At 44.1% G+C, this 144,179-nt stretch overlaps 1 protein-coding gene across 1 annotated transcript; it reads left to right on the forward strand.

Annotated features, from left to right (window-relative positions):
* Nucleotides 1–2,416: 2,416 nt before the first annotated feature.
* On the forward strand, nt 2,417–114,354 carry ADRA1A (adrenoceptor alpha 1A). The gene is made up of 2 exons (XM_075555711.1): nt 2,417–3,299; nt 113,837–114,354. Exons 1-2 carry the CDS (start codon nt 2,417–2,419, stop codon nt 114,352–114,354), a joined length of 1,401 nt encoding a protein of 466 aa, XP_075411826.1.
* Nucleotides 114,355–144,179: the final 29,825 nt, after the last annotated feature.

Below are 144,179 nucleotides of genomic sequence, written 5' to 3' on the forward strand. Positions count from 1 at the left end.
CCACTTAAAAATTTTTATTTACAAATGAAAAGCCCACATCTCACTTTAAAAAAATCAAGTAAAGCCATGACTCAACCTCCGCTGGGCAGGAGAAAAAGGGAAATGTCAGTCTCTAGGCATTGGACTCTGTTGCGGTCGAGTAATACGGTAACTCCGGGAGATTACGGTACTAGCTGGGGCTACTGCCTGCGTTACGTCAGAGAGAGCTGCCAAGTTGCTCGCGGAGGTTCTTCGCTGGTGTCTGAGAGCTGAATACTGAAAGGGTGATTGTGGAGTAACCGGTTGGCTGAATTTTTGCCGTCCTTTTCCCACTTTTGGTTCTTTGCTTTAAATATTCCGGGTAAAGTGACATAGCACGCCAGGGACTTAAAGGCGTCGCGCTGGAGAGGTGAGACCCTTGGTGCAAAAGGACTCGCGACATTACGGCTGGATTCTTGGAAGCGACAGTCACCTATCCCCCACTTCCCTTAGAGGTGGCAGCGCTCCTGGAACCGCAGCCCGGCGGGCCCCGGGCGGTGCGCAGACTGCGGGCTCCGGGTCGGCTGGCTCTGCAGGTGAGTGCGCGGGGCGCGGGGGCGCGGGGCCCCCTGGAAGCAGCGTAAGTGGTGAGGGCCGACCCCCGCTCTCCCCAGGCCCCCAGAGGAGCCGGATCCCCAGCTTCACTCACGCTTTTCTCTATTTTTACCCCTCCCGTTTTTGCTTTCTGCGACCCTGTTCTCATCTTCTGAAGTTCTCCCCTAGTTAACAAGTGTCTTGTGTTTAACCCCTTAGTTATCAGCCCGCAGTCAGGGAAAACGGATTTCTCTGGTTGCTAGTTTTCGGGACCATCTAGGAGGTTTTGTGATTTGGAATCTCTGGAGCCTTGGCCCTGGGGGGCATAGCCGCACTCTAAACCGCCACCAGGCCTGGCAAACCCGGCCCCCACTCGCCTGGATTCCTGCAGGTCCATTTGGTGAACAAGCAGGGTGGTTCCCGAAAACCCGGTAGCGCGCTAGCTTGATTGAACAGCTTCAGGATCTGCAGGGACTGCCACTTGCCAAGCCCCCTCTGCGGATGGACGGTCACTTCCCACCGCCACCCCTGTCCCCGACTGCGTCTCCTCTGCAGCTCCGGTGTGGCAACTCGCCTTGAGAGAGCCCTGCTCAGCCAGGGTCTTGCAGGAGCGACCCGGGGGAGATTTTGCTTGGGACCTGGCTCAGTCCTGCTGGCGCGCGACGCAAAGCCCCGGGGTGAATGTCTCGGGAGTGAACGTGGCGCTGTCGCTGCGGCCCCACAGTCACCGCGGTTTCTTCTCCCAGGCCGCCCCCTCGAGGTGACTGGGAGACAACCTGTGCCAAAGGCCACCAGGTAGATGCAGCAGGTCCCACCGGCTCGGCGAGGCCGCCGCACAGCTCAGGCTCTCGCCCTTTTAATTGCGCGGCGCCGGCACAGGCTGTCCCGCCGCAGGGCGCAGCAGCCGCCCCAGAGGGCTCCTTCCCAGGCGGGAGCCGGCGGCCCAGCGAGGGAAGGCAGGTTTCCAGCGGCTCGGCCGCGGGAGGGACTGGGTGTTCCCCGCGCTTTCCCGTCGCAGGTCACCTCCACCCAGAACCCAGCAAAGGCGCTCTCCCGCAGCCCGCCCGCGGGCTCCTAGCCCGGCTCTGGTCGCCCAACGAGTGGGGCAAGGCCACCCTTCCTGGCTCACGCGCAACCTCTCCCTTTGGGCTTTTTCAGGAGGATTCAGACCAACGATGCTTCCGCGGCAGCCTCCTTGAACGTGGCCAATATTTTGTCCCCATGGCTGGTAACCCATGCACCTAAAATTTGGAGTTCCCACGAGCCCATTCTTCCTCCTTTCTCGTGAGGGGACAGAGAAAGACTATTGGTGACTGCGGGTGGGAAGCTGCGCCCCAGATGCCGCGGAACGTCGCCGCTGAACCTGGACTCGCCTGTGGTTTGGGGACAGACTGCGCGCAGAGTTTTGAATCCCAAACGGGGCGCAGAATGCTAAAGCTTCTCCCCACCGAGACGGATCCGCCAGCGCGGGAAGGCGGACGCCGGTAATTCCTGGAGTGCGGCTTGACATCTAGTCCTCCGAGCTTCGTCCCAGTCCCTCCCATAGGAAGGAAGAGTGTGGGAGCCCCCCGGGGTCCAGCACGGCCGGCTGTGGTGGTGAGGCTGTGCGGTCAACCCGGCGCGCCCCTGGCCATGCCATCGGTAAAGCCCAGCCCCTTCGCTTTGCCTTCTGAGAGTTTCCAGGGCCGGCTGGCGTGGCTTCCCATAGGCGCGCTCCCGCTCCCCCAGACGCACACGCCGCGGGCCCGACTCCCTGGAGCCCAGACCTTTTGACTCTGCAATCTCGCTCTGGCCTCCGCCTCCGCCCCCACCCCCGCCCAGGGGTGGCCCGCGAGAGCAGGCGCTCGCCCTGCCAGCCAGGACCATGGTGTTTCTCTCCGGAAACGCCTCCGACAGCTCCAACTGCACTCAATCGCCCGGACCCGTGAACGTTTCCAAGGCCATTCTTCTCGGGGTGATCTTGGGGGGCCTTATCATTTTCGGGGTGCTGGGGAACATCCTAGTGATTCTCTCTGTGGCTTGCCACCGGCATCTGCACTCGGTCACTCACTACTACATCGTCAACTTGGCCGTGGCTGACCTTCTGCTCACTTCCACCGTGCTGCCCTTCTCGGCCATCTTCGAGATCCTCGGCTACTGGGCCTTCGGCCGGGTCTTCTGCAACATCTGGGCGGCGGTGGACGTCCTGTGCTGCACCGCGTCCATCATGGGCCTCTGCATCATCTCCATCGACCGCTATATCGGCGTGAGCTACCCGCTACGCTACCCGACCATCGTGACGCAGCGGAGGGGTCTCATGGCTCTGCTCTGCGTCTGGGCGCTCTCCCTGGTCATCTCCATAGGGCCCCTATTCGGCTGGAGGCAGCCTGCCCCAGATGATGAGACCATCTGCCAGATCACTGAAGAGCCAGGCTACGTGCTGTTCTCCGCGCTGGGCTCCTTCTATGTCCCGCTGGCCATCATCCTGGTCATGTACTGCCGGGTCTACGTGGTTGCCAAGAGGGAGAGTAGGGGCCTCAAGGCCGGCCTCAAGACCGACAAGTCCGACTCGGAGCAAGTGACCCTCCGCATTCATCGGAAAAATGCCCCCACCTCGGGCCCTGGCTCATCCAGCACCAAGAACAAGACGCACTTCTCCGTGAGGCTCCTCAAGTTTTCTCGGGAGAAGAAAGCGGCCAAGACGCTGGGCATCGTGGTGGGCTGCTTCATCCTCTGCTGGCTGCCTTTTTTCTTAGTGATGCCGATTGGTAAGTCCTTGCAAAGCCCTGTCTTTTCCCTTAGGATCTTCACCTTTTTCTTCTTCCCGCTGCTTACACACAGCACGCCGAAGGGTGTGCATTGCAAACAGCAAAGCTGCCCGGCCAGTTTGAGAATGTTCCCTGGTAAAAACGTAGATTTCCATCTCATATTTATATGATGTCCTGGGGCACTTTTTCAAATGCAGTGCAGTGGCTTCCCACTGATGTAGATTAATTGGTCTCCTTAATAAGTGTGTCAACTTCTTTGTTGAATTTAAATACATCTGCCCTCCTCCTTCAAGTCTTTGGCCTTGTCCTTAGGCAGGGGATGTGGAATGGCACTTCAGCCTCTGAGATGAGTTGCCAATTTTCGTGACATGAAAATAATCAATAAGCATATTCTGGACAAAGCTGTAATATTAGACGAAATTTTCTGGGGAGGGTTAGTTATAATGACCTGCTAATCCCCTATGTCGTGCTTCTTATTATTTTCTGGATTAAATATGGAAGAAAGCATGGTAAGCCAGGGGAGTGGAGTGGATGATTTTCAAAGAAACATTATAATGTTTCCAATACTTGCTGCTTTATTTGAATGGCATTGAAACAAACACTGCTCTTATCCAGAATCACTCAGAACGTGGCAGATGCCACTGCCTGAAAACAATACAGTAATTTTACAAATCCAATTTTTACAGATGCTAAATTAGCTGTTGTCAAAACTAATTAGCTCATTAGGAGTATCAGCAAGCTGATCCACTTGGAATAGCCATCTATCTCTGAAAGGCTTCAATGAGATCCCCAAATGGTTGTTTGCTATTTTTAGTTTGTGAGCTCAATATAGATAGAGCCACACATTTGGTAATCCACTAACTCTAGCAAGCAAAAAAGTCATGATAACACCAAATAAAATACCGGCTGCAATGCCGTAGAGTCGAGTCTAAAGGCCTGTGTGTGAACTGCTTGAAGGTGCTACCCTGTACAATAATAGCAGCTGTTGTTTCCTGAGCACCACACATTTCACCAGCCACTTTGTTTCATTGTCTTCTCAGCAACTCGGTGAGGTAGGTGTTGGCATCCTGAAGTCACAAGAAGGATGAAGGCTGTTAGATGGTGGAGTTGCACTGGCCACAGGTTGCTATCTAAATGCAAATTAAATTAAAATTGAACCTAACTCCCATAGAGTTGATTCTGATACATACTGTATGGGGCACAGTTCACTGCCATCCATTCAACTCTGACTCATAGTGACCCTGGAGGCCAGCGTAGAACTGCCCTTGCATTTCTCAGAGTGTAACTCTTTACTGGAGCAGAAAGCCTCATCTTTCTCCTAGGGAGCCTGGCTGGAGGTTTCAAACTGCTGACCTTGCCGATAGCAGCCCACCGTGAAACCACTACACCACCATAGTGCTCCTGTTCTATATGGCAGAGGAGAGCTCTTCTACAGAAGCAGAGTGCCACATCTTCCATGAAGCCGCTCCCAACCTTTTGGCTAGCAGCCATGTGCTCCACTGCTAGGCCATCAGGGCTTCCTCCAAGTTAGTTAAAATTAAAATTAAATTTCTGTTCAGTTCCTGAGTCCACTAGCTGCCTTGCACGTGCTTAACAGCCATGTCTGCTGTTTGGACCAGGGAGAGCCAGAAGATGTTTTATCCTTGCAGACATTTCGAGCCAGCCTTGCTACTCAAGGGGTCTTTCAGTCCACTAACCACTGTTTGATCATCACCGTTGCTTACTCTGCTCCTGCAGTCATATCAATTCTTTCAGCTCACTTAGAGAACCCTCTTTACCTGGGCCACTACCCATGTATTTACCTGCGTGCATCCTGTTTCTTAATCCCTCCGGAAGGCTGTCCATTTATTCATTCATCAACTCACTCAACAAGTTGGTGAAGGCAAAAAAAAAACCCCAAATCTGTATCAGTCTGTGAGCCATGTAGAGCCAGTGGTGAATGTTTCAGGGACCCCACAGTGACTGAGCTAACGGGCTAAAGAGGCATGGTGGGGTGGTAACCGGTGTCCGCTAATGGAAGGTAGACTCTGGTTTCTAGTTAGTTTTTGCTTCCCTGAGTTAGAAATGTGCAGATGACTGTTGATGGTGACAAGTTGTGGCAAAACAGCATTCAGAATCTATGAGCTTCTTTATCATCCTAAAAGGGTGGAGTAGCAGGATGAAAACTGAAAACAGTTAACAGCATCCTAGTAGGACTACTTAGTAATGCAAAAATCCCCAAATCCACCCATCTATGGTGAGCAAACTATTTCTTCAGAATCTATTGACAATGTAATACCCAACAGCCACTGTCTTAGACAGTGAGAATGTCTCTATAGTCTAACAAACTGATTAAGAGGAGGAACTGTGATCAATTATTATACACCTGCAGAGTGTAATGGTGATATAACGATTATGCGCTGGGCTGCTGACAGCAGGGTCAGCAGTTTGAAACCATCAGCCACGTCTCAGAGGAAGATGGAACTTTCTGTTCTTGTAGAGTTACAGTCTCGGAAACGCACAGGAGTAGTTCTACCAGGTCATGTAGGATAACTGTGAGTCAGAATCGATTGACCGGATGACAGTGAGTTTTTTGGGAATATACATGTATGCTTTTTGGAATCTGTGACAGTGCTCCTCTAAGTGGTACTACAAGGTGCTGCAGAAAACAATGGCTCTTTGTGCATGGGACTGACTAAAAGCTTTCGAAGGCACCAGCAGTGAGCAGGGCGTTCAAGTTGACAGCATTGACTTCTGCTGGGCCATCAGCAAGATGCTGCTTGTTTTCATTAACTCCCGTGTGTGCATTTTTCATGCAGAATGGGAACAGAAACATAAGTCTACCACTGTATTAGCATCTATAAGCGACATGAGCTGTGAAGCATGTCAAGTAATCTCTTGGGAAGAAGAGGTTATCAGTCTGCTCTGGGCTGCTAGATTAGTCAGGGGGTTTAGGAGCAGAGAGCAGGGGTCGCAAGGAGCAGGGAGGTGAAGCATCCCATGTGATAGCAACTCACCAGGCTTACAAGGGGGACTCGATTTGTCACTGCCTATCTCACCTGTATTTTGTGATAAGACTACCTTCTCTCTGGTTCATGCTTCCCTCCATCCTAAACCCCTCCCCACCAAAGCTGAGCTTGTTGCTGGATTGACTGTATGATTGCCGGTCGGAATCAGGTTTATCTGCCACCAAGTTCAAACCATGTTGGTCTCATTTCCTTTTGTACCATCAACATTAGGTTAAAATTCAAGACCAAACATCGCGATAGCTGCGATCATGTTTGAGGTTGTTATTGGTCATTTATAGCAGAGAATGAGTGTTCTTAAAAAACAAGTTCTGGTGGTGGCAGTGAATTGAGAGGAGTCTTCAAGATACACAACTAGATGAAAGGTGAGAACTGTCTGTCTGTGGCCTGAAGTTTGCACCATTAGCAATGCCATGCTTCTGTCTGGAATTCAGGAGTCCCTGAGGTAATGGGTTGGAAGTGGGGGAGGGGGGCATTTTCTTGGCCTGAAATTCAAACCTAGACTTTCTTTTCTTCTTTCTTTTTCTTTTTTTTTTTTAAGACAGGGGCATAATACATGCCAGCTGGCTATTATAGTGCTGCACACAGCGTTACACAAACAGCCTAGATGGCAATAAATGTTCATTTTATCAGAATCCATCTGACTCGCAGACCATTCCTGATGTCTGTAGATATAAAGCTATTGTCAGACTGAGTGGATACATTTGGAGACCTGAGAGAGACATCAAAAGTGAAATAAAGAAGGAAATAAGGAAAGAAAGAGAAAGAAGAGAAGGGGTGCCACATTGATTGAACATATGTGCATATGTTCTAGATGCGTCGTCTTGTTTGAATACAAAATATGGCATTGGCATTGGACCCAAGCCATTGCCATTATGTCTGACTCCAAGAAGCATGCAGTGCCAGGCAGAGAGGGGCTCAGGTGGACAAAGTATATTTGAGGATTGGGGTGGGGGGGCTTGCGGGGACAAAAGGGCAAGGGGTGTGGAGGGAGAACATATTCTATATGAGTTGTTCAGGGAAGGCCGTGCTGGCGAACGGGGTTATTGGGTGAGAACAGTGAAACAAAGGATGATTCATTCAATTCATTCAGCACAAATTTATTGAGCATCTACTGAATGCCAGGCAGCTAGACAATCACCGAGGATCATGACAAATCCCTGCCTTAACGAAGCTTGAGGAAACCGGACAAATAAAGACACCCCCAATTCAGCTGGCGATACGTGCAGCCCAGCAAGTCACAAGGGTGCTGGCATCATGTTGCTGGCTCCTTGGGTGGATGCCCAAGGGTAACCAAAGGGGAACAGCTGCTTTGCTGCAGGCACCCAGGAACCGGACTCCTGGGCTGATTCTCACCAAACTGCTTGACCCCTTAGAGAGGCAGAGAAACGAGAAGTCCTTGGGATGTCAAGGCAGAGCCCAGTGTTTCGGTGACTCTTGCTGCAACACAAACAGCCCCCAAACAGCACCTGCTTTATGGCTCACAGTTCTGTGAGTCAGGACACCAGGGGCCTCCGGGCCGATGACAGTTGGTTTCTCTTAAGACACAAAGATAAAGGTGGCCAGGCCCTCTAAGAGCTAGACAGCATCATTACTGTCTAGGGTCCAGGGGGAAGAGCTTAGACCGCCCCCCTTCTGCTTGGGGGAGTAGCGGCAATGATGGGAGAAAGGGGTATTCTTGCAGAATATCTATCCCCCGCCATACACACACACACACACACACACACACACACACACAGCCAATAACATTTCCCTTTCATTCTTGGATTATCTGCTGAGTGCGTCACTGGCACGATGCGCGTTGTGCAATGGGCTGAGTGAAAACAGTGCAGGTGCTTGGCCTCCCTGAAGGCCTCCAATCTCCAAATCAAACACCAAACCCACGGCCACGGAGGCTATTCCAACCCATAGTGGGTTCGAGGCCAGAGCAGAACTACCCCACAGAGGGTTGCCCAGGCTGTGAATCTCTGTGGAAGCCCGGCCTCGTGTTCCTCCTACTGAGTGGCTGGGAGGTTTGGAGCAGGCTCCCTTTGGGTTTTCAGTAAAGTCCTTTCACCACCGGGCCACCGGGCCTCTCTTTCTGATATCCAAGGGGAGAGAAACGTAATCACATAACTGCATCCCCAAATGGCAGACTGTGGAAAGTGCCGTACAGGGCATGCGAATGATGCCCACCAGCGTCTCCGGTGACTCACCGTGGCCTTATGCAAGGGCTTCCTGGGACGCCCGCTGCTGAGTGGAGACCTGTAGAAGGAGCGTGTGTGTCCCAGCTATGGGGGAAGGGGGACGCCGAGTGAACAGCAACCCCCCAGGACCGGCCTGATGGCCCTGAGGCTTTCCCAGAAGGCCAGGGTGAGAGACCCAGGGATTTGGGATTGGTGTCCAATAAAGCTGGAGCACAGGAATCGAATCAAAAAAGCCTTTATCGTATTTTTTTGTGTGAGTGTTTTCCTTTCTCCTAAGCTGACCAGGAAGCAGGGATGATACAATCAAGCTCATATTTCAAAAATATCAAAGGCTTAGTGAAAAGATGAGGCGGACAGACCAGTCTGGAGCCCTTTCCCTAAGACGAAGACATCCTGACAAGTGCAATCCTTCCAACTTGCTGATTGAAATGCTGGTTTTCTGAAGGACCGCAGAGTCCTGGAGTGGCTCTGTGTTCATTGTCTTCACAGCAGATTCGCCAGGACACCTTTCCTGTGACCACGAATAGGGTAGCCCTACCTGGCTAGAAATTCATTTTGGCTCTTGCCAAAAGACAAAGCTGTCAACGCAGATTTGATCCCCATCGTCCAAAGAATGTGCTGCAGGCTCTGAAGACAGCAACGAGGAGCTCTGACAAAGTTGGGGACAATAACTGACTCCCAAATCAGGCTACAGGCAGATGAGTTATTACTTCACAGAACCCTGAGGCCTCCCTTGGTGTATTACTTGATAGCTTCATGTTTAGATGTTCAAAGGATCTTTAAAAGAGGACAGTTTTCAAAGGTATTTTCCTTGTCTCAGAAGTTCACTGTATGGTGGTATAGTGGGTTAAGACTTGGGCTGCTAACCAAAAGATCACTAGTTCAAAACCACCAGTCACTCCACAGGGGAAAGAGGAGGCTTTTCACTCCCCTAATGATTTGCTGCTCCGGAACACAAAGGCACAGGCCTACTCTATCTGCAGGGTCGCTGTGAGTCAGACTCAACTGGACGTTAGTGAGCATTTGGCTTGACAAGTTCATGTGTGAATAATGCCTCTAGTCCCCTTGTTCAGTTGCACATTTCTTTACAAGTGAAGGATTTTCACCATAATTTTACTAGTTGCTTTTTATTTCTTCTCTCATGGAATTGCATGTCTGTGCTGTTTGGCTATTTTTCTAAAGCAATTTCTGTATTTCTTTTTTATTGATAAGCTCATAAAATATAGCAATCACGGACTGAAATGCCAGTTTTCTCATGCTGTATTCAAATGTGTTGAGAAACTATTTTTCCAAAAACTGATATGATGTTTGTCATGACCTTCCCCAGAAACACACACAAGCACACTTTTTGTTAAATCCTTAAGCTCTGTCTGATCTGATCATTTAATGAGCATCTTTATATGCTCGGACTCTTTTGGATAACTCAGCCTTTCAGATTCCTACCCGTTCCCCCTATCGCCTTCTAAGGTGGTGAGCAGTGTAGGGGTTTCCAGAACCTCAGGGTAATTGAGAACCCACTGCTGAGTTGAATTCAACTCATAACTGATATCTGGGCAGAATGGAACTAGCTCGCTAGGCTGTAAATCTTTCCAGGGCAGATAGCCTCATCTTTCTCATATGGAGTAAATGGTGGATTTGAACCACTGACCTCAAAAGATTTATTGAATCCCTTTTTTTTTTCTGTTTTCTTCTTAGAAGTCCATGCTTCTTATACTTAAAAGAACTTTGAATCTATTTTGGGATTCCCACCTCTGTACCATCTAGCTGCCTCCAAGCTCCGCGTTGGTGTCAGGTTATGTAATTACTGTGTTTCATAGCACATTTTAGTCTTTTCTCATTGAAGATCCCTGGGTCAATAGTTTTTTCCCAAGTTACCTGTCTTCTCTTACAAGTTTATTCTTCCAGGAAACTCTGGACACAGTCTTGTTATTCCTTGTCCTGACTGCTGACATCACACACACACACACACACACACACACACAGAGAGAGAGAGAGAGAGAGAGTCAGTTAGTAATTGTAGTCTTTAGAATGTATAAATTAATTTGAGAAGTGATATTTTATAACACTGGGACCTCTTATTAAAGAATGTGTCTCTCTGTTTATTTCCCAAAGTACTTTTGAAGTGTTGTTAATTAATTGCATGCATTCCTTTTAATCACATGTACGCTCTTAGAAAACTGTTTCTTAGAACTATGAAGTTGGGAAATGCTACTTTGGTATGTGAACATTATTTCTGACACTAACTATTGGTTTTAAATTAATATACATCATTGAATTGCAGAAGTATTTCCTGTAGTTTTACCAGGAATTAATTCTTAAATTTTGTCAACTACTGCTTTTCTACTGACAGCACTTCATAAAGTTTTAGTCAGAAATATTAACCTACCCATGAGTTCTTCGATTCAATTCTACTCAGTGAGGAGGAATTAATTACTTTTCAATTATGACTATATGATGCTAGATGTTTATTTCTGATTTACATTTCTATTTCTGTATTAAATACGTCTATACTTTTGTTGTGTTGTCTTTGTTGCATAGTGGTTTCGGGTTTATTTTAACTTTGGTAACGTGAATGTTGACAATTTCCTTTTTTCTCTCTCTACGATCTATAACAGTTTAAATAGCATAAGAATTATGTGTGCCTTGAAGGTTTGAGAGGACGTGTCTCTAAAACATTTGGGCACAACTCCTTTTATGGACAGAATTCTGCGAGACTCGTTTCTATTTGGCCCATGAATAGTGGTCTCTTCTGATTGTCAGCTTTGATAAGCTTTGGTTTCTTCTTTCTCGGTTTCCTTTCCACTGAGATACAACCTTCCTTTTAGCACAGCATCCTGTATGAAATTTTTGTCGTTTTAAATTTCTCTTCTATCTGATTATTTCTACGTTCTCATTTCTAACACCATTTTTTGTGTATGTGTGCATGTGTTTCTTCAGTGAGATTTCCTGGCTTTTATTAGTCTTTTCAAAGGACCCAGGTCATGGATTTATCCACCATATAAATCTGTTTCCCAACACATTAGTTTTATCTCTAGAAATGTCTTTCTTTTATTTTCTTGGTTATATTTCATTCTTTTTTTTGTTAACTCAAGCAGAAGGTTTATGTCCTATCTTTAAATTCTTTCTTACTTCACATGAAAGAAAATCAAAATGGTACATTTCCCCTAAGTAAACTTTTTAGTTCCTCCCCTGACATCGTTATTGGCAGACCTCTTTCCCCCACCCCACCCCATCAGTTTGTATTTCTATTTCTAATGTCTCCTTTGTTCCATGCAGACAGGAGAGGGTGGGCTTTGTTGGCTGTTAATTGTAAAATAATTAGCATTTCTATCTCTCACTTGCAAAAAATGAATCTGAACCAAAGGACTGCACGTTTACTGAACTTATTGAGAGGCCTTCTTTATGTCTTCTTAATTGTTATTGTTGTTGTTAGGTGCCATCAAGTCAGCTCCCACTCATAGCGACCCTGTGCGAAACAGAACAAAGTACTGCCGGGTCATGTCCAATTTGCTGTGTCAATCCATCTTCTCAAGGGCCTTCCTCTGATTTGCTGGCCCTCTACCAAGCATGATGTCCTTCTCCAGGGACCAGTCTCTCCTGACAATATGGCCAAAGTACAAAAGACAAATGTCTTGCCATCCTCGCCGCTAAGGAGCACTCTGGCTGTACCTCTTCCAAGACAGATTGACTGGTCCCTTTGGCAGTCCCTGGCACTTTCAATATTCTTTGCCAGCGCCATTCAAATGCATCTGCTCTTCTCCCCTCTTCCTGATTCAATGCCCGACTTTCACCCACCACATATCTGCCAGTCTGTCGAACTCTGGTGGCTTGTTGTTTAGCGGTGACGCTGGATGCTGTGTCACAGGTATTTCAAATGCCAGCATGATCCGGAGTGAACAGCCATTGGCATGTTTAAGAGTTCATGTTTAAAGGATTTGTAAATAGGCTTTAATAGTGGTGTTTTTCGGGTCCTCTTCATCCAGTCTTCTGCTTGTCAAACACTGGGAGGAGAAGGCTAGATTCCCCACTGCTGCCGAGCTTTCTCCAAGTATGTCTTTGAATTGGAAGTCTTTCTGGCTGCATAGTATTCCATTTGCTTCCAACACGGTGATGCTGGTGCTTAGTATTTAAATTTATTATTTAATGACTTTCTCTTGACTACTACATTTAAAAATTAATATTGTAATCTCAAATCTATTTCTTGGACAATGTACCTTTGCTCACCTATTGGCATGTGTAGCATTTGCTATCTGCTTATGCATCTCACATCAAAGGGACTTTTGCTAATATGGATTTAACCCATTTTCACTTATTGTACATGAGATATTTGGTTTAACTATTTTTTTACTTCTTATTTTATGCATTCTGGATTTATGCTTCCTCTCTTTTCCTTTTTCTGCCTTGTGCAAAATGGTCCTTTTCCCTCCCCCTCTCTTTTTAATTGTGCAGTGCTTTGGAAAGGATTTCTTCTACATTCATTCTACTAGAGAGTAAGTGTGCGTGTTTCAAAAGCATCTTTAACTTTTCTTTCCCTCTCACCCCCTCCACTCCACCATGCCACCTTTGCCCACCTAGAATAAGACATTTCAGACATTGGGATCATCCCTTCTCCCTGAGACTTACAGTTGAATCTCAGCAAATAAAATCTTGCATTATAAATATACACTCATTAGGTTTTCTTATTTTACTTGTCCTATTTTTTGTATCCACAACTTAATTTAGCAATTCTGACTGCTCTCTAACTTTATCCTCTTCCTTACTCTTGGGCATTTGACGTTGCTTTGCCTATCATTTGCAACAAGGGGCTCTGGTAGCGCAGTGGGTTATGCATTGGGCTTCAAACCACAAGATCGGTGGTTTGAACACCTCAGCCACTCCTCGGGAAAGATGAGGCTCTCTATTCCTGGAAAGATTCAAAGTCTCAGAAACCCAAAAGGACACTTCTGCTCTGTTCTAGAGGGTCACTGGGAGTTGGAATCAACTCTGTGGCAATAAGTAATCATTTGCAGCATGATAAATAAAACTAAAAATAGTCCACAATTGTGCCCGTTTCTTTACAGAGGGTCTATGGATGCTTTCACACTCCAGTGGCAAGTTGAAGAGTTGCTACTTAGGCTGTGTGATCCGTCATATTAGAGCATTAACACTCAATAAAATTGTATCACTAAAGACACGTTCTTTCTAAAACTTTGCATGCTGGAGTCCAAAACTAAAGACAATTTGTCTAGGTATAGAACTCAAGTTATGTAGCTTTTGTTTTGCTTTGGACGTGGTGCAAAATATACTTAGATTAAAACTTGTCATGATAGCAATTTTAAATGGACAGTTCTGTGGAATAAATTGTATTTGTACAGTGCAACCAACCTACTATTAATGTCTAAGACCTTTTCATCACCCCAAAGAGAATTGTAGGTATTAATAGACCCCCAAAGCAATAAATCTGCCTCCCTTCCTCTCCCGAAGTGGCGTAGTGGATTGATTGCACTTTGGGCTGTTAACCTTAAGGTCAATCCTTTGAACCCACCAGTCGCTCCCACAAGAAAGATGAGGCTTGGCTGCTCCAGTGGAGATTGATAGTCGCAGGAGCCCGAGTGTCGTAGTGGTTGCATGTGGGGCTACTAACCACAAGGTGAGCAAGTCAAATCACCAACTTACTCCCCGAGGAGACAGAGGAGGCATCCTGCTCCTGTAAAGAGTTTTCGTCTTGGAAACCCACAGGGGCAGTGGGCTCCACCCTCTCATATAAAGTCACTATGAGTTGGAACCTACTTGGTGGCAGTGAGTTGGTATTTGAATTAGACGGATATAAGGTCACTCTGAGTCAAGATTGACTCAGTGGCAGTCAGTTTGATTTTTTCTTCCCCAACCCCTGGTAACCACTGATATATTTCTGTCCCTGTACATCCTATATTGTTCCTTTAATTAAGAATATACTGTAGTTGTCCTTTTGTGCCTGGCTGATTTTACCTGTGTCCAGGTTTATCGGTCATAGCCTGTACCAGACCTTTATCCCTTTCGATGACTGAATTATATTTCATTACAGGCTATTCACCACATATGCAACTTGATTATTTACTTTTATTTTTAGGTGGCTCCTTGGTTTAAGCATTACTTTTAAGCCAAGATGCCTCTAGAATATTCTTCTGATGCACTGTAATAATATCCCATGGAGACTTCTAGCTTGGGGGGCCTTTTCACTGATGTTGTCTGAGAGGCAGTGCACGTTTTCCTGTGAAGCCAAAGGGACTTGTAGGCCTTTGGTGATCGCTTCCTCTTTTTCTCTCTTTTTCTCAGTGTTACCATTAGCCACATGTTGGATCTTCTACCATTACCTCATTGTCCCTTAATCCCCATTAGCCATATTTTTGCTCTCTCCTTGACTTCCGTTCAGATTTTCCAAGTTCATGTCCTAGTTTACGTGTTTGTTTGAGTCGCAGTCCACCTCCAATCCACACTGCTGTTTGTTTTAGCTTACAGCCCAAATATTCCATCTTCCTCTTTGCCTGCACTTGTTTTACAAAGCCAAGAATCTCTTGAGTCTTGTTTCAATACAACTTGTCTTCCGTATGACAGTTTCAGAGTAGACATTTTCTCTGATTCCTCAGATCAGGTTTCCCAACTGAATAGCTAAATCTTTTCTTGTGAAGAGTGTGGTTTCCTGTTTCTTTGCTTGACGTTACCCAGGGTGAGCCAGTGTCGAAATTTGAAATTTAGTAAACGGATAGGTCTCTGTTCAAATCTTTCATAGCCAGATCAAAGGAAGGAAGCGAAGGACTGTATTTGTTCTAATTTTAAATTTGCCGGAGTACAGATCTATTATTTGTGGGGAGCCAAGGAGGAGGAAGACCAGGAGGCAGCCAACACACAGGGCTTCACATTAGCCCATCAGTAGTTATGCTTGCTTGCTTGGAGTGGCAGGTGCAATGACTGGTCTTCTAGGAGTCACACCTGCAGGGCCCCACCCCCACACTCCTTGACTTACCTGCTGCCTAGCGAAGCCAAGGACTTTCTTATGCTTCCTGGGACTCACCATCTGTGTGCTTCTAGACACTCCAGGATGATTGACATTTGTCTTTGAAATGCTGCCCGAGATCCTGCCTAGTACCCCAAGCCCCAGGGGATATTACTGGGAATCAACACAGAGCACTTACCTTTAACCCAATGCTTGAGTTGAAGTGAGGACACCACCTCTTCAGGCCAAATCTCACCAAACCGTTTATGTTACTCTGGGTACTTTAGAGAAACAAATCCACAGAAGCTCACATGTATGAAAGAGACTTTTATATAAAGGGCAAATGTACATCAAGAAAACATGCCCAACTCAGTGTTGACCAAGCCCACAAGTTCCAACATTAACCCATATGTCCGACACCAATCCACAAAGACCTCCATCTCACAATACACACACCATGACACTGATCAGGTGGAAAGCCAAAAATCAGTGAACATGTAAGCATCTCAGCGCTGGCAGGGGTCTCCACACGGCTGCTCCAGCACCCAGGGCTGCATCGGGGTAGGTCCATGTGGCTTCTCCTTGGGGATGTCTTGCAGGAAGTGAGCCTTGCCAGCTGAAGCAGCGAACTGGCTAATGCAGCTGCACCCTGGTGCGACCATCACATAGCAGGAGACCCGAGAACCAGAAAGGCGAGGTTCACTGAGCCATTTATCTCTCCATCCTTCAATTAACTCCATATGTGTTTGTCAGCCAGGTTGGCACAATAAACTTTAACTAACTCACTATTGTTGTTGATGGCGCTTGTGGTAAGTACTATTGAGTCAGTTCTGACTCTATGCACAACAGAAGTAAACACTATCCAGCCCTTCACAGCTGTCCCTATGCTTGAGTGCAGTGTTGCAGCCTTGTTGTCAATCCATCTCATTAAAGGCCTTCTTGTCCTTCACTGTCTCTCTACTTGACCAAACGTGATGCCCTTCTCCAGGGACTGGTCTCTGCTGACAACATGTACAAGTATGTAAGAGAAAGTCTAGCCGTCCTCGCCTCCAGGGAACCCTCTGGCCACACTTCTTCCCGTACACATCAGGTGATGCTTTTCAAATGCATCGATTCTTCTTTGATCTTCTTTAGACTGCTGCTTCCATGAGCCTTGATTGGGGATCCAAGCAAAACAAAATCTTGACAAGTTCAACCTTTTTTTTTCTGTTGTGTTGTCATATTACCTACTGGTGCAGTTGTGAGGATTTTTGACTTCTTTCCATTGAGTCAAAATCCGTACTGAGGCTGCGATCTTAGATGGCCATCAGCAAGTTTCTCAAGTCCTCCTCATTTCCAGCAGGCAAGATTGTGCCATGTGCATATTGCAGGTTGTTAATCAGCCTTCCTCCAGTCCTGATGCTGCCACATTCTTCTTCACATAAGCCAGCTTCTCTGATGATTTTCTTGGCACACAGATTGAATGGGGAGAGTAAGAAGATGTAGCCCTGCGCACACACCGTTCCTATTATTAAACCAGGCAGTATTCTCTTCTGGATTATGGATATTGCCCTTGCCTTGTGTTTTTAACAGGAGTTCTAGTGCGATAGTGGGTTACATGTTGCCCCGCACTGCAACGTCAGCAGTTTGAAACCACCAAGCCCTCCATGGGAGAGAGATGAGGCTTTCTACTCTCATGAACAATTACACTCTTGAAAAACCACAGGGACAGTTCTACTCCATCCTATAGCGTCACTGTGAGTCAGCATTGACTAGATGGAATCGTTTTGTTTTATTTGTTTAGTGTTGACAGTATTCTATTGTGATCCATAAGGTTTCCACTGACTAATTTTCAGGAATAAATCACCAAGTCTTTCTTCCTAGGGTATCTTACCCTGGAAGCTTCCCTGAAACTTGTTCACCATGAATGACCACGCTGGTATTTCAGTTCAATGACATTGACAATGACATAGCTTCCAGCATCACAACAACACACGAGTCAGTACAACAGACTAACAGCTATGGGTGGCAGCACTCAAAATACACGTGGGCAGTCACAATGGACTGGCGTGCACCAACCGTCCCCTGGATGACGCAAGACCCAGCAGGATTTCATTGCGTTGTCCACAGAGCTGACTCAATGGTAACTAACTACAGCGTTCATGTATCAGTGATGCCCAATTTCACCCATGTGCCTATTCTTTCAGGGTCATTGAGACTTCAGAAAGGGATGAGGTCAGATTGGTTTAGAAGTCCCTGTCTCCGCCAATCTACTTTCCACGTTGGCATCATAGTGTGAAGCTAAGTCAGAATGGCCTTGAGAGTGATCATTTCCTTCCGCCTTTTGGAAGCCTATGGTTCAAAACAAAGTATACTTCTCATTCTACTGCCATTGCCTGCTCACACAATTCGAAGAAAACACCTTTGGGCGTATGATAGTGCCCGAGTCTCTGCATAGTCCTGTAACCTGAACTTTTTCTTGTACCCCTGATCACAGGAGGATTAGATGAATTCACGTGAGGAATTAGACTCTTCCTAGGAAAACGACGATATGTATATTTATATATCTGGGGGTATGTTTTGCTTACATATAATCAGGCACGTATTGCATCTAAGTTCATTCCCAGAACAAGCCCAAAAGCCCATGTTAGAGATTTGGAAACTGAGGTTCCCCAGATGTGATGTGACCTACTGGTGAAACTCCTTGGCCAGCAGAAAGGGGTCTGCCTCCTCCTCTCAACTCCATTCTCTCATTTGCATAGGAGAGCCTCCCATTGGGCAATGGTTTTCACATTCCTAGCTGAAGAACTCTTTGTTCAAGCAGAAATCCTTCTTAGGAGCCCACGATAATGAAATGGGAAAAAGTGGTGCTGTGCCCTTCCGAGTCTCCAGGGAGCCCTGTGGCTGGACACTCAGCCCCTTTCACCCTAGAGTGAAATCCAGAACACAGGTTACTCATGGGATCTGGTTTCAGACTTGTTACCAGTACCAGCGAGGCTCTGGAGGTCATTTGGTTGCATTTTCAAAGGAGAAGAGGGGACGTTGACCAAGGGCACATGGGCTGTCATTGTCCTGGAATGCTGGCAGCGCAGGAGCCTGTGCCCAAAAAGGGTTTGAAAAGAGAACATTGCACACTCACTTTTTTTAAAAAAAATGTTATCCACATTTAGCTTATTGCCAGAGCATCCAGTTGCTGTTTATAAATTGACTGTGTCATTTGACCCCTTCTAATGAGAATGTTCTTGAAGCTGACCCTCATTTATAGCCTCGTTATTTTTGTTTGTTTGTTTTCTCACTGCCATTGGGAAAGAACTGAAGGACAAATGCAGAAAGGGGAATTTGAAAAGGAAATTCAAGGAGAGGGATAAAATCCCAGATTCACAAATCATTCCAAACAATTTCAGGCTTTCTTCACTAGGAGAAATGTTGGCAAGGTCTACAGACATGTGTAGTAGCCCTGGAGACTTGGTGACATAAACTGGGCTGATAACTGCAAGCCCAGCAGTTTGAACCCACCAGCTCCTCCATGGGAGAAAGATGAGGCTTTTTGCTCCTGTTAACAGCCCAGAAACCCACAAGGAGCCGTTCAGTTTGTTCTGGTGTGTCATTGTGAGTTGTCATTTCTTGATGGCAGTGAGTCTTGAGTTTGAGGAGTAGAGACTTTTTTGATCTCACAGTTATACTAAGGGCAACTACGGGCATCTAGTGAGTAGAAGCCAGGGATTCTGCTGTTCATCTTATAACTACTGGACAATCGTTCACATCAAAGATTTATCTCGTACAATGGCAATCATGTTCATAGAATAACTCGGGTTTATAAACCACCAGAGGGTCTAACGTGTATCAAAATATTTTTTAATTTTCACTTTTAAAACAGAACACTAATTTTTACTATATTTCTGCTTTTTAAACTCTTTACAACATATTAGCTGGTGATTCCAAAAGAGGTGACAGTTCTCTACTGACCAATTCTTACACTTCTGAAAATTGGATGAAAATTGTCTTCTACTTTGAAAGAGACTACCTCTTTTTTAAAAATCTGAAATAACACAGAGCACAGGGAAATCATTCCTTTGGAGTCCTCAAGTTCAAATGCTCTGATGTCTGAAAGTTCTTCCACCTTTGTGATCTGAGGCCAAAATCCGACCTGACCTGATTAGAACATCTTTGGCAGCAAAGCCGTCTACACTGGCAGGAATCTATTTATAGGTTTTATAGTCACAGAGAGTATCTGTATGTTTGGCTATGGGGTGCTGCCATACCTTCCACGAGTGGTGGTGTACAGTCCGCGGTCTATAACCTGTGCTGGGGTGGTTGTTAACTGCTGCTGGGTAGGCTTCGGCCCCATAGTGACCCTAGAAATCGTATTACCTTTTGAAAATCCGGAAAATTCCAAAACACTTCTTGGCCCAAAGATGTTAGAAAAGAAATCAAGTAAACTCTGGATCCTGGAGTCCCATGTATATCAGAGAAGAATTATGTTCCATAGGATGTTCAATGGCTGATCTTTTGGGATCAGCTCTCCAGACCTTTTCTGCAAATTGCCTATGGGTGGACTTGAACTTCCACCCTTTGGTTTAGCAGCCAAACCCATGACTCATTTACACCATCCGGGACTCCTTGAGAAAAGGGAGGTGGACTTGTATCACTTTCTTGCAGCAATGCTGGTTTTCTCAGGATGCTCAAAATTCTTACGATTTTCCCTCACAAGGACTAAACAAATTATTAGTCACAACTTTGTTACATGGAAAAACACCTAACAAGCATGTCATAACTGAGCTGTGTCACGTGACTCCTACCCCGTGTCATTTTAAACCTTTCAAAACACACACATTACAGAGAGAAAATAATAAAATGAACCTTGAGAGTGAAGAGTCGGGAGCATTTTTTCTGTGCCTGTATAGATGGGGAAGAACAACCAAACCCAAGGAAGACTCAGCTGCCAACTCAAGTTCCTCCTTAGTGTCTGTGGGTGGGAAGCCAAAGGAAGTTGCCCTCTACCATGGAGTGGATGGCGCCATGTGGGTTCAATCATATAGTGGTGGTATAGGGGAGTCGAACTGCCCCCACAAGACTGCAATCTTCATGGACACAGATTGCCATGGCTCCCTCCTCCAGCTCAGTGGTGGGTTCAAACACGCCACCTCGGAGTTAGTCGTGCTCCACCACCAAGACACCAGGGCTCCGCGGTAGAGGAAGGAGAGAAATAGAAGGTGGAAAGCATCAGGGCAAATGGAGGGTGAGCAGGGAGCAGTGGGGGCAGGGAGGAAATCCTATCACTCTGTCACTTTGTCATACCATGGTGGCTTTGTGATACTGAGAGCCATGCCACTAGTGATTCAGATGTCAGCAGAATCACAATAAATGCATTTCAGCAGAATCTCCAGAATACGACAGACTATGTAGAAGTACCTGGAGAGCTACTTATAAACAACCAGCAAGTGAAAACCTTATGAGTAGCAGTGGCATATTATTTGATGCAATATATCACAGAAGATGAGCATATTATTTGATATAATATAGCACAGAAGATGAGCAATTAAAAAGGGCTGCCTTTCAGAATAGATTCCACCTCAGTGATGTGAATGGAGTAAAACTTCTAGAGCCTTGATTTGCTGTTGGGATATGCCTTAAAATGAAAAGAAATGTCTGCAATATCCACTAATTTTCAGAACATGGAATGTAAATCTGAGAAAAATTGAAGTAAAAAATGAAATGGAACTAATGTGGGTCACTATCCTAGACGTTAGTGAGCTGAAATGGGCTGGTATTCGAGATCGTTAATTGGACAACTATGTGGTCTCCCATGCTGGAAAAGACCAATTGAAGATGAAAAACATTGCATTCTTTCTTTAAAAAAATTTTCAAGCTCTATCCTGAAGTACAACACTGTCAGTGATAAGAGACTATCTACCAGGAAGACCACTTAATATAACTATTATTAAAGTTTACCCACCAACCACTAACGTCAAAGATGAAGAAACCAAAGATTTTTACCAATTTCTTCTATCTGAAATTGATAAAAAATGCAGTGGAGATAGGGTGAGACAGGTGAGTGGAATGTGATGTCTGAAATGGACTGGAGGTGCATGGACAGAGAAGCTGGGAGGTGGAAGTGAGTCAAGAATGCGTTTCGTTTTGACCATATTCAGCCATGGCATTTTCAATCACCTCACATGCCTGTGAAAGTTGGATAAACAATAAGAACGACCGAAAAAGAATTGAAGCATTTGAATGATGGTGCTGACAGAGACAAGTGAAAGTACCACGAGCTGCCAGAGAGCACACAGATCCGTCTTGGCAGAAGTACGGCCAGAAAGGGAACATGCAAGGCTTAGTTTCCCATCGTTTGGGCATTCTGTCAGGGGAACCAGTCTCCAGACAAGTCATTCCTGGTAGCGAGTCAGTGAAAGAGAGAAAGGTCACCAAGGAGATGGGTTGACGGAATGCCCACAATAACGAGTGTAAACATAACAACAGTTGTGAAGACGGCACAGAGCTAGACTCTCTTTGTTTTGTTTGTTGGGTTATGTTGTGCATAAGGTCACTGTGAATTGGAACCACTGGGATGGTGGCTAACAATAATTACACTGTGTTCAGTCTGAGAACATGATATTTAAACAAAACGACAACTGTGCTTTCTATGATGGTGATCTCTCGCCATGTGTAGTAAATTAAATTTTAATAAGCTTTTCTTTTTACTTTTTATTGTGAATTATGTGAAGTTTTATAGAGCAGACCAATTATCCAGCCAACAATTCATACACATTTTGGCTCATGTCGGTTATTGCAAACCTTAATATGCCATCATCTATCTCAGTTCCTTCTTGTGTTTCCTGTTTCATGTCTCCTTCATTCCTAACTTGAGATCAAGGGTTGATTACTCTAAGGCATGCATGCCTCCTTAGAATAATTTTCCCCTGATTGACCTTTCGATTGCTTGGCAGAAATTTGAGCCACGAGGATGCATTCATTGCTAGACCTAAAGCATGACCAAGGGCCACCTGTCCCAATCCAACCAGTAAGCCTGGTCTTTCTTATGATTATGAGTTTTGTTCCACATTTTTCTTTCACTCTTTTCAGGACCTTCTAGTGTGATCTCTTTCAGAGCACTGGGTAGTAGTAGCTGGGTGCAGTCTAGCTCTTTTGGTCTTAGGATCATGGAGACTGATATTTGCAGAGTCTCATTCATCCATTAGGAACTCTCATGACATAGTGATTATTTGTTGGGCTGCTAACTGTAAAGCCAGCAGTTCGAATCCACTAGCCCTCAGGCTTTCTACTCCCTTACAGTGTTACAGTCTCAGAAACTCACAGGGGCAGTTCTACCCTGTCCTATAGGGTTGTTATTAGTTGTCACCAACTCAACAATGGTGAGATTTTTTGTTTGTTTGTAAGTCTATTGTCCTAAATTAATTAAAATTATAATAATCCCTGAGGGGTTCAGATGGTGAGCACACCCAACTGCTAACCAGAAAGTTGGCAGTTCAAGTCTACCTAGAAGTGTCATCTCAGAAAGGTTTTTGGACACTGCTGCCCAAGAGGTAAGTGGCCAATATCAGAGAACTCTTAAGAGTTACGAATGAAGAAATAATAAAGCCAGGCAATGGATTTTCTATTGAAGTTTTGAAGTACAAAGTAGAAGAAAAAAGAGAAAAGAAACCTTGCGCGGGCTTTTGGAGAAGCGGGAGGCAGCGTAGCGTAACATCTTAGCAACCCAAGCAGAGTGGGGAGCGGTGCCGGTGTGGCAGGCAGTAGAGAATGCGACTCCGCGGGTGGCAATTTGTGACCTAGCAAACCTGGTGCTGGAAGTGAGGGTCAGGGGAGGTCTGGTGACAGAAGGTTGCCATCAGCTTTGTTTCAGGGCAAGGGTTCAGTTCAGGATGGTTGGTGGGGCCTCGAGAGGGGTCTGAAGATGTGGAGAAAGTGAAGATGAGAAGCAGAGGTTGGAGACGTTTGGGGAGGACAGGAAGGAGGAAGATTGAACTGTCACCACTGAGGACCTCACAATCCAATGATTATTCATTCAGGCTTTGTGGTACCCATTCATGTTCAGGACATGGTGTGTGCAGTGCCCACCAAATATACACATGTATTTGCACTCTTTTACTCAGCCTTTTCTGCACTTGGATTTGGCATCTTTGGCACAGGGACTGCATAAGTGGTTTTGTTTTTTTCACAATATTTGGCTTACACTGTTGAACTTTAGTCTGCCAAAACTCAATGTATGGTTTCTACATAGTAGGTGTGTGTGTGTGTGTGTGTGTGTGTGTGTGTGTGTGTGTGTCCGTCAAGAAAAGGAAGAATCTTCAGGGGGTTCAGCGGGTGGCTGGGAGAATCGAGTGAGGAGAGTCATTGTGGAAGCCAGATGCCTTCGTGGAGGAATGGGAGAGCAAAGAATAAAGAGGCTCGAGACGAGGCTGTCAGAGAAGAAGGAAGCTGCGGGGGGTTATGGGTGGCTGTTCTCTCAAACTCAAGCAAGTTCACTGCCACGGAGTCAATTCTGACTCTTAGCAACCCTATAGGACGGGGTAACACTGCCTCTCTGGCTTTCTAAGACTCTCAACTTTCTGCCTCAGAGACTAACTGTGCAGGGGGCAGCCCAGAGTGCACCCATGAAGCCACCGGGCTCCTGTGTCCTCGGGGAGCATATGTTAGCAGCTTGGTCTGCTTCCTTTGGCTGTCCTGTTTTCCCCTTCTACCGGATTCTTCCTTTTGGTTTATTGTAGAGTTTAGTGTACTATAGGACTATAGTTGTGGTTTGTTTTTTTAGTTTAATTTGTTCACATTTGTATCTTGCTCAGTGTCTCAGCTATTGATTTCTGCAGTTAGTAGCTGCAAAGACTTCCCAGATTAAAAGGAACTGGCATTGAATGCTCTGGGTGCGTGATTCCATTTAATCCTTGCAAATGTTTGGAGCACCGGGTATATTTAGTCTCCCTCACATCGGAAGAAACAGGCTAAAGTCACTTGCCCAAGCCAGGCAATAAGTTGGAGGCAGGTAGACAATGGGGCCTGGTTCTCTGCAGTTGCACCAAATTGCACGTCCTTAATGTCCTCCCCATTCTCCGCCCAGGGCGCTAAGGCAACCAGTCTGTCCCTGCTATCGGGACTGACTTGGCCACAACTGTAATGATGCCCACATAAGGAGGTATTTGCTCTGTGGAGCCAGAATTCTCCTCTCATTAGTAAGTTGTGGGGAAATGGTTATGCATAAATAACACAAAAAACACCTCCTGGTGTCAACCCAGCCTCCTTGGGGGACAAGATGCTTAGCAACTCTTTCAGAGTATCCAAGACAAAACTTGACCTTTAAGCAGTTTCTCTATTTAGAGTTGAATTTAAATATGGTTTGAATAACTCAAAACCTCCTGGTTTAGTTCTTTAACTGGGAAGGTAATATTTTTTCAAGCTCATTTTAAATTCTTCTTTCGCCAAATTCCACAGAGTGAGGGGGGGGGGGGAAAGATGCTGAAGTTCAGGATAAAAAGAGAACTTCCCAAGCAGTACACCGATGCGGACCAAAGCTGTGGCTATCATAAATATCACTTTTACTTTGCTAACCCACGGTTGAGGTTTCCATGGTAACCGTTTCTACTCCAGCTGCTTTGCATCATGATTTCTGAACAGAATCCAGGACCCAGCTATGTCACAAAGTTCAGGTGTCAATATCAAATGGGTCTCCTGGGACAGATACCAGAAAGAAAAACAGTACAGGCCACACCGGCTCCCACACAGCCACGACCTTCCCAAGCCTTAGCACTGGGCTCGCCTGCTAATCAAGTGCCCAGACCTTCCTGGCTTCAGCCATCCTCTCGAAGCCAAACGGGCGGCTGCATCCAGCGGTGACCGCTCTATGTAGCCGACTCTCCAACGGCGTTGAGTGGTAAGCTTCCAATTTACTAGTCTTGCTTCCATCAGTGTTGTTGAGTAATCGGGTTTCCTCAGGGTCAGAGTGCGGATCTGAGAGTGCAAGCCAAAGGCAAGCCTGAGAAACTGCACACGGCCTTCCTGGGACTCACCCCAGGCTTTCAGATGGAAGAGCTTTCCCAAAGTGTCGACAAAGCTCTGGAAATGGTGTCATCCCACGTGGAGAACATATGGCATGCAAGTGGATCTTACCAAGGGTCAGAGGGTCTTTCCCTGTTCTCTCCCTTGACCTTGTCATCATGAATCTGCCTCCGAAAGGGGGGGAATCAGGGGGACACTGTTGGCTTACCCCTCCTAACGGCCTTCCAGGCTCTGCCGCCCCAAGGCCCGCTCCTCTTTGGCAGGCATATCAGAGGAAGGAAGGAGATCATGCTTCTTCCACCGATTCATCATCTCCAATTTTAAAATCGAGGCCAAGCTTTCCTCCTCTGGAAAACCAAATGAAAAAGTCAGCCCAATCTATCCTGACTCCTCGCAGCACCGTGGGAGAGAGTGCCGCTGCCACGTACAGTTTCCAAGATGTTCATCCCCTGGAAGCAGACCGCCACCCTCTCTGCAGAGAAGCAGCCAGTGGTTCACACCGCCGGTCTCTCAGTTGACATCTGCGGGCTCTAACCACTGGGGCATCGGGGCACCTTGGATCCTAACATAGCCTTTATTTACAGGGTTCAGCAAACATTTGAGGGTCCACTGGGTTCCAGACACAGGCAAATCCCAACATCAAGGTAGATAGAATCACTTAAAAAAAAAAAAAGAAAGCCTCACTGCCATCGAGCCAATTCATAGCAACCCTGCAGGGCAGAGGAGAAGTGCCCCCTGTGGGTTCCGGAGGTCATCTGGGCAGGAGCAGCGAGCCTCCTCTTTCTCTGTCTCCTGCAGAGAAACTGGTGGTTCCCATGACTGCCCCTGAGACCAGCAGCCTGCCTTGTACCCACTACACCACCAGGGCTCTGAGACGGAGCTATTATCCTGGTTTAAATATCCAAATCCTTCATTGGAGTAGTGCAATGGGTAACACATTGGGCTGCTAACAGCAAGGTCCACGGTTCGAAGCCACCAGCCACACTGAAGGAGAAAATTGAAGCTTTCTACTCCTGTAAAGATTTAAGAGTTTCAGAAACCCATGGGGACTTCTACTGTGGCCTGTGAGGTCAACATGAGTTGTGATCAACTTGATAGCAGTGAGTTTGGGGTGCAGATAGCGCTGAGAATGCACTGTTGGCGGCCATAGCAGCCTCCCATTGCTCTTAAAAACTGTGCGGGACAGATCAGAGACAACATAGACCAGTTGCTTAGAGAGACACTCAAAAGTCAGAGATCACACACAATTGGCACATTTTATTCAATGTGTACAGTGTTCTTAATTAACTCAAGCTATTGATCGGTTGATTTAATGATGGCATATTCTCCACAGGCTCCACCTCTCTACCTGTTTCCCAGTCATTGATTTATCTTCCTGGGGCCTGGGGGAAATTTGTATCAGAGATCTTATTTGGTAACTCTAGAAAGTAGACCGGGTCTAGGCCACTTGAATTTCTAAGTATATACTCTGCCCACCTCGTGTAAGCCCAGGAAGAAGGGACAGGCTTGAGGCTACAGCCATATGCAATGTGATCACTTCCGGACCGTGTCCGCTCACTCCACTCCCAGGCTGTCCTTTCCAAGGACTGCGCAGACCCAGAAGGCAGCTTCTGTTGAAGAGAGTCGAATAGCAAGGGAAAGGAAAACAAATGTTGGTGTGGGAGCCCAGGCTGTGCTCCATGTGTGTTTACACGCATCTCTCATAGGGCTTCAGTTGTTGTCCCCCTCTGATCCCTCCAGAGGATAGCTTTCCCCCGGGGGGTTGGGGGGGGGCGTGTACCTATCAGATTCTCCTAAGGATGTGTAGGTAACAAAACAAACAAAAAACAAACTCACCGCCATCGAGTTGATTCCAACTCATGGTGACCCGCTATGGAGTGCCCTGATGGCCTAGAGAATGACACCCCCAGCTGCTAACTACAACGTCAACAGTTCAAAACCACCAACCACCCTGAGGGGAAAAGATGAGTCTTTCTACTCTCATAACAATTACCTTCTTGGAAACCCACAGGGGTGGTTCTATGAGTTCCCCACGAATGTATCTCAGGGCATAAGAAAGAAGACCGAGAACAAGGAGACAGTTTGCGTGTATACTTCAGAAAAATCACTAGGTGACATTGTTCTGTTGGAGACTTGGGACCTGTAGAGGTGACACCGTAAATCGTTGGTGTCCAGAGTCAGTGGACAACACTCTCAGATCATACCTGTCGGTTTTGATTCAGGTCACAGGTGAGTATAATTTAACTCATTCTTCCTGGGTGCCCCACTTGAGTGGGTTTCCTCTGTTGGAGAAATGCAAGTGTATGCTATCACAGAGTGTTGGGCTGCTAACTTCAAGGTGGATGGTTCAAACCCACCCACTGTTCCTTGGGAGAACGATGAGACTGCTCCTGTGAAGATTTTACATTCTCAGCAACCCTAGGTAGGAGTACTGGGAGTCAGAATTCTCTTGATGGTTTTCAGGGGCCTCGCTGTGTGGTTTCCCTCTGCTAGAGGAAATATGTGCTGGCTATCAACAAATCCACAACATGAATTTTAAAATCGCATCGCCGTTTTAAACTGATTTCTGTTTTTGCTGTTGCTGCTGCTGCTGGTTGCCCTCAAGTTGATTCTGACTCCAGGTGACCCTGGTACAACTGAACAAAATGCTGCCAGTCCCGTGTCACCCGTTGATCATGCTCCAGTCTGGCTTTGAAGCCACTGTGCTTTGAGCGCCGTCCCACATTCTGGGCCCTTCCAGCACTATGCCAAACAATATTCAGCTGTGATCCAGCCAGTTTTAATTGGGTAATTTTGGTGTCGAGATGACCAGACCTTTATTCTTAGTCTACCTTGGTCTGGAAGCGTCTCTGAAACCTGTTCACCCTGGGTGACCCCGTGGAATTGGAAATGCTGGTACCAGGTTGTTGTTGTTGTTGTGAGGGGAGGTCAAGTTGATCCCAAATATAGTGACCCTCTGTATAACAAAATGAAACCCTGCCAAGCCCTGGACCCTCCCTGTCATCCTTGTGATGGGTGACCTCATTGCTGCCGCTACTGCATCAATCCATCTTGCTGAGACTCGTCGTCTTCTTTGCTGGCCAAGCATGCTACCCCTTCTCCAGAAACTGGTCCATCAGGATAAACATGTCCAAAGTACTGTGACAGAGTCTCAATGTGTTCCCTTCGAAAGCCCGTCCTGTTGTACTCCTCCCCAGACACATCTGTTCTTTCTTCTGGGAGTCCATAGAGGGTTTAATATTCTTCACCAACACCATAATGCAAAGGCACTGAATTCAAAGTCGTTGATTGAAAATACCATGGTGTAAGTCAGGTAACCCTAGTCTTCAAGGTAACTAGTGGCATAGCTCCCAACGTCCCTGCAGCATGTAAACTCCCACAGTACAACAAACTGACAGGTGGGGGTGGTTCTCCCCCCTCTTCCTGTGCTGTACCACCGTTAAAGTGTGATGTCCCAGGACCTAGCCTGGTTTGAGGTCAGTTTCAAGGAGAAACCTTTGATACTCACTTTTACGCAGCAGAGAAAAGACAATCATTTGCAAATGTCCATAGAAGACCTGAGGTGAGGTGGCAGCCCCTTGGGGGCAGAGGGTCCTGTCCTCTACAGCACCTGGTGTCCAGGTGGGAAGGTGGGTTGATGCACAAACCCCAAAGCTGCGGAACTGGGCCCTTGTACTGCATACTTCCTTTTTATGCCTTCTCTGCAAATGATCGATCCCATGCGGGAATTACCTGGGTTCTGCCCCTCACCTGAGGTCTGACTCTGGGTGGGCTCCTTCTCTCCAGGCCTCCGGGCTTCATCCCAGAATGATGGAGTTCACATAGGTGATCATCCTGTAAGCTGTGAGGTGTATTCAGCTTTGGATCCTCAGGGCCTAAGCACAGTAGTAAAGACTGAGTAAGTATTTGTTGAATTGAATGGAGGAAACTGGAAGCCCAGTTCTACATGCTTGGGGACAAAACCAGTCCTAATGAAGTGTGTGGAGGCCCAGCTCGGCTCTGCTGTGCTCTATTTTGTACGAGCCCTTGCAGAAGTCAGGATTTGAGTCTGTTTCTGGTCACAGAGACTCAGAAGGTGGTGGCATTGAAGATTCAAGCTAGTCTAACATTGTTTCTTCTTATGCAGACTCCAACAAAGCCGGGTCTGGGCCCTGGTGTTTTAAAATATATATGGATTTGTAAAGGGAAAATAACCAATTAGTCAAAGTATTTCAATGTCCTGTGGAACCCCCAAAGCTATGGCCATGAGTGCCCCTTCAGCCTAGGAGCTGAGCTCACCCACAGGGCTCAACTTGCAAGTTGAGGCTCAAAACAATAGGCAAGCCTATAGAGACAATAAGAACACTAGCGAGATACACACAGCTTAGAATGATCAACCATCTGAGATCACTGACCCAAAGACAACGCTCAGAGTGTTAGAAAAGGAGAAGGCATTAAAACAGGAAGTGCGAGGAGGAATTGAGATAAATGATGGTATGGTGATTGCAATGGATGCACTGAAATTAAAATGCCTGCAAGTTGTTGACTGTAAGACAGACGGGTGCTCTGCTTTGGCGCTCTTCACTCAATTCTCAGTACAAAGTTGTGTGTGTGTGTGTGTGTGTGTGTGTGTGTGTGTGTGTGCTTCAAAAAGTACTTCATTGAGATCTAATATGTAAATAAAGTATGTAGGCATCTTTCTGGTGCCTTAAAAATAAATAAATAGGTGCGAGGTAGTACCGATGAAGAACACAGCTTTCCCCCAGATCCTGGATGCTTCCTACCCCCAACTACCATGATCCGAATTCTACCTTGCAGGCCTGGATAGGACAGAGGTTGTACACTGGTACATATGAGGGCTGGAGGTACAGGGAATCCAGGGTGGATGATACCTTCAGGACCAAGGGTGTGAGGGACGATGCTGGGAGAGTGGAGGGTGAGTGGGTTGGAAAGGGGGAACTGATTACAAGGATCCACACGTGACCTCTTCCCTGGAAGAGGGACAGCAGAGAAGGTGGGAAGGGAGACTCCGGATAGGGCAAGATATGACAAAATAACGAGGTATAAATTACCAAGGGCACATGAGGGAGGGGGGAGAGGGGAGGGAGGGGAAAAAAAAAAGAGGACCTGATGCAAGGGGCTTAAGTGGAGAGCAAATGCCTTGAGAATGATTGGGGCAGGAAATGTATGGATGTGCTTTATACAATTGATGTATGTATATGTATGGATGGTGATAAGAGTTGTATGAGTCCCTAATAAAATGTAAAAAAAGAAAAAATAAAATAAAAAATAAATAAATAAATAAAAAGAAGTGGGGTGTGTGTGGGTGTGAAATATCTGAGCGACTAAACACCTCTCCTGCTGTGTTCTCAGTGACTCGGCTGTACCTTTACAGGACGCTGGTAGTGGCGCTTGTGTGTCTTGTGATGAGTATGCACAGTCAGCTGGAGCAATTCAAGTCAGAGAAAGAACACCTGAATTCCCCTGATTGCATGTTCTGTCACTTTGAGTAACGTACAGATGACACCCTCCCCCTGCCCTTCTCTGTGTTGCACGGTAGGAATGCAAGCCAATGAAGCTGACCGCATTCGAGCTGCAGCTGCATCTTCTACGTCCCTGTTAGCTCATTGGAGTGAGGTTGGGAATATCTGCTGCAGTGTGTTGCAACAAGCAAACTTTTAAAATGCTTACCTGCATGCTAGGCGCCCTGGGCAGGGCAGCTGCTAATCCACAGGGGCAAATGCCAGAAGTTCAAACTCACCAGCTGCCTGGGGAACAAAGACACATGGCACATGGTGAACACTGGTCACGACCGGACAGCTACTGAAGCACTGTCAAACCTGTGAGAGATGGAACTCTGCCTGCTTCCTCCAGGTCTCACACGCCCTCCATCTTTCATAGGGCCCAGGCTCACCCCTTTCTATCCATCACTATGAGTGGAAAATATCGAAGTGTTCCTTCTCTGGCAGGTTTCTGCTTTACACAGCTTCCAGCCGTCTCAGATTTTACTGTGTAATGCTTATTGATTTGGCTTTTATTAGTGTGTTCGTCAGGTGCGACCTGAAGTTATTTTAACTCCAGGAGAGGCACAAAAGGAAAGTACCCAAATGTGGCAAAAATAAATGTGAAAATCTACTTTGGAAAAGGCTGCAAAAATGCAGACAGATACCTAGCAAATGAAGGTGAAAACACATTTGATTTTTTTTTCTATTCACAAGGGTAAATATTTGTTAGCGTTTGTGTGCTGGTCATGTTACGTCTGTGCTTGCTTACTAGTCACCTTCCCTTAGGCAAAAGAAGGCCGAGGCTATTGCTCCAGTAGTAGCTAGCAGGGCAGGGACTTAAACTCACAGCCCTCTGTCTGTGGGCTAAAGCCTTCCCTTGTACAATGCTGCCTTCCTGATCGAATCATTCATTCTCCTCTCTGCTCTTTGGGACATCAACCACCCACTTGATGGAGTAGCTAACCACAAGGTCTGCAGTTCTAACCCACCACCTGCTTCTGAGAGAAAGAGAAGGGGTTCTTCTCCCTTAAAGATTAAAAAACCCTCAGAAGTCCAGATGGGCAGTTCTACCCTGTCCTATAAGCTCACTATGAGTCAGAATTAATACGATGGTAGAGAGTTTGCTGTGACCCAAGCATGTTCACCATTCGTCATCGCCCAACCCAAACATCACTGTGAGCCCCTCCTCTAAAAGACAGATGAACGCATGCCTGGTCTGGACAAGGAGCTGAGATTTACCATTTAAAAGGCGATTTTTTTAGCTTTAGGATTAGGAGCTCCAGTGGTGTAGTCGTTGCACATTGGGCTGTTATCCACGTCAGCGGTTTGAAACCACCTGCCTCTCCTCGGGAGAAAGATGGAACTTTCTGGGCTGTCCCTTAGGGTCACTGCGAGTGAAAAATGACTCGATGGCAGTGCGTCGGGGCTGCTTTCTGTGCTTCACCTATAATCGGGCAGACAGCTCTCAGAGGCCCGGTGCTCCTGGGCTGAGAGCCAGAGTTACCTGCTACTCCGGACTGTGCGGCCACTTGGTATTTACTATTGTTATGGAGAACCCTTGGTGCTAAATGGTGGATAATTATAAATCACGATCATTTGGATCGTGTTTCTCCTAAAGCCATGCCCCAGGGAAGGAAACATTATTAACTCAAGGGCTTTGGGCTTTCTTCAAGGATGTGGCGGAATGAAACACGGGAAGGGACTTTTTCAGTTTTAGCACTTAACATCCTTTGTGGATGCGGGCCTGGGATTTCCTGCTTGCCGAGTTCAATTGCTCCAGTTCATCACCATGTACTAGTGCGCATGAAGGAGTGGGGAGAGCCTGCATCGAGCACCAGAACCCGCAAAGGCGAGGCCTAGCTCTGCCGAGCAGCTCTTTGGCCCTCTCTGCATGCCTCTGCGAATGACTTTTCTTGTTTGGCAAGGTGCAGGGTGGGGGGGTAGGAGGGTGACGGAGGAGAGGGGGTTGTGAAAACCAGCCTCCATTATCACCAAATATTTATACTGAGGTAAAAGACTGGTTTGTTATAAAACGGCCAGTGTGACAGAGTGTCCTACGGCCCGACTTGCAGCCGTCTCTTCATGATGTGGGTATGACAGTGCAGTCTGGGACCTGTGCCAGCCCGGGAACTGTTTGTTCCCGGTCTGCGATTGAAGCGTGTTTATAAACATTCATAGCAATAGGACAGTAATTTTATGATGATTGAAACGCTTAATAAAATATTGAGGTTTGGATTTGGTTAGAATATTTTTTAAAATTTCTCTTTTTTCATGATTTCCTTTTCTTAAGTTTGTTTTTGTTTTTTTGTTTTGTTTTTAAGTATTGATGCATGGCGGACTGGGGCAGGGGGCGAGAAGCTGGCCCTTCACACAGATAATGGGAGACATGTATGTTGTTTTATGTAAGACAACCAAAGTCCAGGGGACACGGACGCATTAGCATTTGCATGATTCGCCTTTCCTCAAACCTGAGCGGAGGGCGGAGAGGAAGGGTAGGGCACCCAGAGTCCAACTGGCCGGTTCCCTGACCCCAGGTGTCTGCTGTCCTCTAGACACCACAGAGAACATGTGTTCTTGTCCTAACCCTGGAGACTCCGCTGCATCAGAAGGACAAAGGTTCAAACAATAAGACGACCACTGTTTCCCTCATATGCCGCGGTCTCCTGGCCAGTGGCTCTTTTTCTAGAACCTGACTGCTGCCCGCCCAGAGTGTTCACGTAAGCCCGCGGTCAGCTGAGGAAACACAGAATGCTGATTTCTATACCTAACACCATCTGCTCAAAAAGCAGCTGGACGTTTGTGGGAATGTAATTGCCAGGGCTAGGAAAGTGACACTGAGATGGTGTTGCCAGAGGAAGGGGCCCCAGGAAGGTCAGGCAGGAGGGTGTTTTGTGGATCACCGGTGAATCCAGCAGGTGTTCTCTATCACAGAATTGACACTTTGGCCTTTGGGGATTGCAGACCAAAGAGCTTCCTGTGGACACCCTCCAGAAAGGAAACCATCTGCAAAAATGTGTGGTGTATTTCCACAACTTGGTAGTCATTCATGATCTACTAATATCTACACGAGCTTCCTAGTGCCAAGTGTTAATCAGTTACTCACTCTCGCTAGCAGCTTTAGCTGCCCAGCTTCACGGGCTCACAGGCAGCAGCAATGGGAAGTTGAAGCTTCTGAATCTCCTGGTTCCACAGTCAGCTTAGGACAAGGTGGGAGCCACACTCACTGGGTGGGAGAGGAGAGCTAAGAGATCCTCCAGCCAGAGAGGCTAGTCCAGGACAGCTTGGTTCTACTTGATGTGAAGTTTGAGCTGCACAACTGCTCAGGACAATAGCATTTCATCACAAGGCATAGTGGTACCCACAGTAGTAGACAGGGAATGTATTCATTCAATGTCATCATTCAACCTCCTGAGGCTCTGGTTTCAGGATGCTGGAAGCATCCAACCTGGAAACTCTGGTACCAAGCATATCACTCGCAGGCCAAATGTTTAATCTCCCTTGCTTAGTCTTCAGAATGGTTTGTCCATAGAAACTATTGTATATTGTGTTTCTCTCCTCATTTTCCACCTGGACACACCACCAATTATGTTGATTTAGGACACACACAGTTCAAAGTATGGTTCTCCTCCTCTTAAGAAAGCTATGATAACACAAATAAGCAACATATAATATAGCTAGAATCAATTCCCGTGTATAAAATGCATCTTATCCCTTTCCTAATGTTCATTGTTATTATCAGCAGACTTCTTTCAATATACTTCAACACACAAATGCTCGCTGTATGACAGCTGATAAGTTTGGTAGCTGGCTAGGGCCAGAAATGAGCCCATAAAATCCATTTTAACCAGTGGTGTCCTGAAATATGTCACTGACACTATATCCGAAAACGAACCTTCTGATGTTGAGTAGATTCCAACAGATGGTGGCCCCTGTGTTTCAGAGCAGAACTGCTCAGTCCAGGCCTCTTCACTGTAATCCTAATGTAATGCGCAGGCCATTGGGTCTTTATTTCTGCAGAGACAGTGGGTCTGTTCAAACCACCAACCTTTAACCTCGTAGTGGCGCCATACAGGGACCTACTGCTAACACTCCTGGAGATCTAATCACCGTGGGCTGTGATGCTTCTGGGAGAGAATGGATGCAGCGTTCCCAGTTGGAATGTGACAAAGACATTTCTCTAAACTGACTTTCTTTGCCTTGTGATCAAGTAACCTTTTTCCACTAAGAAATGAGATCAGGGATTTTTCCAGCATCAAACTTCTGCTATGAGTTCCTTTGACCTGGAGCAGGAGAAACGTGGAACCTGGAGCAGGAGAAACATGGAAGTCATGGGAGCAGGAGAAAGGATTTTGGATGGATAAGAATGTGGCAGAGGGTCTTAGACGCCTAAAAGGAATAGGTGAAGGCCTGTTTTCATACCTCCCTTCTCTTGTTTGCCAGAAACTTGGCAATCGAATGGGATGAGTCATGAGTTGAGATGGGTGGAAGCAGAGGTGGGGAGCCCAGCACACTAATGTGTTATAGAGTCTTCTCATTTCTTTCTTTTATTTCTTTTGGTTGCTGTCACCTACTTATTTCTATATTTTGGTATCAGTATGTGTAAATTAGAAATATGTTTTTTAAAAATTGAATAGAACAAACCACCCCCTCTCATCTTGACCATTCATCCATATTCATTCCCCTAGATAAGATACAGACTTGTTTTACCTAGTTCTAAATAAACAGTCAGAATTCTGTTTTCCACTCCCCACACCCAATAATTTACTGACATAAAATTCACATATCATAGACCCCCATAATTAATTTGCTTGGAATTCTGTTAACTATATATGAATACAGATGAATTGAATATTCTCACAATATAAAGACATCCCAGTTTGAGTAAACTTTTGCCGCTCTCTACTGTTTATGCAAAGGCGCCCTGGTGGCAGCGTGGTTAAGTGCTTAACTGCTCACCAGAAGGTCAGCAGGTCAAACCAACTAGTGGCTGCACAGGATAAGGATGGAACTGTCTGTTTCCTTAAAGAGTACAGTTTCAGAACTTCTATGCGGTGCTTCTGCTCTTTCCTATAGAATTCCTATGAGTTGAACGAACTCCATGCCAACAAGTTTCATTTTATTAATTATTCTATCTATGTCTTGCTAAATTTATTCCTAGAAAAGGTCATCATGCAATAGGGACATCGATCTATGTACATATGTTTATATGTTAAGTATTAAGGTAGCGGATGGACATTGGGCCTCTACTCAAGTACTCCCTCAATGCAAGAATATTTTGTTCTAATAATCTGGAATTCTGTGATGTTCACCTTCCCAACATGATCACTGAGGACAAAATGAATGCATAAGCAAATGTGGTGAAGAAAGTTGATGGTGCTTGGCTACTAAAAGATATAGCATCTGGGGTCTGAAAGATTTGAACATAAATGGCTATCTAACTGGGAAGCAACAAAGCCCACATGGAAGAAGCATACCAGCTTGTGTGATCATTAAGTGTCCACAGGATCAGGTACTAGGCATCAGAAGACCCAAAACAATCATATCAATACAAATTAGGTGGGCAGAGTGGAGACCGAAAGCCCTTCTGTAGACAATAGGACAACCTCTCACAGAAGGGTCACAATGAATGGACGAGCCATCCAGGGTGCAGTACAGCACCGACAAAACATACAACATCCTCTAGTTCTTTAATGCTTCTCTCTCTCTCTCTCTCTCTCTCTCTCTCTCTCTCTCTCTCTCTCTCTCTCTCTCTCTCTCTCACACACACACACACACACACACACTTTAATTACATCAGTTCTCCTTACAAATCCAGCTGAACCAGAGCATGTACACTGGTACAGATCAGAGCTCTTGACGCACAGACTCCAGGACAGATAAACTCCTCAGGAACAATAATGGGAGTAGTGCTACTGTAAAGGTAGGGGAAAGATGGGGGAGAAAAGGGGAACTGATCTCAGTGATCCACATACCACACACACACACACACACACACACACACACACACACCAGAGTGATGAACAACAGAAACGTGAGTAAAGGGAGACAGCAGATGGTGTAAGATATGAAAATAATAATAATTTGTAATTTATGAAGGGTTCATGAGGATGAGAAGGTGGGAAAGGGAAGGGGAAATGAGGAGCTGATACCAAGGGCTCAAGTAGAAAGAAAATGTTTTGAAAATGATGATGGCAACCTATGTGCAAATGTGCTTGATCAATAGATGTATGGATTGTTATAAGAGCTCTTAAGAGCCCCCAATAAAATGATTTTTTTAAGCCATCATGTTCTAAAGGTAGAGGGCTAACAAATATAAAGGAAATCCTCCATGAGATGGATTGATACAATATCCACTACAGCAGAGCAGTGATCATGACAGTGCAGGATAACACTGAAATGCCGTGAGCTAGAGCCAACAGAATTTGTTATAATCTACCAACCTGAATTTATTTGCATAACCAATAAAGTGTGGGATAGCTTTAGTTATTTAACCTTTTCCTGAAAATATTAACTCATGAAACTAACATTTCTTATTAAAATTATTTCTAGATACTTTACATTTCATTGCTCCTGCTTATGCAATGTTTTGTTCAACTATATCTTAATTCTAACTATTGTGGTTATAGAGGAAACAGCATATTTTAATATAGTTGATTGTGGACTCCCTACCTTCCTGCCTATGATACTGATGTGCTTTCCAGCTAGGTCATTTTGGGTTACTTGAGTATTTAAAACTTGTTTACAATTACAAATTCTGCTCCTCTTTTCCAATAATTATAATTCACTGTTTTCTTGGCTAAGTGCATTACGTAGTTTTTTTAAGTAAAATAACTGAAGCTATCTGATGTTTTATTGGCTATTCAAATACTTTCAACTGTGTTGATCATACCAAATTAATAATAACATTGAGAAGAGTGGGGCTTCAGAACATTCAACTATTCTCCTGTGGAAGGTGTGTAAAGACAGAATGAGAGGCAATCATTTACATAGGACACGGGGTGTGTTTCGGTTGCATCCTCTCACCAACTTTTTCAATATCTGTGCTGGTGAAATCAATTTAGAAGATGAATTGATTTTTTTAAAATGTGGTCTCGGGATTAGAAGAAAACTGTTTTCTTTTGTTGCTTTGTTTTGCTCTGTCTTGCTTTTTCTGCATATTATTATCTCTGCAGGTCTATCTAGGTAAGATAGGCAGGACAAACAATCTGCAGGAGAAAACAATGGGACTGACAGTTCTGGGGGGACTTAAGAGAGGGGGAGGTGGGGGGAAAGGGAGTCAGTGTTAACAAACCCAGGGACAAGGGAACAACAAGTGATCCAAAATCAATGGTGAGAAGGGTGTAGGAGGCCTGGTAGGGCTTGATCAAGGGCAATGTAACTGAGAGGAATTACTGAAAACCAAAGGAAGGCTGAACATGATAGTGGGACAAGAGGAAAGTAAAAGGGAAACTAGAGGTCTAAATACAGGCATGTACATATGTAAACATTTATATATGATGATGGGGAAATAGCCTATTTCCATATATTTATAGATTTAGTATTAAGGTAGCAGATGGACATTGGGCCTCTACTCAAGTACTCCCTCAATGCAAGAACAATTTGTTCTATTAAACTGACATTCCATGATGCTCACCTTCCTGACAAGATCACTGAAGACAAAGCAGATGCATAAACAAATGTGGTGAAAAAAGCTGATGGTGCCTGGCTATCAAAAGAGATAGCATATGGGGTCTTTTTCTCCCATATGTTATTTTATTTATTTATTTATTTTAAAAAATCATTTTATTTGGAGCTCCATACATGCATCCATTTTTAAAAAATCATTTTATTAGGTGCTCATACAACTCTTTTCACAACCCATACATACATCAATTGTGTAAAGCACATTTGTACATACATTGTCCTTATCATTCTCAAAACATTTGCTCTCCACTTAAGTCCCTGGCATCAGCTCCTCATTTTTCCCTCTCCCTCCCCGCTCCTCCCTTCCTCATGAACCCTGAATAATTTATAAATTATTATTTTGTTATATCTTGCCCTATACAACATCTCCCTTTACCCAGGGAAGAGGTCACATGGAGATCCTTATAATCGGTTCCCCATTTCCAACCCACCCTCCCTCTACACTCCCAGTATCGCCCCTCACAGCACTGGTCCTGAAGGGATCATCTGCCCTTCCCTGTGTTTCCAGTTCCTATCTATCCCAGTGTACATCCTCTGGTCTAGCCAAACTTGCAAGGTAGAATTCGGATCATGATAGTGGGGGTGGGGGGCGCGGTGTGGGGTGCGGGGAAGGAAACATTTAGGAACTAGAGGAAAGTTGTATTTTTCATTGTTGCTATATCACACCCTGACTGGTTCATCTCCTCCCCGAGACCCTTCCAGTGGCCTACAAATGGGATTTGGATCTCCATTCCACACTGCCCTCCTCATTCGGTATGGTAACATTTTTTGTTCTGATGATGCCTGATACCTGATCCCTTTGATGTCTCATGATCTCACAGACTGGTGTGCTTCTTCCATGTGGGCTTTGTTGCTTCTGAGCTGGAGGGCCACGTGTTTACCTTCAAGCCTTTAAGACCCCAGATGCTATATCTTTTGATAACTGGGCACCATCAGCTTTCTTCACCACATTTGCTTATTCGCCCACTTTGTTTTCAGCAGTTATGTCTGCAGGGGGAGCATCATAGAATGCCAATTTAATAGAAGAACGTATTCTTGCATTGAGGGAGTTCTTGAGTGGAGGCCCAATGTCCATCTGCTACCTTAATACTATAAATATATGTACATATATATATATTTCCCCATCCTCATATGTAAATATATTTGCATATGTACATGTCTTTATCTAGACCTCTATAAGTGCCCTTTGCCTCTCAGCTCTTTCCTCTATTTCCCTTGACCTTCCTCCTGTCCCACTATCATGCTCAGTCCCCACCAGGGTTTCAGCAATTCCTCTCTGTTGCATTACCCTGATCATGCCCTACCAGGCCTCCCACCCCTTCCTCACCACCAATTTGGATGACCTGTTTTTCCGTTGTCCTTGGGTTTGTTAACACCACTTCCTTTCCCCCACCTCCCCCTATCCCATGTCCCCCCGGAACTGTCGGTCCTGTTGTTTTCTCCTCCAGATTGTTCATCCAGCCTATCTTATTTAGACAGACCTGCAGAGATAATGACACACACAAAAACAAGACAGAGCAAAACCAAGTAACAATATACAACAAATGAATGACCAAACAAAACAAAATACAACACAACAAGAAAGAAAAACTTGTAGTTAGTTCAGGATCATTTGTTGGCCTTTAGGAGTGTTTTCCAGTACAGTCTGTTGGGGCACCACGCCCTGGCCCCAAAGTCCACCTTCAGTATTTCCTGGGGCCCTCGCCGCTCCATTCCCTTGCTGTTCTGTTGGATCCCCTTAGTGTTTTGCCTCAGTGTGGCAGGATCAGATCAGATGCAATTCCCACACTGTGTCTCCGAGGTTGTCCCCTGTAGGGCTATGGATCAGTGAGGGGAGTCATGTCTCATAGTGGGGCCAGCCATGTGGTCCTTTCTGTGTACTGGTTGCTCTAATTGAGCTCATTGTCCTCAAGGCCTGGTGGGCCAGGATGTGCTCCACTCTTTCCTCCTCCCCCTTCATCTGCTCCCGTGTTCTCCAATCAGATATGTTCCTCTCCTGGAGCTGCAGATTTAATACCATCTTTTGAAACAAATTCTTCGGGGGGGGGGCATACATCCATTGTATCAAGCACATTTGTACATTTGTTGCCCTCATCATTCTCAAAACATTTGCTTTCTACTTGAGCCCCTGATATCATTTCCTCATTTTCCCCCTCCTTCCCCGCCCCCCCTCTCTCATGAAACTTTGATAATTTATAAATTATTATTTTGTCATGTCTTACACTGTCTGACATCTCCCCTCACCCACTTTTCTGTTGTCTGCCCCCCAGGGAGGAGGTTATATGTAGATCATTGTAATAGGTTCCCCTTTCTACCCCACCTTCCCTCCACCCTCCTGGTATTGCCACTCTCACCACTGGTCCTGAAGGGATCATCTGTCCTGGATTCCCTGTGTTTCAGTTCCTATCTGTACCAGTGTACATCCTCTGGTCTAGCCATATTTGTAAGGTTGAATTGGGATTATGATAGTGGGGGGAGGAAGCATTAAAGAACTAGAGGTTTGTCTCCTCTGAGACCCTTCTGTAAGGGGATGTCTAGTTGCCTACAGATGGACTTTGGGTCCCCACTCCGCACTTCCCCTCATTCACAATGATATGATATTTTGTTCTTTGATGCCTGATACCTGATCCTATCAACACCTTGTGATCACACAGGCTCGTGTGCTTCTTCCATGTGGGCTTTGTTGCTTCTCAGCTAGATGGCTGCTTACTTTAAGCTCTAAGGGGTCACCTGCAGTATAGTACCGATGAAACATACAACTTTCCTCTCATTCTTAAATGCTTCCTCCCTCCGCCCACTATCACGATCCCAATTCTACCTTACAAATATGGCTAGTCCAGAGGATGTACACTGGTACAGATAAGAACTAGAAACACAGGGGATCCAGGACAAATGATCTCTTCAGGACCAGCAGTGAGAGTGGTGATACTGGAGGGTGAAGGGAAGTTGGGATAGAAAGGGGGGACTGATTATAAGTATGTATATATACATAATATATAACATATAACCTTCTCTCTGGAGGGCGGACAACAGAAAAGTGGGTGAAGGGAGACTTCAGAAAGTGTAAGACATGACAAAATAATAATAATTTATAAATTATCAAAGGTTCATAAGAGAGGGGGTGGGGAAGAAAGGGGGACAATGAGGAGCTGATATCGGGGGCTCAAAGAGAAAGCAAATGTTTTGAGAATGATGAGAACAACAAATGTACAAATGAGCTTGACACAATGGATGGATGGATGGATGGAGGGATGGATGGATGGATGGATGGATGGATGGATGGATGGATTGATTATGATAAGAGTTATACGAGCCCCCAATAAAATGATTATTTTTTTAAAAAACTGTCTTTAGAAAAACAAACGGGAAAAGAGCATCTCTCAGAAACCCACTCACATCTAACGTGGTACATATGGAACCAGGGGGCAAGGGCCTGAAACACTTTCTGTCATCAATGGTCTAGGTAAAATTAAGGCCATTTAAATTGTTTGTCTGAAGGTAGTTAGATTGAAATATAATACCTTATCATTTGATCTCCCTTTGACCCATTGTCAAATTTTTTGGTTTTTAATATTTTCTGCTTTCTTTCTGATTGAGGTTTTTCTGTTTTGTGTAGTCGTTGTTGCTGGGTCTGTTCCTTTGCTTCCCGTTGTTGTTTCATATGGTTTTCTGAATATGAAATCCAGACCAGGTAGCTGTCGAGAGACATAACTGGACTGATAACTGCCTGGGGCCATGGCAGGGCAGGGTGGGAAATGGGCGCTAACAATAATGAGCAGGAGAAGAAAGTGTTCTGAAATAGATTGTGGGGATGATTACACAAATCTTCTTAATATGGCTGAATGATTAAATTGTTCGGTGTGTAAAGTATATGCCAATAAAACTATTTTAAGGGGAAAAAAGAAAGGTGGATGACATATAAGGAGCACTAAAAAGAACTGATGCATTTGAATTATGGCGTTGCTGAAGAGTATTGACTGAAAAAAAATCTCATCTGTCTCACAAGACGGCCAGCATTCTCCATAGAACTGAGTATGGTGAGACTGTCTCGTGTTCTTTAGATATGTTATCAAGGAGGACCATCCCTGACGAAGAGCATCATGCTCGGTAAAGAAGGGTTAGAGAGGGAAAAACAAAAGTCCCTGAAGAAGTGGCGCAGTGGCTCCAGCAATGGGCTCAAACGTCGCAATGATTGTGAAGGTGGTGTCGAATCGAGCAATGTTTCCTTCTGTGAGTCAGAACCAGCTTCATGACATTCAACCACAGTCGGAGTGAAACATTACAGGCTACGGCCCCTGTCCTTCCTCTCTGTTCCATAGTGCCTCCATTGACTTAGAAGAATGCAATCTTGTTCAGAGGACTATGAAAGGCAATCTTGGGAGAAATATACAAAGTGAATGCATTGTTCCTACTTTGCCTTAGTAATGGGGTATAAAGAAGAGAAGGTGAGGTTTAGGGGCTGAGTATATGTTTAATTATGAGGTTATTACATTTTTATAGCATCTTACTTGGTCTGAAGAGGGTGCCTGATGGAATCTCGGCTGGGCTTCTAGTTAGGCCTGGGTCAGAGCAATTGCCCTAATTTTGCAGTATCCTATACATAGTCGAACCCACAACCCCTGTCACTGCAGAGACACCCTGGGGTGTCCTGCTATGGAATATTACTTGGTAATATTCTTGGTCCCAATTTCAACCCATATTCAAGGTACCCACCCCTGAAAAGCAAAAGGCACATAATATTTCCCTTGGTTCTATTTCCAATCTGTACAAAAATAGAGGCAGTCAGTGTTCTCAGGAGTCATCATTCATTCAGATAGGAGACCCAGTGCCTGGTTTCTATCACGATAAGGTCAGAGGAAGCCATTGGCACAGTGTTGCCACCACAACTGCCCAAGCTGTTGAATCTCCTCCGTTTCCTCTTGCTATAGAGTCAAAGTACGCCTTCAGCATTCCCAGTGTCACAAAAACTTTCACACTAGAAAACTAAAGAGAACTCTCTCTCTCTCTCTCAGCTTCTTCTTAATCTTTTTCTGAATACAGTTATTCATAGAGCTGTACAGTCTTACAAACAGACATAAATGTGGCCATGTATCCACATTTATGCTGCGTGCACTTTCTGGACCCTTCCTCCCAGGACTGATTGCTCATTCTCCCACTGCTGGGAGCACTGACTGCTGATCCACAGAGATGGGTCCCATCCTCTCTGGCCTGCCCTCTAGCGCTACCTCCTTTCTGCGGAACAAAGCAGACCGAACCCAGTCCCACCAAGTCCATCCGCCATGCTTTACAAAGTTCAACTCCACAGCATTATCTTTGCTCTCGTGTTTGGAGAAGCAGAGTGCTAAGCCTACTGAAAGGCATTGTTGTGTGCATTCAAACAACCAGTCTCCGGTTAGCGGTTGGGCACAAACCACTTATGCCATCCGAGGCCTCATCCTATGCCCACTGACTGGCTGATGTCCTCATTCAGGACAGCTATGCAGTCTTCCCACACTAGAGCCTCCCTTGGCGCTGTCATGACCATACCGCTGTCGTGATGTACAGATGTACATCTGCCACTGCCAGGTCCTGTTTGTTTCCTCCTCACAGGTGGGAGCCCCGGGGCTCATTCCAATGAACCTCCTGCAGGCAAATGTCCATTTCTGAGTCCACTTCTCCGTGAACTTGACCTTTGCCATCTGCTTGAACATCTAAACTGCTGCTGGGTTCCTTTCCATTATTTAGGTGTTGGCGCAGCCCCTGCCCATCTCTTGCTCTATATGACAGCCTCATCCCCATCAACCTGTCCCAAGGAAACACGTGCCTGCACTCTGATAGGCCTCTGTCCAAAACATTCATGCAGTTATATAGGAAGGCTGTCTGTTGTCTATTGTAGTCCTCCAGTCCGGCATAAATAAGCACTCGCCATCTTTCCAGGCTTTTGCCCTGGCAAACAGTGAGCATTTGAAAAATATCGTTGGTGTTAGGTGCCATCGAATCGGTTTCAACCCATATCGATATTATGCACTTCAGAATGAAAACACAACACAACGCCCAGTCCTACCCCATCTTCACAGCTGTTCCTGGGCTTTTACTTTTGGGGAACTGTGGAAGAGTGAGCTTTCTATTTGGTTTAAAGGGTATGCATGGGTTGTTTTTATTTTTTGAGGGGGCAGTTATTTTTATTTTAAAAGATGTTGACAGAGAACGTTCTTAAAAGTCTGATATATCATTCTACCCTACTCTCTACATTCCCACCTTAAGGTCCAACCTTAAGATTCCATCTGAAGATGAAAGGGTTAATGCATGGAAAAGCCTCTTGCTTGGGCCTTTATTACGCTTCCCTCTAAATCCAGCCTTGTCTCTTTTCTACTAGAAGGTAAGCTGAGTTCAACCGAGGGAAGAGAAGCCTGCTGGACTTGAGGCTAAATTCCTAGGCCGTTAGTTGGTTCTATCCTCCAAATGGATGAGCCATGTTGGACAGAGATGTGGCAGGGCCTCTCCCCAAGGCTCCTACGGACACCTGCGGGGCTGGGCCTCTCCAAGGGAGCCCAGCCTGCATGGATGGCCCAACAAGCACAACAAGGGAGTCTACACAGGGCAGACTATGAAGAGAAACGCTTTGGGGTAAGGCAGGGGCAGACACCAAAAGGAACCACCCAGCCAGCAGACTGCAGGGACAGTTTCCTCTGCCACCAACTTGCCGGGGAGGCCAGAGGAGCCCGCCGTGAACCCAGACATCTCCAAGCCATGCAGCAAGTCTACTTGTCCCTTCCTGCAGGTTTTGACGTGTCCTTCACTAGTTTTCTGTGAGCAATTTTATTCTTTGCCCCTGAAAGTAACAGGAAGGGCACAGACGTGCAAGCCTGTTGATCAGGCTGAACAGAGGAAGAGCGAGGCAACTCTTCTTCTCACGCAGCCCCTGCCGTCCAGCCAATGCTGACTCATCACGACCCCTGTGGGTTTCCCAGGCTGTCTCTGTTTAAGGGGGTAGAAAGGCCAGTCTTCCAACTGCAGAGCTGCTGGTGGTTTTGAACCACTGACCATGCAGATCGCAGCCTAACGCTTTACCCCTACACCATCATTATAGGGTATCTAGGCACAGACGTCACCTCCTCCAGTGTCCTAGACGTTGGGTGTGACCTGGCACCTCTTTGACCTCTTCGATCTTTGTGTGCTGGTCATCATAGCGGTGAGGTGTGTGCAGAAGGTTGACAGAGGGCCAGACCTCAAAGAACTCGAAGGCAGGGTGGCCCACGGTGCGTCTGCTGGCCAGGTGGACCCCGGGCACAAAGCTTTACAGACTCTGGTTTCTCCTTGCCCACCATCATCAAGTTGACCCAATGTTGTGATGTGTGATCATTATTCATAATAAGCAGGCCAGACCTCGATTGTTGCCAATTGCTTTAAATCCTTCTTATTAGCTGTGTCAGGCATGTTATTATCTTAATCTTCTTAGCATCCATGTGAGAGTTTGACAAGTCAGCAGGGAATCTTGCCTTAGCTGCCAAGCATAGGCTATTGGGTTACAGCTTCTGAGACGCAAGCCCCCACACAACTCATCACCCAAGCATATTTCTTTAACTACAAAAGACCTATCTCCTGATGTCCCAGAAGAAACGGAGACACAGAGGCACACTGATATCTCGAGTTTTCATCAAATCATTTCATTGTGAGAGGGAGAAAATGAAACCAAAACAAAATGTATATGTGAGAGAGAGAAAGAGAGAGACTGCAACTGATCCCACCCGGGAGATGATTCCCACCACAACAGTTGGTTCTGATGGGGGAGCAGAAACGTACGTTAACATTCTAGAGGTGCTAGCAAAACGTCCAGGGGGAGCAGTGGACACTGTGGTAGAACTTGGATCACCCTTTTCCTAGATTCAACTCAGGGTAAGAAAATAGTTCTTGGCAGCTGGGCTCACTATGAGCAGAACAGCTTAGCTCTCAGTTCATTCCTTCAATAAGGGGATTTGGAATAGCCTTTCAGGTAGAGATAGAACGTGCTATGAAACATATTTTTACAAGGAATGGTCAGGACTGTCTATCCAATCTTTTGGGCTGTGTGCGGAAGGCTAAGGGGCGTTATCCAGGCGGTTCGGGAATGAGCAAAAGGCTCACCAAGGTGGGTTATTAAATGGGTCTGTGTCCAGCCCCCTTTCCAGATATTCTGATTCCGTCGGGCTGGGGTGGGTCCTTGGTGCATCTGAGTCCTGCCAAGGCTCAAAGCAATCCATCCCGAGCGAGCAGTCCATCCCATCATGCACACCCGCCGGTCTCCACCCATTTGGCATGCCTCTATTTACTAACACAATGGCCTCTACTTGCCGGTGTCACAGATTCAAAATTTCCTTGAGTTCTATAGAAACTTACCAGGCACTTGCAGGGTTTTCTATAAGCAGAATGTCATGTTCATGTCATGGAATGGCTGATCATGCCTTAATTTTCTGATAGTCATTTTCTGAATTCTATTCCTAACTTTGTGTTCTCAATAAACTGAAACCACTTGAAACATAATAAGCTCTACCCAGTGCAAGCAGACCTACATATATTCAGAAGTAGAAACAAGAATCATGTCTTTCAGGCTGCCTTTGACCTTTCATGTTTCTTAAATCGTGTCTTTGGAATTTCATTCTACTGTATTTATCATGCTGCTTATTGTTCATTTATTACTTTTAATTTTCCATTCATTGAATTTCCCATCTATTCACATGGGTTAACTTTATAACCTCATTGTAAGTGTCAAGGAACCCTCCACTAGAAGTACATTCTATTCGTTGAAAATAGAGCACGAATTGACATCTTGGCAATACTGTTTATTTGATTTAAGCAACACTCAGATCCCTTCACCTACTCATCAGTGTTGATAGTTCCCAAGAACTATCTTCTTTTTTATTGTTCCTTCTCCAGAGCAGTCTGGTCTGGTTTCATTGGTACCTCTAGTACTCATTGGTATTTGTCTACTTTGTGGTCACTTCTTGTTAGCCTCATGTTTCCTCCTCTTATGATAGGTTCTTGAATTGGACAAGATTTATCCAGACTCTGGCCTTGCTGGTGGGTAAGGTGGGTCGGTGACTGGTGGCTTTGCAGGTCAGTTCAGGTGATGAGTGGCTTGATTCCCATTTAGGGCCAGCTGGAGGGCACCACACTCCACATGTTTCCCAACTTCCAGACATCATTTACCTTGGACGGCTATGAAACCTGTGTAGAATTACCACATGCGTGATGCTGTACACTCCACATGGGATTCCCTCTTTCTCACATCTCTCTAAGGTAGGTATCATTTGACTTGACTCAGTGAGCTGCTCTTTGGCAATGGCTGGATGGGAATCCAGACGCTGTGCTCTGATCCAAGATGCCCTGCATTTGGTGATGACGAGTCCTTCGAAAATGGCAAGTGCTTGCCGGATGGTGCATGATTGTTGTCAATGCTCAAGTCAAATGAATACTAGGCCCCTGACAACAGCAATGTGAAAGTATTTAAGTGCTCACTCTACACTTTCCTTTAATAGGGAAGAGTTCTACAGAGAGTGTAGTTGCTCTTGAGCCGAAAGGATTTTGCCATACCAAAGCACTGCCAGTATCTCAGAACACAAACATGGGAACCAAATTCGTCCTGAGTGCCCTACTCCACTCTGTGATCTTAAACCCACCCTACTTTCTCCACCTGAGAGAGCCTGCTCTCTGGAGACAGTGAGCGCATGTGTGTGAAGGGGTTAATGGCTGATGAATGAAGGATTTAGATGTTAGTCTTCTCAAGTGTGTAACTTTATATTCGAACAGAGATCAGAACAAGAGAAAGGAACTAACATTCTTGAGCTTAGCTCCAAATCGCCGGGTCTCCACTGAGGATTTTGAGGCTTTAGGAAACACTGAGAAGGAGGAGGTTCTAAGACATTAATTGTCCTCCTCACCCGCCTAGTGTCAAGGAGACTCAAAACTCATTTGTCAGAGAAGCCCTAGGGTTTATTGTGCTTGTGAAATAAGCACACATATTGATTTTACAGACGAGAAAATAGAGTCTGGTTTCTGTCCGTGAGGTGCCAGCCCTTGGGTTCTGTCGCACAGAGACCGTGTACACCACAGAACAAAGCACTGCCTCAGCACCCTCACCATTGTCCTTATGTCTGCGCCCATTATTGCAGCCACTGTGTCCATCCATCTTCTCAAGGGCTTTTCTCTTTTTGCAGCCCCTTTACTTTCCCAAGTATGATGTCCTTCTCCAGGGCCTGGTCTCTCCTGATAACGTGCCCAAAGTACATGAGATGAAGTCTCACCACCCTTGCCTCTGAGGTTGTACTTCTCCTAAGAACAATCTGTTGGTTCTCTTGGCAGCCTATGGGACTTTCAATACTACGGTACTTCACCAGCGTCAGAATTCTAATGCACCAATTCTTCCTCTGTCTTCCTTACCCAAGGTCCAACTTTCACGTGCAGGAAAGGCCATTGAAAAGGACACGGCCATTGTTAGTTGCTATTAGGTGCCAACAAGTCCATTCCTACCCATAGTGACGTTGTGCACAATAGGACAAAACGCTGCCCAGTCCTATGCCCAAGAACAATTTTTCTTGAGTCCATTTTGTTGTTGTTGTTTGTTTGTTATTGTTTTTTATCATTTTATTAGGGGCTCATACAACTCTTATCATAATCCATACGTGCATCAATTGTGTCAAGCACATTTGTACATATGTTGCCATCACCATTCTCAAAACACCTGCTTTCTACTTGAGGCCTTGATATCAGCTCCTCATCCCCCCTACTCCTCACTCTCCCCTCCCCTCTGAAACCTTGATAATTTATAAATTATTATTATTTTGTCATATCTTACACCATCTGATGTGTCCCTCACCCACTTCTCCGCTGTCCGTCCCCCAGGGAGGAGGTTATATGTAGACCTTGTAATCTGTTCCCCCTTTCTCCCTCACCTTCCCTCCACCCTCCTGATATCACCACTCCCACCACTGATCCTGAGGGCTTCATCTGTCCTGGATTCCCTGTATTTACAGTTCCTATCTGTGTCAGTGTACACCCTCCAGTCCAGCCAGATATGTAAGGTAGAATTGGGATCATGATAGTGGGGGAGGAATCATTTAAGTACTAGAGGAAAATTGTATATTTCATCATTGCTACACTGCACCCTGACTGGCTTGTCTCCTCCCCGCAGCCCTTCTGCAAGGTGATGTCCAAATTCCCACAGATAGGCTCTGGGTCCCCACTCCTCATCTCCCTCATTCACAATGCTATGGATTTTTTGTGGGGTTTTTTTTGTTTGATTGTTTGTTTGTTTGTTTGTTTGTTTTGGTATTTGATGCCTGATCCCTTCGATGCCTTGTGATCTCACAGGCTGGTGTGCTTCTTCCACGGGGGCTTTGTTGTTTCTCAGTTAGATGGCCCCTTGTTTATCTTCCAGCCTACAGGACCCCAGATTCTATATATTTTGACAGCCGGGCACCGTCAGCTTACTTCACCACATTTGCCCATGCACACGCTTTGTCTTCAGTGTTCGTGCCGGGGTAGGGTGATATGCTTCTTCCATGTGGGCTTTGTTGTTTCTTAGCTAGATGGCTGCCTGTTTATCTTCAAGTCTTTAAGACCCCAGACTCTATATCATTTGATAGCCAGGCACCATCAGCTTTCTTCACCACTCTTACTTATGCACCCACTTTGTCCTCAGCAATCGAGTTGGGACAAGCTGATGTACTTCTTCCATGTGGGTTTTGTTGTCTCTCAGCTAGGTGGCTGCTTGTTTATTTTCAGGTCTTTGAAACTTCAGGTGCTAGATCTCTCGATAGCCGGGCACCATCAGCTTTCTTCACCACATTTGCTTGTGCATCCATTGTCTTCAGTGATTGTACCAGGCATGTGAGCATCTCAGACTGCCGAATTATTAGAACAAAGTGTTCTTGTGTTGAGGGTGTACTTGTGCAGGGGCCCACTGTCCATCTGTTTTCTTAATACTCAATCTATAAATATATGTACATGGACCTATTTCCTCCTCATCATATATAAATATATTTACATCTGTATATTCCTGTATTTAAATCTCTATGACTACCCTTTGCCTTCTAGTTCTTTCCTCTACTTTTTTGTACTTTCCTCTTGTCCCACTATCATGTTCTGCCTTCATTTGGGTTTTAGGAATTCCTCTCAGTTACATTGCCCTTGACCCAGCCCTGCCAGACCTCCCACACCCTCCTTACCACTGATTTGGATCACTTGTTGTTCCCTTGCCCCTGGGCTTGTTAACACCAACTTCCTTTCACCTGCCTCCCCTACTCCCATGTCCCCCTCCCCTACTCCCATGTCATTCGGTTGTTCTCTCTTCCAGCTTGTTTATTCCGCCTATCCCTTCCAGGTAGACATGCTATGTACCATCACAAGACCGAGTACAACGAAGCAACAGCAGAGAGTAACAAAATAGCTACTACAACAACAATGCACATAAACACTCAAAAATGTATAAATATTTCAGGGACTGTTTGTTGTCCTTCACAGGTGCTTTCCAGTCAAGTCTGATGAGGTGCCATGCCGTGGCACCGCCTCTATTCCTGGGGACTTCATTTCTCTGCTTCCCCCGCTGCTCTACTGCATGCCCCTAGAGGCTGGCTTCGGCGTGGTGAGCTCATGGCTAAGGGTGCTAAGGGTCAATGAGGAGCACTGTGTCCCATGGTGGGGCCGACCCTGTGGTTGTCTCTGCACATTGCTGTTCTGAGCAGGAACACTGTCCTCAGGGCTTGGTGAGCCAGGGTGTGCGTCATTCCTTCTTTTTTTGTTTTTTTCCCTATGCCCCTCGTTGGCTCCTGTGTGCTCTGACCAGACCAGTCCCTCTTTCCCTCTTCTTGAGCTGTAGCATCTGTGCTGTCCTCTGAAGTGAATTCTTCTTGTGGGAAGGGTGGTGCTGTCCACTTAGTTGGTAATGTGGCCGGCCCCTCAGGTCTCTCCATCAGTTCCCTGCTTCATGTCAGTGTGTTGCATTCTTGTCTTGGAGCTCCGGGTTGAAGTCTGGTCACTCTTTCCCTGTGGAGACACAATCAACACCCTCCCCCTGTGTGGGTTAGTGCCCTGTTCCCCTGGCTACCCATACCTCCCCCCCCCCGCCCCACTCCCTTTTAATATGTATCCCATATGTATCCCTGAGTTGATTGCTCCTTCGCCAGAGCAGTCTGGTCTGGTTTCTTCGGTGCCTTGTTTGTGGTCATTTCGTGCGGCAGTCATGGTGTCGATCCATCTCCTTGAGGGCCTTCCTGTCCTCTACTGCCCTTGGACTACACCTGCCAGGATGTCCTTCTCCAGGGACCATGCACAGCATGTCCAAAATATGTAAGAAGGAGATATTCTCTGCCTTATCAAGGCTAGAGAAGTGAAATAAGTCAGCTAGCTGGTGGATGGCAGAGATGAGACTTAGAACCACAGCTGTTCCATTTCAAAACCTTTCCATTCACCCTCAATGTTTTCCATAAAGAAACTTTCACTGCAGTTACACCTGAAGACTACAGCCATGGTATCATCCTGTGACCGTTCTTTGAAAACTTTCAAAGATTCAATAAATATGAGTGGATGTTACATTAAATTATAACGATAGGCCAGATAAAAACCCTCAGGAACAGTAATGGGAGTAGTGATACCATGAGAATAGTGGGAAAGTGGGAAGAGAAACAGGGAACTGATCGCAATGATCGACGTCTAATCCCCACCCACACCCCACCCTGGGGGTCAAAAACAGAAATATGGCTGAAGGTATTCAACGAACGGTATAAGATATGAAAATAATAATCATTTATAAATTATTAAGGAGTCCTGAGGGTGGGAGGGGGAGGGCAAAAAGAGGAACTGATACCTAGGGCTTGAGTAGAAAGAAAATGTTTTGAAAATGATGGTGGTGACATAGGTATAAATGTGTTTTATACAATTGATGTATGAATTGTTATAAGAGTTGTTAGGGCCCCAATAAAATGATTTATTAAAAAAAGACAAGAAGTTATAATGATAAAAATTTTGCATCTCTTTGGTGCTTACCAACTGCCACATGCTTTGTTAAGCAACACTTTGCATGAATCATTCAATTTCATTCCCACGGTAGCCCCGAGAGATTCAGTGCTTGCCCTTCATTGCACAGGTGAGGAAACTCGCTCAATAGTACACAGCTGTGTCCTAGACACGTCTGGAGCACTAGCTGTGGCAAGGCGCTGTGCCAAGTATAGCATATGGCCCCAAACGTTCCTGTCTGCCTGGGAAAATACCCAGGTACAAGATCACCAAGCAAGGGGGCACAGACTGGAGCCAAGTGCATGGGCCAAACAAGCACCGCAGGGATTCAGATGATCCAGAAATGAGCAGACTGACACCATCAGAGAACGCATCAGACGAAACGGCAATTGGATCTGAACCTTCAGAGGCAGAGAACACTAGTTCAGTTATAATGCACTGAACATGCATTATCTCCATGACGAGACTACGAGCTCAGATTGTAGGCGGGTTAGTCATCCCCAGGAAGAGGAGGCAAATACTACTCTGGACGTAATGTGTTTCTGGTATCTCCAGTGCCCGGCTCAGTAGTGTTCCTCTGGGGGTATTAAAAAAAAATGTGTTCTAGTTGAACGGAGCCATTGCCCCATGTAAGGCCATTGCTTTCGTTTACCAAACCCATGTCCTCATGCAAATACCAATGTGCTCAACGCAGAAGTGGGTCTTTTATTGTTAGCAGGCATCACGTAGGCAACCAGCCTGTGTCTAGCATTGTACTAGAACACCGGTGAGGGATGCAGGGAGATAGGGACTTCCCTTTCGGATCATTCCATCAGGATAAGGAGTCTGAATTACTGTACATAGAATATTTTGAATATGATTATGAAGGAAACTTTGGGGGGGGTGTGTGTGTGTGTGTGTAGAAGCTCCCTATTAAAAATTAAATAGTTGGGGAAGAAATTGGAGAAGGTGAAACTTGACATGACACTTTGGGAGCAAGCCTAATCAGAAAGATTAGGGACTTCTGTAAGAATGACTGCTGGTTTGCGATGAGATAAATATGGCCTTTTGGGGGATGCCCAATGGTCAGGGCAGATGTAGGAAGTGGAAAAACTACTTTTTGTTTGCATTGGATGGAAGGGTGCATGCAAGGCAGCCAAGAGAAGCAGAAAGGGAACCAAGCTGGGAGGTGGGGGGTGATGATTCACAGTCCCCTCGGTGAAGACATTTCCAAAAGTCCCATCTAAAGATGCAAAGAGGAAGCGCTCTCCCAGCTGCACTGTGTGAGGAAGTGTGGCTGATGCACCAGAAGGGATAGCAAACCCGGGGGTGGGTGGTGGTGGTGGTGGTGGTGTACCCTGCAGACCATCACAGCCAGGACTACAGCCTTCATAGCTGAAATCGTGTCACCCGGCTGTTGTTTTCTCCAGAGCCTGCAAGCACTACAGTTTTAAGCAACGCTCGAATTCAGAAACAGACAGAACAGAGCTGGCACAGTGTTATTCTGGTAAATCAGTTGCGCTCTGTAGATCTTCCATCCAGCTTGAAAGCAATCATCAAGGCAATCAAACCTAATGTTTAATTGGAAATAAAAGGCACCCATTCTCGCTGTAGAAAATTCCAAGCAAGCACGCTCGTGGATTGGAACCCTTTGGTGCCCCCCCCTGCCCCCGCTGAAATAAAGATGGGCTCATTGAACATGATTTCTACTTTTTCTCCTGATGAGTAGTGTTTCCGTGCCTTCTCTGCATATTAGTCACTCCGAGGAAATGAAATGATGCTATGGTAATTGGCCATGTGGGTTTCTTGACTTCCCTGGGGATTGTGCTTGGCTCGGAGAGCATATTTCACATGGGCCCTGTCTACACTATTTATTTAGCTAATTAGAGGGCTTTGGGGAAAGGCTGGCATGGGGGTGGAGGGAGGGGGGAAAGGAGGGGCTGTGTATTCTAGCAAGAGCACTTGATGGAAACAGAATATCTGACTTCTAGTCTAAGCTAATAAACGCCTCTGCCGTTCAGTTGCAAGCGTGGACAACTGTGTTACGTGCACCATCTCATTTGATGTCACCATGGCCCTGTGGGGTTGGTGTTGATCGCATGACCCCTTTTTCAGAGACAAGGAGACTGAAGTTCAGCATGCCTAAGGAAGTGACTGAGGCTTCCCAGCTGCTGAGTGACAATTAGAACTCTCATCACGGCCTTGACTCCTAAATTCTGTTGCCAGTTATCAGGTTCAACTTCCCTGTTGTGTGACCTGGCACAAATCACTTCCCCTCTGTGCCCTCCCTGTGTCTCTTTAACCCTTCCTGATTCTGAGAAGGCACTGGCTCTTAGGCAAACTCTAAGTCTCTCGCTTGAGGAGCCAGTGGGACCTATTAAAGGTCCCTTCTACCTTCTCTGGGCCAGAAAAGCAGTTTGAATCATTGTTATTGTTGTGAGCTCCTTCATTGGCTGCTTTTCAGAAGTCTGTGTGGTCTTTCTACCTACTCTCTCTTGGCCTGTAGGGCCCACTGAAACTTATTCAGCTTGATAGCAACATGCAAGTCTTCACTTTGATGTGAGCGCTTAATTTAAGGTGGCCTTAATCAGGAACCAAATCGAGTTGTCCTGCATAAAAGGCAAGAGTTCTACCACTGAACTACCACTGCCCTCCCTGTTCACTAAATGCTCCGCTTTTCACCCCTGGACAATACTTTCTCCTAAACAAGTTCACAGCAACAGAGTGTTGGGCAAAGGCTTGGGGTCTAGTGGTTTGAAGATCTCATTCTGAATTCCCCTGCTGTCTCACTGTGCACTGCGACCAACTCCCAGCCCTCTGGAACCCCGTGTTCTTCTTCGCTCCAGCTTAGCTGTGTACATAATACACCAGACAGCAGGAGTTCCTTTGAAATGGTAGAAATGTGTAAGTGTCGGGTTTAAATAATGGAATTATGGTTCTGATAAGAGTATAGCCCTGCTCCACAGACTACATTATTGAAAGAATACAAAGACCTACCCCCTAAGCTAGGGTTTTATTAAATCTTATTCTTATGCCTAAATGTTTTGTGTAGAAGGTTTAACAATATATTTAGTCAACTTGAAATGGAAGTCCAAATTTGAACTTTTAAGTGTCTATTAAAATTGTGATTTTACTATCATTTACCATAGAATTTGATCTGGAATATTTTTATGAGAATTTGATAGTGAAACTTAAAAAAATATTCTGGCCCATGAGTCTAGCTATCATTTACCAATAAAAGAATTAAAATTCAAAAAAATGTTTAAGTTAAAATGAGTTAAATACTTAAGAACTGATATTATCGGAGGAGGCTGTTCAACAAGGAAACGAGTTTTAAATTTTTTCTTCTAATCTGCAAAATGACATTTTTTATTCATTTAGATTTCACTGAATAACATCTATTATTTCCAAAATCATGAGCCTTACTAAAAGTTCGGTTCAAGATATAAAAAAAAGAGGTGTCTTTGGCTTTTCAAGGATATTTCAAATGACAAGCACTATAGTTATGAAACGTTACATGTGTTGACTAATCAAAATGCAAGATATTCATAAAATGAGAAAAGCAAGGTCAAGATGGTGGGAAAGTTCGCCATCTAGAAATAACCAGTCATTAATCTTTGTCAAACACAACTCTGCACATCTTTCTTTTTTTCCCCTCCCTCCCTGCTCCCCCTCCCTCGTGAACCCTTGATAATTTATAAGTTACTATTATTTTGTCATATCTTACACTGTCTGATGTCTCCTTCACCCACTTTTCATTTGTCCATCCCCCAGTGAGGAGGTTATATGTAGATCCCTGTAATCGGTTCCCCCTTTCTACCCCCACCCTCCCTCCACCCTCCTGGTATCACCACTCTCACCACTGGACCTGAAGGGATCATCTGTCCTGAATTCCCTGTGTTTCCAGTTCCTACTTGTACCAGTGTACATCCTCTGGTCTAGCCTGATTTGTAAGGTAGAATTGGGATCATAATAGTGGTGGTGGGGGAAGAAGCATTTAAGAACTAGAGGGAAGTTGTATGTTTCTTCGTTGCTACACTGCACCCTGACTGGCTTGTCTCCTCCCCACGACCCTTCTGTAAAGGGATGTCCACTTGCTCACAGATGGACTTTGGGTCCCCAATCTGAACTCCCTCTCATTCACAATAATATGATTTTTGTTCCTTGATGCCTGTTACCTGATCCCTTCAATATCTCGTGATCACACAATCTGGTATGGTTCTTCCATCTAGCTTCTCAGCTAGATGGCCACTTGGTTACCTTCAAGCCTTTAAGATCCCAGACACTATATCTTTTGATAGCCTGGCACCATCAGCTTTCTTCACCACGTTTGCTTATGCACCCATTTGTCTTTAGCGATCGTGTCAGGAAGGTGTGCACCATGGAATGCCAATTTAATAGAACAAAGTGTTTTTGCATTGAGGGAGTACTTGTGTAGATACCTAATGTCCATCTGCTACCTGAATACTAAACCTATAAATATATGCACATAGATCTGTTTCCCCAACATCATAAATAAATATATTTACATATGTACATATGTGGATCTAGACCTCCACAAATGCCTTTTACCCCCTAGTTCTAGCCTCTATTTCCTTTTACTTTCCTCTTGTCCCACTACCATGCTCAGCCTTCCTTTGGGTTTTAGTAATTCCTCTCAGTTACATTACCCTTGCTCAAGCTCTACCAGGCCTCTTACACCCTCCTTGCCACCAATTTTGAATCACAAGTTGTTCCTTTGTCCCTGGGTTTGTTAATACCACTTTCTTTCCCCCACCTCCCCATCTCCCATGTCCCCCTCCCCCGCAAAATTTTCAGTCCTGTTGTTTTCTCCTCCAGATTGTTTATCCAGGTATGCTCCCTTCTTGATTTGCTCCATTGTGGGGGCTTCAGACCACATGTCTTCCCCCATGTGACCCCAGAAATGTCCTCTGTCGCAGTCTGCTCCAGTAAGGGGACAGCGTGACACATGCTGTTGTCATTTGCCCCGTCCCCTCTGTGTCCCATTAACTCCCAGCAGGGACATCATCCTCTGAGCCTGGTGTGCCAGCGTGGGCTCTCTTTCTCTTCCTCCCTCCAGGCCTGCCTTCCTGTGTGTGTGGCATGCTGGTCCCTCTCCCCATCCTGTAGGTTCAGTTCTGCTCTCTCCCACACCCACTTTCAGGGAGTGGGTCAGTTTGACTCTGGTTGGGGCCAGCCCTGTAGCTCTCTCTCTTTCCGTGCATCCTTCCACATGGCCACGCTGTCCTCATGGTTTGGTGCATCGTGGTAGGGTCTGCATGTCCACCCCCCAATCTGTGGAGACAAGACCAATACTCTCCCCCTGGGTGGATTAGTGCCCTGCTCCCTCCCTCATCATTTCACTTTCAACCACCACCCATTTTCCCTTCCCCCTCCCTCCTTTTCCCGTTATTGTGTTGGATCAACATGGACCTCCTTGGGTTTGGTCCAACTTCCTCCCAATTCCCTGTATCTCAACCCAACTGTTATGATACAGGTGGCTTCTCTTCTATACCTACTGTCTGCACATCTTTCTGGATTAAAAGAATGAAGGAAAGATGGAAAAAAGGCAAGGAGGAAAGGAAGTAGGGAGGGAGGATGGAAAGAGAGAAAAGAAAAAGAAAATACAATCACTTGTCTTTTAAAAGATGTATTAAATGTAATATATTTAGCATATGAAAAATTAATATGAAATATTTATTTTATTCCAGAATATTTTCACCATATAAGAAAGATTATTATCACGTAAGATAATAATCACTACTAGCCTCTTTTTAAATTAAAAAAATAAATATCATTACAAATATGTTGTATTATATAAAATGGTCTCATTTTCAATATTGGCAGCTAATTCAGGGTATTAAAGATAGTGTTCAGATGAGGAAAACATATCTCTGGACCTCAAATTGCAAACTTTGATCTAATTTGAGAATCTCAAGATAACCCTTTTAAGAGCACCTCATCAGCAGTGATAAAATATACAGCTAGAGATAAAGAGAGGAGATAGATAGAGATATGTATCCGCTATTAGCATTGTGCCTTATTTTTTTCAGGACTTAAGAGTACAACCTTAAAAGACCTGAACATATGAAACTTCCTTTTCCTTTTAATGTTGTAGCTTCCCAAAGGTTGGGGGGGGGGGCATCATAGCAATGGTGAATCAAATAATGAAATGAGTAAAATAATATGAATTGTCAAAGCTATATATTGGTTACCTTCCAACAAGAACATCGTGTGTCCTTGTCAGGAGTGAGCTGGCTGTTTTGCCTGTGTGAGTAACACCCTCACTTAAGTGACTCAGGCATTTGGGTGTCCACAGTATGCGATACTGTTCTGAGATCCAAGTATCTAGATGGATGGTGGGTGGGTGGATGGATGGTGGGTGGGTGGATGGATGGACGGATAGTTAAAATACCATCCAGTCACAAACTTCTGTTCTGCTGGGGTCTTCATTAATCCATGTCTTATCAGGAGGAGGAATGGTGAGGTAGCAGGGCTGGGAAAGGAAAGACAAAAGGTGCCAAGGAGAGGGTTGTGTGTGTGTGTGTGTGTGTGTGTGTGTGTGTGTGTTTCTTCTTTCCAGTGTTGTTTTAAAAAAGACTGTCCTTAGTGTATCACTGAAAACTATTTTACGCGCTTCTTCAGTGGCTTGGCTTAGATTGCCAACTATGGTTATGGTAGGGAGAGGAAGATGTTTTCTGTTAATTCTGTTAGAGAAGCTGGGCCGTTCTAACTGCTCTCTAAAACCCTGCCTTAAAAACTTTCCTCTAGTGCATCAGACGACTAAAATGAGTGGATTCTGTCATCATCTTCCCCTCAACTGGCATTGGTCAGGAAGGGTATGGCTTTAAGGAATACTTTAACATCATATGTGGACTAGAGCTGTAACCTGAGAATTGTAGCCAGAACTAAAGATCTTTATCAGCATTTTAAAAATTAGATGTTCTGTAATAAGACATTTATTTTTAGTGCATCGTGCCTTGTTCTCACAAGAAGGAAATTAATTTATAGTTTTATAACTCTCCTGCACACATCAAAAACAAGCTCCTTGTGCTCGTCTGCGTTGACTAGAACAGCAAAGTCAGGGACACTCATGTGTGTACAAGAGCTTTATATCATGGAGTAATCACATATAAGAAAACATCCCAGGCCAGGCCACATCAAATCCGCAAGTCCAATATTAGCTCCTAAGTCCAACGCTAGTCCCTAAATTCCTCTTCAAACTCATGTAGCCACTTGCAATGATGCCAAATACAGGAAGATCACAGGCCAGTGAGAGGAACGTCTTGTGGATCCAGTGGCACTGGAAGCATCTCAACGCTGGTGCAGGTCTCCACATGACTCCTCCAGCTCTCTCTGCGTGTCTCCTCCACCGAAAGGTGAAGCAGAGAATGTGTCCCACCTCCAGGAAGAAAGAGAAGGAGTTCCAGAATCCTCATGAGAAGGCCATGTCCACAAGGAGTCTTCATCAGGCTGTGACCTGATTGACAGACGAGACTCGACCCCTTCACTTTTTTATCAAGTTGACCTGAAATTATGTGACTGTCACATTCCTGAGCCTAACCTGCTTCTCAAATTTCTTTATTAAAAAAGAGATCTCTTTCCAATTATTAGCATATCATCAAGAAAATGGTATTATTATTTTTATTAACATATAGTTAAGCTCTCAACCACTACTAGCCAAATCATCGGCCATTTGAACCTGCCCAGAGGCTCTCAGATGACAGGCCTGGAAGTCACACGACTGACTGTCAAGGTCATGACGACCCTGTGGATTGTTCTACTGGGCACAGGTGAGCCCACCAGGAGTCAGAATCGACTCAGCAGCTTCAACAGCCGTAACTATTTGTTTAAAATCAATATGCTTTATTTGATTGATGAGTAGATATTGCTAGGAGGTAGAAAGAATAGAAAGGGGAGACAAGTCAGAATAAAAATAGGGGGTAAGAGTTGCATGACCTTGGTGCCACAGTCCTGGGCGATGCCCAGTGTAGTGATGGCGTAAGGTCTACCTCACCCCAGTGGCAAAGGAGTGGGATGCTAATGTTTTCCCAGTTTTGCGTAAATACTCAGTTATGTTTGATTAAGTTTCTGGAAAATAAACTTCCATCATCTCGTTCCTTGGCACACTACAGAAGAGGCTAGCAGATGGTTTCATTCAGGGTGCATGTGTGACCTCTCTCCCTCATGAAACAGAGCGGCTGTTTTAAGTTTGCTGTCTGTCACCAACTTTTGGGATGGAGCGAGAAAAAATACCCCACAATCGTGATTCCAGTTAGGAGGAACTGCAGTGGTAATTGAGAAATGCAGCGTGAAATTAACCCAAAGTGGAATTTGCCTGAATGACCAGAATTCACGTGACGACTCTTTTCTAAGACTTGCTTTGGTACTTGAGAGGACCAGAGTGGGCCAAGGTCTTGGGCTTATTGACTTGACCTCTGATTCTAAAGCATACATAGTCAACAGAAAAGACTTGGGCTCTATTTAAGGGGAAGGCTGGAAGCAACAGGGCAGTCGATTTTCATGGGAAGATTTCTGTCTTAGAACGAGGGTTCATTTGCTGTAGGAAAATGAGCAAACTAAAACAGGGTGTGATATTCTTTTTTTTTAACATTTTATTAGGGGCTCATACAACTTTGATCACAATCCACACATACACATACATCAATTGTACAAAGCACATCTGTACATTCTTTGCCCTAATCATTTGCTCTCCACTTAAGCCCTTTGCATCAGGTCCTCTTTTTTTTTCTCTACTACCTCCCCGCTGCCCCCTCCCTCATGAGCCCTTGATAATTTATAGATTGTTATTTTGTCATATCTTGCCCTATCCAGAGTCTCCCTTCCCCGCCTTCTCTGCCGTCCATCACCCAGAGAGGACGTCACATGTGGATCTTTGTAATCAGTTCCCCCTTTCCAACCCACTCACCCTCCACTCTCCCAGAATCGCCCCTCACACCCCTGGTCCTGAAGGTATCATCCACCTTGGATTCCCTGTGCCTCCAGCTCCCATATGCACCAGTGTACAACCTCTGCCCTATCCAGTCCTGCAAGGTAGAATTCGGATCATGGTAGTTGGGGGGAGAAAGCATCCAGGATCTGGGGGAAAGCTGTGTTCTTCATCGGTACTACACAGGGTGTGATATTCTAAGAACAAAGTTCTTCTAATGATTTAGGGAATCTGAGGAACAAATTACCCAAGTAACTTTCCAAAATGGTACAGCAACTTTTGAAGAGTTAAAAGTGATGTCCAGGATGGCCACACTTGTGTCTTCACGGGTACAGGTGACATCGTTTTGCATTTCTGGAAGCTAAGTCAGTGGCCCTCACTGTCTCTCAGCCTTTTGAGGGCAGAAACCATGCCCAGAACCCCTGTCGATAGCTACAGTGTACAGTAGAACAGAAGCATACTACATGCTTATTTATTTAAGTTGTGTACTTTTTCAAACATAAGGGGCACAGTCAGTTGAGCATTGGATTGTTAAACAAAAGATCAGTGGTTCAAACTTACCAGGCAGCTGCTCCAGGGAGAAAGATGAGGCTTTCTGCTTCGGCGAAGAGTTACAGCTTCAGAAACTATCCTGGAGTTCTACTCTGTTCGACAGGGTTGCTCTGAGTTGGAATCAACTTGATGGCAGTAGGTTTGGTATTTTTTGGTTAGTGTATTTTATCCTGCCACCCCTCTGTCGGTTTGTCATATTGTGATGGCTAGCACGTTGATGTGATGCTAAAAGCCACACGACTAGTGTTCAACTGGCAGCAGGATTACTCATGGTAGATAGGGCTCAGCAGAACATACAGACTAAGACAGACTAGTAAGAAAAGCTTATCATGTACCTCTGAAAATCAGCAAGTAAAATCCTTAAGAATTATAACATAACATTATACAACTTGCTTACTTTGAAGATGTTATGCAGATACCAGCTGCCAGAGAAGACATCTTGCTTGGTAAAATAGGAAGGCCAGGGAGTTCCAGGGAAACCTCAGTGAGATACATTGGCATGAAAGCTACAGCCATGAACTGAAAACACATGCAAATAAGGTTATCTTGAGCCAGAGTTTGCAGCTACTAAAATGAGTCTCTTACTTTTAAGAATTATCCTATTTATTATTTCATGTGATCCTCCCTATTTTCCAATAAATTTGTAAGACGGGTAACGTTCAACCCTTCAGAAACAGGATGGCATAACACACTGGGAAATAAAGATGAATAGGTCCAGTTCTTGCCACCTCTGCTCTTTCTAGACTCATGGTTGTTGTGAAACAGGATTCTGGTTTCTCTACTGAGTTACTGACTCCCTTTGGGGTCACAGTTTATTTAGAAGATCAGACAGCAGGTCTCAGAGGTGTCAGGCTATGATAAGTTTTGAGAGTGAGCCAGAGATCCGGTAGAGAAAGAGAGGAGACTATGCTGGGTAGAGAGAATCACGTAATCAAAAGTTTGGGACAATAGTTCTCATTAGTTCTGATATAAAAATTACTTGAGGGTGATAGTGGGGGTTAGGATTAGAAATATATTTTGAAGTTATGTTGTAGAAACAAATCCAGAGGATGTTTTTGTTTTGTTTTACCACGTTCCATATGCCTGCTATTATGGGAGGTAATCATGATATGTTGATGAGCAGGGCAGCCCCTCACTTACAGACTCAGAACCCATGGTGAGACATGCAAGTCTCCGTTTACCAGCAGCCGTCTGGGCTTTCTTCACAAGGCAATGAGATGCCCTTCATGGCAGGAAAATGATTCCATCAACAATGTAGAAACACCCCCTCCCCAAAGCATTCTTGGTGATTTATTGACCACTTAGGCAAATGATGGAAAAATTAATTAGTACATTGCTTTTTAAAATATTCAGGTGTGAGTGCATAAAGACCTTATCTTAGTTTCCTGGTGCTGCTCTCGCAGAAATACCATCAGCTGGTGGCTTTTAAGAACAGATATGTATGTTCCCACAGTTCTGGAGGCTGTACATCTAACGCACCATCTCCAGACCAGGCACATCTTGCTATCTTCAAGATGCTGACATGCATCTTTCTCTTCCCATGTGTCTACTCTTCCCTTCTTAGAACTCAGGAGTGATGAGATTTAGGATCTACAGTGCTCAGCGGTGATCTAAGTTAACAGACCAACAACAACAAAACATTTCCAAATAGGGTTCCAACCACAGGCATGTTGTTGTTAGGTGCCGGCAAGTCAGTTCCAACTTCTCAAGACCACAGGCCAACAGAAAAAAAAAAACGCTGCCCAGCCCTGCACGGTCTCACAGTTGTGAAGTCTAAGCCATCACTGCAGCGGCTGGGTCGTGAGTCCTCCTTGTCCTCCCTGCCCTGCCACCTTACCAAGCAGGGTGTCCTTCAGAGACCAGTCTCTCCTGGTGATGTGTCCAAAGTACATCACTTCTAAGGAGCATTCTGGTTGTCTTTATTCCAAGACAGATTTGTTTGTTCCTTTGGCAGTCCGTACTTTCAATGTTCTTCACCAACACCTTCATTCAAGTGCATCAATTCTTTGATCTTCTTTCTTTGATATGTAATTTTCACGTGCATGTGAGGTGACCCACCTAATATGGTCAGGCCCACCTTTCTCCTCATGGTGACTTCATTCCTCACCAATGCTGTAAAGAGCTCATGTGCAGTAGATGTACCCAGTACAATGTGTCCTTTACTTCCTTGGCTGTTGCTTCCATGAGACTTGATTGTGGAACCAATCTTTTCTACATTTATTATGATATCTGTTGGTCCAGCTGTGAGGATTTTTGTTTCCTTTACATTGAATTGTAATCCACAGTGAAGGCTGTGATGCTTGGTCTTCATCAGCAAGTGCTTCAAGTTCTCCCACTTTCACCTCACAAGTTTGTGTCATTTGCATATCACAGGTTAATAAATCTTTCTCCACCCTAGTGTTATGTTCCCCATCTAGTCCAGCTTCTCTGATTATTCATTGAGTATGTAATTTGAATATATAGGATGAGCGGAGCGGATATAACCCGAATGCCCACCTGTCCTGATTTTGTACCATCCAGTACATTGTTGTTTAAACAACTGCCTCTTGATCCACATGCAGGTTCTGCATGAGCACAATAAAGTGTTCTGGAATTCCCATCCTTCTCCATGTTATCCATTGTCTGTTACGATTATCCACAGGTGTACAGATTAGCATTTAAGGATATATTTTGGGCGTGGAGAAAAGCTAAATCCATAACTGATCTGAACTAGACTGTGACATAGGAATCTTTAATAGGGCATAAGCCCATAATATTGTGCAATAAAAAATGTTTTTAGTTTATTGCCCACAAACAAATTTGTGGTATGTCGTTGTACAAATTTTTACCAGGAAAACCAGATAATCAGAGAAAAGTGGGGAGAGAAAATGAGGTTTGAGATTAGAGGTTAGAGGCTGGTATTTAGGTGGCCGTGAGACAAGCTCATTGTCATACACCAAGCAGACACCTAGAAACAAGGAGAGAATATCAACAAGAGGGTTCGTGCTAGCCATAGAAGGGGTATCTAGAGACAGAACAACAGAGATCACCAAGAGAGAAGAGGAGGCAAGAATCCAGTCAAAGGGCAAGTTCAGAAAATCCTCACCAATTACAGTTGCCGGCTGTCAGATTGCTGAGACTCACAGTGACCTTGCAGGGCAGTGTAGAATGGCTCCGCAGGGTTTCCTAGGTTTGGTCCTTATAGGAGGGAGCAGTTTGCCAGATCTTTGTTTCCTAAGGATTCACTGGTGGGTTTGAACTGCTCACCTTTTACTTAGCAGCTAAGCGCTTAACCTATACATCACCAGGGATCTTTGTATCCCCCACACTATACACAGTAAAAAATATATAGCGCACTCAAGCATCCAACAATAGGAGAGTAGTTAAATAGATTATTTAAATGTCAAACAAAATGAACTCACTGCCATAAAGTGGCTGCAGACTCACAGCGACCCCATTGGACAGGATCAAACTGCCCCTGTGAGGTTTTGTGACTGTAACTCTTTTTTTTTTAAACATTTTATTAGGGACTCATACAACTCTTATCACACAGGAGTAGTCCTGTCTTTCTTCCACGGTCCAAACACACGGTGGCTCTACACAGAGTTCCCTGGGCTGTAAATATTCAAGGAAGCAGTCTCATTTTTGTTCCAGAAATTGATTGGTGGGTTCAAGTCCACAGGGCCACCAAGCTCTTTCATGAAATAATACATAGGAACAAAAAAAGGACAGTCTTTGCATATTGATAGTGAGAAAGTACAAGGATGAATTATGTGGGGTGGGGAAAGGTAAGGTACATATATGCTATATTTTATGTAAGAAATATAGGAAAATCAGAATACTTGCTTTCATTTGCATTAGATAAAACTGGAAGACTAAACTAGAAACTAACACAAAATGTTACCTTCAGGGTGAAGGGAATGTATTAGTATTCTAGAACTGTTGTGTAATAGAGTGTCGCAGACTGAGTGACTGGAAACAAGGAAAATGTATTCCGTCACAGTTCTGGAGGCTAAACGTGTGAAGTCAAGGTGTTGGCAAGGCCATACTCACACTAACTGTCTAGGCGAGACATTTTTTGCACAGCTTCGAATGCTGCTGGCATTCCTTGGCTGCTAACTGCATCTCTCCGATCTCTGTCTCTGCCATCGCATGGCCATCTCCCTGTGCATCTCTGACTGTGTGTCTTCTTTTCTCATAAGGATACCAGTCACCTTAGATTAAGTACAGGATCGCCCGGCTCTGGGATGACCTCAGCTTAATCTAGCTCATAACCTGGCTTCAAAGACTCTATTTCCAGTCAAGCTTACTCTCTGAGTTTCCAAGAAGGATATAATTTAGGGAATAACACTTTTCAACCCAATGCAGGGGACATAGGGTAGATGGAGTCAAGGGATAGGATACCTAAAGACAGACCTTATTTTATCATTCTAAATTTTGAGCCAAGTAACTGCATTAGCTACTCAAAACGAAAACTTAAGAAAATGTGAAAATGCAAGGATATCGCTTTATGTCTTGCAAAGGTCAATTCTGCTCTTAAAGAAGAGGAGGAAAGAACTAGCCATCCATGGGTCAGCCAAGGCCTTCCTTTCCCTCTCCGCACAGAGGCATACAGAGGGACCAGAGCTTGCAGGTGAGGTACAACGCGAAGGCTCCTAGCATCTTTGGCATATCTCTTACTCTGTACTCCAGTACCCTTGCTCTGATATCCAGTACAGATCACTCTCCCCTGTCTTTTCCTGAACATTCTGTCTGTCTTGTTCGTGCTGCATGTCCAGCAGAGGCTCACCATCAATCCAAAACGTCACTCGCTCATTTTCCCAATAAGCATCCAAGTGTCTCCTAAAGAGTCATGCTGAATGGAGAGAGGGTGTGCCTGTGGCCTGTAAAACCCAACCAAGCCTGGGCCACCACGTCAATCCCAACTTATAGTACATCTGAGGCTATAAACCATCACAGGAGCCAATAACCTCATCCTTCTCCAGAGGATTGGCTGGTGGCTTGCAGTCTCACAGCACACATGAAATAATCCCCAACTATGAAAAGTACTACAGGGCTCCCTCTTCTTTTTTTTAAAATCATTTTATTGGGGGCTCTTATAACTCACCACAATCCAAACATCCATCCATTGTGTGTCAAGTACATTTGTACGTTTGTTGCCCTCATGATTCTCAAAACATTTGCTTTCTAATTGAACCCTTGGTATCAGCTCTTCATTTTCCCCCTTCCCTCCATCCTCTCCCTCCCTCACAAACCCTTGATAATTTATAAATTACTATTTTGTTATGTCTTAAACCTTTGGATGTCTCCCTTCCCCCACTTTTCTGTTGTTTGTCCCCCAGGGGGGAGGTTATATGTAGATCCTTTTAATCGGTTCCCCCTTTGCACCCACCCTCCCTCCACCCTCTGGGTAACTCCACTCACACCACTGGTCCTGAAGGGATCATATGTCCTGGATTCCCTGTGTTTACAGTTTCTATCTGTACCAGTGTACATGCTCTGGTCTAGCCCGATTTGTAAGGTAGAATTGGGATCATGATAGTGAGGGGGAGGAAGCAATTAAAAACTAGAGGAAAGTTGTATGTGTCATCGTTGCTACACTCACCCTGACTGGCTCCTCTCCTCCCACAACCCTTCTGTAAGGGGATGTCCAGTTGCCTACAGATGGGCTTTTGATCCCCAATCTGCACTCCCCCTCATTCACAATTATATGATTTTTTGTTCATTGATGCCTGATACTTGATCCCTTCAACACCTTGTGATCACACAGGCTGGTGGGCTTCTTCCATGTGGGCTTTGTTGCTTCTCAGCTAGATGGCCACTTGTTTACCTTCAAGCCTTTAAGATCCCAGGTGTTATATCTTTTGATGGCTGGGCACTATCAGCTTTCTTCACCACATTTGCTTATGCACATATTTGTCTTCAGTGATCATGTCAGGAAGGTGAACATCTTGGAATGCCAGTTTAATTGAACAAAGTGTTCTTGCACAGAGGAAGTACTTGAGTGGAGGCCCAATGTACATCTGCTACCTTAATACTAAACCTATAAATATATGTACATAGATCTATTTCCCCATCATCCTATATAAACATATTTACATATGTATATGACTGTATTTAGACCTCTGTTAATGCCCTTTGTCTCCTAGTTCTTTCCTCTATTTCCTTATACTTTCTTCTTGTCCCACTATCATGCTCAGCCTTCATTTGGATTTCAGGAATTCCTCTCAAATATATTGCCCTTGATCAAGCCCTACCAGTCCTCTTACACCCTCCTTGCCACTGATTTGGGATCGCTTATTGTTCCCTTGTCCCCTGGGTTGGTTAACACCACTTCCTTTCCTCTACCTCCACCTCTCCCATTTCCCCCCAGAACCATTCATTCTGTTGTTTTCTCCTCCAGATTGTTTATCCAGCCTATCTTATCTAGATAGAACTGCAGAGTTAATAATGTGCGCACACAAAAAAAAAGACAGAGCAAAACAAAGCAACAAAAGAAAACAAAACAACAACAAAAAATAACACACACACACAAAAGAAAAGCCTGTAAATAGTTCAAGGTCTGTTTGTTGGTTTTTAGGAGTGTTTTCCATTTGAATCTGATGGGGTGCCATGCCCTAGGCCCAAAGTCTATTTTTAATATTCTCTTGGGATTTCCTTGCTCTGTTCCCCTTGCTGTTCTTTTGCATGCCCTTAGTGTTTTGCTTCGGTGTGGTGGGTTCAGATTGGGTGCAATTCCCACACTGTGTCTCCAGTGTTGTCCCCCGTAAGGAGATGGGTCAGTGAAGGATGTCATATATCAATGGGGCTGGTCATATGGTCCTCTCTGTGCATTGGCTGCTCTGAGCAGGGATATCGTCCTCAAGGCTTGGTGAGTCAGAATGGGATTCACTATCTCTTCCTTCCCCTTCATTTGCCCCTGTGTGCTCTGATCAGACATGTCCCTCTCCCTGAGCTGTATCTTCAGTGCTGTCCTCAAGTAAATTATTCGGGGGGGGAGGGGTAGCTATCCACATAGTTCCCTGCTTCATGCCGGTATGTTGCATTCACATCTTGGAGTACCAGGTTGAAGTTTTGTCCCTCTTTCCCTGTGGAGATATAAACAATACCCTCCCCTTGGGTGGGGTAGTGCCCTGTTCCCCCACTACCCATTTCTCTCTTTTTATTTTTCTTTTCTCTCCCTCCTTTTTAGTTGGCTACTATATGTACCCTTGGATTTGGTCTGGCCCCTGCCATACTACCTGGACCTCATCCCAGAAATGTTAGTACACAGCAGCTTTTTCCCTATGCCCCGTTTGCATTTTTTTAAGCTTACCTCAACCGACTCATATTGTGCTTGTCCTTTTGTGCTTGGCTTACTTTACTTAGCATAATTTCCTCCGGTTGTTCCTATGTGGCAAAGTGCTTCATGCATTCATCACTGCTTTTTAGCAATGTGTAGCACTCTATTGTATGTATGTACCACAGTGTTTTGATCCGTTCATCCGTTGATGGAAATTTGGGTTGTTTTCAATTCCTTGCAATTGTGAACTGTGCCACAATGAACATCAGAGCACAGATGTCTGGCCGTGGTTTGTTTCTTGCCTCTTCTGTGTATATGCCCAGTAGGGGGATTGCTGGGTAGTATGGTAGCTCAATTTCCATCTGTTTTAGAAATCACTAGATCAATTTCCATAGTGGCTGTACAAACTTACAGGTCCACCAGCAGTGGATGAGAGTTCCTATCTCACCACAGCCCCTCCTACACTTGTTGCTTTCTGACTTTTTGAATTGGGCTATCTTTGAGGGTGTTAGGTGGTATCTCATCATTGTTTTAATTTGCATTTCTCTTATGGCTATTGACTGGGAACATTTTCTCAAATGTTTATTGGCTATTCAGATTTCTGATTCTATGAAATTTCTGTTCAGGTGCTTTGCCCACCTCCTCAGTGGGCAGGGCTCCCTCTTCTTATATTAAGTCTTGTATTGGACATTGGAGAGCCAAGAGTTTCAAGAATTTTAGCATTCACTTGTTAATTGCACACATCTATGTCTGTAGTTGTGAGTTGGCTGTTACTTAATGAAAAAAAAAACCCCAGTCTAAGCTTGTAGGTCTTCCGTGAAGAAGAGGCACAGCTCATGACCTAGCCCTGCCCAGCTTCTTCCCCTCCTCTCTGAGGCTCACGGACGCTCACCCCCCTCAGGTCCATTCTGGTGGCCAGCTCGCTGTTTGGCTGTTTACTTCTAAATGAAGCGTAGCTGTCATGTATCCCTTCTGCAAACGCATGCCCTGTTCCTTCTCCTTTTCTCCAGAACTTTCGCTCTGTTCACATCCAGTCGAGGCTAACCAAACCCAAACAAAACCAGAACCAAAAACCCACTGCTCTGTACTTCTACAGAACAGAGTACTGCTGAGCCTTCGGATTGCAGACTCTTTCATCTTTACAGAAGCAGAGAGATTCATCATTCGCCCTTGGAGCGCTGGCACCTGCAAACTGCTGACCTTGCACTTAGCCGTAGCCCAAGCACAGCCCACTATGCCACCAGGCCTCCATAGTCAAGGCCCGCAGAACACACCCTGCCCTTCTACCTACGTCACCATTCAAGATGGTTTTATATACTAATGGGAATGTCAATCAATCAAGAGCCAGCAGACTTGGGGATCGCAGACAGTCCACTCAGCGATGAGCCGTGTCCACTGTCTTCCCTGTGTGAGCAGTGACTCTTCCCACTAATGAACAGTGACCCTGGTCATCGAGGGGTCACTATCTGGATCCCCGTAGACCATCAGGCGGAGCCTGGACTCCGAGGGCCTTCTATTTTTACCACACTCTGACATTGCACTTACATTCCATTACAACTGAGCCAGAATTCATGGAAAACATGATTTTTTTTCACCTAGGGCTACTATTAACATGGTAAAGGGCCTGTTGTTGTTGTTGTCATTGTTGTTGCACCCTCTTATCTATTATGATACAAGGAACAAGCAAAGCAGGAGTCAGTTTTCAATTAAATTTTAAAAACAACATTTCCGAAGTTTAAGTACTCAGCTTCTGAGACCAGTCTCCCTGCAGCTGAAAGAAGGCTGGAGGGGAAATAATTCTGATACCAACTCAGTCAGGCGACTGAATGGTTTGAAGTCAAATGAAAAATACCTACTGCCACGGGGGTGCTGAGTTGATTCTGTCTCCAAAACTCTATAGGACACAGTGGAACTTCTCCATAGGTTTCCATGGCTGTAATCGCTACAGAGAGGATCCCTGGTGGAATGAAGGTTAAAGAATCCGGCTGCTGACATAAAGGCTGGCAGTCTGAAGCAGCCCACTGCTCTGGGAGAGATGTGGCAATGGGCTTCGGTGAAGATTGACAGCATTGGGAATACTATGAGATAGTTCTACTCTGTCCTGTAGAGCCACTCTGAGTTGAAATCCACTCTACAACAATGGGTTTCTGATCCAGGTTTAAATCTTTGTGGATGCAGATTGCCACCCCCACCTCACACCTGAAGCGACTGGTGGCTTTGAAGTGCTGACCTTTGGTTGGCAGCTGAGTGCTTGACCTCTGCACCCCCAAGGCTCCTTCACTTAAACAATAACCAGAGCAAACCTACCATCATGCAATTCATTCCAATTCACGGCAACCCTATAGAAGAGAGGAGAACTGGTTCTTGGGGTTTCCAGGATAATAAATCTGTACTACAGTGGACAGCCTCGTCTTTCTCCTAAGGAGCAGCTGGCGGGTTCAACGTGACCAAACTTGCACTTAGTGACTCAGTAAGGGACCCACTGCACCAACAGGGCTCCTTTCAGTTAAAAACGGAACAAACAACCAAACCCACTGCCACTGAGTCGATTCTGATTCATGTCAACCTGATCTAGGGTTCTCAAGACCAAATCTTGACAGCAGCTAATTGCTTCATCCTTCCAAGGAGCATCTTACAAGGAGCATCTGTGAGCCATCCATTGCTTATCTGACAGCCCAACCAGTCTCCTTCCAGTTAAACAACAAACAAACAAAAACACTGTTGTTGAATTGATTCAGACTCATAGCAGCCCTGTTTCTGAGATGGTATCTCTTTTCAGGAGTAGAAATCCCCATCTTTCTCCTGCAGAATGGCTGGTATTTTTTAAATGCTGACCTTTCAGTTAGCAGCCCAACATATAACCCCCAACTACCAGGCTCCAGTAATAACTTACCACTGGGGGGTCATGGTCAGGGTGCTCCTACATTTTCTTTTTAGCATTGTATGGGGTTAATTTCACACCATGTTACAACTGATTTTGGGATTTAACAAACTTTGCTAACTCTGCCTATTAGCTATTGTGGTTGTTTGGAATGTCTTTGGGACTTTGGAAATACACAATGGTATCATCTCTCAGTCAGATGGTTGTGCTTGCTTCTACTTCTCTGCCTTTTATTTCTGGTATCCTAAGCAGCTATCAGGAGAAATAATTCCGTTTTTCACACTAAGTGTGATGTTAGCTATAAGCTACTTACAGATGTAATTGGTCAGTTGAAGATGTTCTCTACCATTCTTCGCTCACTCTTTATAAAATTGCTTTTATTGGCATGTACTTCACATATTCAATTTAATCATACGAAGAAGAGTTGTGCATTTTTCATGACAATCGATTTTAGGACATATTCTTCTCATCCTCATTGGTGTCAGCTCCCCATTGCCCCCAAACCTTCCCTGATACACCTCTAGGCCATTATCAATCTAGTTACAGTCTCTAGAGATCTACCTATCCTGAATTTTATATGCAGAAAATCATACCAAATACAAACAAAGAGCAAAAGAAAGAAAAGAAAAACAATGACTAGATAAACTTTAGAAAACCCTCAATGAAAAACAAGGCAAAAATACTCAAAATGGAAACAACTTTAAAATGGTCAAAAGATAGACCAAATGATAAGGTATTACACTTTAACCTAGCCACATCTGCCACTGTCATCTTTACAATACTCTCTAACTGATAACAAGATGGTTCATCTTGTCAAATGCTTTTACTCTGTCTGTTGGAATCATACAGGTTTTTCTCCTTTATTCTGTTAATATTGTGAATTTTTTGTAAGATTAAACCAACTCTGCTCTTCAGTACTGGGCTAATGTTTATTTGGTCATAAAGCATTATCCTGTTCATGTATTTTTGTATTTCATTTGTGGGTGTGTAGTTAAGGATTTTTGCATCCATATTTATAAGGTAGATGGATTCATAGTTTCCCCTTTGGGAACTGTCTTTGGTACATTTTTGTACCAGGTTTATGCTGTCCTCATAAAGTCAGCAGGAATTCCCCGTCCCTGTTTTCTGAAAAGGTTGGTGTGATAGTGGTGTTAACAGTTCTTAAATGTCTAATAAGCTTCACCAATAAACCACCTTGGCCTGGATTTTTCTCGTTTGTGAAATTTCTAATGACAATTTCAACTCCTTAAATCGATCTATCTGTAGAACTTGCTGTCAGTTGCTTCCCACACTTGGCAACCCCGTGTCTATTTCTCTTTCATCAATTTTGGTTAATTGTAAACTTTGAGACTTTTGTCCAATTGATCCATGCTGTCAAATTTATTGATGTAGAATTATTCATACAATATTATTTCTATTCTTAGAAAGTCTGTATCATATTTGGTCCTACCATCATTTTTATTCATGATAATGGTGATTTCTAATCCTTGGATTGTCTTGTTCTTTGACAGTCACATTACCCTAGTTCTTGGTATTTTGTGTCATTTTTATACCCTGCACAGGGTGAAAGGATAGACTTGGAACCTGTTCAGAGCCTCTAGGAAAGGCTGATATTTTTGTTTTGACAGTGAAAAAACTTCCTATTCTGTCTTGTTCTATGGGTAGCCATTCAGTTCAATTCCTTAGACGTGGTTATTTTTATTTGCTTCGGTTGTGCAAGGTTACGGGTTAGTCTAAAACTGTCAATTAGTGCAGTTCTGATTTCCATTCTCATAGGCTTGGCTAAACTGATTTGGATCTGCCTGGAGCATGGCAGCTCAGAGGACAGAGCCTGAGCCTTCTCTGAGAGAGAGAGAGAGAGAGAGAGAGAGAGAGAGAGAGAGAGAGAGAGAGAGAGAGAGAGAGAGAGAGAGAGAGAGAGAGAGAGAGAGAGAGAGAGAGAGAGGAGTTCGGGCATCCACTTCTTAGGATCTCTCTGATTTGGTCCATTGAAAGCAAAAACAAAACCCACCGCCATCAAATCTGTTTCAACTCACAGTGACTGAAGGGGCAGAATGGGACTGCTCCTGGGGGTTTCTGAGACTATAAATCTTTACGGGAGCAGAAATTCTCATCTTCCTCCATGCTACAGCTGGTAGTTTTAAACCACTGACCTTGCAGTTAGCAGCCCAACACATCCCAGCCTCACTGCCATTTTTCTCGGGGCAGAAAGATTAAGTTTTTCATATTTCATATCTACTTTTTTTCTGTATGGTGTAAAGTATATAATTCAAGGCTCCCACTTTCCCACATGAATAGAGGAATACCTCTGCTCCATTTGTTAGAAAGGTCTTCCTCTCCCTGTTGAATTGCTCTTGGATCTGTGTTGATATTTGGTTGACTTTGTGTGTGGTCTATTTCCAGAGTGTATGTTCTCTTTCAAGCATCTAGTAGTTTTTTCTTTATACAAATACAGTGGTTTTTTATTACTGTGCCTTTTCAAATATTATATAATGAGTTCAGGCAGCATAATTCTTTTTTTAAAACAATTTATTAGGGGCTCATACAACTCTTATCACAATCCATACATATACATACATCAATTGTATAAAGCACATCTGCACATTCCCTGCCCCAATCATTCTCAAAGCATTTGCTCTCCACTTAAGCCCTTTGCATCAGGTCCTCTTTTTTTTCCCCTCCCTCCCCGCTCCCCCTTCCCTCATGAGGCAGCATAATTTTTCCAGTTGTGTTCTTTTCAGAGTTGTGTTGGCAATTCTAGATCATTTGCATTTCCATGTAAACTGATGTATTCAAATGTTCTGGGTAATTTGTGTATTACAAGTTACATGTATATATCTTCTAGCTTATTCATTTTATTACCATAGTGTTCATGATATTTACTTATTTCCTATAGGAGCTCAGATTTCAACAGAGATTCTAGAGGCCACACATTGACCAACTAGAGTGGAGATCTTGTACAATCGCCTGCACATAGCTAAGAGCCCAGAAATAGAACCCTAACAGCACTAAAAGTAATCACTACTCCAGCCCCACCTTAGGAAGCCTAAAGTCAGGCCTCCATAGGATCAAGCAGATCTGTCGGCCTGACTCTCAGCACAGATTCATAGGGGCCAGTCTCCTTTCTGGTGGCTGCCTTACCAATTTAATCCATCTTACTGTCCCTGCACAACTTTGTTCCCTCTGCTCATCAAGACCGCTGCTCACTGGACTCCATTTCCCTGTGCCATCAGGTTCAGCAAATGCCAATCAGGTAAAAAGCCAGTGTGAATGCGGAGCTCATCTCAGGCCAAGATGCTGACATGCGAAAGACATGTGCTCATAGATTATATCCAATCCCACCCTTTTTTATTGCTGTATAGTATGTAGCTATCCTTTTTTAAAAAGTGCATGCCTTATAGAAATGCATGCTATAGAAATGATTCTCAGTCTTTCTAATCTATTCCAATTCAATAGCCAGTTATTGAATATTCTTATAGAAAGCACTATTATTGGGTATCAAATGTAAAGAAAGCAAAATATCTGCTCTGGAAGATCTCACAGAGCCTGCATACAAAACAGAAAGAGGCATAACAAGCAGCCATGTATCGGAGGTTTATAAAGACCCCGAGGTTTGGGGAGGACAGTACTCACAGGATCACAGGGCACCTGTTCCATTTTGACCTGAGGACAGTGACAAGTGAGTTGTATTTTTGGAAAGTTCTTACAGAAGTGATCTTTCACTGGGATCCTGACAAAGGGAACCCACGCATAGTCCCTTCCCCCAAGTCCTTCTTCTTTAAACACTGGAATAGAAGTTTCTCTTCCACAGGTAGATGACATTCTCCTTCTGTTTTCCACTGGACTTTATCCAGATATCCAAATGAGTTTGTCCCGTCCTCCCCACCCCCACCACACACACACACACACACACACACACACACAAACACACTTGTGCAAATGACAGAATTACTCTGTCTGGGAAAATATTGTGGAAATGCAAAATCTCCTTGGGACAAAGGTAAATCAGGAGAGACAGGAGGAAGATGGGGGTTGATCGCACCTATGACGTCTGTGAGCAAAGGCATGAGTAGAGTTAGATCTGGTTCATATCTGAGGAGCTCTTTGTAGAGCAGGCTGTTTCTGCATAGATTAACAGAGTTCTGCTGTTCTCAGTGAGAGACGTTTAAAGCTGTGCCCATCTGCTGGGCTGAAAGAGCAGACCACTTGAAGCAGGGCTGCAAGTTATTCAAAGAAACTTGCCAATGCAGATAGCCATTTTGCCTGTCCTAAAATTAAACACAGCCAGCTTGACAACCTGAAGATTTCGTCCATCTTTCCTGCTTCACCATCCAGAGCTTGGGCATCATAAGAGTTCAGTGATAATTATTGAAATAACCACCATGGCTTTACCATTTTTTCTTTGAAACTCTTGAATTCACTTTTCTATGTCCTTAGAAAACACCCTCTCCTAGCGTAATTTTCAGACTTTTTGTTCTTAGATCCCCTCTACTCACTTAAAAATCATTGAGGACCTCAAAGAATTGGGGGTTATATGAATTATAGATGTTGATCCTTATCATGAAACTGAAGACGCTTGAAGATATATATTAATTCATTTAAAATATATAATAATTAATAATAAGCACCTTGCATGTTAACATAAATAATATATCTTCTGAGGATAAAAAGACAATATTATCCAAAACAGAAAGACTGAGGAGAGTGACTTCAGTTTTTGCAAATCTCGGTAGTGTCCAACCATAAAAGAAAGTTGGAATTTTATATCTGGTTCTGCATCAAGTCTGTGGGAGCTATATAATCTGGTGTCAATTTGAAGCATGAGAGGATTAAGAGTGAAGGGGTGGAGGCTAGTCTGTCAATGGGGTCATACCAAATGAGGCCTCTGTGTGGGCATGGCCTTCTCCTAAGAATTCTGGAAACTCTGGTATTTCCTCGTTGGAGGTGGGAGACATCCTCTCTCTCAGCTCACTCACTCCCTTGGAGACACTCTACTGACAAGACATATGGCACTGTGTTGATAGACCTTGTGCCCTGGGAACTGGAGGAGCCACATGGAGACCCCTGCCAGTGCTGAGATGCTTCTACTACCACTGGATCCAAAGGCTTTGCACCCACTGGCCTGTGATCCTCCTGCATTCGGCATCACTGCATCTATTTCGTGAGTCTGAAGAGGAATTTATAGATTGGTATCAGACATATGGGCTAATATCAGACTTTTGGACTTGATCTGAACTGGGAGGTTTTATTAATATTCAACTGCTCTTGTATATAAAGCTCTTTCTCATACACATATGAATGACTACGAATTTGTTTCTCTAGTCCACCCAGACTAACACAGAGTCTGTTGGCATAATACAGGTCATGTCATTTCTTGAAGACTCTGCTGCATCTGTCTCAGGAGAGAAAGCGTGAAAAAGTCAAATGGTGTCTGACCCTTACGATGACAATAGTTTTGACACTGCAGAGTCCGTGGATGCTGAGTTTGAGATTCAACACATTCTGTGGTTCTCTTCAATTCACACAAGGGCCACTGTTTCCTTGATTTCAGTCTCATTTGAAAAACATTGTCTCAAATACCATCTTACGATGGCCCTCCAGGAGGCTCCTAAGGCTGTAAAACGTTCCTGGGAGCGATGGCCTCATCTCTCTGCTGAGGAATGGGGCGGATGGCTTCGAACTGCTGCCCTTGTGGTCAGCAATGCAGGGTTAACCCAACAGTGCCACCAGGGTGCCTTAAATATTTGCCCAGTAAGTGATTAAATCTCTTCAGTGTGTCCTGAGCATAAACAAAAAAAGATTAATCAGTAGTGCAGAAGCTAAGTCCAACTCAGGGCAAACCCATGTGCTTCGAGGTAGAACAGGTTTGCGCAAGAGGCTGCCAGCCTTCCTTCCAAAGCACCTTTGGATAACTCAAGGGTGGATCAGAGTGCAAATTTCAGTGAAGAGCTGCACGTTAACTATTTGCTCCACTCAGGCATGCTATCCTGAACCCACCTACCTTAAAAACAAGCTTTGAACACTCCTGATTTCCAAGATCTCCTCCAATCCCCTTTTCTAATTTAATAATGGTTCTGTCTAGGGCCATGGTTCCTTCCACTTTAGATGTCCTCGCCTTTGTTCAGTAAACCCCATTCTCGGAGGGCACACTAATGGGTCACTGTGCCCTCCAATGGCCCCTCCAGGAGTGCAATGGCCCCTCCAGGAGTGCTTCCCTGTGACCCGGAGAGCCTCCTCTGGTGTGTGTGTGTGTGTGTGTGTACACACTTTGCATTACTGTTGAATTTCATTTAGTTGTCGTTCCAACAGACTCTAAGAGATCAGGATTGAGGTCTTATACTTTTGTGTGCCTTCCAGGCCTGAATATAGTGGGTTCCCAAGAAGGATGACTTCAATAACAAACCCACACAAAAGCAGGTTTATGTTGGGTTATATGTGTTCTACAATACAAAAAAACTTTCATAATTAAAAAAAGTTTAAGAAAACTGGAAATTCCAAAAAGGCAGCCAAAGAATACATAGGTAATAAGGGGATTGTTGCTCTAGTTTAGGCTTCTGTATTTTTTTAAGTTTTAAATTTTCAATAGAAATTGTCAAGTATATATGAAATATGTCATCGTTACATTCCAATTAGTCCATAAATACAGAGAAAAAAATTTGTTTTATTCCAGTCCTGCTTCCTCCTTTACCAGATTATTTTTAAATAATCCTAGAGAGCATATAAATGAAAATGCTTCATGGTGTGCATCTAAAAAAATGACGCTTTTCTTAAAAAAGAAACCATCACCAACTCTAAATAAAAACAGTCATAATTGTTTATTATCAAATTTATAGTCAGTGTTGACATTTCTTTGAGTTTCTTATAGTATTTCCAAGTGTTTTTTTTTCAATCAAGATCTAAATAAAAGTCATATCTTATGACCGGTTTGTCTACATGCTTCATATTTCTTTAATCTAAAAGGCCACCCTTTTTACCTCACATTTCATTTCTCCATTGAAAGTTTTATTGAGAAAAATGAAACAGAATGTTCCCATAGAACAGTTTTCCATAGCTGGAGTAGGGATCTACACATTGAACTGTTAATGGTTCGAGCCCACAGCCGCCTCTTCACAGGGTGAAGATGAGGCTGCCCACTCCCTTACCATTTGACGTCTCAGAAACCCAAAGGGGAAGCCCTAGCTTGTCCTATGGGGTGGCTATGAGTTGGAATTGACTTGCAGGTGATGACAGACAGGGAGTTCGAGACCAATCATTTAGCATGGTCTTCTTCCCCTCGGACTCCCTGGGCATGCATTATGAGATGGAGAGGCCTTTGCCAGATGTTTGTTTTGTTCTTGTTTGTTTATTTGTTTGTTTTGTAAAATGTATGCTTATCGGGAATGGCGAACTTTTTCTACCAAGGGCTATTTGGATACTTATAACATCATTTGAGGGCCATACTGGTCAAACATTTAATTAACACCCCCTAATGGAAGGCTAGGCCTGTTGCCCTTTGGTGAGCTGTGTGCTGTTAGCTGGTGTTGATTTTGCAAGCCTTACACAGCCCCTGGCTTAGATGGGGTGCATATCCAAGTAATTCCTCATTAACCACAACATGGACTGTACAAAGGGAAGAAAATTTTGAAGCTGTGAAAATGAAGTGGAACATTTGAAGATAGATAGATGTCCTAGGCATTCGTGGGCAGAAATGGACCATTTGACTCAGACAATCACATGATTTACTGTGCTAAGAATGACAAAGAAGAGGAACGGGGTCCTATTCATCATCAAAAGGACATTTCAAGACCTATCCTGCAAAATAGTGTTGTCGGGTATAGAACAATATCAATAGGCCTAAATGGCAAACCAGGTAGTCCAACTATTGCTAAACTTGCACATCAACCAGGGATGAAGAAATTGGAGACATTTACCAACTCAGTCAGTCTGATATTAATCAAACATGCAACCAAGATGCATTGATAATTACTAGTTATTGCCTTCTGAAAATTGAAAACAAAGAAAGATAAGTATCTAATTGAATAATGATTGTTATAGATCTGTAAGAGCTCCCAATAAAATGATGATGAAAAAATGAGAAGAGGCAGGATCAATAGTTGGAATATATCCATGGGGATAGATATGATACTGGAGAACACATAATAGAAATCTGCAGGACAAGCAACTTATTCTTTGCAAATACCTTTTCCAGCAGCAAAAATGATGACTGTACATGTCAATTTTGCCAGGAATCAAATAGCCTATGGAAAGAGACATGGCAACATTTAGTATCAACAGTCAAAAGTCAACTGCAGAATAAACCATCAATTGTTCATATGCAAGTTCATGTTGAAGCTGAAGAAAATTAAAGCACATCTACTAGAGTCAAAGCAAACATTGAGTTTATCCCACCTGGATCTAGAGACCATAGTAAGAATATTAATATTATTGAAAAAATAATGTTATTATTATTAAACATACTCTTCATTACACTTAATACATTTGTCAAATCTGCAATTCCATTCTTGGAAACACTTTTCAAACTCAGCTGTTCTGATGGCTGACAGCACCTCCCTCGTTTTTTTTGTTTTGTTTTGTTTTTCTTCACCTCTTCTATTTCATCAAATCACTGTCCTTTCATGTCCCTCTTCATTCTTGGAAACAAAAAGAAGTCACATGAATTGAGGTCAGGTAAGTCAGGTACATGGGCCAGAGTGTCATGCTGGTTTTTTGCCAAAAACTGGTGCACTGAGATGGCTGGGTGAGCAGGTGCTTTGTCATGGTAGTCAAGCCAGTCCCCCGTCTGCCACAAATCAGGCCTTTCTAGTCACATACTATTATGCAATTTTTCAGAGCCTCTAAATAGAAAGCTGGATTAACAGTCTGACCTGGTGGAATGAACTCCTCCAAATGGACTACAAGTCCACATTATCCTCCCTTTGGGAAGTTGATGGACATCCAGGATGAGGTTTGTCATCAATCAACATTTCACCTTTTTTGAAATGAGAAAACCACTCATAAAATTGATGTATGTATATGTGTGGATTGAGATAAGAGTTGTATGAGCCCCTAATAAAATGTAAAAAAATGAAGAAAAAAAAAAGAAATGTTTTCAGCTTTCCTCCATTGAGTGTAATTTTAAAACTCTCTCTTATACAAGTTTCTGTGGGTTTGTTTCTCTAATGTACCCAGACTAACACACTCAGCATCTAACTTCCATATGCATGAGATAGTTATTTAGAATCCTTCAAAGATGTCCAATGAGTTTGCTCCCTGACATCATTCAGAACTTACAGGTTGGAACTCATGTTGTAATTATCTTAGAATCCTATTGAATCTCAAATCATCTCATAAGCCAGTGGTAGTTATTCAGGTTAGTTCCTCGGCCCTTTATGATATGATCCTCTTGTCTTTCGTTTCTGTCTTGATTATGGCTACAACAAGTCTGCTTTTGTATATTTGCTGCCTGTGCCTGGAAGGTGTCATTTCTTCAAGGAGCCTTAGTTCCTTTTAGCAGAAAATGGTGTTCAGAGAGCACTGTCTTGTGATGGGTTTTTGCTTTGATGGTTGTTTTAGGCCTTTTTAGTGGCCAAAGCTAGAAGTATAACTATATCTTTTTAAGATAAGTCTACCATTTAATTTCCAGGTTAACAAATCAGTAGTATATAAGATGGTAAATTTTCTTTTTAAGAATTATATCTCTTGGTCCCTTTCTTGTTTTTTGCATTGACTTAATCTTCCAGGGAACGAATCGTGTTAATTCTAGTCCTCTTTATCTTTGTCATCGTGGTGCTAGGCTGGATTGTGTAGAGAAAAAGAGCCAGTGATGCTCCTATGTATAAGAAAGAGAAGTCACCAGCCCTCCTCTTCCCGCCCACATCCCAGTGTGATGATGCCAACAATGAGGGAGGAAGCAGGGAGACCACAGTCAATGGGTGCAGAGGTACATGGATCCGTGATCAGTGGACACAGGACAGGACTGGGACAGTGGGCACCCCCAGCCACCCCCTGGAGGCAGGCAGAGTCCCAGCAAGCAGGAAGGGGAAGGGGTAGATAGAGAGTGACAGAAGGGGCCCCCAGTGTCTCTCTTCTAAAAAAAACCACAGTTCTCAGGAGGCATCATAAACCTTTGACTTCATTGACAGGTTAGACTCCACCCCTACACAAGCACGAGTTGACAAAAATATCTAACTGCCACAATAGCAAATATTATTAATAAACAAAAACTGAAAATTCTTCATTCTAAAGCAAATCTCCTCATAAAGGATAGACTAAACTTTAGGTTGTGACAAACAATGGCCCATAAATCAAATCTGACCCTCCTCTTTTTCTGTACATGAGTTGTAAATGAATTATACATTTGGGAAAAAAACCACAAGAAGAATACTGTGTGGCATATATAAGTAATATGAAATTCAAATTGCAGTGTCTATAAATGCAGTTACACTGGGACAGATCCATGCCGTTCATCCATACCTTGTCTATTACTGCATTCACACCAGAATGACAGGTGGAGTCGTTGGTACAAAGACCACAAAGTCTAAAAGTATTTACTACATTTGCCAACTCCTGCCCTACTTAATCATGGTACATTTTCATTTCATAAATTTGTAGATTTGGTAGACATAAACTTTTATACATCATACAAATATATGGGCTTTTTCTTTTGTTTCATGGGTGACAGTTCAAATTTTTGTTGTTTCTTTTGTTTGAATTTCAAATGGACAGTTTTTTTATCAGGCTGACTTTGAGGTGACTTGAGAGACTTTTTAAATCTTTAGTGGAGCTGAAATGATATAGCATTTATGCAAACTCTCCAGATCAAGAAATTTTTGAGAATGTAATTTTTATGTGTTGCATAATCAGATCTTAATATAACTGTATCTCACATATTCTGATACTCTATTTTTCTTTGAGGAAAATTGGGTAATTAACACATCCTCAACAGTATCCAATTTTTTCAGGTTATGTTTGCATACCATTTTATTAAGTTTTTCAAAATTCAAAAAAGAAGCAAAAAGATGCTTTTACTATCCTCAAATTTGTAAATATAGTCCTTACTCATTACTGATTTATAATTATGTTTTTTTCTCTTGTATCCTAGATCAGACTTGCCAGAGGTTTGTCTGATGTTTTATCTTTTCAAAGAATCCACTTGAATGTATTAATGAATTCTAATATGCTTTCTATTTACTAATGCATCAGTTTTTGCTTTTTTGCTTTCTGCTTGTGGGCTCCTCCCCCACAGCCCCAGTTTTTTAAGTCTAGTTCCCATTTCCTCTCTTTATATTGTCCTCACCTAACTAAAACACACACGAGCACTGCAGAGACGGATGGCTATGGCGTCTTGCACGAGGCTACTGTCTTCAGTTTCCTACCTTGTCTGTAATTGCAGTTTTAACTCGTTCTTCAACTGAAAAATTATTCAGCAGAACTTAAATGTAACTTGGTCTAGATCTAAGTCATTCAACTTAGAGTACACCTTTATCCATTTTGCCTGAGAGCTTTTGCTTAATATACATACATGTGTATATTCTTTGATGCACAAAGTTTAACAAATACACATATATCATGCATTTTAATAGTGTCCAATAAGACTTTTTCTCGTGAAATGCCTTGTGCCTTTGGATTCTGCTCTGTTAGTATGGACAGGGGGGGAAAAACATTTCTGAAAGTTTAGGCTTCAAGCTCACAGGTAAAAGAGAAAGATCGAGAGGTGCACACCCACGAAGGAACATCACAAGCAGAGAAAAATGAGTACGAAGGCTCAGGGTTTAGAGAATTGGTAGCTTAAAATAAAAGAAATAGCCATTCTGAATCACTGTTAAATGTTTGGGGGATTTTTTTTTGTCACGTGGCTGAAGCCAGGCTAGGCATCCCTTTGGCAGTGATATATTACTTAGCCCCCATGTTGTCAGGGAAATGCTGACCTGCCCATTCTAAGGTCAGCAATTCAAATCCACCAGGCACTCTAAGAGAACGACGAAGCTCTCTGTCCCCGTTAAGAGAGCCTATGAGTCGCTGTGAGTCGGAGTGAGCTCTCTATTGTGAGTGGTAGGAACTCTGGAGCAGTGGTTGGGTTTGGATTCACCAGGATAAGGGCTGTCTAGTGCAAAGTAAGCTTCGTGAGAAAGGTTAAGTCAGTTTCCTGGAAAGCGATATAAAAATCTTTAGGTCTTCGTAGGCATGCTTCATTAGCTGGCATCATCATTAGCAAAACTATTTTTCATTGCTGGTACTAGTCCTGGTGGCATAGTGGATTGTGTTGGTTACTAACGGCGAGGTCAGCTCAACCCCTCCAGTAGACCCTGAAAAAAAGATGAGACTTTCTGTTCCCAGAAAGATTTGCAACCTCAGAAATCCAAAGGGACAGTTCGATGTGCCCCCACAGGGTCACTGTAAGTCAGAACCGACTCTCGGTTAGGTTGTTTGCTTTGTTTTGTTGCTGGTGTTGTGGCACTGAGTGGGCAACCCTTTGTGCAACAGACGAAGCATTGTCCAGACTGTGCCAGCTTGGCAGTTGGTATGTTTGAGCCCATTGTTGCAGCCACTGCGTCAATCTAATTTTCATAGGAGAACAAAGAGTTATATCCTCTCCAGGGAGCACTAAGCAACATGTATCAAAACCTTAGAACAATTTATATCTTTGACCCGGAATTCTTATTCCAAGAATTAATATTGAGGAAATGGTCTAAAATGGGATTCTAATCCTATTCTTATGAAGGTTTATTTCATAATCATGCATAATAGAGAAAACTAAAATAATATATCAAAATGTTCACATTAGCAGGTGTGTGTGTGTGTAAATTATGCTATATTCGTATGATGAAATACTAAGATGGCATGCAAGTCATGTTGTGGAAGAACATAAAATAGAAAAATGCTCATGATAAATTAAATGAAAACATTGGGCACAAAAACCCATGCTGTATTTATGGCCTGAGTTATTTAAAATATGTTTATCTCTGTAGATTTTTGTATTGTGGTTGATTTTATTTTCTCTGTGTGTGTGTGCTTGTATTGAATTTGCAAATCAAAAAAGCACATACTCTTCTTTTTTCACATATTTTCTCTAACTTTTTCAAGCTGATTTGATGCCTGCAGATAATTTAACTCCAAAAAGAAACATACTATCAATAATCTATGTTAGAAAGCTTCAAGTAATTTCTTCATAATTGACTCAGTACTGCTCCACTTTTGTTTTCTGAATTAGGGTCTAATTTTGTATATGAAAATTTACCAATGAATACTCATTGCTGCACAACTGTGACAAAACCAGATGCAGTGTGTCAGAGCAGACTTGGCAAATTCCAAATTGAGTTAGCCAGTACACGGAACCTGGAGTCATGTGGGAGTGAGCTTGCGACCAACCTCCCTTCCCTCTTACAGGCTTCAAGTTAGTTCTTTCTTCATCTGTGGAATCGCGATAGACAGCATACACTCAGTGGGGTCTCTGTGGAGTAAAAAGACAATACATGTAAAATGCTTAACACAATATACCTAACACTTGACCTCAAACTCACTGCCATCATGTCAATTCTGACTCATAGTGATCCTATAGGACAGGGCCAAACTACGCCTGTGTTTCAAGACTGTAACTCTTTAGGGGAGTAGAAACCTTCTCTTTGTCCCACAGAGAGACTGGTGGTTTCATACTGCTGACTTTGCAGTTAGCAGTCCAATACACAACCCAACACCCCACCTGAGTGCCAAGGTCTTAATAGGTCACATCTATCATCACACATCGAGGAGAAAGCTGTAAACACAGGTACCCTGCTTGCTGAAAGTTAAAAAGACTTGAAGTAACCATTGATGGAGATCAAATACTACAACTCTCAGTAGATTATCCCGTAACATAACGCAAACAAAAATCTCATTAGCAGAATCATACTCAATGGAGAGAAGATTGAAGTTGTCAGAGATTTCGGTTTACTCAGATCTAAAATCACTGCCCCTGGAATCAGCAGTCAAGTACTGCATTTGGACAGATCTGCTACAAAAGGTCTTTTTATCATGTTAAACAGCAGAGAGGTCACTTTGAGGACTAAGTGGTGCCTGACCCAAACCATAGTAGTTTTCATCCTTTCATACGTGTGCAAAGCTGTACAGTGAAGAAAGACTGAAGGAAACGAATGCATTTGAATTATGGTGTTGGTGAAGGAAACTAAGTATACCGTGTGTAACCAGAAGAACTAGCACATTTCTCTTGGAAGAAGGATAGCCAGAGCGCTGTGTCAATGGGTTAAACCTAGCAACCACTGTGAGGGTGGAGCCAGTCTGGGTAGTGTTTTCTCGTTTTACATGGGGTTTCTAGGCGTCAGAATTCACTTGACACCCAACAACATTATTATTGGTGGAGTCCCTGGGTGGCAAAAAGTTAAGCTTTAATTACTAGCATAATGGTGATTGGAATCACCCCAAGACACCTCAGAAGAAGGTCTGGCAATGTGTTTCTGAGAGGTCACAGCCATGAAAACCATATGGCACTCGGTGTTAACCTGACACCCATCAGGATGCCATGAGGTGGAATCAATTGACAGCAGCTGATTGGAGGTTTGAGGGCAGGGTTTGGTTTTGGTTTTTATAATTTTATTAAAAAAACTGTAATTGTATTAAAAAGCTGTACTGTTCTTTTATAAAGGTATTGCAGCTAGATGTGAAACTCTTTGTTTTTTTTTTACATCTAACACAGACAAAAATAGAAAACAAATTGCCAGATGTAGTCGAAAGCTCAAACATCCTTTCATGAGGAAGGAATTCCGGAAGAAAGTCCAACATCTACAGAGGACAAAGTATACTTTGTTACCCAGTGTCACCAGCATGTTTTCTGAAGACACCAATGTGATCACTGCTGTCTGCAGAGTATTCCAGGGGGAACCGTAACCTAGACAGCTGTTTTGTGGTTGTTGTTGCTGTTGTTGCCATTGGTTGACTTACTCACGGCAACCCACATGTTCAAAGTTCTATTGTTTCAAGACTCCTCTGCCTGAGTTTAATACATTAACTTTTTATCTAATCCTTTTTTTTTCACTTTAGTGGCACATAATCCACATATCATACAATTCAATAGTTCAATCATTTCAAGAGGATCTGTACAATAATTACTGCAATCAATTTTAGAACATTTTCTTTCCCCCTCTACCACCCACTGGCTCTCCTATAGTTAAATTGTCTTTAAAATTAGTTGTGTAATCACAATCAGTTATAGTTCTCCCTCCCTCCTCCCACATTCACAGTTTACTACCTATCTTCCACCCCTACATTCCCTGTAAACCCTTGCATCAGTTATTATCGCAATACATCTGCTCCTTCTGTGCTTCACAAACTGGGAAAGCCAACAGAAACCATACAATCATAGTGGTAACATAGTAAGGATCAAATAATAGTAATATAAAGATAAAAATACAAATAATGAGTAAGAAAAAAAACACCACCATCAATATTTAAACATCCAGGGAAGGCGTTCTTGTCCTGGAACAAGCAAGAGGTACTTTCACCTAGAACAATTTCAGGTCAGATCAAGAAGGAGGTCACAAGTATCAAGTTCCATCCAGCATCATCAAGATGACAATGATCTCTATCTGATAGGAAGGCTGTTCAAGACCCTTCCCTCTGGCTAGAGGGGATCTGCCAGCAGCTAAATCTGACTGGATGCTCTGCAGGTTTGGAGCTCCCACAGACTTCTACAAATTGGGTGTTCATAATTTAGGTGAGAATTTTCCCTTTGCCATATTTGAATTTTGTGATTGTCATCTCTGGATCACACAAGCAAGTGTTCTTACTCTGTGTGGACTTAATTGACTCCTCACTTGGATGGCCACTTGTTTGAATACAAACCTTTAAGACCCCAGACACTATTCCAATTGATAGCAGGGCACCATCTGCTTTCATCACCACACGGTGCTGTAGCACCCTGATCTTCAGTGACCATTTCATGAAGGTGGGTATCGAGCAGGACCATGTTATCAGAAATGTTCTTGGATTGGGACTAGAGTTAAGTAGGAGCCCAGAATCCATCTGCTTGTCCATGGGATATGCATGACTGAGGTTTACTTTGGCTGTCACATTATGACAAAATCAAAACCCCATAAGACTGATGACACCACCAAAAAAACTATTTTGTTGCTGTTGCTGCTGCTGCTGTTATTGTTGTTAGGTGCCATGGAGTTAGTTCCAACACAGCCACCCTATGTACAATCAAGTGACACACTGCCCAGCCCTCTGCCAGCCTCACAATTGTTCTTAAGTTTGAGCCCATTACTGCAGCCACTGTGTCAATCCATCTTGTTGAGGACCTTTTTCTTTTTCACAGTCCCTCTACTTGACCATTATGAAGTCTTTTTTCCAGGAACTAGTGTGTCCTGATAGCATGTCCAAAGCATGTGAGACTACATCTTACCATCCTTGCCTCTAAGGAGCATTCAAGCTGTACTTACTCCCAGAAAGATTTGTTTGTTTTCTGACAGTCCAGAATAGTTTTAATGTTCTTACAAGCACCATCATTCAAATGCATGGATTCCTCTTTGGTCTTGTTTATTCAATGTCCAACTTCCACATGCATATGAGGTGATTAAAAATCTCATGGTTCAAGTCAGGTGCAACTCAGTCCTCAAAGAAATATCCTTGCTTTTCAATGCTTCCAAGGGATCTCGCGTAGCAGATCACTTGCATGCTGCTTCCATGAGCTTTGATTGTGGATCAAAGCAAAACAAAATCCTTGACAACTTCAATCATTTTCATGATGTTGCCTATTAGTCGAGTTGTGAGGACTAGTTTTCTTTACATTGAGTTTTAATCCATACTGAAGTCTGCAATCTTGATCTTCACCCTCCTCACTTTCAGCAAACAAGGTTGTATCATCTGAACATTGAAAGTTTTTAATAAGTCTTCCTCTAATCCTGATGCCAAGTTCTTCATATAATTCAGCTTCTCTGATTATTTGCTCAGCATCCAGATGAATAAATATAGAGAGAGGATACAACTCTGATGCACACCTTTCCTGATTTCAAACTATGCAGTATTCCCTTGTTCTGTGAACACACTGCCTCCTGATCTGTGTACTGGTTCTGCATGAGCACAATGGAATGTTCTGGAATTCCAGTTCTTCTCAAGACTATCTAAAGTTGGTTAGGTCAAAGGCCTTTGTATAGACAACAAAACACAAGTAAACATTTTTCTGCTATGCTCTGCTTACAGTCCAGACATATGGGCTTTTGTCAAAGCATTCTTGACAGAATGTAATGTTCACAGTCTTTCCCTATTCAGGAATTATCTATACTTGAAGCAACTCAGAGATTTATTAGCCTTCATTTCTGTTGTTATGATTTGAATTGTACATTTCTCTGCTTCGTGAAAAATATGATTATTTTTAGGACACTCCAAGGATTGCCTCTATTTTGAACTTTCATTACTGTGCACACAGTTCAGGGCTTTCACCATGAATCAGCACTGCAGAGCTGGCATGACCAGGAAGTGGCCAGCGTGCGGGTCAGATGGGCCTCAGTTTGAATCTCAGCACTGCCACCTCACTATTAACTAAATTCTTTACACTTGGTGCAATGACCTCATTGAGTGGTTATCCAGCCTGGCCCAAGGCACTTTTTCATTGATGGAAGGTCAACTCCAATGTCACCCCAATCTATCTTCCAACTGCTTTTATCCAGTGGCCAGAGTTGTAACCCCAGACCAATATGCAAATTCCTAATTGATCTCCTTATCCCTAACAACTTCTCTGAAGTTACTTATAGATAAATATAAGCCATCTGAAAGTTACAAAAGAAGGAAAACTTCCAGAGCACCAGGTTCTAACATATTTCTAAACCAGCCATTTGATAACATGGTTGATTGGTTTGGGAAAAAAACCATTCTACAGGACCTAGGTGAGAATTCTCATCAAAAATTAGTTCTTCTGACATGGCTGTAAATACTGCTATCTCTGTCTTTGGTTTTTCGAAACAATGTTCCATATCTACCTAACAAACATTGTCATTCCTGACTTGAATTTCCCAATTTTTGTAGAACTTCAGCACTACCACAGGAATAAACAGACAGAAATTCTTGAGTAATTTCTATTCTTTGACCTTGGGAAAACTTGTTGTGTGGATATGCTGACTTCTGATTGCCATCGGATTAAATTCTGAGACATTTATTTAATCCTTAAGAAAAAAACTCTATGCATACATCCTAGGTAACAGGAAAATCTGTACCACATAATTGAATGAACAGTTATACAAATGGTCCAATCTAAATAGTTGCCATTGTCAACTCGTCTCTGATACAAATGAAAGCCTTTGGGTGGACACTTGAATATGAAATTCTACTAAGTAGTTACCCAGTAAGATGTTTTGCTCTATTCTATTTTGTTTCCCAGGCCTGTGGATCTGGTAAGTCATAAAAAAAAATAACTTTTACCTTGAACTCCATAACAAGTCAGTGGAATGATTTTATCAAGGGAAAACTATAATCTGGTTTGTTTTCTCAGAGACCACCTGGTTATATAGTGTGGGAGACAGATAGAAAGGAGGTAAGGCCAGAAGCAGGAAGCCCATTTGGAAAGCTGATGTTCTGTTACAGGTAAATAGGAGTAGCTTGAACTTAAATGGGGGCTTACAAGGGTAGGGGGGGTGTGAAGGGTCAGTGGTCAGAATTGAGTAACTGGATAAAGCAAGCGATATGAGAAAGTGAGCAGTAAAGAATGACTATTGGTTTCTGGCTTAGGCAACTAGGAAGAAGGAGCATATTGAGGCAGGGAACAGAGAAGAAACAACAGATTTGACGAGAGATGATAACTTTAGTTTGGATATATTAAAAGTAAGGTGGTTTTGAAGCTCCAAACAGTTTCATATGCAGGTTTGCACTGCAGTCTAGAGATAGAGATTTGAAAGTCATCAGGACAAACAAGGAAATTGAAGCCATGGGAATTGATAAGCTGCTATGACCTTGATCTTCCTTTTGAATCAAACAGTGCTCAGTTGAAACAGAAGAAAGCAGTATTAAGTTTGAAAAGATTGAGATGTCTCCTGTAAGCAAATTAGTTGTTTAAATGATATCTTTTTTATTAAGGTTGAAAGGAAGTCAGTTCTTTTTAAACATGTCTATAAACAAAAGAAAGGAGCTTAAGTATTATAGTGGGTTATGGATTGGACTGCTAACCACAAGGTCAGCACTTTGAACCCTCCAGCCACTCTGCAAGAAAGAGATGAGGCTTTCTGCTTACTGTAAAGATTTTTAAAAAATCATCTTACTGGGGCCTCACACAACTCTTATCACAATCCATACATCCGTAGATCGTATGTCAAGCATATTTATACATTTGTTGCCCTCATCATTTTCAAAATATTTGCTCTCCACTTAAGCCCTTGGTATCAGCTCCTCATTTTCCCCTTCCCTTCCCACTCCCCCTCCCTCATGAACCCTTGATAATTTATAAATTATTATTTTGTCATGTCTTACACTGCCCAACATCTCCCTCCCTTCACCCACTTTTCTGTTGTCCATCCCCCGGGGAGTAGGTTATATATAGATCCTTATAATCCATTCCCCCTGTCTAGCCCACCTTCCTTCCAGACTCTAGTATCGCCACTCTCACAATTGGTCCTGAAAGGATCATCTGTCCTGGATTCCCTGTGTTTCCAGTTCCTATCTGTACCAGTGTACGTCCTCTGGTCTAGCAAGATTTGTAAGGTAGAATTGGGATCATAATAGTGGCGGGGGAGCATTTAAGAATTAGAGGAAAGTTGTATGTTTCATTGTTGCTACACTGCACCCTGACTGGCTCATCTCCTCTCCAAGACCCTTTTGTAAGGGAATGTCCTATTACTTACAAATGGGCTTTGGGTCCCCAATCTGTACTCCCCCTCATTTACAATGATATGATTTTTTTGTTCTTTGATGCCTGATATCTGATCCCTTCAACACCTCCTGGTCACACAGGCTGGTGTGCTTCTTCCATGGGGGCTTTGTTGCTTCTGACCTAGATGGCCACCTTCAAGCCTCTAAAACCCCAGATGCTATATGTTTTGGTAGCCGGGAACCATCAGGTTTCTTCACCACATTTGCTTGTGTACACATTTGTCTTCAGTGATAGTGTCGGGAAGGTGAGCATCATGGAATGCAAATTTAATAAAACAAAGTGTTCTTGCATTGAAGAAGTGCTTGAGTGGAGGCCCAATGTCCATCTGATGCCTTAATACTAAACCTATAAATATAAGCATGTAGATCTATTTCCCCATAATCATATATAAATATATTTACATATGCACATGCCTGTAGTTAGACCTCTATAAATACCCTTTACCTCTGAGTTCTTTCCTCTATTTCCTTTTACTTTCCTCTTGTCCCGCTATCATATCTCAGCCTTCATTTGGGTTTCAGTAATTTATCTCGTTTACATTGTCCTTGATCAATTCCTACCAAGCCTTTCACACCCTCCTTGCCACTAATTTTGGATCACTTTGTTGTTCCTCTGTCCCTAGGTTAGTCAACACCACCTCCTTTCCCCCCTTCCCCCACTCCCATGTCCCCTGGAACTATCAGACTCATTGTTTTCCCCTCCAGACTGTTCATCCAGCCTATTTTATTTAGATAGACCTGCAGAGAAAATAATATGAACAACAAAAACAAGACATAGCAAGACAAAGTGACAAAAGAAAACACAACAATGACAACAAGAACAAAAAAAACAATGGCCAAAAATAACTTTTTTTTCGAAAGAAAAACCTGTAAATAGTTTAAGGTCTGTTTTTTGACCTCTAGGACTGTCCTCCAGTCAAGTCTGATGGGGTGCTATGCTCTGGCCCCAAAGTCTATCCTTTGCACTCTCTTGGGAGTACCCGTCTCTGCTCCCCCCACTGTTCTGCCGCATGCCCTTATTGTTTTGCCTTGGTGTCATGGGGTCAAACCAGGCCAATTCCAACACTGTGCCTCCAATGTTGTCCTCCGTAGGGCCATGGGTCAGTGAGGGACATCATGTCTCACAGCAGGGCCAGCCATATGGTCCACTCTGTGCATTGGCTCTTCTGAACAGGGATATCGTCCTGCAGGCTTGGTGGACCAGGATGTGCTCCACTCTTTCTTCATCCCCTTCATTTGCTCCTGTGTGCTCTGATCACACACGTCCCTCTCCCTGAGATGCAACTTCAGTACTGTCCTCTAAAGCAACTTCCTCTGGGGGGAAGGGAAGCTGTCCATGTAGTTGGGATTGGGGCTAGCCCCTCAAACCCTTCCACTGTCTCCCCTCTCCATGCAGGCACACTGCATTAATATTCCAGAACACCAGGTTGAAGTCTGGTCCCTCTTTCCCTGCGGAGATATAAACAATGCCCTCCCCTTAGGTGGGTTAGTGCCCTGTTCCCCTGCTACATATTCTATCTTCCCCCCTCTCCTTTTCAGTTGGCTACCACATGCATCCCTGGATTTGGTCTGTCCCTGCCATACTACCTAGACCTCACCACAGGAATGTTTGTGTACAGTAGCTTTTTCTCTATGCCACTTTGGCATTTTTTTAAGCTTACCTCAGCGGACTCATGTGGTACTTGGCCTTTTGCATTTGCCTTACTTCATTTAGCATAATTTCCTCCATATCTTCCCATGTGGCGATATGCTTCATCCATTCATCACTGCTTTTTAGTGATGCATAGCACTCCATTGTATGTATGTATCACAGTTTTTTAATCCATTCATCTGTTGATGAAGATTTGGGTTGTTTTCAATTCCTTGCAATTGTGAACTGTGCTGCAATGAACATTGGAGCACAGATGTCTGGCCGTGGTTTGTGTCTTGCCTTTTCTGTGTATATGCACAGTAGGAGGATTGCTGGATTGTATGGTAGCTCGATTTCCATCTGTTTTAGAAATTGCCAAATCTATTTCCATAGTGGCTGTACATACCTACAGGTCCACCAGCAGTAGATGAGAGTTCCTATCTCACCACAGCCCCTCCAACACTCGTTGCTTTCTGATTTTTTGAATTGGACTATCTTTGAGGGTGTTAGTTGGTATATCATAGTTGTTTTAATTTGCATTTCTCTTATGGCTAATGACTGGGAACATTTTCTCATGTGTTTATTGGCCATTTGAATTTCTGCCCCTGTGAAACTTCTGTTCAGGTCCTTTGCCCATCTCCTCAGTGGTCAGTTAGTTTTTCTCTTATTGTAAGCTTACAAAGTATTATAGATTTTAGTAATAAGACTTTTGTCTGATGTGTCATTGCTAAAGATGTTTTCCCAGTCGGTGGGCTCTCTTACTACTCTCTTGGTGAATACTTTTGATGTACATAGATGATTTGTCTTCAGTATATCCCACTTGTTGATTTGTGACTTCTCTGTATTTGTATCCTTCCCTATTTCTAGCAGCCTATGTATTCCCTTTGCCAAGGTTTTCAGGTTTGTCCCAGTTCTCTCATTGATGGCCCTAATAGTTTAGAGTTTGACCTCAAGGTGTGAGGTGCATGGAGTGAGGTAAGGTTCTTGCTTCATTTTTCTGCAGGTAGATATCCATTTTTTTCCAGCACCATTTATTGAAGAGGGCATCTGCTTCCCATTTGATAGTTTTGGGGCCCTTATCAAAAATCAATTTCCTGTATGAAGAAAACCTGAGAGAGATGTCTGGTGCTATAAATAGGAATAATATTAGAATTATTGAACCACCAGAACAAGACACAGCAAAGACGTCAACAGCAAAAATAGTGAGGGAATTCTTAGAGGAAAACTTCCCCAGCTTAATAAATGAAATCAGGCAACCATTCAGGAGGCTGAAATAACACCAGCCAGATTGAATTCCAAGAAGAAGTCACATAATAGTTAAATTATCCAACTATGCAGAAAAGGAGATCATAAAAGCAGCTAGGGAAAAAAACAGTCACATATAAAGGTAACCCAATAAGAGTATTTAAGGCTTATCAGCAGACACAATGAAGTAGAGGAGCAAAAGGAGTAATATATTCCAAAAATTGAAGGAAAACATCACAAACCCAAGAATACTATACCCAGCCAAATTATCTATTATGATAGATGGAGAAGTAAGAGTCTTCCCAGACAAGGAAAAAAGAATGCATAAAAAGAAACCCAACCCTACAAAAGATCCATGCCAATACAGTAAGGGCAGAAGATCAACACTAACCAAGTGCAAATAAGAGCCCACCACATAGAACAACCCCTCCCATAGGACCCCTCCCATAAGAAAACATCCACCAGGATAGCATTGACTCAACACTAGAAAGAAGGCAAAAATGAACCACCACCACCCCACACACACACAACACAAGCGGGTACAAGATGGCATCACAGAGTCCACAGATGAATGTAATAACACTGAATAATCAATGGCCTGAACTCAGGCATTAAAAGGCAGAGGCTAACCAACTGGCTCAGAAACCATCAAACTTCTGCCTACAGGAAACACATCTCAAGCTTGTAGATACAAACAGTTTGAGAATTAACGACTAGAGAAAAATATGCCAAGCAAACGGCAATGCCAAAAAAGCAGGGGTAGCAATCTTAAGTTCTGATAATATTAATCTCAAGATACAGATCATAACAAGAGACAAGGAGGGGCACTATATAATGCTTAAGGGAACAGTAGACCAAGAACCAGTGAGCATAATAAATATATATGCGCCCAGCGAGAGACCCGTGAAATTTGTAAATTAAACACTCCAAAAGATGAAAAAAAGAGATCACAGGCTCAACAATTATAGTTGGTGACTTTAATACACTACTGTAAAGATTTATATCCTCAGAAACTCACTAGGCAGTTCGACTCTGCCCTACAGAGTCTCTATGAGTCAGATGGCATTGAGTGAGATGAATATAACCAAAGGAACACTGTCTTAGTTATCAGGGACTGCCATATCCCAAGTGGTTGAATTGAACAAACAGAAATTTGTGTCTCATGGTTTAGTAGGATGGAAGTGAAAATTCACAGTGTTAGCACTAGGAAGGGTTCTAGGGGACGCCCCTTGTCTCCTTTCAACATAGGTGGGACTGGTGCACTTTAGAGATCTAGGTGTATCTCCTCATCAATCTAGGAGGTTCTCAGTGCAGGAGCCCAGATCCAAAGGCTGGACGTCCTCCCCCCCACCCCCCACCCCCGCCCCGGGTCTTCTTTCTTGGTGGTAGTCAGGTACCTCCTTCTATGCTCAGTTCTTTCTCCTTTTACCTCTTTTAAGATACGAGGTGATGTGAGTCACATTCCAGGAAAAGTCCTCCTATATTAGTGGAGGGCAGTGAACTGAATAAGAGTGCTGTATCCTCCCCTATTCCCTTGCTACTGATAACCTGATCGCATTAGATAACATCATGGTGGATCATGTAATGATGTAACTACATAACTGTCAGCCCACTGAAGATCATGACCAAGTCAAGTTCACACATATCTTGGAAAGGACACAATTAACCCATAAGCATAAAAAACCCTATTCTACTGCCTTTACAATAAAATAACAAAGTACCCTAATCTCTTCCTGTATTTTAAAATGTTATTTCCCAGCCATAGTTAGAAGCTACATCATAGCTTATAAAGAAAAACACAATAGGGTGTCCCCCGCAAAAAAATAAAAAAAAAACAGATTTTTTTTCAAAGCTATGTGTGTTAGTCTGGGTACTTTAGAGAAACAAATCCACAGGAACTCATGTATGAGAGAGTTTTATATAAAGGTTAAGTGCTCATCAAGAAAGAATTCCAACCAATTACTGCCCAAGCCCACAAGTCCAACATTAGCCCATAAGTTCAACAACAATCCACAAAGTCCTCCTCCATATCTCTCTCTCTCTCGCTCTCTCTCTCTCTCACACACACACACACACAACACAGTGATGCCAACTGCAGAAGGAAAGCCAAGTCAGTGAACATGTAAGCATCTCAGCGCTGGCAGGGGTCTCCACATGGGTGCTCCAGCATCCAGAGTTGCATCCGGGGAGGTCCATGTGGCTTCTCCTCAGGGATGTCTTGCAGGAAGTAATCCTTGCCAGCTAAAGCAGGGAACTGGCTAAGGCAGCTGCACCCTGATCTGACCATCAAAAAGCAAGAGACCCAAGAACTCGAAAGGCAAGGCTCATTGAACCATTTATCCCTCTGTCCTTCAATTAACCCCACATGTGTTTACTGGCCAGGTTGGCACAATAAACTAACTACCTCACTATGTTGGTTTTTTTTTTTTACAAAGCAACTTTACCATCTTCAAATACTCTCCATTACACTTAATACCTTTGTCAATTCTGCTATTCCATTCTTGGAAACATTTTTCAAACTCAGCTGTTTGGATGGCTGACATCATCTCCCTCATTTTTTTCTCAACCTCCTCTATGTCATCAGATCACTGACTTTTCATGTCCCTATTCATTTGAAGAAACAAAAAAATAAGTCACATTGAGCAAGGTCAGGTGAGTAAGGTGCATTGGGCAAGAGAGGCATGCTGGGTTTTGCCAAAAACAGTCACACTGATAGATTGCATAACAGATAGAATTGTTGGGGTGGCAAAACCAGTCCCCTGTCTGACACAAATCAGGCCTTTTTTTTTTTGTCACACTGAAATGCAATTCCAGTGCACTGAATTGATTGCACTGTTATGCAATCTTTTCAGAACCTCTCAATGGAAAGCTTGATAAACCGTCTGACCTGGTGGAACGAACTCCAAATGCACTACTAGTGGACATTTCCATCCACCCAGGAAGTTAATGGACGTCCAGAAGGAGGTTTGTCATCAATCAACATTTCATCTTTTTTTGAAATGAGAAAACCACTAGTACACTTTAGTTTTTCCCATAGCACTGTCTGTAAGCTGTGTTCAACATCACAACAATTTCTGCAGCATTTTTCCCAAACAGGAAATACAATGTCACAGTGCACACTTGTTCTCTTAAATCAGCAATCACAAAAAATGAAGTTCAAGCAAAACAACTTTTACCAAAAATTTCACTGTGACCAGAGAGAACCTTCCCAGGCAACACCGCTGGGTGCACTAACTCAGAGCATTCTGGCTGTACTTGTTCTGAGACAGATGAGTTTGTTCACCTGGAAGTCCCCATTCCTTTGAATACTTTTCATTCTTCTTCAGTCTTTCTTATTCAGTGTCCAGATGTCACATGCCTACTAGAGGGTACCCCACCCCACCCCCAAAAATACCCACCAGAAGTGAGCTGGGCAGAGCAGAGCTTTTGTAGTATGCATTCTTCCCACTTGGATGAGCGCACCTTACTCTTCAAAGTGACATCTTTGCCCTTCAATACTTTAAAGAAGTCTTGTACAGCCGATTTGCCCCCTTGCAATATTTGGTTTGATTTCTTGACTGCTGCTCCCATGAACATTGTGGATCTGAGCAGAATGAAATCTTACAACTTCATTCTTTGCTTCTTTCATCTATTTATCATGGCGTTGGTTCAGTTGTGAAAATTTTGGATTTCTTTACATTGAGTTGTAATCCTGCAGTCCTTAATCTTCATCTGCAAGTACTTCAAGACCTCATCACTTTCAACAAACAAGGTTGAAGCAAGCATCTGCATATCACAGGTTGTTAATAATCCTGCCTCTAATCCTGATGCCACATTCTTTTTCATATAGTGAGCTTCTCTGATTACTTTCTAAGCATACATTATGAATAAGTGTGGTGAATTGGTCCAATCCTGATGCAAACCATTCTTGATTTTTAAATATGCAGTATTCACTTGTTCCTGTAAAATTTTCTTTTTAGCTTATCATTTCTTCTATGTGTGTCATCTACTCTACATTCAGGAGCCATTAGAACAGCTGTGCATATCTTTCATGATTGAATACCTCCACTATTGATGGAGGTCAGGCACTCTGCTGGTCTGTTGCAGTTGAGATGTCTCCTTATCTACAACGCTTTTGAGATATATATAGAATCCACATAAAACCATCACCTTTTGCTTCATCTAGGCAGGGGAGTATGCAAGGGCAGGGAATGGAGATAAGACCCTGTTGATATTCTTACCTGAAACAGAGCTAGACAGCGCTCCTGGAGGTTGGCTACAAATGACAGGGGACATGCCTCTGGATTTCCCAGTGGTCATGGCAGTGAGAGAACCTAGTATGTCATTTCCATGTAGGGAACCAAAAATGCAGTCATTTGCTCCCCTGCCCACCTTTTACCACATAAGTACTATCCAACTAGCCCAAGTCTTTAATGGCAAGAATCAGGGGTTGAGCCTGCCTGCACCACTGAACTGAATACCAAGGGGAGTCATCCTGAAAATTCTTGCTTTCTTTTTAGAAGACTTGGTTTGGAGCTGAAGTTACTGTTCTGGGATTGGTGGAGATGCATCACACAAACATGCAAGTCTGCTGATGACTATCGCATTTAATTACAAGTGTCTTCCTGTCATAGGGGACCCCATAAAGTGTCTTTATAAGTACTGGAAGTAATAATTTTATGAAGTGCCTGAAATTTTGTATATAAAACTATTTGGAGACCAGTATTGTTTCCATGTAAATATGAGTGTCTCAAACATAGAGAAAATAAAGTTTAGAATGTGAGGTAAGATAGGCCCTATTTCTACAGTTAAAAGTATATTTACTGCTGTGGGTAATTGAAGCAGGAATTTTTTTAATACTTTTATTGGGGGCTCTTACATCTCTTATCACAATCCATACATTCATCCATTGTGTCAAGCACATTTGCACATATGTTGCCATCATCATTTTCAAAGCATTCTCTTCCCACTTGAGCCCCTGATATCAGCTCCCCATTTCTTCCCCCTCCCTCCCCCATCTGCCCTCCCTCACAAACCCTTGATAAGTTATAGATTATTATTTTCATATCTTACATCATCCTCCATTGCCTCTCACCCACTTTTCCATTATCTTCCCCTTGGGAGGGGCTTATAGGTTGATCATTGTGATCTATTCCCCTCTCTCCCTGTACCCTCCACTAATCCTCCTGGTATCTCTACTCTCATTGTTGGCCCTGAGGGGGTTATCTATCTGAAGCAGGAATTTTTGTCATCCATCAACAAATACCATCCATTGATTCAATAAACACATTGACTCCGTTAACCATTGTGTTACTGACTGAGGGAGATATTAATGAATGCTAAGAAGTCATGTGTTTATTGATTGCTGCTCAAATGAGATCTAGATGATTTCAGCTTATAGCAATCCAAGAAGACAATGTAGAACTTCCCTTTAGGGTTTCCAAGGCTGTAATCTTTACAGACACAGACTGGCACATCTTCTTCGTGAAGAGAGGTTTGTGGATTAGAACCACTGATCTTTTGGTTACCAGCCATGCTACTATGTTATCAAGTCTATTCCAATTCATAACTCTGCAGGACCGAATCGAACACCAAGGCTATGATCTTTATGGAAGCTACCTGCCACATCTTTCTCCCTAATGATACACGAGGAGCCCTGGTGGTGCTTTTAGTTAGGTGTTGGGCTGCTAACAGCAAGATCAGCCGTTCAAACCTACTACGAGCTACTTGGAAGAAAGATGAGGTTATCTGCTCCTATGGAGAGTGACAGTCGTGGAAACCCTTAGTAGGTCGAAATGAGTTGGAACCAACTCAAAGGCAGTGGGTTGGGGGTTGGGGACACAACGGTGACCTTAAGAAAAGAAACCAAGTTTGGAGAATAAGCTGGTTTGTAAAAGAAGATCCTCTTTTAAGGAAATAGCACTAAAACCATTACGGCTTAATTGCTACCTCTTTCCTGCATGAAATACTCTCTCATTAAATAAAGAAAAATCAATCTTGTTAACTTTTAAGAGTGCGTTATTTGGACCAACAGGAAGAGGAAACACAAGAAGCTCTCCTAGGGGAAATGCCCACAGTGCATCGAGCATGCCCAGGTCACACCTTGCCACCTCTTACTGTCAGCATTTTGCCTGAACATTCGCATTCAGAAAGAGAGAGGAGAAATGTTGCTGAGTGCCTGTTAACCAGTGACAGGAGGCACTTGAAGAGTTTTACTTTAAGTAACTCAGACACATGAAGAAACCCCTGTTTCTCCATTTGTCCAGTCAGGCAGATCCTGAAGAAGAGTATTCTAGCTCCTGGTTACAGGAACACGAGTCCTGCGCGCATGTCTTCTGGAGTGACTCCACCCAACCCTGACTTCGAAGCGGCAGTGGCTCTTCATCAGGGCTAGAAAGTCCGCTTACAAAGCAGAAACAACACTCTCTGAGCCAACCGAGGCAGTGTGTCCCCGTCCCTGGTAAAATTACGATATGCCCCATCCTCCACACCATCGCCACAACATTTAAAGGGACAGAGATTGGCATAAGCATTTGTCTTTTGAAGTCGCTTCCCCCCTCTGACTGCACCTTTTCAGAAAGATCTCCAACAACCTCTTCTCACCTTGACCACGACTCAACTCTGCCTCAAAATTCAGAAAAGACTCGGGTTAAGAATGTTCTCCACTGGACAGCCAGACTGTGTTCCTTGGGGGCACTGGACAAGGGAGGTGTGATTTCAATCTCCAGAAAAGCCAAGAGCAGACATGGATTCCCTGAGGTAGCATCTACCTGCCTTGTTTGTAAGTTTGCTGTGCACTTCAGGATATCAGGAATGAGTGAGGTACCCAAGCCAAAAGTAAACTTTTATCTCAATAGTAGGGAAGCCAGTTTACCCATTCATGTGTCCCCAAGCACTGCAAAATCCTGATAGAACATAAAGACCTCTGAGTTCAGGTGGTGGGCAGAGCTGCAGCAGCCAGGCAACCCAGATTTGACAACCCTTGTGGTGCCCCCAGGTCTGTGGGCATAAGGCAAGTGCCCTCCACACAGCCACAATGCCCCAAAGGAAGGTCAGCTCAGGAAGGTCAGCAGGGGTGGTGAAAGAGGAACCTGAGAGGAGATCAGCGAGGTTGTAAGCGAAACCTGCAACTGCAAAAGGGGAGGCGAGGCCAAAAAAGAAAGCAAGATGTGCAAGCCAAAGGAACAGGGGAGCAAAGAGAACGCAGGCTGAAGTCGCTGCCAAGAGACTAAAGATTTACCTGCTGAAAACGAAGAACGAAAACTCAGGAGAGCCCAGCCTCTGATGAGGCAGGAGAAAAGAAGCCAAGTCTGATTCATGTTTACCTCCTGTGTTCTGTCAGTGGGACCTGTTATCTCCCTTCTTATAAAAGCCAGAGGAATGTTTTTATCAACTATTTTGTAGTAGCTCTAGGAACTTCTTTTTTCAAAACCATTGTATTGGGAATTAATACAGACAGCAGCATATCATTCTGTAGTTCAATCATATCAAGCAGTAGGGTACAATTGCTCCCACACTTAGGTTCAAACCATACTTTTCCTTCCTGAACGCCTTGTCATCGGCTCCTTTTTACCCCGCCCGCCACCCCCAAGAACTCTTATTCTACTTGCTGTCCCCATAGTTTCATCAATACTGGGTTTCATATACTGAGAAACAAAAATTATCTAACAAAAACTAACGATGGAGAGTCCCAATGACATAGCACATCTGAGATAAACCCCAATATGAACAAACAAAAAAATACAGAAAATTATGAAAACCAGATCAGGCCCAACATGCATCAGAAGGAGGATTGACTGACAGGGTTTTAACCATTCAAGTCAGGTCTGTCCCTTTGATCTACTGTCATCTCTCCAATGCAATCAGTTTAGTAACACTTTCCTCCCATCCCTCTATTATGGGTTGAATAGTTACAGTTTATTGTGCCAACCTGGCCGATAAACACATGTGGATCTCATTGAAGGGTGGAGGGATAAATGACTCAGTGAGCTTCACCTTTCGAGTTCTCGGGTTTCTTGCTTTCTGATGGTCGGACTAGGGTGTGGCTGCCTTAGCCAGTTCCCTGCTTCAGCTGGCAAGGCTCACTTCCTGTGAGACATCTCTGAGGAGAAGCCACATGGACCTCCCCTGATGCAGCTCTGGGTGTTGGAGCAGCCACAAGGAAACCCCTGCTAGTGCCGAGATGCTTACACATTCACTGATTTGGCTTTCCTCCTGCAGTCGGCATCGTTGTGTATGTTTTGTGAGATTGAGGAGGACGTTGTAGATTGATGTTGGACTTATCGGCATGGACGACACTGGGTTGGGATGTTTTCTTAATGTAAACTTACTTACCCTTTATATAAAAGTCTCCCTTATAAGCTATGAGTGTCTGTGGATTTGTTTCCCTAGTTTACCCATACTAACACATGGGTACAGAGAGATCACTGGAATCTTATTTCCTATGTAGTTCCCACAAATGTATCTTGGGCTTTCACTGTCATCCATCGCCTTCTTCTAACTGGATTCTCGCAATTAAGTTTCTGATACTAGTCCCTCCTTCAACTTCGGATTGTTTGATTTTCAACCCTTTGGTGACTGATGTTGGTGTGCTCCTTTCACGTGGACTTGATTGACATCTCACTTAGATGGCTGCTTGTTTGGAAACAAGCCTTGAAGATCTTAGATGCTATTTTGTATGATAGCTGGGCACCATCTAATTTCTTCACATTTTGCTATGGAACGTTTTTTAAGAAGGAGGAAATTCCACATCATCCCCTTTTTTAAAGTGTGGGTGCTTTTTTTAAAGACATCTAATCATTCATTGGATTTTATTTTTTGGTACAGCCAGGAAGGAGTGGTGTGTTGAATTGTGAGAAGATTTGACTGTCTGGGGTGTCAGTATAACATTTCATGGGATGAGGAGCGGTAGTTTTTATATCCCTAATTTGGAGTCACTGTCATGTATTTGCGTAACTTTAACATTTAAAATTTTGTTTCCATCTTTGATTGCTTTTAGCAGAGTTGTGTCTGAAACCATTGTGATCAAGGCTTTCTTGTCAGAACTATGTGCATTTGTAACACTATTGGTCATGGTAGTCCAGTTTTCCTGGTAACTTTGTTATATGCTGTGATGGGTTGAACATTTGAGTGTGTGGGGGTGTGACATTAAATTATGAATTTGTGGGACTTAAGATGTAACAGATTCTCAACATTTGAAAGTAATGATAGTTGATTACCTCTTTTCACATATTACCTCCAAATTTAAAGCCAGAAAGCCACTGGAATTTAGAAAAGAACAAATTGTTCATCATGTCTCTGTACTGATCTCAAAACAACCAATACAATGCTACTTACAAAAGAAAAGGGGGAAGCAACTCTTGTTAGGAACCTTGGTGGCACAGTGGTTAAGCACTCAGGAGCTAACCAGCAGATCAGCAGGTTGAACCCTCCAGCCACCCCAGTGGAGAAAGAAGCTACCGTCTGCTTCTAGAAAGATTTAGAGCCTTTGAAACCCTACAGGGCCATTCTACTCCATCCCACAGGGTCTCTATAAATTAGAACCAGCCAATGCTCTCAAAGGCAATAGATAAACCCTTGAAATGCAGACATAGTCCTTGGGTTTCTGCGCGCGTTTGATGTGGCCAGCATTCTAAGAAATCGCTGGCTACCCTTCTAGGAAGGTAACTAAAAGACTCCTGACTGACTAAGAACTGCCCAAGGGTGACTCCGCGATCCCCCCAGATAGCTCAGACGAATGGTTTCCTGCCTGGTCTGGCCTGGATTTGCCAAACAGGCCAGCTCTTTTTGTGAAAGTGTGATTTCTTCCTCCATTCATTGATTTTATACCAGGGAAGACAGTCTATAAAGAAACCACCATTTGAACAACGAGAGACAATTAGAGATTATTTTTCTCATGGTCGCATAACATTAGTTTCTCCTTTGGAGTCCGCATTTTTAACTGAAGCCATTTACTCTACAGTTTTCAGAATGTGAGACTGCAGACAAGCCCTTCTATGACAGCCACCTGCTTATACCAGAATTGGAACAACATATCACAGCTTTGTAGATAATGTGGTGACAGATGGTGGTAATCTCCCTCTTCTTTCTCACAAGCTCTGAAAATCCTATTGTCACTCTGGGAAAACTGGAACCCATTGCCCAGTATGTGATTACTCCTCATGCCAGTGTGGAGTTGCAAAACAGCACACAAAGATCGGGCGTAGAACCAGGTGAAATAAAGGAGAGTGTGGGCCCGGTCTTGACTGGGCTACAAACAAGTTGTATGATTGCTCCTCAGCCTTATAGTCTTTGCTATAACTATCTAGACAGACGGGGACTGTAGTGGCCATCCTTTACCTGGGTAGATCGTCTTGAGGGATACCAAGGTCACTTGACGTCACACGGTTCACAAAGATAGGGTTCTAAACCATCTTTTGGTGAGGTCTTAAAAGCCTGTGAGGAGACCTCTGAGGTACAACTATTGGTCTGTCCCCGTCCAGAGCAAAGAAGACTGTAGAAAAGCAAAGACATCTGGAAATAACCATGCCCGTGGAATAATGGGCCACATGAACAGCCTCAGTCATCAGAGACCAGAAGAAATAGATGGCACCTGGCTACCACTGCCAATTTCTCTCAACGGGACCACAGTAGAAGGTCCTGGATAGGAGGGGAGAAAATTGTGGAACAAAACTCAAATTCATATAAAAGACCAGGTGTGTTGATCATATAGAGACTGGTGGACCCCACAAGACTATGGCCCTTAGGACTATGGCTCTTAGGACTTAGGGACTCACACGACTCCTACATGAGAAGAACCGCGTGTAAAAAATGGGTCCCATGACCTGTTCCTGGTGGAATGATAGATTCAGAGGGTGGGGCAGGGGGGGGCGGGAATCGGGGCTACTTTCACACACTTAATGAGATAAGTCAAATGATGTCATTTATGGGAAGGCCTGTGGCCTCCCACTCACTGTCTAAAGGGTCAGTATTGAAGGATCTCCTTGGGTTGACCAGAAAAATATCCCTGGAGGGTTAGGAGTAGCGGCTATCTGACACTTGAGTCTCAGTGTAAATTGGTTTTAAACCACTCCCTTTCTCATCTTGCACCCATGCTTCAGTGGAGAGATCAATGTTTAGGCACGTAAAGGCCCATAAAAGGGGAGGCCTTCTACTCAAACACTCCCTCAATGCATGAATACTTTCTTTTATTAAATTGGAACTCTATGATGCTCACTCTCCCGACACAACTGCTGGAGCCAAAGTGGGTGAACAAGTAAATGTGGTGAAGAAAGCTGATGGTGCCCGGTTATCAAAAGAGATAGTGACTGGGGTCTTAAAGGCTTGAAGATAAACAAGCGGCCATCTAGCTCAGAAGCAACAAAGTCCACATGGAAGAACACACCAGCCTGTGTGATCGAGTGGTCCCGAAGGGATCAGTTACCAGGCATCAAAGAACAAAAACTCATATCATTGACTGCACACCTCCATGATAGGATTGCTGAAGACAAATGGGTGCATAAGCAAATGTAGTGAAGAAAGCTGATGGTGCCCAGCTATCAAAAGAGATAGCATCTGGGGTCTTAAAGGCTTGAAGGTGAACAAGCGGCCATCTAGCTCAAAAGCAAAAAAGCCCACATGGAAGAAGCGCACCGGCCAGTGCGATCACGAGGTGCCAAGGGACCAGGTATAAGGCATCATGCAAAAAAAAAAAAAAGATATAAGTGTGTGTATGTATGTGTATATATGTGTATATGTATATATGTATATGTATATATATACCATATTAAATGAAGGGGGAAGTGCAGAGTGGAGACCCAAGGCCCAAGTGTCGGCCAATGGAGATCCCCTCATAGAGAGGTTTAGGAGAGGAGATGGGTTAATTAGGGTGTGAGGTAGTATCGATGAAGAACACAGCTTTCCCCCAGATCCTGGATGCTTCCTCCCCCCAACTACCATGATCCAAATTCTACCTTGCAGGGCTGGATAGGGCAGAGGTTGTACACTGGTACATATGAGGACTGGAGACACAGGGAATCCAGGGTGGATGATACCTTCAGGACCAAGGGTGTGAGGGGCGATGCTGGGAGAGTGGAGGGTGAGTGGGTTGGAAAGGGGAGAACTGATTACAAGGATCCACATGTGACCTCCTCCCTGGGAGATGGACGGCAGAGAAGGGGGGGAAGGGAGACTCCAGATAGGGCAAGATATGACAAAATAACGATGTATAAATTACCAAGGACACATGAGGGAGGGGGAGCGGAGAGGGAGGGGGGAAAAAAGAGGACCTGATGCAAAGGGCTTAAGTGGAGAGCAAATGCTTTGAGAATGATTGGGGCAGGGAATGTATTGATGTGCTTTATACAATTGATGTATGTATATGTATGGATTGTGATAAGAGTTGTATGATCCCCTAATAAATTGTTTAAAAAGGGGGGGGCCTGTGTTCAGTGCTAGCATTGTGGGTTCATCAGAGCAGCTGGGTTTGAGTGAGAGCTCAGGGTCTCAGGGCTGGGTCCATCTGACCCGGGAGTAAAGGGGACCTAGGGTGGGGAGTAGAAGATAAAAGAGATAGGAAAGAAGTGAGTAAAAAATAAATGTTCATATCTGTGAATGCAAAAAGAGTTTTTGAAAGAATCGGGTCAAATGACTAGGCTCTCAATTCCTAGTTAGCATTGACATTCTAAATCAATGCTCCTTTCCTTTTAACTGAATCTATTCAAGCTAGAGAAATACACTCCTCTCCTTGGCTGCTGGCCTGAGTGGTGAAATCTCCAGACAAAGTTGCTTTGGGTACCCACTCATCCATTCTCATAGTCATTAAACATCCAATGAGTCAGGCCTTTGTGAAATGGGTTCCCTGAATCACATAGCTACCTCCATTATGAAGAAATATTGGGTAATATGTCAGCATCATAATGAAGACTAATTGTGTATGTGTGTGGAACTGACCATATTCACATAAAACTGCCAGTCCGGTTGGCATTGTCCACTTTCTCTACCTTTCAGATAAAGTATGAAAAAGTATTTTTCCAATTCATCTTCCTTCAACTCTGCCCTTCACCGTTCTCCATGTGCCTTCGTCCTCCCTAAGAAATGGATTCCAATATAGTCCAGGATTCTGTAAAGGAGCATAGGCCATATAATTGACTGCCTAATTTCAACCCTGCTCTACTAGTGACCAGCTACCTGAGTGATCTGAGCTGTATTATTCAATGTCATTCAATCTCATTTTCTCCATTTATGAAATTGAGATATTGATAGGATTCTAATCTTTTAATCTTGTAATTGATGATGAAATTATATATCAAATAGTGCCCAACTCAAGCCAAGCATTCAATAATTTCATAACGATAGAATAAGATAAAAGGTCATAAGCTAAAGATACACTTAATATGTGTCTCCTAAGAAAATAGCTTGTGGTGGTGGTGGTTGATTTCTGTGAGACAAATTGAATTTGCTAGAATGTAGGCTTCACATAGAGGCATGCCCCCATTCGCTGTCAAGTCCATGATGGCAGATGAAATCAGGTTAAAATGTAAGACTTTATCATGTGATCTCCCTTTTGACTCATTTTAAAGTTGTTCCAATTTTTAATATTTCCTGCTTTGTTTTCAATTGAGCTTCTTCTGTTTTGTCATGTTGGTTTGAGTTTTTGTTTGTTTTTGCATGTTTTTAAAATAATTTTATTGGGGGCTCATACAACTCTTATCACAATCCATACATATATCCTTTTTGTCAAGCACATTTGTACATTTGTTGCCCTCATCATTCTCAAAACATTTGCTTTCCACTTGAGCCCTTGGTGTCAGCTCCTCATTTTTTGCATGTTTTTTGTATATGAAATCCAGGATAGGTGAATCTATAGAGACAGTGACTGGAATAATAACTACTTAAAGACATGGCAGGGAAGGTTGAGGGGAAATGCGAAGCTAACAACAGTAACTACAATAAAGAAGAAAATATTCTAAATTCGATTGTGGTGATGATTGCATAACTCTTCTTAATGTGATTGAACTATAATTGTATGATAAGAGAATTATAATCCAAAGTTGAAGGAGGGACTATTATCAGCGTCTGAATTGTGAGACTCCATGTACAGAGGCGACAGTTGACAGTGGGATCCCAAGATTCATTTGTAGAATTACATAGGAAATAAGTCTCCGGAGAATTCCTTCTATCTATAATTGAGGGATGGGAGGAAAGTGCTTACTAAACAGAGTCCTGGATAGTTGAGCATAGAAGGTCAACGGTGTAAATCTGGCTTCGATCGATAAAGCTCTGTCATTAGAGCCTGTGGTTTTAGTTTGTATTGTTTGGTTTGGTTTTGCTTATCCATATTAGGGTGTATCTCAGAGGTGTCCTGTCACTGGAGGCCACCCTCTTGAAGTTGTGTTGTATGTTTTTCCACTTTTTGATATGTGAAACCCAGGATTGATGAACCGATAGAGACAGCAAGGAGAAGAAGGTTTTCAGGATGAGGAGGATTCAGTGGTGGAGGATTCAGGGGTGAAGGGGAGACAATGACAAGGAATCTGTGTAGAAAAAAATGTAAATGTATGGAAACTGATCGTGATAGCAATTGTACAACTCTGCTTGATGTGATTGAAATATGGAATGATGTGATAGATAGATAGATAGATAGATAGATAGATAGATAGATAGATAGATAGATAGAAATTAATTCTAAAATTAAAAATAAATTAATCAATAAAATAAAATGCGAGGGGGTTTCAGAAACTTGATGGGTAATTGTGCAGACATTTGAAATAATACATCCAATCTATTCCTAGAAGCCTTAGGCCTAAAGAAATGATATGACTCTTCTAAAGTAGCTCAGTCAAACGTAGCTAAAACTGTGACCAGATACCAGTAGAAGAACAGAGAGTTGGAAGTAAAGAATGCATAAAAGATAGTAAAAGTAAAATGTCCTCAAGAAGTGAGGAGGGACACTTTGTCATTCATGAATTCACCGTTACTAAGTCCTTCTGGAAGTCTGGGGAGCTGAGAATGAGCAGTACTAAACTGGGAGTTCTAGATCCCTTTATCACTTTATCTGTGTTTAGTCAGGGTTGACTAGAGAAAAAAATCATAGACAATCATCTTTGTATAAGAAAGAGCTTTATATTCAAAGAGCAACTGTATATTGAGGAAACATCCCACCCCAGTCCAGATAAAGTCTATAAGTCCTATATTAGCCCATATGTCAATACTAGTCCTTAAATTCCTCTTTAGACTCACACAGCACCTTCAATGATGCCAACTGCAGAAAGATCACAGACCAGTGGGTAGAAGGTCTTGTGGGTCCAGTAGCAGTAGAAGCATCTCGGCGCTGGCATGGGTCTCCACATGTCTCCTCCAGCTCTCTGAGTGTCTCAACCGCAGGAAAGGAAAGGTAAAGAATGTGTGTCCAGCCTCCAGGGAGGAAGACAGGAGTTCCCAGAATCTTTAGGGAAAGGCCATGCCCACGCAGAGGCATTATTGGCTATGACCTGATTGACAGGATAGACTCCACCCCTTCACTCAAGTTGACAGGAGATTATGTAACTGCCACAGGATCTATCGTTTTTATTTATGACAACTCCCTTAATCCTTTTTTTGTTTTTTCTTTTGGAAATTGACTAATTGGAAAAAATAATCACTTTATCTTTAAGAGTACATGATTCTGCTGTGTAATAGTCATTGTACAAGATATAAGGAGGTCCAATAATCAGTTCCTGTCTTGGGTAAATCATTGGATAAGATTTGAGTAGGTGAAGCAGATAGGTGAGGACATTTTAGACACAGAGGTGGAGCTAGAAGGGGGTAGAGAATCAAGTTCAGCGATGGACATTTGTTTGGATCACTTGTTTTAAGGTTGCCCAATGAATAGTGGTCTGGGATTACCATCTATTTATATACTATTTTAATTATCTGCTCTTTTATGACACGAATTAGTCTAGCAGGCATGGTTATGCCTGTGTGAATGAATGTTGTTGAAATTTTGCCCAGCCCCAGCCCTCAAAGTCCTCGATGTTCATGAAAATAATGCCCATTCAATTATGAGTTTAATCTGTGCACATCAACAATTCAAGCAGTCTTCAAAAATTATGCATGTGTAATTTCCTTTTTTCAACAGTGTTTTAAATTCTATACTATTGGCTAATTTAATGATGCTGTCAATATAATTACCTTATGTCTTGTGGAAATGATTTATAATGTTCTCTATCATAGCATGACAATTATGTCCCTAAAGTGAACCAGAGGCATATATAAACCATATGAATGGATTTTGGACTCACCCTTAATTCTAGCCCCAATCTAAGAATAATTAGTTCTTATGACCTGGCCCTACTCAATACTCACTGTCATAAACAGACCACTGAAGATATGGGTGCTGGTGAAGAAATCACCAGCGTGGTGAAGAAATCACCAGCGTGGTGAAGAAATCAGTTGGTGCCCAGCTATCAGAAAGAAGGGCACCTGGGTCTTTAAAGGCTTGTCTTCAAACAAGCAGTCATCCAAGTGTGGCATCAACTAAGGCCACATGGAAGAAGCACACCAGCCTGTGTGATCCAAGGATTGTAAATAGTAAAATCCAAATCTGGAGGAGGTAGAGTCAGAGCTTGAATTCTGAACTGGCACTTTGCAGAAGGCTGTGGATGACAGTAGAAGCCCAAAGTCCATTTGCCAGGTTCCCACATGAATTAGACTTTCGGTGAATCCCCTCTGACGTCAACCTAGGGATGTGAATAACCTTGCTATCAAACAGAGGGCATTGTAAAATTGAAATTGTGGAAGATTTACTTAGGTTAAAATGTAACACTTTCTATTTTCTGTTTGGTTCTCTATTGAGGTTTTTCTGTTTTGTTGTTGTTTATTTCTTGGTTTTTGTTTTCTATGAGTATCTGTACATGATATCCAGGTTAGACAAATCTATAAAGACAGTAACTGGATTAATAATCACCTAGGGGCATGATAAGGAGTTTGGGGAGACTTGGGGTGCTGGCAACAATGAGTAGAAGAAAGAATGCTATGAAACTGATTGTGGGGATGATTGCAAGTTCTTCTTAATATGAATGAATGATTAGATTTATGATATATGAATTATATGACAGTAAGACTACGTTTTAAAAATCTGGGGAGGCGGGGGAGCGAAGGGGGTTGCCAACAAACCCAGGGACAACCCTGGTGGGGCTTGATCAAGGGCAATGTTGTTAGAAAGGTAGATTGGACTGGAGACTGTGGAGGCCCTCGTTGTCATGCAGTAAGAAGTCATCAGGAGATATGAAGCAATCCCAGTTGTGCTAATTGCTAAGTGCTGGACTGCTAACTGAAAGGTTGATAGTTCAAACCCCACCCTCAACCACTCCACTGGAGGAAGATCTAGACCTGCTTCCCTCCATAAAGATGAAAGCCTAGGAAAAACTCAGGGGGCATTTCTAACTTAATGGCACCTAACAATATACATATTTTTAACTCACTCCTATTGAGTCAATTCCAATTTAGTGACCCTAAGGACAGGGTAGAATTGCCCAGCTGGATTTCTGAGGTGGTTAGTTTATTGTGCCAACCTGGTCAATAAACACATGTGGGGTTAATTGAAGGGCAGAGGGATAAATGGCTCAGTGAGCCTCGCCTTTCTAGTTCTCGGGTCTCTTGCTTTGTGATGGTCGGACCAGGGTACAACTGCCTTAGCCAGTTCCCTGCTTCAGCTGGCAAGGCTCACTTCCTGCAAGACATCCCCAAGGAGAAGCCACGTGGACCTACCCCGATGCTGCCCTGGTTGCTGGAGCAGCCGTGTGGAGACCCCTGCCAGCACTGAGATTCACTGATTCAGCTTTCCTCCTGTAGTCGGCAACATAGTGTTTGTTTTGTGAAATGGATTGGTGTCAGACATATGGGTTTATGTTGGACTTGTGGGCTTGGGCAGCACTGGGTTGGGATGTTTTCTTGATGTGCACTTTTCTCTCTTATACATATGAGTTTCTGTGGATTTGTTTTTCTAAAGCACCCAGACTAATGCAATTTCCAAGACAGAAACTAAGCCTACGCTTTCACTTCCAAAACAATAGAAAGGAATATTGAACAAGGGGCGTATTTGAATGTCAAAAAGTATTATCAAGGACAAATGTCTCCAAATCCCTGGCCCAAAGCTGGCAAAGGCAGTATCTTGTATGTTTGGGGTTCCCATTTAAAACGCACTACTCCAATAGTCAAGAGGGAAGAAATTATCACCTCGTAACTATTTAGGCTATGTCTGTCATACGCAGCATCAACAGAAAAAAGAAATGGTCAGGTAAACCAAGTTCAATGTGAATTATTTGAAGAGATTTTCATTTATTCTTTCATTCATTCAAAACACATTGCCTTTTAGACTCCATAGATTTCGTGTTTCCCTTTTGTTAAGGTTCCACAGCAGCCAACAACATGATATTCTGACCCAGGGCTGGCACAAGCCCCCCGCCCACCCCCCATGTGGCCCACTGCCCCTGACAGACCACCAGGTTGCCCTCACAGGGCTAGTCACTTAACCGGATGTGAAGCATTCAATCGCATGGGGGACCCTGTGAAAACTTTCTTTTTTTTTTTTTAAACATTTTATTAGGGGCTCATACAACTCTTATCACAATCCACGCATATACATACATCAATTGTATAAAGCACATCCGTACATTCTTTGCCCCAACCACTCTCGAAGCATTTGCTCTCCACTTAAGCCCTCTGCATCAGGTCCTCTTTTTTTCCCCCTCCCTCCCCGTTCCCCTCTCCCTCATGAGCCCTTGATAATCCACAGATTGTTATTTTGTCATATCTTGCCCTATCCGGAGTCTCCCTTCCCCCACTTCTCTGCCGTCCATCTCCCAGGGAGGAGGCCGCATGTGGATCCTTGTAATCAGTTCCCCCTCTGAAAACTTTCTAAAGAAATAGGCAGATGTTTGGTTCGTTTGTCCCTCCTAATGAATTGGCTTGCAAGTAATGGTTGCGCATCTCTCTGTTTTCTTCCAGGCTCCTTCTTCCCTGAGTCCAAGCCCTCGGAAACCGTTTTTAAAATAGCATTTTGGCTCGGCTACCTAAACAGCTGCATCAACCCCATCATCTACCCCTGCTCCAGTCAAGAGTTTAAAAAGGCTTTTCAGAACGTCTTGAGAATCCAGTGTCTCCGCAGAAAGCGGTCTTCCAAGTATGCACTGGGCTATACCCTCCACGCGCCCAGCCAGACCCTGGAGGGGCAGCACAAGGATATGGTGCCCATCCCGGTGCGGTCCGGAGAGACCTTCTATAAGATATCTAAGACGGATGGGGTCTGTGAGTGGAAATTTTTCTCTTCCCTGCCCCGTGGATCGACACGGATTACCATGCCCAAAGACCAGTCAGCCTGCACGACGGCCCGGGTGAGGAGCAAAGGCTTTTTGCAGGTCTGCTGCTGTGTGGGGCCCTCCAGCCCTGGTCTGGAAGAGAACCATCAAGTTCCAACCATTAAGATGCACACCATCTCCCTCAGTGAAAATGGGGAGGAAGTCTAGAGGTCAGGAAGGGTCAGAAAGAAAGGGGGACAAACTTGGGCACCCACTCCACTTCCCACTCAGAAGGCCAGTGCTGTTTCCCTGGATGGCAAGGCAGGGCCATCACGGGAGGGGGCCTACTGGGAGTGGGGGTCTGGGAGGAGCAGCGGATAGTGGGATAGGGCCCAGGGAAGAGGGAGGATTGCCGCAGGACCAGCCGGTCCAAATCAATGGTGAACAGCACTTCCTTGCTGCGAAGCCTTTCTCAGTTGTCCTCTGAGCCCGCTTCTCATGCCTGGCCCTTTCAAGGAAAAATACCATGGGAAACAGAATCGTGTACACCATCCAAAAGACTATAAATATAGGATTATGATTTCATCATGAATATTTTGAGCTCACGCGCTAAGTTTGGAGCTATTTCTTGATGGCGGTGAGAGGATTTTATTTTCGGGCTAACCACGCTGACAGCAACGTTCAACATTTACGGGGAGAGCGCCCGGAGAGGAAGTCTTCAGATGGTGGCTGGTCCCCAGGCACCGTCATTCTAGAGCAAGTGTTCAAACCCCCGTGTCGCATACATCCAGTTTCTGCACTTGGGTAGAGCTTCATAAGATTTTACCTTCTTCTGCACCTTGGCTTGATACTGATCCTTAATCCTTCAGGACAAGTGAGAAGGACACTCATAGGCTCTGACGCCAAGGGAGGCAAAGTCTCTACTTGTGGGTTCTGGACGGTTCTGAGAGTCCATGGGGGAAGTATGGCCTTTCCTGATAAAAGACAGTGGATATGAAAGTTCCCGTTTAATTATTAGGAACAAAAATCCATTAAGCAATTCCAAGAGCATCTAAGGTTTTGTTTGTGGCATATTTAAAGATCAAGAGCTTGGGGTGGGTTTGGAGGGGAGGTGGAGAGGATGGGTTGGATAGGGTGGGTGGGTGGGTGCTGTTCCATGCCAATACTGAGACTGCCAAATTACTCCCCAGTCTTTCTGAGATGGCCTAGAAAGGGTGTTTATTCCTATTTCCTGAAGTCCTTCGTGAAAATCAGTTAATGGCAGCTTGAAAGGCACATCTTGATTTGCATTTTTTCATCTGCTTTCCTGTTGTATAATGGAAGAGGTGCAAGGTCCCCAAGTCACCACTGACATGTCATAATAAGCTATTAGTGATCCCGGCACATTCTGCCTGGACTTTCAAACACACAGATGCTTTGTTTAGGACAGAGCCTGACTGCTCCACCCAAAAAGAGGGTCAAGCAGGAATTCTGACCGTTCGCGTAACAGAAGTTCATTCTTTTATTCCAGCCCGCTCTTCGCCTTGTCCCGCTTTTACACAACGTGAGAAACATGCTGTAGTTTTGCTTCTTGTGCACTTTTAGTGAGTCTTAATAATTCGGGCTGTTATTAATGACAGTGTCGGTGACTATATGTGAAAATTTTAAGCATGCCTACCATAATAAATTGGTTAGACTGCTAACGCTGTTCTGTATTGGCAGTTCAAACCCCCAGTCTCCCTGCAGATAAGACTATCTGCTCCCATAAGATTTACAGCTTTGGAAACCCTGTAACAGGGTCACTGTGAGTTGGAATCAACTCAATGTCAGTTGGATAGAAATTTAAAATCCTATGTATATTTTCGGAGTGAATCTTGACTAGACTCCTGGGCCTCAAACATCTGCCCATTGCATGGCTCCATGGCCCATTTGAGTAGTTCCCTCTAAGGTTCGGTGTGGATTGTAGCCCTCCGGCTGTAGTCTTCTTACACGGCAAGGAATAGTGGCCTTCTTCCTCCCTTTGCAATGAAACAGTAACTGCCTTGAATCCTGCAAGGGACATCTTCCCACACATTGCCGTGCAGAATGTGCTTTGATTTGAATTCGGGTTTTGCTGTCGTTGTGCTCAGACCAAGCCTATCACTTTTCTACAGCCCTTTTGCTGGGCCGCTTGTTCTCCGTGGCCAGCAGATCCCCGGCCTTGCGGTTGTAATGTGGATTCTGGCACTTAGATGTTGGCTGGCTTTCAGACCCCTGTGTTTTGTCTGCATGTTCCACTAACAGCTCTCCCAGGTGTGAGTGTCCTGGCAGGGAGGTGGGCGCCAAGGAAAATTTGGATATGCATCCCTTTCTTCTCTCTCCACCTCGACAGGAGAAACTATGTTTCATTATTTAGAAAAGCTTCATTCAGAGTCTGAGTTAGAAGAACCATTCTTGTTCTCCCTCTTCCTGGACAGGAAGAGCAGGAGAAGCACATGGCTCCCTGCAGCAAGGCATGGTTCTAGTCTAGAGGTGACCTTTAAGCCCCTTGACAGCTAAACGTAAATGGTAGCTATGGCAAAGCTGGAAAGCACTGGGAAGTTGGTGTTAATGCCACTTCTCATCAAAGTGAACAGCTAGAAAATATTTTCATCATCAGATAAAACCTCTGGCCATTTTTCCACTGTGAAACTCTTCAGAAATAATTGTTGGCACCATTCTGTCTTCTTTACTGTGTCACTCTGAGTAAGAATGAGCCCAAGGACAGTTGGCTTTATACTCCCATCCAGCCCACGGAGGCCAGGTTGAACGTCTTCTCCCTCTCCCATAAGGTGAGATTGCGTATGAACATGCCTGTGTATAAAAAAATTGATTGTGTCGCCCTAAACATAGTTGGAGTGGAATAAACAATAGACAAGTTATTTATTTTTACTTATGAAAAAAAATCTCTGCAGCTTAAAGCACGCCAAAAATTCTCTAAAAGTGTTACAGTTAAACAAATGATTTCCGTGTTTGTATTCATGTGCTGACTGCTTCCATTTGGAGTTTGAAGACTTTCCCTAGCGTGATGTGTTGGAGGAGCCCTGGCCGCCTAGTGAGGATGACCTGTCGGGTCCGTCTGCTCCTTGAAAAGTCAGCAGTTCCAAGCCCCAACTCAACTCTACTCCCAAGAAGAAAATTGAGACTTTTGACTTCTGTCAAGAATCTATACCATCTCAGTAACCCACAAGGGCAGTTACACCCTATCGTACAGCATTGCTGCAAGTGAGAATTGACCCAATGGCAGTGAGCTTGGTTTGGAAGTTTTGATGTGTTATAAAAGGCGCCCCCCTGGCGCCTTGGTTAAGCACGTGGCTGCTAACACAAAGGGGGGTGGTTTGGACTCACCCACTGCTGTACAGGGGAAAGACGCAGCCGGTCGCTTCTGTACAGGTTGCAACCTTGGAAACCCTATGGTTTGTTCAACTGAGGCCGACAGGGTCACGGTGAGTCAGAACCAATTCCATGATGAGAATGTGTTATAAAAGACGGTTGCTCTGGAATTGCCTAAGCATAACAAAACCAACTTGACACCACTGGATAAGCAACTTGTGAATTTTTCTACAATTCAAGATGCTTGCACTAGACATGAACTTGAATCTCTTTATTCAAAGATTTCCCTGGACTGTCACGAGTTAAAGGACGTCAAAGAAGCCTTTTACTTGTCACAACCGACTTTGCTTCCTTTTGCCTCACTCATTGTCTCATCCAGCTGCCTCTGCCTTCCATCACTTAGTGTAGACTAACACTCTCCAAACTGCACGTTTAAGGAATCTAACTCTCTCACCACCTACTGAGATTGTTCCATCCACGAGAGAGAGTAGTCATTGAATTTCTTAGTTTCCACAAGCTACTATAACAGAAGTACCACACATGAATGACTTTCACAAATAGGAATGTACTTTCTCCCAGTTGAGCTGGCTGGACATCACAATCCAGGACCCCAGCTCTCTGTCTTTCTCTTCACTTTCCCTCACTGCCGGCTCTAAGGGAAGCCCCTGTTCCTTGGTTCCTGAGTGATCTTCTTGTGGCATGGCATCTATCTTCCTCCATTTCTGCTGCATGCTTCTCCTAATCTGCTTTTTGTAATCTTTCAAAGGTGATGGCCTTCAAACATACCTTCCAGTGATACTGCCTCGTAAAGGCAACCCACGCCTAAATGAGACTTTGAGCACAGGGAAAGGGGCTGGGATTTACCACCCACATTGGAGGAGGGTAGCACAATCTATAACTTTGAGTAAACAAATATGCTATGAAGCTTCTCTATAGCTTCTACTGTGTGCCTGGCACCTATTGCGCTACACCCCTTATCTCTAAAATTCATGATAATCTACTCTTCCTCGTGTAGCGAGGAAGTCCTGAGAGTTGAGAGTGGTGAAAGACTGACCAAGGCCAAGGAAGAACCATGACTCAGACCTTGATCTCCCTACCAATGCCAGCACAATTTCCACAGCACCCCTACTTCACACAGTGGGGGGTAAGGGTTCTCCAATTGGGAACTCGGTATGCTGAAGAGATTAAACTATATCCAATTTTTAAACGTTTCCTGCCTTGGGGTCTGCCTCCTAATGAATCTTGTAAATATGCCTCCTAATGAATCTTGGTAACTATGAACCAGACAAAACCAAAGAGTAGGTTGTCTATTACTCCGAATACCAGCGAGCACCACTTTTTACGCGCCTAATGGCCTGCATGCTATGAAAGCCTCCCTCGAAGTACAAGTTATACCATCTCATGAGGGTGGACATTGAAAGAACACAGAGGAACATTGGACCCGGAACAGTTACACCCAGGTGTGGCCTTGAAGCATACTGTGATGTGTGCTGAAGTTCTTGACTGCCCCTCAAAGCTAATAGGCTGACCTCTTGTAAGACCTAGCCCCTGGTCAAAGCACAACCGTTTTCAAAATAAATAAAGGTAACATGACTTTCACTTGTATTACGTTTTGGGGGAAGGAGGTGGAATGTTGGAGAGAGAGAAGAACTTCCAGGTGTTTTTCCTACAACCTAGAGAGTGTGTCAAGCTGGCGATTTTCCATGTTCAGCAGCACAGGGACACTGTGGAGAGTGCTGGCCTCCGGGCAGTCGAGACCAAGACAAGTCTTCAAATCGGATGAAGTGGGGGGCAGTGGGGAGAACCTGTATTTCCCTTCACAAATGAAAGCTTCATGTCTTGATCATCTTAGCTTCCTCCCAACCCTTCAAAGGGAAACATCACCCTGATCTGGCCACTGCGTCTCCTAGTTTTGGACTGAGCATGAGAAGATTTTAGATACCATTTGCTTGGGCAGGTCCATTCCTTGATCACAGCTGCTTAATTAATCACAGCTTGGCAAACATTCTGAATTGTTTGAAGGCTGGTCCTGCTCACAATCTGTTGCCAAAAAGGATGCTGCTCTTTAGGTGAACGCATGCTGACTTAATGAAGGGAAGAGTTCTGCTGCACGCGGCAAAGGGAGCCCAAGCAGATGAAGACGCCCTGAGAGCAACACCAAGGGACCTAAAATGCAGGCGCAAATAAACGAGTTGTCAATGGGCTGATTCTGACTCATGACGACCCCACGTGTGTCAGTAAGAGTGAAACAATCCCAGGGAGTTTTTGACAGCTGGTTTTTCAGAAGTGGGGTGCCGCCAGACCTTTCTTCTAAGGCAGCCCTGGGGAGATTCAAACCACCAGCCTTTCCATTGCTGCTGGGAGCATTCCCCATTCGCACCACCGGGAAGTGCAAAAAGAAGGTGGAGGTGGCAAAAGCAGAGGCATCGAAAGCATGCTCACTTATTATCACTCTGATCTCTTTTTTTACTACTAGGACTTTTAACCAGGAAACCATCTGCAAACAGCTCCAGTCATGCCAGTTGGAACACTGTTTGTACCTGTCTGTGCCTTCTCCACAAGCTGTGCCACAGAGCAGGCCGAGCCCAGATGCTGTGATGTTCACCATCTTCAAACCACGATGGTCGGCAGTGGCTTTCCAGCCCTTCCAAGCCCCTGCAGGATTGAGTGAGTGGAGCTGGCTGTGATGGGGATGGACTGGAACACAAGTGACCACAGTTAAGATTTCAGGGCAGGACGCTTGGCTCCTTGCCTTCGCTCAGACCAGCACTATCTCAATCATGTTCCAAAGACTCAAGTGCCCCAGGGGTGGAGGGAGAAGCTGGGCCTTGATGGAAACCACATTTCTATTTTACTTCATTGTTTCTTCTCGGCTACCACAACATGAACTACTGGTACTTCCATGAAAGAAGATGGTTATCTTTCCTTGTGGATGGGGATTAAAACATGGCTGAGATGAGTTTACACATTGGCCATAGCAGGGATAATTGGCTTCATTGGCTAAGCAAGGGACCAGCCTAAAGCTCGGGAGAAAGAGGAGGCTTCTACTGCCATAAAGACTTAGTCTCAGAAAGTCACAAGGCACAGTTCTACTCTGTCCTCTAGGGGCACTGTGAGTTGGCATTGACTCAATGGCAGTGAGTTTGGTTTGGGTTTGCCCTAAGCCTGGTACCTACCCATTTCAAAAGTCAAAGTCATTTTCTTTCCTTGGGGTGTGTCTCCACAACTATCATATTACTTTCCTCCATATCATATTCAGTGTAGCCACATTATAAGCTGGAAGAGTTTATTACGAAACCATGAAAAATACAGACAAAATACAGAAAAATCTAAGGGCCAATTTACACCATTTTGCTGGGGGCAGCAGGGAAAGAAGGTGCTAACCTATTTAAACGTTGTCATAGAGTAAATGCATTCAGTGCTGGTAGAGAAGCCTGCAGTCCTGACTTGAGCTTATTATCCCCCTCCAGAAATATAGCACTTCATGCTGTTCAAAGTCAGTTGGCTTATATTAAGTCATTTCTGTGAGGTAAGCAGAGAAGGGATCATTAGCTCTGTGTCACACATGTGAAGAAGCAGACAGGGGGAAACTTAAGGCTTTCTTTAAACGCCCACATGCCTATCTGCACCTCCTTTTTCCATGACTCTCTCTGGGTCTGTGAGGTCATCAAGACATTCATTTCCAACTCTGAGCTGGGATTCTTGCTCTGCGCTTTCCCTCCTGGTGTGCACTTGTCCTGAAGCACTTACTGATCTAGCCCCTCCAGTGTGGCTTGCAGCTCCATGTAAAGGAAGCAAAGTCGTATACATGAACCAGTAAACACAACAATGATCCACGGATAAAAGACTGAAGTTGTCAAGGATTTCATTCTATTTGGATCCACAACCAACACTCATGGAAACAACAGTGAGAAGTCAAACGATGTTTGCTATTGAGCAAATCGACTGTGGCTCGAAAGCAAAGATGGCCCTTAGGGAACTAGGGTGTCCCTGAGCCAACACATATGCATGTGACAGAGGGACTGTGAATGAGGCAGACCACAGAAGAATCGATGTATTTAAGTGATGGTATTGATACTGAATAGTGACATTACCATGAACAAGCATATCTGCCTTGGATAAAAGACAGCCATAAATGCCCCTTAGAAGCTAAGATGGCAAGATTTGTCTCACCTATCTTGGATCTAGTATTGGGAGGGACCAGTCCCTGGAGAAGGACACCATCATGCTGGGCAGTACAAAGGGAGGATTCCCGAAACACGATGGACTGACACAGTGGCTGCAAGCCCTGGATCACACGGCAACCATTGCAGGGACAGCGCAGGATGGGCCAGTGAGGGTTTTGTTCTGTTGTTCATGAGATCTCTACACGTTGGAATTGACTGGAGGGTACCTAACCAAGTACTTATACCAGAATCCCCACAGGGTGCCAATGGGTAGAGGTCCAACTACTAGCAGAAAGATGGGTGCTCCCACCCCCACCCCCAGAAACACTTCCGAAATCCAACCTAAAACGTTACAGCCTCGGGAACCTTGTGGAGCCGTGCTCCTCCGTCAGCTGGGCTCTTGAGGAGCCAGCATCGACTCCAGGCCACGCACAGCAGCAGCAGCAGCACCCCGATGCCAGCGCTGGGCAGCACAGGAAGGTGCGAGGCTCTGGGCGCATATTTGTCTAAGCTTCTTTCATTGGCTAGGAGACAAGCAAGTGTACGTTTGCTCTTTTTCCCTAGATAGACAGCGGCAGAGCCAAGGAAACAAAGAGTTCTTGCTTATTCAACAGGGTGACATGTAAGGAAAAGGCAGGAGAGATGTTCACTCGAGGGCCCAAGAGCCTCTAGGGAATTGTGTGGACATTGCGCCTCCTGGCTGCCTTGAGTGTCGGTTTAAGCCCCCCTGATCACCACCATCAGGAAATTAGGCTGCTGCCTCTCCTGCACCAGGCCCTGCGCTTGGCCCTGGAAGTACAAGAGGCACAGACATTCCTCAGATTATGAGCTGGGTGTAGTCCAAGTTCATCTGCTTAGAAGTCAAGAATGCATCCCCACCCCCTACCCCGAGCCCCCGTAGAGGCATTGTTAGAAATGAAAGAGAAGGGGAAGATGTTCCCAGATAAACCGAAAGATTAAAATCTATGTAATCTATATCAGGGGGTGCCAAACGTTTTCTATAAATGTCTAGTGAGGGTGGGGGAGAATGTCATCAGTGATTCCAACTCATCAGGACCTACAGGATAAGGGTGAACCGCTGGAGAGGGTTTCCAACGCTGCAAAGTTTCCCAGAAGCAGACCGCCTGCTCCTTCTTCCTAACGTAGAGCAGCCGGGGGCTTCAAACCATTAACTTTCCATTAGCAGCTGGTGCTTTAATCACTGTACCTCCCGGGCTCCTGCTAACATGGCCAGAGAGTAAATCATTTAGGCTTTGTCGACCATGGGTGAGGAGGCCTGGTAGAGTTAGGCTATACATTGGGCAGGTTGGCAGTTGCAAACCACCAGCAACTCACAGGAGGAAGACAGAGCTTTCTACTCCTGTAAGAGCAACCATCTCGGGAACACACAGGGCAGGTCTATCCCACCATAAATGGTTGCCCTGAGTGGGCACTGACTCAGTGGCAGAGGGTTTGAGCTGGCTGTGCTCTATTACATATTGCCCTTTTGATTTTTCTTATTTTAATACTAACAGTCTTGGTGAGCTCTTGGGAACAGTGACTGGTTCATATGCACAGGGGGACCCGAACCACATGACCTGTCCACCCCAAAATGGAAAGTATATTGTTGTGATGTTCTCAGTAGATACCGGGGAAAGCATCCACTGCTACCCCACTGTTGGTTCCTGGCATTCTGTACAACAGGCAGGTCAGAAGATGCCCAGGAAAACCCAGAGCTCTTTCGGGTCTTGACCTTGTTGGCAAAAATGCCCTGCCAAAACCTGGCAACACTCACAGCAGCACCAACCAATAGGTACCCCCCTTAAACATCTGAAGCCCTCCCAGGCTCCTACTACTCCCATAGAGTCCCATTTAACTTTGGGGAAAGACCCGGACCACATACCCTATACCAGGGCTTGTCGAGAAGACTCATGGAGCATCCTAAAAGAGATTTTCCCAAAAGGCAGGCGCTAGTAATATTTCTCTTCCTCCTCTTCTTTCTTGTCCTTCCCCTTCTTCTTTTTCAATCATTTCCTTCCAGCCTGAAATAGCTCACCAAGAACAGAAATGATGGTACTATGGGGAAACCTAGTTAACACTCCCACAATGATGACACACCACGTTGCCCTGCAATTGGAGCTTTGTGGGAGAACGTCCTTGCCCTCCCTCTGTCCAGGCCTTTTCGGCCCTGAGGAGAAGGACAGTCCCGGTTGGAACAAGATGCAGCATTCCCATGTGTTAGCACAGTGTCCGTTGTGTGGGATGGGAAAGTGTGGCTGGGCCCTGAGGTCCGGCAGGGGATAGGAATGAGCGCAGAATTGATCTAAGAGGGTCCTGAAAAGGTGAGGTGATCTTGGACCGGACCGGGCCAGGAAGGCTTTGGCTACAGCTTGGTAGTGGCTTGTTGCTCTTCTCTTTTCCCCTGCTCAGTCTCCACCCACGCCCCCGTCTCCCCGCTTCCAGTCAGTCCCCTTTCTTCTGACTGATCACTCCGCCCTGCACTTCCTTACAGAAACATACACAAGCAGTGAAAGATGTTGGGGTTGGTGCCCATTCTCCGAAAGTACCATTTCCCATGGAATGCCGTGTTGCACGCACAGGCCCCACCAGTGGGGGTGCCTTCAGCTCCGCATCCTCCTTGCAGGGCCAACCCCTCCAGCTGGCGGGGAGGTCAGGGTGGGGTGAGATGCTGCTGGGGCCGGGCATCCTCTGGATCTTGCTCCCAAGGACTTCTACATTCCCCGCCCCCACCCCGCTTGTCCTGCAGTCTTTCTCTTTTCCTACCAAGTGTCCCCAACCAGCGAAACAAGCCGCAGCGTTTAGGAACGAGCCGGTGGTCCGAGAGGTTTCTGTGGCATCCCGGTGCCCCCACTGCCAGCCCCAGGTGGACAAGTCCTTCTCTGATGGCACAGTGAGTCATCGATCTTTACAGATCACTGCAAAGACCCTTCCCTCCCTCTTCTTCGCCTTTGGTCTCCTATGCTGTGTTAGTCCGGGTAGCCTAGAGAAACAAATTCATGGAGACATGCATGTGTATAAGAAAGAGATTTATATACAAGAGGAATTGTACATTAAGAAAACATCCCAACCCAGTCCAGTCCAAGGCCATAAGTCTGATATTAGCCCATATGTCTGATACCAATCTATGAAGTCCTCTTCAGACTCACAAAACACATGCAATGAAACCAAATGCAGGATGATCACAGCCAGTGGATAGAAAGTCTTTGGGTCCGGGGCACGTTGTGCCGGCAGGGGTCTCTCTGTGGCTTCTCCAGCTTCCGAGGTCTCATTGTGTCCATGTGGCTTGTCTTCTGCAAAATCTCCCAGGAAGTGGCGGTGAGAGAGAAGTGTCTTCCACCTCCAAAGGAGAAAGTACCAGGTTTCCCAGAATTCTCAGGAGAAGACCATGCCCACACAGAAGTCTCATTGGCTATCTCCAGATGGACAGCCTAGACTTCACCTCCTACACTCTTAATCCTTAAATTGGCACCAGATTAGGTGACTACCACATATGTCTTTGTCACGTCTTTCCCGAAACCTGCTTTGAGAGCCGGAACTCAAGGAGACAGCCCTGGTTTCCCGTGTTGAACCTGTTTTCCCCTGCCTTTGGCTGGGTGCATTCTTACCACTTTGCTTGTTGAAAAATATTTGCATTTCCCCTCTCTGACAGGTTTCCGCCTCTCACAGGTTTTACCCTTCATTCCCTGTTGCCTGGGCTGAAGGGCCTGCCCAGCCTTGTTGGGTCACATAAAGTAAACTTGGTTCTCTGTTGCATCAGCCCCTCAGGAGCGAGGCCCTGTGCAAAACGGCCAACTAGGTCTGGGGGGTTCCTTCGTTTCTGGGGTGCTGGCTCCCTGCCCAACCCACATACCCCAGCTCATCTGCTACCGGGACTGCACCCTAGGTCTCCTTGTTCTCTGTCCTAGTCTCACCCCAGGAGCCTTCCCCCTGGCGTCCAAGGGTCGTCTATCCCTGCACTCCTGCTTCTGCTCACATGTGCTTTCCATGCGTAGACCGTCCCGCCACGCCCTCTGCTCTGCCCACACACGTCGATCATCAACCATTCTGATCCAAGTCCGAAGTGTAAATCCAGCCCTGCCCAAGCAACCCCGCTCTTCTCCGGATTCCTCCGGCAGTGGCCTGGAAAGTCTATTTGACAACTGATTATGTATTTCATGGTGATCTCTATATTGCTTTTTAAAATCTGTGTCTACTTTTTTCACCCTGAATTGTTAGTCTAATTATTCAGAGGACCTTGATAGGTTCTGTCTTCTCCACTTAATTAAAATGTGCCAAAGGTAGGAATCTTCATCTAGTTGAATATGGCCAGGGTGGGACTCAGTTTTTGTGTGGCTGTATCTTAGGACTGGGGCTTTCTCGTGAGCAGATGGACAGAGAGAGGAGCAGGGAAAATAACCAAGTATAGTTTCTTGCAGGGACTGGGAGACCGGGTGAAGAGGGACTTGGAAATATCAGATGATCCGCCGAAGAAGGTTCAGGCAAGTGTTGACACTGGAGTTGCCGAAAGTATAACCGTAAACAGGTATGCAGAGCACAGCGTTGGAAAATCCCACGCCAGAGTCACCCTGACTCAGGCCGTCAGTCAGCCTGCAGACAAATGCCCCGGGAAAGCAGGGCCTATCCCGGAATGGGACAGACCCTAGGCCCTGGGAGCCAGGCGAGCTAGAGCAAGATGTGATCAAGCCCCAGTGGCAGAGGGCCAATCCTGGGGGCCAGGTCCCTGGAGACAGACCATAGGGAGTTCTGTGGTCACCACCAGGGGCCCCAGGGCCAGCAGTGGCTTGGCTTGGGCTATTTCAGCGCTGTCAGGATTGGCTTTGGAAAATAGGATGCCGTGGAAACTTCCAGTAGCTTCCTTTCCTCCGCCTCGTAGCGTAATATAGGCAGGAGTGGAAAGGAAGCTACACTGATTTAATTTGATATGAGGTTACAGACAGCCACTTCTGGTGAAAAGGCATTTTAATACTGACAAGAGCCTGCAGCCATTACGAAACCTTCCGTGACGGTAATAGCACGATTAGGGCCGCTGCTGTCCCCAGCCTTTCAGGCGCGGCGGCCCACTGCTGCCTGGTCTTAGAGCGTCCCATCTACTCCCCTGGCTGCTCTTAGGAAATACGATCACATTTGTGTTTCATCAGCCCTTATTGTAAACAAATATACAGCCTTCACAATGCTTCCTTGAACGCAATCGTGTGATGTTTTCTCTCCCGCCTTGGTCCCTGCTCAGGCTTGAAAAGCATATATTCTCATTTGGAAAAATCAGATCTTCTCTAACTGCCTGGCACCTGCTGTCACAGTTTCTGGGCAAAAGACTAGGCTGCTCTGGGTTTCCTGTCCCCTTGGCCTCCCTGGGCCTTTCAGATAGAAAAGGTTTCTGGTCCCACAAGATCAATCACCAAGGACCTCCTTGTTGCCAGCTTTGATTTCAAGCCTTGAAATTAGAGGTATTCAATATATACAAACATGATTTTGAGTGACGGTGGCAATGGCCTATTGGTTCATCCATTAAGAAAAATACCTTTCCTCTCCATCCGGGTCTCTGTTTCTCTTGCTAAGCCCAGGCTTTTTTCTCACAGTGAGAAAAGTTCAGTTTCGCAGTTTCGCTAAGTGAAGTCTTAATGGTTGGGAGGCCCGGAGCCCACTAATCAAAGGCTAAACCTCAGGATGAATACTTCTCACCCCCAGCGCCTCCTTCCTCACTCCCAGCCCCATGTCATAGCAGAAGTGACAGCCACTGGAAGGAGGAGGGAAAGAGAGAGAGTTGACAAACAGGCATGCCAACGAGCAGCTATCCTCTGCAAGTAAGGATACAACTGCAATGTGCCAAGAAGCAGGGCTGTTCACAGACAAGCCTAAGAAATATTTTTAAGAGCAAAGCAAGCAAATATTACCAGTATTTAAATAACAACCTATTGCTAGTCTTCTACAGATTTCCCTAACGAGATCAAACAGTCTCTGGAGAGCCATTGAATTTTAAAAGGGGGTCTCTGCTTGGTCTTGCCGCATTTTCCATCAGCATGCTTCACCCTCTGCCGTGCTGTTCAGAACATCACACACATTTGCTTCTGCGTTTAAGACCCGAAACTAAGACATATGCTTTCTTCGTCAGATATACCTTGCAAATAACTCTTTTTATCTCTGGGTATCACAAGTCACAGGCAGTCCACTCGCTCACTCAATATGGCAGGCGGCAAGATGACTTTGGGCCCTACAGGGCCTCTAGGAGGGACTGTGCAGAGAGAAAGGGGAAATAGAAAGTGTATTTCCAGAGCTTCTACCACGTGCCAGCCACTCTGCTAAGTAAGGGCTTTGGTGTGGTCGTGTCTTAGACCTTACAATCCCACTACCGAGGCAATACATCTGCAGGGCACTAGTATACCAATAAGTATGCGAAAAGAGTAAAGACAGCAAGGTCTGTAGGGAGCTCAGGAAAAAGGAGAAAGGCTGGAACCTATTCAGACTTTGCTTCCGCTGATTCCTCTCTTACTGAGCCTTCGGCCTGGCCGCCTGTGTTCTTCCCCCAATCACAGGACAAGATGGGTCTTGGAAGTGATGTGGGAAAAGCATTTGATTGGGAACGGCAAAACCCGGGCTGAGTCCCGTCTCTGCACCTAACTCAGTGACTGCGAACAAGTCATTTGCACTCCCATGGGCCTTTTTCGTCACCTGTGAAGAGGGCTCGCCAGATGTAATGCTGTGCCTGACAATGCCGCATGGGCTGAGAAAGCATTATGAGGCCTAATAGCCCCCAATAAATGCTAGCGCTCTTTTCCTCTTCTCATCTTCCTCTCCCTCAAATGCTATTAAATAGTATTAAAACTATCAGCCAAATGAGGGGCTTGAAGTAAATAATCACCTTTAAGATATCTTCAGGCACTGAAAACTCCACTCAGGAAAAGAGAGAAAATAACTCTTTCCACTGCCCTTTCTTCAGCATCCTAGTTCAGATAGCTGGGTTTCCAGAAGTGGACCTCACAGTGCCAAAGCGTGAACCTAACCAACTAACCTGTAACGTGTTGCATCACATCAGTTGTAACTCAGAGCAACCCTGTAAGACAGAATAGAACAGCCCCATACGTTTTCCAAGACGATACTATTTGCCAAAGCAGAATACCTCACTGTGCTCCTGAGGAGTGGCTGGTGGCTTCAAATCTGCCAACTTTCAGTCAGTGGGGAGCCCTTAACCAATGCCCCACCAGAGTCAAGACACTAGTTACTCTCTTATAAAGAAAGAAGTTATAAACAGGGTGATGCCCATTTCTTCAGTGCTTGGATTCCAAAATTCAGGGTGCAGGCACCAAATTCAATTTTCCATTATCCTTCCACTAAATTATTTGGGTAGAAAATGCCCCACTAGAATTTTTTTTTAATATTTAAAAACCAGATTAACCTTCAAAGTTGTCGATCAAGCTCTTCAGAGATTATAGCTGTTCTGGAAAAAGTGTGTCTCGTGCTTGTGTTGATAATCTTTCTTGCTTTCAGTTTCAGTTTTTATTTGACAACAGGAAGTAGTTGTATGAGATGCTCTATAAAAGGTAAACTTAATAATACAAGATGTCTTCTATCATTTCACCCAATATGTGTATCTATAACTGATATTATGAGAAATAGACATCACTTTGGCCCCAAAAGAAGGTAGAGCATTTGGGGTGTAACATTGGCTAAGGAAGTAGTGCAGGGCCCCACCTCGCCTGGTTGACCCTTGCCTTCACCTGGGATTGAATTGGAAGTTATCATAGGAGCTCCAACTTACACACTCTGCTCTCATTTCAGGTCTTGCTAGTCAGCATCTAGGCATCTCTGCAGGCCTCTTTGAATGCGCTCCAGGGCCTTTCTGGACAGGTGACTTGGAAAGGAAGTCCATATTCTAGTCTCAGCTCACCACAGCTCAGTCTGCTAGGGCAGTCAGCCATAGTCAGAGGCTGGATTTGGCCGGGACCTGACACCATCTCCTTGCCAAATGGTCTCTCATGACTCAGAATCTCAAATTTGTTTTCATCTGAGGGAAAAAGTCACTTTTGGGGATGAAGTTCTTGGCCCAGTCCTGCTTTGTATAAACATAGTCTCTGGCTATTTTGGTCTCTCGGTTTGAGAAGTAGCTGCTGAGTGGTGGTAAGGATGAACTAGTTTGGTGTTGACCCACATTAAAGAGAATAGGTTCCGTCCCTTCAGTGACAGGAGAAAGAAAGCCAAGGACATCACCTAGTAGGGACAAGAAACTGACTGGCTGGCTAAATACATATGAATCTCAATTTGAGAAGAACTCGCCCTACCAAAATCCAAATATATGAGAGCAGATATAGTGGATTTGGACTAAGGATAAAATTGTGATCTTATTGATCAATTTTCAGGGTCTTTAGTAAATTAACTGCTGATGTAGTGGTTATGAGTTGAACTGTGATCTGCATGATCCGAAGTTTGAAACCACCAGCAGCTCCCTGGGAGAAAGATTCCCATAAACAGGTACAATCTCAGAAACCCACTGGGGGGCGCTAGGAGTCAGCACTGGCTCATGGTAAGGACTTTGGCTTTGGTTTGAGTAAATCAGCAGTATAAGATAGTTCATTGGAAAGCCCTCTACCTTGTTCAGACTCATCCTAAAGCATGTCTGTGACTACTGTCCCAAAGGAAGGCAGATTGGGAGCCCAGCCATCTTTCCTGCTACCCATTCCCTTTATAATTCATTTCATAAGTTGATGGTTCCTAACTGTCACATAGATTGACTTCTTTATTAGACATTCATCTGGTGAAGGCACCAATAAAATATGTTACCGTTGTCAAAGCTGGAACCGTGACTTGAGGAGTGACTACGAAAGAAAAGGAGGAAAGTTAGTTTGGGAATCAAATAATTCAATCCTTTTGAGTCAACTTACCATGTTTCGTTGTTCAAAGTTTAAGACTAAAGTTCCTTAAAACTAAACACCAAACCTGTTGCCATCTGGTCTCTACTAACTCATGATGATTCCATGAGCTGCAGAGTAAAGTCATTCCCTGGAGGTTACTTCATTGTGACCCTTTGAAAATTCTCCGACCCTTCTTCAGGGTCATCTCTGGGTGTGTTTGAACTGCCAGTCTTCCAGTTCATAGGAAATGCCTAATCATTTGTAGCACCTATGCCCCTAAATGTCTTTCAAATCCTTGTACATGCACAGATAAGATAGAAGCATGAGACCCTGCTGCAAATAAGACCACTTGCTTCCAGAGGAAGTTGCCATTGTACATGTGACTCGTTTATACAGTCTGTTCTCACTGAGGGTAAAGCTGTAACAGTGGCGGAGCTATAGTCCTTTTCCTCACGGAGCCTGTGGTCTGTGGAAGGCACAAGTACCTCGACCATTTATGGCAGAATGTGGAAAGTGCTGGAACAGAAGTCTTCCCGTGGAACCAGGCAAGCATGGTAGAGGGCCCTCAGTCCAGCCCAGCCTCCGAGTTAAATTCCTCAAAGGTGATGACTCCAGGTTGGATCATGAAGAACAAAATAGAGTGAAGGGCCAAGAGAGTTGTTTCAGGTAAAGGAAGGGACAAATCTGTGCAAAGGCCCAAGGGCTCTCAAACCTCTGGCATCTTCTGAGGTTGCCTCCTCCTCTAGTCAGTCAGAAATCAGCCTTCATTATCATTGTGGCCACCTGGCTCCACAAAACACCACTCACCAGGTCTTCCCATGGCAATTCCTCCTTTTCAGTTGACTCTTTTAAGTCAAGGACAGACTCAGAGTCTGCAGTGAGTGAGTCCTGAGGCTTTCCTGACAGAATGCCTGTGTTTACCTTGGCTGACAATCAAAAGGCTTTAGTTTCTTGTTTGTCTTGTTTGTCTGTTTCTCCTTGTTCAGGAAGCTTAGTACAGCCTGACAGTGGAATGATGAAACAGAAAAAAATGTGTGTGTGTGTGTGTGTGTATGTGTGTTCTTTCTCATGGAGCAAATAAATGTTTGCAAGTAAACAGAGCCTGGGGTGGTTACTTCAGAAGTATAACCAAAAGCTTTGGTGGTATCAACAAACAAATCTTATCCAATGCAGTTTAGTGTGGTTAAAGATTGAGGAACAACTATCAGCAATAAAATGTTGGATAATAAGTTTTATAAAAACCAGTTTATCCTGTAAAAGATGCAGAAAGTAACTGGATGACTACAGTAGCCATGGGCTGGTTTTTCACATCCACATTAAAAGATCAGTATCTGATGCTAGATCAGGCCAAATAATTAGCTAAGAGTGCCTGGGAGTTTAGTGCCAACAAAGTACAGCCAAGGAACCCTGAGCGTGGGGGGCACAGAAGCAGAAGCAAAAGACTTGGAGCCGAGGTTCAAATATCTACTCACCTTCAGGAAGGGCTGGATTTGCAAAGACTAAGAAAGACAAATGTGGATGTTCATTTTGGCTGTGGAATTCAAAGTGTCTCTTTTAAAATAAGGCTGATGCCATTTAAACATGAACCTTGTGACATTTCCTGGCTTGCTTTCTCCTGGTCTCTGCAGTGGATCTTCTTAAAGCACAAGCATGGCATGTCTACATGGCTGGAGAATAAATGTGGGCTAGCTGGTTGAGACTAGCTCCTGGGGTTTTCCAACAGCCTCGGCGGCTGCTGTGGCCAACAAGTCCCCTATGGGGTGAAAAGTCCAGCTATGCTTTACCATGTTGAGGAACCAAACCCACTTTCTGAAGTTTGGGGTATTGGTCCATTCAACCAACAGTCTCATGACTCTTCTTTCCATGGTGGTGGAGGTGGCAGGAGGGGCAATTCACTTGAATCATGCTGAGGATCCGATATGTGCTATAAACTCTAAGGGAAAGACCCCTCTCTCTCTTGTGGCAGATAACTGTGTTGTTGTGTGACTTGTGATACTTGAATTTGCTGCACCATTTTGTATTGATGCATTTATGTGTCACCCGGGCTGACTACAATGGCTTCTAAAGCATTTAATTCATTGTGAATTGACTTAGCATCCTTGGAATGTTCTGTGTCATGGGTTCTGAATTTTTGACACCATTTTACAAGTTCATTTCTTTATGACGTGATGTGGTACATAATCACATTGGTTTTGTGTGTGTATGTGTTTTATAAAGAAAACAAGTCTATGTATTACTTAGCAGATGAATAAATTATTGGGAAAATATACTTTATAGATCATGCAATCTACTGTTAAAATGAATTTATTTTGTTTGATAAAGTGACTGTTCAGATTATAAGCATTTATATTGTCCTTATAAATATGGATACCATATCCAACATTGATGTATGTTCTCTAATAAAATATTTTTGAACCTCTTCTTTAGATGACTCACATCCTACCTAAAGCTTTCAGTGTGACATAGCTGTTGGTAAGGGGGCTGAGCAATTCAGGGAAGGAGAGGTGGTGTCCTCAGTCAGTACATATGGTCAATTGTACAGGGAAATACGGGGTCAACTGACAGGATCAATGACATGAAGGCTGCAACTGGCATTGTTCAAGGCACAAACAAGAACCAGAATAACTGGATCATCAGGTTTAGAGACAGGTGACAAGGCAAAGTGGTAATGGAAGTCAGACTTGCAAAAACATTCCAAAAGTTTAAACAAGGATGTATCAAGCAACCCAGTGGCTAAGATAGGGGTCAATCATCAGAGAAGGTCATGGGGCATACAGTTTGAGAAGAGGGCTTTACTGGAGCCCCTTGTCGGGCATGATCTCAGAAATTTGGGGTCCCAGGGATACCCGTTGAGCCATCTTGCCTCAGTGGGACTCAGTGTCATGGATGGAGACCCAATCTCTGGAGTCAGATGGTCTGGGAGTTCTAATGACTTGCCATCAATGTGATCACAACTGAGTTCCAAATCATGGTTCCCTCTTTTCAAAAATGGAGATGATTGCTGTACACACCTCATAAAGTTGCTGAGATCATAAAGTAATCCAGAATACCAGATATAGAGTTGGCACTCCGTGATTATCATTGACTGCTCTTGCTGTCATTGACTGTACTGTGCTTGTTATGGCTGTCACTGTGGCTGCCCACGGGGATCAGCATTGCCTTCTTGAGGACAACCAGAACCAAAGCCCCTGCCACTGAGTCCATTCTGACTCAAACCAACCTTGTGGGCAGAGTAGAACCAATGCCTGGGGTTACTAAGACTATAAATCTGTGCAGAAGGAGACAGCCCCATCTTTCCTCCACAGAGTGTCTGTGGGGTTCAAGCCACCAGCCTTTCAATTAGCAGCCCAGTACTTAATCTGCTGTACCAGAATTCTTCCCAATGTGAACACCAAACCTAAACCCACCATGATTGGGTCAATTCCAACTCGCAGTGACCCTATAGAGGGCTTCTGAGATGGCAAATCTTTACAGAAGCAGACAGGTTCATCTTTCTCCTGTGCAGTGGCTGGTGAGTTCGAATAGCTGACCTTGTGAATAGCACCCTGTGTTATGCAGGGTTGACTAGAGAAATAAATCCATATTTCCAAATATATCTCATATGTGTAGGAAAGAACTTTATATCCAAAAGTAATTAAACATCAATAAAACATCCCAGCCCAGTCCTACTCAAGTCCGTAAGTCCAATACTAGTCCATATGTCCCTCTTCAGACTAACAAAGCCATATACAATGATGCAGAATGCAGGAACATCACCAGCTGGTGGGTGCAAAGTCTCATGGATCCACTGATGGTAGTCACATCTCCAGAGCTTGTGAAGGTCTCCACGTGGAGTCAATGGGAAAGTGAAGGCAAAGAGAGCGTTAAGTTCCCGGGACCTTCCTTATGAGAAGGTCGCACCCACAAGGAGGTACCATCAGACTATGACCTGATTGACAGGTGAGATTCCACCTCTACACTTTCATATCTTCAAGTTGACTCAAAATTAGGTAACTACCACATAACCCAAGCTTAGCCAATAGCACTACCAGGGATCCTTCATCCCCATGATCACACATTCATTTACTGTCATCAAATTGATTCTGGCTCTTAGTGACCTTGTAGGACAGGATAAAACTGTCCTTTGGGGTTTCTGAAAGTTTTAAATCTTTACAAGAGAAATAGCCTCATCTTTCTCCTGGAAAGCACCTAGTGGCTTGGAACCACTTGTGGTTAGCAACTGAATGCATAGCTCACTGTGTCACCAAGGGTCCTTTTTTCCCATTGACAGGAGGTCATTATTTTCCACCTGAAGCTCTTAGACTCCAAGTACAATGATCATGCTATAGCTCTTATACTGATTTGGGGAATGCCCTTTTAGGTCAGATTCCAGGCCCATTCAGCATTGGCATGGCCTCATTGCCTGGATCTCCACAAAAACGGGAAATGGTTTGCAGATACAGGGTGGGAAGCCAATTTTAAGTACACAGAAGTGCACAATCATAAGGCTGTGTTTTCAAGAAGCTTAGAAGCAACATAAATGGTTTGTAGACTAATGTCATTGAGTTATCCTGATGACTTCTCTTTTTAACTCACATAACTGTGAACCAGTTTTCTTGAAGAGCCACTAAAGGTCCAGTCATCATGCCATCCCCTGTTTATGAAGACAAATTTTCTCCAAAAGAGTCTAACCCTCCTGCTCATTCCTCCTCACTTGCTATTTTGTAAAGGAGTACAATTCTCTCAAAACCTTGGGAGTCTGAAAGAGAGACTCACAAATTCACAGTGGGTAGGGGTGGGGAGTCAACAGTTTCTAATGACTGAAAAGGGATCACAACATTGTCAATCATATTTCTGAAGAGTCACTCCATTGAGGCGAGGAAAGGATGGACAGTTTTGAAATTCTGAGAAGGTCCCTGCTGTGTGCCTATGAGGCAGCATGGTAATAATCTTATTTATAATAGTAGCTAACATTCACTGGATGCCAGCTATGAAACAAGGTAGGTACTAACATCATCTCCACCTTGCAGATGAGAAAACTAGCATAGAAGCTTAGCCACACACTCCTACTGGGCAGGGGTGGATCAAGGGTGCACTGAAGCTCTTCCTACCAGCTTATGAGGGATGATTGAGGGCATCTCTCCATCTCTCCCCTAATCCATGTTCAATGATGTCATACTAGTACCTTGAACTTGAACTTGGATATTGTGGGAGTTTTTACACCACATAAATTGACAAATGATATAAAGCATGTGTTTTGTTTGTTTGTTTGTTTGTTTGTTTTTCCTTGAGAGTTGCTTGTTAAACTTTTATGGGCATGCCATTGGTTATGTATCAAACTTTAGAGCATTTGGACAAATACTCGTGTTTCCAAGCCAAAGTACTAATAATATGAAAACTGTCCTTGTTTTATGATATGCTTTTATTCAGATATTCTGCTACTCGCAGTCCAATGCACCCTACTTAATTCAGTACTATTAGCCTTCCCTTATAGTACTACATTGAGGATTAAATATGGTGATGCATTTGAACCAATTAGTATTTTTACACAGTGCATGTTGGCCATCATTACTACCATGGAAAAGACCACATTGGAGGTGTGGCCATGATTTCAAAGGATTTCTCTACTTTCATAGGAACTAGAAGGTAGCAACCCTCAGTTCACTCCTACTTTCTCTCTCTTCTATGATTCTACTTCTTTGCATTTTTACTTTAACCCAGAGCACATCTGCAGGCTATATAAGGTCCTCCTCAAGCTCATCAATACCTGCTAACATCCCACAACTCACCAAAGAAGTAATCATCTATCACAAAAACATCCCAGCCCAGTTCAATTCAAGTCCATAAGTCAGATATTAGTACACAAATCCCTCTTCAGACTCACAGTCACAAGCAGTGCTGCCGAATGCAGGAATACCACTGGCCAGTGAGTGCAAAGTCTTGTGGATCCAATGGCAGTGGAGGCATCTCCAGGGCTCTGGTAGATCTCAGAGTGGCTGGCTAGCATGCAGGTAAAAGCAAGAAGTGGGGGTTGGGGGAGGTTCCCAGGACTCTCCTAATGAGAAGGCCACGCCCACAAGGCTGTGACCTGATTGACAGCTAGACTCTACCCCTACACTTTCATATCTTCAAGTTGACACAAAACTATGTATTTAACCAAATATAACAGGCTGATTTTAAGATGATAATTTTATATGGCCCCAAAATAATGTGATAATTATCCAAATGGCCTTTGGCAGAAAAAACAAAAGTCCCCACCCCTGCTAACCAAAGCATGTAATGATCCTACGAACCAATTTTTTCAAAGATCCTCTGAATGCCAAGCCATCCTGCCACACAATTACCATCATCTCCCCTGGTTATAAATATGTCTCCCAGAGAGTTTATGAAAAATAATTACCTTTCTGTGTCCATGGACAGAAAAACCACCAACCCCAGGCTCACTCCTCCTCACTTACCATTTTGTTCTGATCCATATACTTTATTTCACAAATAATATTTCCATTAAAAAATGCACTCCCATGAAGTCATTTTCAACTCATAGCAATCTTCTAGGGTTTCCAAGGCTGCAAACCTTTATGAGACCAGAGAGTTTCATCTTCTTCCCACAGAGTAGCTTGTGTGTTTGAACGGCAAACAAATGATATAGGTACATGGCAAAATAAACACATAAATGCCCTACAGCGTCATGGGGTTAGGATGAACTTTGGATTCCTGAATGCTGTCACACACCAATTGCACTACTTCTCTTCTAGAGGAGCTCTACATAAAAGAGACAAGGGACATGTGGGAAACGAGGTATGTTTTTAACTCATTCCCCAGGAAAGTTCTGTCCCACAATCCAGAGATCCCCAGTGAGCTGTTTGTCTCCTACTCCTCACCTACCTGTCCAGTTACCAGGAGCAAGCACCAATGCCCACACCCAACCAGCCCAGAGCACATCATGGGCAAGAAGTGTAATAGAGCATATAATCGTGACCACACTTACTTCTGGGAATGAAGCCCAGATCCTGATGCAAGGAAGGCAAGAAATAAACAGGGGAACATGGTGTCTTCAATCCCGCCCACTAGCAACGCAAGGTGGAAGAACGGCTGAGCAGCATACATCTTTCCTTGCCTTGGGTGAAGAAGAGGAAGGCTGAGAAAGTCAGGACAAAAAATAAGACAAGTTTCTTCCTCTCTGTGAGCAGAAGCACAACCATCAGGAAAGAAGCAGAAATTCTTCTCATTCTCATCGTATAATGTCTGTAGATGGGAATAAACTGAGGAGTATCCACCCCACGAGCCTCTAGTCCTCACCCAAGAAGTGAGCAGTTACATATCTAACTACTCCTGCTCAGAGCAGCCAAAGCACAGAGAGGACAACAGGGCAAGCCCCACTACAGACATGACATCCCTCACTGACCCATAGTGCTCCAGGGGAAAACAATGGAGACACAGTGCAGGAAATGCTCCAGATCTGATCCCACCACATTGAGACAAACCACTAAGGGTGTGCAGCAGAACAGCAACGGGGACAGAGCAACGAAGTCCGCAGGGAATACCAAAAATAGACTTTGGGGCCAGGGCATGGCACCCCATCAGATTCGACAGGAAAAACACTCCTAAAAGTCAACAAACAGACCTAGAACTATTTACAGGCTTCTCTCTCTTTCTTTCTTTCGTTGTTCATGTTGTTGTTTTCTTTTCTTTTCTTATTTTGTTTTGCTCTGTCTTGTTTTTTGTACATATTATTATCTCTGCAGGTCTATCTCGATAAGATAGGTGGGATAATCCCACAAGAATCTAGAACTACACACCAATATCCCTAATGAACATTGATGCAAAATCCTTAACAAAATACTAGCCAAAAGAATACAAAAGTATATAAAACAAATAATTCACCATGACCAAGTGGGATTCATACCAGGGATGCAGGGAGGGTTCAACATATGAAAGACCATTAGTATTATTCGTCACATTGACATGAAAAACTATAAGAATCACATGATAATATCAATAGGTGCAGAAAAAGCATTCGCCAACATCCAACACCAATTTCTGTTTAAGACACTTGCGAAGATTGGAATGGAAGGAAAGTTCCTCAAGAAATAAAAGCTATATATGAAAAACCAACAGCCAAAGTGGTAGTCAATGGAGAAAAGACTTATACAATCCCACTGAAAAAGGGGACCAGACAAGGATGCCCCTTGTCCCCACTCCTATTTAATATCGTGCTGGAGTTTTAGCTAACAGCATAAGGCAAAGAAGTGACATCAAAGGTATTCATCTGGGGAAGGAAGAGGTGAAATTATCGTTATTTGCAGATGATATGATTTTATATATGGAAAATCACAAAAGTTCCACAAGGGGAGTACTGGAAGCAATAGAGGAGTTTGGCAGAGTGGCAGGATACAAGATCAACAAACAGAAGTCCATCAGACTGTTATACACATCAGATAAGACCACAGAAGAAGAGATCAAAAAGGTGGTACCCTTCACAATAGCCAAACACAAATTGAAATATCTAGGGATACACCTGACTGGAAAAACAAAAGATCTATACAGGGAAAACTATAGAACACTATTACAAGAAACCAAGAGTGACCTCAACAAATGGAAGAATATCCTATGCTCTTTGATTGGAAAACTTAATATAGTTAAGATGTCAGTTCTGCCAAAAGCACTATATAATTTTAATGCCATCCTGATACAATTACCATCATCTTTCTTCAAAGAAATGTTAAAACTGATTACCAACTTCATATGGAGAGGGAAGAAGCCCAGAATTAGCAGAGAACTCCTCAAGAAGGACACCGTGAGAGGACTTGCTTTACCTGACTTTAGCACATACTATACAGCCACAGTTCTCAAAGCTGCATGGTATTGGTACAATGACAGATACTCGGACCAATGGAAAAGAACTGAAAACCCAGAAATAAAAACATCAGCATACAGACAGCTGATCTTTGATAAGGGCCCAAAAATATCAAATGGGAAGCAGATGCCCTCTTTAACAAGTGGGGCTGGAAAAAATGGATATCAACATGCAGAAAAATGAAGCAAGACCCTTATCTCACTCCATACACAAGAATAAACTCAAGGTGGATCACAGACCTTGAAGTTAACCCCCAAACTATTAGGGCCATCAATGAGGGAATTGGTACCAACTTGAGAACTTGGGCGCAGGGAATACACAGGCTATCAGAAATAGGGAAGGACACAAACACAGAGGAGGCACAAATTGACAAATGGGATATACTGAAGATAAAACACTTGTCTACATTGAAAGAATTCACCAAGAGAGTAATAATAGAGTCCACAGACTGGGAAAATATCTTTAGTAATGACACATCAAAGGACTTATTACTCAAATCTACAATACTCTGCTAGCTTCCAAAAAGAAAAAAACTAATAGCTCACTTGATAGGTGGGCAAAGGACTTGAACAGAAGTTTCACAGGGGCAGAAATCTGAATGGCCAACAAACATATGAGAAAATGTTCCCAATCTTTGGCCAGAAGAGAAATGCAAATTAAAACAACAATGAGGTACCACCTGACACCCTCAAAGGTAGCCCAAATTCAAAAAATCAGAAAGCAACAAGTGTTGGAGGGGCTGTGGGGAGACAGGAACTCTCATCCACTGCTGGTGGGCATGTAAGTATGTACAGCCACTATGGAAATCAATCTGGCGATACCCAAAACAGATGGAAATAAAGTTACCACATGACCCAGCAATCCCCCTACTGGGCATATACCCAGAAGAGGCAAGAAACAAACCAAGGCCAGACATCTGTGCTCCAATGTTCATTGCAGCACAGTTCACAATTGCAAGGAGCTGTAAGCAACCCAAATTTCCATCAACTGACAATTGGATTAAAAAACTGTGGTATATATATATATATATATATATATATATATATATATATATACACACACACACAATGGAGTACTACACATCACTAAAAAGCAGTGATGAACGTATGAGGCACATAGCGGCATGGGAAGAACTGGAGGAATTCATCCTAAGCGAAGTAAGTCAGGCACAAAAGGACAGGTACAACATGAGCCCGCTGAGGTAAGTATTAAAAACAAATGCAAAAGGTGCATAGGGGAAAAAGCTATTGTATACAAACATTTTTGAGGTGAAGACTGTGTAGTATGGCAGAGACCAGATCATAACCAGGGATGGACATGGCACACAACAGTGGAGGAGGTGGGGAAAGGAAAATAAAAGGATGAATATAAGGAAGAAAAGGAGGGTGGGGTCATGGGGCACTAATCCACCCAAGGGGAGGGTATTGTTTATATCTCCACAGGGAAAGTGGGACCAGACTTCAACCCAGTGCTGCAAGGTGTGAATGCAACATCCCGGCGTGGAGTAGGGAACCTGTGGAGAGGTCTGGGAGGCTGGCCCCAGCACCAAAAATTAAGTGGATTCCTGCCCCTCCCCTGAGAAGAATTTGTTTCAAATGATGACATTGATTCTGCAGCTCCGGGAGATGGACATATCTGATCAGAGCACACGGGAGCAGATGAAGGGGGAGGAGGAGAGAGTGGACCACAGCCTGGCCTACCAGGCCGTGAGGATGATGTTCCTGATTAGAGCAGCCAGGCAACAGAGAGAACAACATGGCTGGCCCCACATGAGACATGATGACCCTCAGTGACCAAGGGCGATACATGGGACAACACCGGAGACACAGTGTGGGAATTGCACCTGACCTGATCCCACCACACCTAGGCAAAGCACTGGGGGAGTGCAGCAGAATAGCAAGGGAATGGAGTGGCAAGATCCCCAGGGAATGCTGAATGTAGACTTTGGGGCCAGGGCATGGTGCCCTAACAGACTGGACTGGAAAACACTCCTAAGGGCCAACACACGATCTTTGAACTAACTACAAGCTTTTCTTTCTTGATGTGTTTTGTTTTGTTCTTTGTCAGTGGTTTGTTGTTGTTTTTTTGTCTGGTTGTATACTGTTGCTTTGTTTTCCTCTGTCTTGTTTTCGTGCATGTTATTGTCTCCACAGGTCTGTCTAAATAAGACAGGCTGAACGAACTATCTGGGGGACTTGGGATAGGGGGAGGTGGGGGGGTAAGGAAGTGGTGTTAACAAACACAGGGACAAGGGAACAACATGGGACCCAAAATGGTAGTGAGGAGGGAGTGGCAGGCCTGGTAGGGAATGATCAAGGGTAAGGTTACGTAAAGAAGAGGTATAGCTGTAACCCAGGTGGGGATAGATCATGGTAGTAGGGCAGGAGGAATGTCAAGGGAGATGGAGGAAAGAGCTAGGAGTCAAAGGGCATTTATAGAGGTCTGGACAAAGACATGCACATGCAAATACATATATGAGAATGGGGAAATAGGTCTATGTGTCTATATTTATAGGTGTAGTATTAAGGTGGCGGAAGGACCTTGGGCCTCTACTCAAACACTCCCTCAATGCATGAATACTTTCTTTTATTAAATTAGCACTCTACGATGCTCACCCTCCCGACACAACTGCTGAAGCCAAAGCGGGTGAACAAGTAAATGTGGTGAAGAAAGCTGATGGTGCCCAGCTATCAAAAGAGATAGTGTCTGGGATCTTAAAGGCTTGAAGATAAACAAGCGGCCATCTAGCTCAGAAGCAACAACGCCCACATGGAAGAACACATCAGTCTGTGTGATCACGTGGTCCCAAAGGGATCAGTTATCAGGCATCAAAGAACAAAAAATCATATCATTGGCTGCACACCTCCATGATACGATCACCGAAGACAAATGGGTGCATAAGCAAATGTGGCAAAGAAAGCTGATGGTGCCTGGCTATCAAAAGAGATAGTGTCTGGGGTCTTAAAGGCTTGAAGGTGAACAAGCGGCCATCTAGCTCATAAGCAACAAAGCCCACATGGAAAAAGCACACCAGCCTGTGCGATCACGAGATGCCAAAGGGACCAGGTATAAGACATCATGCAAATATATATATACCATAGTGAATGAAGGGGGAAGTGCAGAGTAGAGACCCAAAGCCCAGTTGTCGGCCACTGGAGATCCCCTTACAGCGGGATTTAGGAGAGGAGATGGGTCAGTCAGGGTGTGATGTAGTACCAATGAAGAATACAGCTTTCCCCCAGATCCTGGATGCTTCCTCCCCCCAACTACCATGATCCGAATTCTACCTTGCAGGAACTGGATAGAGCAGAGGTTGTACACTGGTGCATATGGGAGCTGGAGGCACAGGGAATGCAGGGTGGATGATACTTTCAGGACCAGGGGTGTGAGGGGTGATACTGGGAGAGTAGAGGGTGAGTGGGTTGGAAAGCGGGCACTGATTACTAGAATCCACATGTGACCTCCTCCCTGGGAGACGGACGGCAGAGAAGCGGGGGAAGGGAGAGGAGACTCCGGATAGGGAAAGATATGACAAAATAACAATCTATAAATTATCAAGGGCTCACAAGGGAGGGGGGAACAGGGAGAGAGGGGGAAAAAAAGAGGACCTGATGCAAAGGGCTTAAGTGGAGAGCAAATGCTTTGAAAATGATTAGGGCAAAGAATGTACAGATGTGTTTTATGCAATTGATGTATGTATGTGTATGGATTGTGATAATAGTTGTATGAGTCCCTAATAAAATGTAAAAAACAACTAAAAAAATTAAATAAAATAAATTTTTAAAACCATACTATTCTAAAATTTAAAAAAAGATAGGTTGGATAAACAATCTAGAGGGAAAAAAATGGGACCAACAGTTCCGGGGGAGTGGGGGGAAATGGGAGAGGGGGAGGTGGGTAAAGGAAGTGGTGTTAAGAAACCAGGGACAAGGGAACAACAAGAGATTCAAAATCAAAAGTGAGGAGGGTGTAGGAGGCCTAATAGAGCTTGATCAACGGCAATGTAACTGAGAGGAATTATTGAAACCCAAATGAAGGCTGAACATGATAGTGGGACAATGAATATGTGGTGAAGAAAGCTGATGGTTCCTGGCTATCAAAAGATGTAGTATCTGGGGTCTTAAAGGCTTGAAGGTAAACAAGTGGCCGTCTAGCTCAGAAACAACAAAGCTCACATGGAAGAAGCACACCAGCCTGTGTCATCACGAGGTATCAATAGGATCAGGTATCAGACATCAAAGAACAAGAAAAATTATATCATTGTGAATAAGGGGGAATGCAGAGTGGAGACTTAAAGCCCATCTGTAGGCAACTGGACATCCCCTTACAGAAGGGTCAAGCGGAGGAGATGAGCCAGTCAGGGTACAGTATAGCACCAATGAAACATACAACTTTCTTCGGGTTATTTAATGATTCCTCCCCACCCCACCCCTATCATGATCCCAATTCTACTTTACAAATCCAGCCAAACCAGAGGATAGATACTGGTACAGATCAGAACTGGAAACATGAGGAATCTAGGACAGATAAACCCCTCAAGGCCAATAGTGAGAGTGGAGATACCCGGAGGGAAAGGGGAAGGGGGGGGTGGGGAAATCCATCACAATGATCTACCTATTACCCCCTTCCTGGGGGACAAACAACAGAAAATTGGGTGAAGGGAAACATTGGTCAGTGTAAGACATGAAAAAAAATAATAATTTATAAATTGTCAAGGGTTTGTGAGAGAGGGAGGGTTGCGGGGAGGGGGTAAAAATGAGGAGCTGGTACCAAGGGCTCAAGTAGAAAGCAAATGCTTTCAGAATGATGATGGCAACAAATGTAAAAATATGCTTGACACAATGCATGAATGAATGGATTCTGTTAAGAGTTGTACAA

This window comes from Tenrec ecaudatus, chromosome 8 (assembly GCF_050624435.1).
Source record: "Tenrec ecaudatus isolate mTenEca1 chromosome 8, mTenEca1.hap1, whole genome shotgun sequence".
NCBI classification, from domain to species: domain Eukaryota; kingdom Metazoa; phylum Chordata; class Mammalia; order Afrosoricida; family Tenrecidae; genus Tenrec; species Tenrec ecaudatus.

Coding starts and splice junctions, on each gene's coding strand:
- ADRA1A (XM_075555711.1), top strand. CDS start 2,417: ATGGTGTTTCTCTCCGGAAACGCCTCCGACAGCTCCAACTGCACTCAA. Junction 3,300..113,836: donor TTTCTTAGTGATGCCGATTG/GTAAGTCCTTGC, acceptor GTTTTCTTCCAG/GCTCCTTCTTCCCTGAGTCC.